Genomic DNA, 144,179 nt, shown 5'->3' on the forward strand with positions numbered 1-144,179 from the left:
TGCCACTCAAGCCAAGTATGGCTCTAATTGTCCTAAGCAGTCTTCTGTGTGTGAAGGGGATTGGGTGAGAATCAAAAAACCTGTTTTTGTTCGTAAGGGTTCTTCTCGTTTTTCTGCTCCTATGAGTGTCAGTAAGGTGAGAGATCATGTAGTTGTCCTGGATAATGGGAAGGTCTGGAATAAGTCTGCGGTTTCTGTGGTACCTAGGTCTAAGGTGAAGTTTGTAAGAGCCAAATTTGGTGTTGGTGCTCAGGGTACAATTCCACCTTCCAGCGTCAATGTGCATGGTGGTCGCATTTCAGAAAATAATCTTGCTTCTCAACAAGGCCCTTCGAGAACCAAGTTTCTTCCTGTTAGGTCTAGGTCATCCCCTGTTAAGTTGAGGGATTATATCAGATTTTGACTTTCTGTAGTTGGGAGTTAATGTGTCTATGTGTGGGTTGTTTTTGTTTTTACGAAGTGGAGGGTTTGTGTTTTTTGTGAAGGAAGGGGGGTGTGTGGGGTTCTTAGGTTACCGCGTTCGGGTTCTTTGCACGGAACCTGGAATGAAGGTTCCGTGCAGGGAATGTGGAGCGGTCAGGGTTGGCAGTTGCTGCCGGGGAATCTGAGTGTCTGGACCGTATTAAAGAAGCTCTTCCACTCTTACCTGCGCCGTCCTCTTCGTCTTCTTTTCAATTTCTCATCAATTTTTTTCCGTACTATCCAAAATACTAGTTACCATTTGGCCTCAGCGATCCCAAGGGAGCTCAAGGACCGGTGCGGCCTGCAGCGATTGCGCCGACGCCTTCCACCTGCTTACGTAGGACATTCGTGCTTATATTTACACGAGCAGCTGCTCGTCAAAGATTGTTATGCCTTCTGGCCCTCTCTAGTGTAATTAAGTGAGCGGTGGAAGAAGAATATATGGCCCTTGTCAAGGAAACACCGGCGTACAGTCAAAGCGGCTGGGTCGAACTTGACAGTTTGACCTTGACAGCGGCATACCGGCGGCAAACTGAACTTTAGAGTAAAACACAGAGGATTAATCTCTGCATTTTATGAACAAATAAGCACAATATATATATTGAAAAGTAAAAAAAGGTTTTCAAAGAGAAAATACAAACCTTATCATCCACATATTAAGCTGTACAAAGTAGAGAAGAGAACTTACTGAAAATTGTCAACACCTGCATGTGAGTCGCACTGTTTTCAAGACTTTAGTGAGTTCATTATATAATCTAAAGACATTCTATTTTAATTATTAAAGCACAGTAAATACATATAGGTATAATATGGCCAACTCTAGTGCATTTCAACAGCCAAATCTATTTATTGAGGTACCAGGCAAACCAACCTTAAAGTGGCAAAACTGGCATAGATGTTTTGAAAAGTATTTAGTGGCAATAGATAGAAATAAGTTTAATCCAGAGAGAAAAACTGCCTTGATGGATGGTTTGCTAGGTGGTGCTGTAAAATAAATATATGACCATTTGCCAGAATATGAGGTGGGACCTGGGCAATTTGTGCCATTGAATGAATACGAAGAAGCTGTAAAAAGGCTAGAAAAACATTTTACAGAGCTACCCAGCGTAATGGGGGAAAGACATGCCTTTTACATGAGAAAGCAACAGGAACTTGAAACCATAGAGGAGTACATTGCCTGCTTTCACATTTTAGCATCCTCATGTGAATTTGGGGACACGATGGATGTATATCTAAGGGATGAATTTCTTTACCACTGTTACTCAAAAAAGGTGCAGGAAAGAATACTTGCATGTATAAATCCTACTTTAAATGAGGTTTTGGACACTGCAAAAGGGATTGATATTGAGCAAGCTTCTGCCTAAAGAGAGCTCTTCAGGGCAAACGAGTATTTGTGCTGTACTAAAGAAAAAGAACGATTCAAAATATGATTGCACTAATGTTTCAGCATATACATATTCAATATCCATTTAAAGAATACATTTGGTGTGTTCCAGGTGTTTCAAAGACTCATGTTGGAAATTATGCAGGATGTCCTACACAAGGAAAAAAGTGTGTAAGTGCCAAAAGTTTGGACACTTTGGTTCTGTCTGAAGGAATGGTAAAATGTACAGTAAAGTTAAGGTTAATGCTATAGAAAGTTTTGCTTAGGAAATTTGCTACAACATAGTAATAACTATTGACTGTAAGCAAGGAAGGTTTAGAGGACCTCTTGGCATCGTAATCTTTGGAGACAAAGAGTTAAATATAATGGCTGACTCAGGTTCTCCCATTTCCATCCTTGCAGACAAACCCTTCTACAAACTATGGAATAATGTCAAACTCATTGAAACAGATGTAAATCCAAGGGCTTTTGGAGAGTTTGACATTAATATGGTTGGCTACTTTAATGACCTACTAGAATTTAAAGGTCGCAGCATAAAAACTAAAATGTATGTTGCAGAAAGAGGTAGGGACATAGTAGGATGGCAAGACCTTGAGAAACTTGGTATTGTGCTCAAACCAGTTGCACTGGAATCAATAGTTTTGGGAAATTTACAGTTGCTAAGCATAGAGAAGGGGGTTGAGAAAACAAATGTAGAAGGCATTTTGGAGAAATACTCTAAAGTTTTTTGCACAACATATTGGCTGTGTTTAATGGTTTGAGCATCATATCAAATTGAAAGACAAAGCCATTCCTGTGGTTCATAAAGTCAGACAAGTTCCATTCTCTTTAATAAGACAAAAACTCAAAGAGTTGTTGGTTAAGCTACGTGAGGATGGAATTATTGAGCTAACCGAGTCCTCTGAGTGGGTTTCAGCTGTTGTAATTGGCAAAAAAAGAATGGGGAGATTAGGCTATGAGCCGATTTAAGAACCCTTAACCAGAACACTGTGGTTAACTGTCATCCATTGCCTAGAATTCAAGAAATGCTCAATTCCATTAGCGGTTCGTTGATTTTTTTCCATCATTGATTGGAAATCTGTGTACCATCAGGTAAAATTGACAGAGGAATCAATGGATATAACCACTTTTGTGACACCCAGGCATTATGTTTTACAGAAATGATTCATTTTTCGTTAATTGTCCAGCATTTTTTATTTGGCATTGGCTTATGGGCCCATTTGTACTTTATTACAATAAAGTAACTCAACTTTTGATTTGCCTCCTTCGTGACTATTTCCTGACACAACACATGCTCATGCACAAAGGCATGGTGGCCATCTTTGTCATATTTTTACTACACTTTGACAAAATAATTGAAAGATTTTTGTGGAAGGAAACGAAAAATCATTTCAAGATGCCCGCCGTTGCATACACTCATGCTCAATGGTCAGCTTTAAATTAATTTGCTTGTACAAAAAAAAATCTAGCCCAGGGTGACTGCCACAGATGCATGAGTACATAAGGTGCTGACCAAAAAATTGTGCCAATGCTTGGTAGCTATTGGGAGTAGGGCATGCAGTTCGCTATCCTGTAACAACAGGTTGTTTAATTCAGTACAAATTAGGAGGTAAGTAAACCCTGATTCGAAATTGTTTATTCTGTTTCTGAAATACAGTGAAGTAGCCCAGACCTTGCATATCCCTGATTCTTTGAATTACCTGCAGCCGCAAATGTTTGCTCAATATAGTATACTCGCAATCATTTGTATAATATATACTTAACAAAAATCATTTGACATTCCACTTCCTGAATATCTGGTCTGCTGCTTCATGCATTGTCCCTCTTTATCCATTTTTTATTTTATACCATCATTTCTGTAGTAGATTTCTCAGTTTAGCACATCCAACCACATCTTGTAATATGAAGCGTGAGAAAAGCAAATAAATTAACAAAACACTTTTAAATGTAATTTAAAAAAGATTGTAATATACAAAATCATTCATATGAGCACATTATATGTGGCAAAGTGCATAATCAGGCTATTTGCTTACAAAATTTCATGAAATGTTGGCAAATTTCACGAAATTATGTCCAATTGAAACCGAGGTTAATTTGCAAGAAAGTAAAGGTTTCCACATAGTAGCACAGCAGCAGAATGGTGACACAAGCATGACTTTCCTGTCAGTTGTTGGTGCACACAGTGGGGTCACACCACGCTGTTGCGGAGTACTAGAACATGAAGGCATGAGTGTGCGTATGTGCACTTCTTTTATTACTCACAGCCCAGAGCACCATTAAGTGGCAAATGTCCAGAAGCTAAGCATCCAGATGTACATGTTTGTAGGCATACCGACCAATGAGGTTCCCCTTCTCAGGTAGCAGACCACATTTGTCCAAGTTTATGATATCTGCTCCATTGTAAATGCAGGGCAATTTTTATTTCTTTAGTTTTCTATGGCCATGAAGCCTCTCATACGCATCTTCGCCAGCTGTGGTCCTATATTTGGATCACATATTTGTGTTTGTAAAAGGCTGTCTATAGGGGAGGAGGTATTATATTCTTCAGAACTCACCCAAAAAAGGTTGTTCACATAATGGTATGTTTTCCTTAGGCATCATCTAAGTCCGCCTTTCAGATGAGGAAATGTCCATTGAACCTTTTATTTGGTCATTGTTCGATATAACTCTTAGCAGCAAAAACGGGGATGGACAGGACAGGCGTGAGGCTGATGAAGTGAACACAAAAAGAGATCTCCAGAAGAACGCACGCAACAAGCTCAAGACTAATAGTGGATTAAACTCCCACCTATATTTCGGTTTGATTATGAAGAATGTAAGACCTCTTACATCATTTGACAGAAGAAACAGCCCTGTGGCAGTGAACATAAAGTACTTATGAGGATGGGTGTGGAATGTGTCCTCCTGATGTCAAGTCAGGTTAAATACAGTTTATTGTCAGGAAGACATCACGCCAAAAACGTATTTAACTGATGAAGGCATAGAGAATCAAGTTGAGTTTCTAAGCACATTAGTCAAAACAGTACACTAAAGTTAGAAAACAAGCCCCCAAGCCATTGTGAAGTTGTTCAAATGGAACAGCCCATTACCTCCTGTAGCCTACGTTTTATGTTTAGAAGCAGGAAAGACCTTCTTAATAGTGTTGAGGAAGTGCAAATCGAGACAAGGCTGGAGGAGAACAGAGACAAGGTAAAGACATCCCATCAGAGGTTTTCCACTTAATCTTATGAGTGGACATTGTGTGTGAACTTTCAGCTGAACATAAGCTCACACTTTTGCCTCCGTACATGATACGTCTAATTTCTCAGTAAATCATGCTCTCAAAGAAACAGCCAAAGTATTGATAGGATAGAAGCCAACAAAACCATGTTGTCAAGGGCCAATAAAACAACACTCCTATGGCATGGTCGAATGCCCAGCATGATGGAGACCTTTCCCGGATGCTCCTGTGACTGGGATTGAAACCATGGACAGAGGGTTCCCCTGATATCTGAAAGTGGAAACGGAGAAGGTTCCAGAATGGGGAGCGTTATGAAAGGACAACAGTATTGCGGTGGTAGAAACAGCAGTGAAAGAGTGATGAGAATCCCTCCTCATCGTGGAGAGGGTTAATCTAAGGCCTAAGGATGATAATTTGGCATCAGGCAGTGAGGAACAGACTATCAAGCGAAGGATCAGATGCCCCGGTGGATTGTGGCCCTGAACCATAGAAAAGGAGCTGTTAAAATCCATGTATGTTGTGCTCCAGCACCATATGAAAATAAATAAAGACTCATATAAGACAAAGGGCTGATGGGGTAAGAATAAATAGAAAGGCAGAGAGGAGGACTGAGACTTTTTTACCCAAAGAGGTAGGCATCAAGATCCTCCAGAGAATTTCCAGGTGTCAGGTAAGAATTGACGCATCGGGCAATCACTAGAAAACCAGTTTAACAAACGCAATGAGTGAGCCACTACCCAGGAACACAAAAAAGAAAACTCTGGACAACACATTTTCTGAAATAGAAAAGCAGGACAGAACAAAGCATAAATCCAACAGGGGATGAATAAATGGTTCAGTAAAACAAACTCACTCATTAACGATAATGGGTCCTTATCCGTTGGAGCACCTTTATGTGGAAAATGTGATGAGGTGAGTCAAATATGGTTCCTGGGGGTGCTAGTGGGTGCAAAGATGATGAACCCATGACTTTCAACTTCCAAACAATGGCTGACTTTTAAGCCCTAGAGATGAATGAAGCTATTTTGATTGTTGCTATAGACTAAAGGTTTTGTATGACTGAATAGATCAGACAGGAGGAGTCGGGGTTCTTGCTACAAAAATTAATGCTTCAAACGAGCTCGAGATGCCCTAGAGAGCTGGGATTTTAAATTAGTGTAAAAGCTAATTCACGTATTCAGACAGAGATGGTTTTTAAGTCTATGCCATATTTCTACAGAGTAGAAGATGCAAACCAACAAAGCTGAGCATCGGTCAAGAATGCATCTTTCGCTGAGAGCCTATCAGCATCCAATCCTGGAAGCTGGGTTGAGCCTGAACAGAACCATCGTAAATCACAAAACTGGAAAGCTATAACTTCATGCTGAATTTTGGGCCTGGAGACAACGACAGAGGGAAACGTGCGCTTTACTTTTTGCTCTCTCTGCCAAAAGGGTTCCCTTATCTGCATACCAAACAGGCTTTGCCCATTAGCTCTCCGGGGCACCACATTCACTTTCAGTTACTTCCCATCCTAGCGGATGATTAGAAGCAGGGGTTCCAGGCTGACGTTTCACAGATAAATTAAAAACAAGGCAAATAATAACACGGTCTGTACTATAAACACAAAACATTTCTGAAAACAAGGCGAATAACAACACGGTCTATACTACAGGCACTGTTCTCGTAGCAGTACGAGAACTCTGATGTCATGTCAAAACAAGCGTGCGCGCCTCGTGCTGAAAGATACCCGCGCTCTGCTTAATGACTTGACCACACTCATGCTTGTGGCACCATCCGCCTTGCGGGAGCGAGCAACAGCCAATTAGCTTGCGCGCCGCTGCTCGCTCCTGCAACGTGGATGCCGCCACAAGCACAAGTGTGTGCTTCAAAAAGAGCAGAGCGACGGCTAAAGGTCCTCCTAGGCAGCACATGCACGCTGCGTAGGCAAGACCTAAAAACAAATAAGATATTAGTAGGACAGTAGGTTTGAGCAGAAAATATCTTTGCGTCATATTTTTTATGCAAACCAGTCTCCCACAGGCACAATTTCCGTGAAATCGCTGTGTGCAAAATTTCAATAAATTTAGTGTATTTCAATGACTTTAGCAGTAGCTCAATTCAGATCTCCAGCAATGGTTATTTTGACATGTGAGACTCAACAGAAAAGTTCAGAGTCTTCCGTTTGTTCACACATTTTCATGTTGGAAAACTGTAATGAAACCACATACTGAAAGCCAAATATTCCCTGAAACCCGAAACAGCATTGGTGAAAGACATGACAGCTAACACGGAGGGGTGTATTTACCAATATTTCACGCAGCGCAACACAGCAGCACAACTTACTGTATTGCATTGCGTGAAAGGGAGACAGCAAAAATGCACCATGTCTACTATGATATGGCACATTTCTTCTTCCTCCGAGTGCTGGTGCACTTGTGGCAGACTAGCACCATTAGGAGCCGGATTGTTTTTCTGCAGGGAGGTGCACCTTCCGGCACAAAGTCAATTCTTTATGACATTTTCCTCTTTCTGTGTGTGCTGCAGAATGCAGCACGCTTAGGAAGAGGAAGTAAAGAGGAGTAATAAAGATAATTCTCCTTTATACACTCGGTCAGAAAGGTGCAGAATTTAGGAACAATCCCAGGCATGCAGAATTTAGTAAATCTAGGACTGTGTCAAAAACTATGGGTGGGTGCATAGAAACGCACATACTCCACACATGGAACGCCTCCCATCTGCAAGCTAACTCAAAGCAGCTATATGCGTTGCTTTGGATTTATGAAACCACGCAGAGCCACACAATATAGCTTTGTGTGGCTTTGTAAATGCCATTTATTAAGGGATTATTCAAGGTGAGTCATCATACTCAGACAACTTTATTAGGTGCGCTCATCCCCTCATCTTTGTTGGGCTGTGATCCTAATAGAAAGTGATTTGCTCCAATAATCTGTTGAAGGGGCTGTAAAATAATAGGCCTAATAGTGGCAGAGAGAAAGTCTATGTCAGTGTAAGTTGAACAAGAATGGCCTCATTTAGAAAAATACAAGGAGATCAAAATCCAAAGAGAGTGGAACAAAGCAACTGTACTTACAACTCAAAACTCCACTTTCATCTTCAGGAATCAGAATTCCTCTCAATGCTGCTCATGTAACTGCTGTTAAATTGGTCACCTAGAATAAGAGGGAGGATTGCAAAGGATAATGGAGATACATCCTTGGGTAGAAGAAGATCCAGTCAAATACAGCTGCTTTAGAGAAGTAAGGCAAGCCATCTTTATTTTACACTTTTTTCCTTCCCTGCTGTTGCCAGAAGAACTTGTTTTGAGCGTGCCTGGCAACTACATCCTTCGTTACATATTGCCTGGAGCGGTATCACCAGATGCAATCCCACTCCGGGCAACTACAAGTTTTCAAGTTTTTACAGGGCCAGAGTTATCAGGTCCTCAATCTTTGGACTAAATAATTCTGGCCCCAGAGATACAGGACCTGGAGAATTCCGAAGAGCAACCGGTCCTGTGCACAGCTGCTGTGTCCAGCCCCCAGTAACCACCCGTCCTGCAGGTATGGGGAGCAGGAACAGTACCCCTCAACTGAAGTTAAAGAATCAATACCCTCCCTATGTGTCTAATCCCAGACCCCCCCAGGACTGACAGAAAAAAGCTGCAACATTTATCCCTGCTCCAAGTAGGTGGTTAATGTTTGCTGATTTGAACATGTTATTTTCAGCAGAAAGGAAAAAAGCATGCCGAATAGGACACGGTATGGCCGGGGCCTGATGTCATTCCTCATTTTCAATTCTGATGGAAAAAAATTCTTGTCTCCATTATCGCATGGTGACATAAACTCAGGTATCCCTAAATTCTGAAAGGTATCTCCCTGCTGAGGTAATGTGGTACTCAGAAGGAGGCCCTAAACTAGCTATATGAACAGTGTGGCTGGGCTTGCAACCTCGCACACAGATTAAGGGAACATAGCCAGAGATACTTTGCAGCCTTGGCTGGACCCATCCTCTCCACATAGAGGTGGTGGGATCTGACAGATCTGGGTTGACTGCACTAACACACCAAATGGGTCGTTGATATCTACACAATCCTTCTCAAGGACAATTTTGCCCCTCACCATGACTTAATATGAAGATAATGTGTGCTTGCTGAGAAGACTGGCAAGACTGGGCAAAAGCAAATAGTTGAATAAAATGACCTAATCATTTTACACTTTTGCCCCAGAGATTTTTGAAAAAAGGTCCATTGCTCAGTTCTCCAGGTTCACTTAAATGGAACCCTGACATAGTACCATAATTCCTAGAGTTCAAAGCACTAAGTGATACATTAGCACATGCCTCTGACTGTGCAAAATTGTAAACAGCAATGGCACTTGTAAATAGTATCATTCCTAATATCCCTGTTATAAAATCACAACTGCATTATTTTGAGATTTGCTGCTGCACAGAAGAACATAGTGGAAGAAGCTGGGAAGTCAAACCAACCAGTGATGCACCTTGGGTGGACAGGAGAGCAGGTTGGTCCTGGTCAACTCCTGGTTCTCAGGGCAGTTTTTTGCCAACATTTTTATAAGTCCTCTGTTTTGGTATTTGGCTATCTGGGTACATTTAACATCACAAACAAGAGTCCAGGACAGATGGAGCACCTTTAGGTGGTTCAGGACTCTCTCATGCAGGATCCAGGAGTGGCGTCACGATGTTGAGAGCCTTTAATCCCACTGTAGCTCTGAACAAGAGGCCAGCGATCTGGCCATTGGAGTCACTCAGGTAGTCCTGGGTGCAGGTGAAGATGTAGGGCTCAACAGCATGGCTGGCCTCTGAAGGTTCAAGGCAGGCTACAGGCAGAAAAGCAGTCCTTCACGGTATAGCAACAATCTGGCAGAGTGAATAGCAAATCACAGCAGCAGGCAATCCTCTGAGAGTCCTTCTGTAGGTCCAGTAGTGAACTGAAGAGTGGGTCTGAAGTTCCTATATGTATACCCTGGCGCCTTTCTTCTGGAAGGTGGGAGAAGCTTCTGAAAAGGTTCTTTGAAGTACATGGAATTTCCTAGCTTGCTTGTCCTGGCTACAAGCTTTCTGCAGTGACAATATGAGGTTGTTGTGAAAGGCAGAGCACAACTTATTCAGTTGCAAGCGTGGCTGTGCTCAGTTCCGCCCCCCATCCTGCCAGCAGATGGAGCATTAAAAAACATCTACTCTGCCTATTGTGTGAGGGTCTGGGAGTAATTCACAAAGTCTAACTGTCAGCCACACTCAGTCATGTGACCCAAGGCAGGAAGCAGGCACAAATAGCTAAGGGCAGGAAAATGGCAACTTTTTTAAAGTGGCATTTTCAAAATTGTAATGAAAAATCTGACTTTGCCATTAAAGAGGATTTATCATGTCAATTTCACAGATGCCAAACATGATATAGCTACCTGCTCCCAATTGGAAATTACAGATTATTAAATGTAATAAGGAATGTCCAATTTTATCCTATGGAAAGGGGAGGCCTCACAATAATTAAAAATTAATTTAGGAGTTTTTCACTGCCAGGTGGACATGTTCAACATTTTAATTTCAATGCGCCTTGCCCTATGGACTACCCAGATCCTACCTTAGGTGTGACTACTTTTCAATAAAGGGGAGCTTAAGGCTTGACAAGGAGGTTATATTATCATTGCCAAATTTCCAGTTTAAAAATAGATTCAGGCTGTAATAACAGGGCTGGGGCATGTTTTAAAGTGCTACTTAAGTGGGTGGCACATTAAGTGCTGCAGGCCCACTAGTAGCATTTAATTTACAGTCCATTGGTATATGGGACATCACGCTACAAGGGACTTATCAGGACATTATTTATGTCAATTAACGATGTAGCCATGTTTTAGGCGAGTGAGCACAAGCAATTTAGTACTGGTTTATAGTGGTAAAGTACACAGAGTCCCAAGGCCAACAAAAACAAATTCAGGAAAAAGTGAAGGGAAAAAGGCTAAATGTTTGGGTTGACCCTGCTTAGAGGGCCAGGTCTAACACCATCCCTTCCACAATGAGGACAATTAGTACAGATGTTAACAAAGCTCCAACGAACAATCAAGTGGTAGCAGGGAATACTTCAATCCCTGTCTTACAGATCTCAGTCAACTCTACATGTGTCTGTTCAGGAGATTTTAATGACGACCATCTTGAAGTAGTCTCAAAAACTAAAAAGTTCTAAAGAAGAGCCATATGAAGCTTTTTTAATTTCCCTGTTGATGGTTCAAAGAAAAGTGTGCAGCCACTCCTGAAAATTCAAGTTCTGAAAACCTTAATGGTCGAATCGAGGCTCCGTAGCTTCAATAAACATTTTTCCAAATACCCAACCCATGAAGAAGATATCCCTCTTGTCAAATACAAGCTCTACAATAGATTTGACCATGATTCACTTTTTGTATTTTCACATGTGTAAAAACTACAAAGTTATTTCAAGGGAGGGGGGTGCGATTTGCACTTTCACATTTTCAGACACTACCTCCCCAATGGCTTCAATTAATAGAACAATAGCATAGTGTTTTAAATTAGCAGAGAAGTCAGACTTTGTAGCAATAAACCCAATGCGTGGAGGAGCTTAATAATAGCTCTACACTCTAACTCCTGGATGGCAGCCATTCAAGTGGTCGGCCAAGCAGCACATTTCCCCTAAAATTGCTGTTGAAAACAGGCTAAGGACAGACTGCATATTAGCCCCATCTCTTTTTTCATTATATCTTTCTGATTTAGGGAATTGCATTCATAAATCAGAATTTCCGCCATCAAAATTAGAAAATTGTCTGGTCAGCTACTCAACATAGGCAGATGACCTAATGATCTGCTCTCAGACCCCAATTAGATTACAGAACCAACTCACAGCACTTAATGAATATAACCAGATCAATGTTCCATCTGCTAATATCAGTAAAACATCAAGTATTTTGCTTGGGAGGAGTGTACAAAACTTCAAATGGAAGTAAGGAAAGAGTTCTGTGGAGTCAGTAAATGCATCCATATCTTTGTGCTTCCATCTGGACAAATATTTAACTGCAGTACAACATCTAACACACTAAAAATAAAGGCAGTCACTGTAGCAAAATCCTTGGAAACATTTTCACAAGCATGTGGAGGACGTGCCATGGGACCAACTTCAACAGCTTTCAGAGCTAAACTAATCCCTCTTCTGCACTATGCCTCGATAGAGTTAAATGTAAAGATCAACAAAATAAGAACAATCTTCATCTAAAACATTCACTTTCTATTCAGTTTACGAAGTTCTGCTCCACATTCATTGATTAGACTTGAACTAGGGGCCTGATTATGATGGTGTGGAGACCGCCTCCGACAGGCTGCCGGCGGTGGTCTCCCTGCCATCTGTTTAGTTTAGTTCGTCACTGTCTCCTGATGAAATTATTACCTTCCTTCAAGATCATAACTTACCACTGAAAAAGGATCTTCAACCCATAAACGATTTAGAAGGGAAAGACAGGCTGTCGGCGGTGGTCTCCCCGCCATCTGAACAGGGATCTCCGTCCGCCATATCATAATGGCTTTTGGACAGGTGCCACGTCCCAACAGGCAGTCTGTATCTGACCGCCTGTCAAACCTCCCTGTAGTCCCAGAATGGTGGTGGTGCCTGATAGGGATGACAATATCCCTTTCTGCCAGTCGTTCTGCGGCAGTCAACTTGCCTCAAAATGGCAGGCAGAAATGGATTTGGGGGCCCATAGCGGGTCACACTAACCCCCTGGGCCAGAGACATAGGCACTGGACACCTGCCCCCCTACATATCCCTACACCATGTGGTAGGCACCGCATAGTGGCTGCCACGTAGTGCAGGGATATGTGTTGGGTGTCGGTTTTGTCTTGCAGCGGGTGTTGCAAAGTGCAGCACCCGCCGCAATATAAAACATGGGCAATGAGGTCGCCATGGTGGCGGTCGTATCGTAATGTGCCCTGTGAGACCGCCGCCTTGTAGGTGGGAGGTCCCAAATATGATACGATGGCAGACGGACTGAAGTTCTTCCATCATTGTAATGACCCCCTAAGTTTTCCAGCAATCAAAGCAGCTCTCTAGATTCAGAAAGTCAATTACTTCTGCGATTGTGCCTCTGCAAAATCAGATTCCCTGAGAGGTTTGATATCTCAAGAGTTGATACAGATTCTGAGTTTAGTTCGTCGCTGTCTCTTGATAAAAATAATTACCTTCCTCCAAGATCATAACTTACCACTCAAAAATGATCTTCTGCTAATGGCAGATTCAACCCATAAACGATTTAGAAGGGAAAGACTTCAGGAGTCTTTTCTTATAAGGGACTCATTAAAGGTATCATGAGATAAACACTCAAAGTTAATCATGGAATCTCACTTCTAGCTGAAACAGCAGTATATTGATTCTAACTTAGAGGCATTAATAAAACATGTTTTTATTAGATTTAGTCTGTTATACATTCACCTGAATCTAGTGCCCCTTACTGTAGACTTTGGGGCTTATTTATGAGGCCCAGCGTTACTTTTGTGCCACCGTTGCTTCACTTTTTGTGAGTCACAGGCGGCATAAAATATGTGCCATGTTGCACCCTAGTTACAAAGTGATGCATCTATGCAGATGTGTCACTTTGTAAAGCCCTACGCCACATCATTCCTGCATCAGGTATAATGTATGGAGGGTGGGGGTTCCCCCGCAAAAAGCCTCGTAGAAGTGGCACATTTAAATCCATGAGATTTCAGCGTACCACTTCTAGGACACCATTGCGTCAATATCTTACGCCTGCCTCATAGCAGGCGTAAGACTGCCACAGTGCTATAATCATAGCCCTCCCCCTGCATTGCTGGTGTTGTGTCACGCTTCTGACACAACTCCAGCAATTTGTCAGTTTTGCGCCGACAGGTACCTCAGTGATACGGATGTATCTGTCATTCCTTGCGACATGATGCGTCATACAGTAAATATGATGTACCATCATGTCTCAAGGAGGCCGCACTGAGAAATGACGCATCTCTGTTTTAACGCAGTGATGGGTCACTTCTCATAAATAAGTCCCTTTGTATCGATTGCAATAAATCCTAGAACACATTATGTATCTTTGTCCCATGCTGAGCGATATTCGCAGCAGGTACTTACTCCCTTCGTAGTTTAAAGGAGGCTCCTATAGCTTTTCCCGAATGCTCGGTTTCTAATTATGTGGGTCGATCTTCTAATGTTTACTATGCTGTTTTTTTTCTGCCCGTACAGAAATGTCACTCCATTGGAGTTAAAAAGGGAAATGATACATTCAATGGAGCAATATTTTAGCAAATAATATTGGGCCACAATTTTTACGTGAGACCGAGGCAAGATGGCCCTGGTGCTAGGTGATTGAAACACTGCAGAATTGTGTTGCTTATAAACTGAACACCACCCTTTAATTTTATGGGAAAAATCAGCAGCTGCTCCTGGTACCTCACAAACCTGCCTTCTTAATCTATTGGTGAGAAAGTTTAGTCTTATATTAGCAAAAGAGGGTGTACAAGAGCTAAAGTGTCCTTGAGGACTCCATGGGCCAGCACTGTAAGGTCATTAGCTTGGCCGACCCAGTGCAGCAGATGGAGAGGGATGACCAGATGTGCAGATTAGCCTCTGGGCCTATGCTGAAATTCATTGTAGTGTCCTATGGTTTGCAGTATGCCTCATCTTCAGACAGGTACGACACAACACTCTCTCCCTTATAGTGGCACTTGTACTGCTGTGTCAAAGCAAACATTTAAGACATTAATTATTAAAGTATCTCAACAACCATGTTCGTTCTTGAACGCTTTGTCGGTTTGAATACTGAAGTGTACAAAATCCTTATTACCTAAAATATTGGTGTACCACTGATTTTTTTTTACTTCTTCTTGAGTGCCCAGGCAGAAACCAAATGTAAAACCTGGAAGAGAGTCATTCAACACTAGCATGTTAAAGTGTAAAAAACCAGAAGTAGTACCACCCATACCTTCTGGATTCATATTATTCAAAGGCAATTCACAGCACTGGAAACGTTTTTCAGACTTATCTAGAGATATGTATCAGACATATAGATCTACTTACAATGATATGGACAAGGGGTTTTGGGGTGGTGCAAGTACTAACAGTCCATGAAACTAAATGAGCCAGTACTGTGAGAATAGGGTATTGTTATGACTCAGTGGTCAAAAGGAATATACCCTTCTGTTCGGTGACTCTGCCACACCACAACTCAAAGGTCCAGAGTCAATAATCAACTACATTTACCCACATGAGGGTCGCAGATGTTTAGTTTGATGCTCTCTTGAATTTTGGCCAACCACATTCGAGGTAGCAGCTTGCGCCACAACCAGTTTACAAGAGATTACAAAACACTTCTAAGTGGTATCCAACTCAACCACATGATTCCAATCACATTAGTGCTCCACGGAGTTAATTAACTATATTGCGACATAGTGTGCTCCTGACATTCAGTGTTATGTGGAATGTTACATAAAGAAGAGGATAATTGTTCCATCACATATATTACAAAATGCCAAAACACTCAATTTACACAAATACTGGCAACAATACGTAAATGTTGGAAAATGGTCCTCTCTGAAGGGTCAGCCGAAACTTTTTGCCTTCCTCTGCCTCTTTTTTCTGACCTCCTTTTCGTTGGCTTTAGGATTCTGGGTCCTTTACCACTGCTGACCAGTGCTAAAGTGCATATGCTTTCTCCTCTACACATGGTATCATTGGTATACACCTGTTTGGCATATGATGAAAGTGGTATATCATTAATGGCAGGTGGTTAGCTCCGCTCCGCTCACTGAGTTTGCAGAGTTTTAAAACTATGCACACTGTTTGGAGTGCAAAGTTTTCAAAGCTTTCCACACTTGCCGTGGAGCGGAGGCTACCGGTGCCACTTAGAACTGGGAGGAGGCTGGGAGGACTTATCTGCCAAATGGTGGCTATCCACGGCGGTGCAGCCCGGCCGCCAGTCTGTCCCACCTGCCACTGCCTGCTTCCTGCTCCTCCTACTGGCTGCACTTGAATTAGAAGCTTGCGCCTCTGCTGCTCTGGCTCTAAAGAAATTCAATGCAGGAGCTGTCCTCAGCCAGCTTAGTGAATGCAGCAGCTAACTTCAACTCAAAGGCCAGCAAGGACTGCAGTGCGCATGTTGCACACATGCGCACTGCAGTTCAGGCATTGGCAGCTAGAAAGACTGGCAGCTGGGCTGCACTGCCGTGGATAGCCGGTGCCGCACCAACCAAGTGAAGGAGGAGGCTCAGGTAGGAGGCCTTGATACGCTCTGGGATTGCACACATTGCACGGACGCACCAAGTGAGACCAAGCAAGGAAGGTCTCACTTGGTGCAAGTTCCTCTGCCAGGGCACAGAACTCCACGGTATTTCATGGAGTGTTGCAGTAACTCAGTGAAATTGTGTGGAGTTCAACTCAGCAAGCTCCACCCAGGCTTATATGTCATATACCCAGGGCCTGTACTTCAAATGATTCTAGTGGACCTGCAGCACTAATTGTGCCACCCATCTAAGTAGCCTTTCAAAGCTGTCTCAGGCCTGCCACTGCAGTGCCTGTGTGCAGTTTGCTGCCACATCGACCTGGCATTTAAAACTACTTGCCAAGCTTGAAACTCCCCTTTTATTACACATAAGTAACCCATAAGGTAGGCACTAGGTAGCCCTAAGGACACATGCTGTGTAAATTAAAGGTAGGGCATCTACTGTGATGTTTTGCATGCCTTGATAGTGACAAACATCCTTTTTTTTGTCTCTACTGTGAGGTCTAGTCCTGTGATAGATTAGCATTGGTAATTCCATAATAAACTTTTAAGCTGTAATTCCTGATCTAAGAAGAGTGGCTTTTTCACTGTTCATATGTTTGGAAAGGCAATGACAAAGCCTCCTTACTGGTGAAGTTAGATTTAGCATTACTGTTTTAGAAAGGCCACTTTAAGAAAGTCAACATTTCTCTGTGCTGATAATTCTGTATGCTTTGCAGCCTGTCTCCAATGCACCTCTGGGTTGGGTGACAGCTACACTTTGTGCATTCCCTTTAGACAGCCACATAAAGTTAAGGCTCACCTGCATGCTGATCACTCATCTGCATTCATCTGCATTCTGATGGGTCTTCTTGTGAGGGAGGAATAGAAGGGGCTGACACACTTGAATAGGTAGTGTCCTGTCCACACACAAACCACCGATTTGCCCGCCACAGATAGCCTTGCAGACAGACCATGGTTGAGGGGATCTCTGTGCACTTTAGAGAACTGCTTTGAAGTCACCCACTAAATCAAAGGCATTTTGGGTATAATTACTGGGTCTATAACCTCCTAAAATCAGACACTTCTGAATCTTGAACTGAACCTCTGTCAGAAGGACTGCTGTGCTGCTTAAAGGACTTAACTGACCTGCTTTTATAGTAGGACTGCTTTTCTGCTTGTTGCCCTGCTGCCTGCAATTACCTGACTCTGCTGAAGGAGAGTTGGACTCATGATTCCCTCCAAGTGACCTCCAAGGGCTTGCTTGCTTGCCTCCTGCTTTCTGAAGTCTCAGGGGGACAAAACACTTCCTGCAATTCTGCTGGTGCTGTTGGACTCTGCCTCTTGTGAGTCCTACCCTTGTCTGAGGTGCCCTCTCCAAGTTCTGGACATCATAGTGAATTCTGCAGCTGTTTTCCACAAAATCAATGCATCATCTTCACTGCGCCAGTCGGAACCAACACATCTCCCTTTGACGCCGATGCAGAGGATGTTTGACAACAGTGGATTTACAGTCTACACGGTCCAATGATGCAACTTGGCAATGATGCATTGCCTTCACCTTAGCAAAGGTCGACGATGACGCAATGATCCGACTGCGTGGAAAAATTGACACATTGATCCCTCAGCATCAACGCTTTGCTCCATCCAAGGTACTTTCTCAGTGGACCCTGCGCGGTCGACTTGAACATTGGATTTCCACCTGTCCCTCACGACCCCAAGTAAACATTTGACTAATAATGCCTTCTAAGCACTGTTTTAGCATTTATTCTTTAAAAATTCATATCACGGCTTCTGCGGATTGGATTTTCGTCGTTTTAGTCTTGTTTTACTCAGATAAATTATCTATATTTTTCTTGACTAGTGTGGAGTCTTTTTGCGTGTTTTCATTGTGTTATTGTGTTACTGTGTATATGTTGCACAAATACTTTTCACATTGTTATGTTAAAAATATTTATAGAGCGCTCTTACACCAGACGGTTTCATGGCGCTAGTGGGGGAGATACAACAGAAGTATGATAGTCAGGGCTTACTCATATGCCTGTGAGAATAGCAGGGATTTAAGAAGAATTCTAAATCGGGAATATGAGGTTACTAGCCTGAGCTCAGTAGGAAGGGAATTCCAGAGTTGGGGGGCCAGGAGAGAAAATCTAAGGCCGCCGTGTTTTTTCCGCTTGAAGGGAGGGACGACGAGCAAATTTGAGTGAGAGGAGCGAAGAGCACACGAGGGAGTGTAACGAAGTATCAGGGATGAGATAAAGGCTGGGCCTTGACCGGCCAGGGCTTTAAAAATAGTGCAGCCCAATTTAAATGCACAGCGATTTGCAACCGGAAGCCAATGGAGGCTCTTCATCAAGGGGCGGACATGTTGATGTCTTGGTTGGTAGAAAATGAGTTCTGGACCAGTTGTAGACGGTGAAGCTGGTAAGCCGGGATGCCAACATAGAGTGAATTGGCATAGTCAATACGGGAGATGACTAGGGCCAGAAGAACCAAGGTAAGGGCCTCGGTGGTCAGAAATCTAGAGATCTTTCGGATTCTACGAAGATGAAAAGAGCACGATGATACAACTGCCCCAATTTGGGCTTTCATGGACAGATCTTTACTTATGATGACCCCAAGGCTTTTCACGGAGTCAGCAGGTTGGGGAGGGTTACCTAAGAGAGGGGGCCAAAAATTGGCGTTCCAAGGGTTGGAGGTACCGCCAGTCAGGACAAGCTCAGTTTTGTCAGGATTGAGTTTCAATTGACTGGTGTTCATCCAGTTACTGATGAGGTACAAGGTGGACTGAAAATTTGAAACAGACGTGGTGGAGGAGTCAATTTTAAACACTAGTTGAAGGTCATTGGCGTAATTAAAAGTGGCCACCTCGCAGTTACGTAGGGAGCGACTCAGGGGGAGCATGTAAAGGTTGAAAAGAAGGGGGGAGAGAGAGGACCCCTGAGGGACTCCGCAGGTCAAACATACCCTCTTAGCTGAGAAAGTTGCCAGGCGGACTGCCTGGGACCGATTATCAAGAAAGGAGGAGATCCATTTCAGTGCGGTTCTCTGGATACCGGCGCTTCCAACACGGTCGATCAGAAGATTATGGTCGACCGTGTCGAACGCAGCCGAGAGGTCCAGGAGGATAAGGGCCTGAGAAATGTTGTGGTCGGCCCTCTTTCTGAGTTCGTCCATGACTGCAAGTATGACCAGCTCTGTAGAATGAGCTGGTCTGAAGCCAGCCTGCCGGGGATCAAGAAACAACGAGAGTTCAATAAAGGACCTGATACATTTGGCAACATGAGCTTCTAGGATCTTACTGAGGTAAGGAAGTAGGGAAATTGGACGAAAGTTGGTGAGTATTGAAGGGTCGGCGTTGGGTTTCTTGAGGATAGGGACAACCTCGGCAATTTTAAAAGAGTCTGGAACTAAGCCTAGTTTCAAAGATTTGTTGAGAAGTGCTAAAGGGGCATGGACATGTGGAGAACGGACATGTGGAGAACACTTCTTGTAGAATATGAGGGGGACAGGGGTCTGTTGGGGAGCATGATCCAACTTTTTTTACTAGAGCAAGAAATTCCTCTTTCGAGATCGGGGGCATTTGATCTAGCACCAGCGGATTCGTAAACGTGATCGGGGAGTTTGAAGGGAGAGCGGGCGGGGGGATGCAGCTTTTGATAGTGGCGATTTTCTCCATAAAATAGTCATTAAGGGAATCGCATAACAGTTGGGAGGGGAGTGGTTTAATAGTTACTCTGTCTGGTAGGGATAGTTCGTCAACTATAGCGAATATGTCTTTGGTTTTGGTTGCTGAGTTGGTCATTTTTAGGGAGAAGTACGTGGATTTGGCCTGAATGATGGATTTTTTGTAGTCGTTTAAAAGACTGATGTAGGTAGCTTTTCTTTCCACGGAGTAATCACGTCTCCAGCTGCGCTCAGCCTGTCTGAGTGCTAATTTTTTGGTTTTTAGTTCATTGGAGAACCAGCGTTGGGCGTCGTGAGGACGTTTGAGTTTAGATAATTTAATGGGAGCAATGGCATTGCTGGCTGAGTCAAGCCAGCACTTGATGGCGGAAGCCTGATTATAAGGGCAATCCACCTCAGCAGGGATGGAAGTCTTTAATAAGGAATGGAAATCGTCCTTGTTGGCCCAATTCCAGTTTCTAGCCCAGTGCTTGCCCAGGGACGGGGGTTTAGCGAGGGGAGAGCAATCCAAGGAGAAGTGGATAATATGATGGTCTGACCAAGAACATGGAGAGATGGAAAGGGATGTAATATCCAGGTTGGCAGTCCATACCTGATCCAGGATGTGACCCCTGACGTGAGTAGCAGTGTGTACATGCTGGATACAGTTTAGCCCGGAGAGGAACTCTGTAAATTCTAAAGAGCTAGTGCTTTCCTTAGTGTCCGAGGGCCAATAATTGAAGTCACCTATAATAATAGTTTTAGCGTTATTGATGACTAGTTGGGAGATCAATTCACCTGCCAGCTGAGGAAAAGAGGGCATGTGTTGGGGGGTCTGTAGAAGAGAGCACAGATAAAGGGGAAGTGAGGGGAGTCGAATTTTAAAATGAGACTATCAACAGACGGTATGCCAATAGCTGTTAAAGCAGTAAATCTGAATTTATGATGGATGATGGCAGCAACTCCTCCGGCAGGTTTCCCCAGGGATCTGTTGGTCTGGAGTATATAGTACCCGTAGGAATTGCTGCCAGGATGTCGGATAGGGAGTCGGCGGTGAGCCAAGTCTCTGAGAGAAGGAGTATGTCTGGTTTATTGGAGTCAAGTAAGTGAAAGATTTCTAATTGATGTTTGACCAACGGGCGAGTGTTTAGATAGTTAAAGAAAATGCACATTGTGTTTGAGAGCGGGGGAGAGATGGGGTCCGGTGTGGCTTCTGATTTGGCCGGTGGGCACTCTCTAAACGGTAGAATAGGGAGTGCAAGCGACCCATACCTGGTGTTGAGGATCCCTATAGCAGATAGGTAGGATTTTAAGCGGGGATCAATGGGCCAATTCGCCTGATAGTTTCGCAGTTCAGTAGCTGAGTAAGATGTAAATTGGGCATTGTGGGTCGCCCCGGCGGGCCGCGGACGGGCGCAGATGGGCTAGCGTGCCAGCGGCGCGCCCGCTGCACACGTCCGCTGCCCGTGCGTTTGACCATGCGACTATGTAGTGGTGGGGCGCGAAGCGCTGGTGCGCTAACCCTCACTGTAAATGCCTCCTTGTTGGAACTCCTGAGAAGCCCTCCGCGCAACGGCACAAGCCGCATCGGACTGGGGCGATGGAGTTTGTCTGAAGCAGGTAGGCGAAATCAAGTGCAAAGTGCAAGTTAGTAAGCAGACACGTTTAAAAACAGATTAGGCAATGATGGATTTAAAAACAATTCTGAGATAAGATTCAATTATTGCTATAAAGCACCCACGGCATTTCACGTGGATTGATTGATGTGCGAGGCTAAGCAGCACAATTAACGGCATCACCCGCTATCAGGATTCTGCCGCGTACGCTGCGTGTGCGTTTGACCATGCGACTATGTAGTGGTGGGGCGCGAAGAGCTGGTGCGCTAACCTTCACCGGAAATGCCTCCTTGTTAGAACTCCTGAGAAGCCCTCCGCGCAACAGCACAAGCCGCGTCGGACCGGGGCGATGGAGTTTGTCTGAAGCAGGTAGGCAAAATCGAGTGCAAAGTGCAAAGTGCAAGTTAGTAAGCAGACACGTTTAAAAACAGATTAGGCAATGATGGATTTAAAAACAATTCTGAGATAAGATTCAATTATTGCTATAAAGCACCCACAGCATTTCACGTGGATTGATTGATGCGCGAGGCAAAGCAGCACAACTAACGGCATCACCCGCTATCAGGATTCTGCCGCGTCCGCTGCGCGTGCGTTTGACCATGCGACTATGTAGTGGTGGGGCACGAAGAGCTGGTGCGCTAACCCTCACCGGAAATGCCTCCTTGTTGGAGCTCCTGAGAAGCCCTCCGCGCAACGGCACAAGCCGCGTCGGACCGGGGCGATGGATTTTGTCTGAAGCAGGTAGGCGAAATCGAGTGCAAAGTGCAAAGTGCAAGTTAGTAAGCAGACACGTTTAAAAACAGATTAGGCAATGATGGATTTAAAAACAATTTAGAGATAAGATTCAATTATTGCTATAAAGCACCCACAGCGTTTCACGTGGATTGATTGATGCGCGAGGCTAAGTAGCACAAATAACGGCATAATCCGCTATCAGGATTCTGCCTCTTATGTTAAGCCTGCCTGTTCTGTGTCAAGCTATAGGAAGGTGAGCACAGGTTAATTTAAAGTGTGCATCTAGCTTACCCTGACTAGAGTGCTGGTTCCTGCCTGACCTGGATGCATACCTCAGCCAACAAGGAATCCCATTTCTAACAGTAAACAAGAAATATAATTGCTTGAAATTTAAGGGATCATATGTGCTTCCTCCAGCCGCGTCTGGGAGGGCTGGATTCATTTTATCAGACAATCAATAAAAACGTATAAAGCACGGCTTATCACCCATGAGTGTATCCAGGCGCTAGTTTGCAGGGCTAAGTTGAAAAGCCCGGTCTTGATTCTCTTCCTGAAGTCTGTCAGTGAGTTCCTCCTCTTCTTACCAATGATCATCAAACAAAATAGTAGAATCACTGTATATCATTACATAGGAAACTGCAGGGACAGGAATGTCCTCAAATAGAGGTGTGTTGTAGAGGAACAGTAGAAGGGAACGCAGAACAAACTAGAACTGAAACAGAGAAAATGCTCCTGCTACTGTGCTGCAAAGTTCACATTCCCAAGGAACATTTCTGTTTTGCTTGACTAGGTAGCATCATGAAAAAGACATTTCCTAGTTCATCCTGGACATTTGAAGCAGTAATTGATGGATGGAGAAATGTTATGTTCTGAGGAGCAAAAATAAAATGGAGAAACAAGGTAGATATAGGGGAAGTGCACACCGAGACAAGGTAAGTGTATAAATAGAAAACAAGGTAGAACCAGTTCCTGAAATACAGAGGGGGAAGGAAATGAAGGGCCAGAATACCTGAAGAAAACATTTTCCTAGTATTCCCCTGGGATATGCCTTCAAGTCTTCTCTTTCAAAACTGCTGCTGGTTTATAAAGTTAACAAAGCTTCCTGGGGCGGTAGAAGCATGGTTATCTCCACTTCCTTGTTATGGGACTAAATGAGTGTAGTCTTCTGTGCAGGCAGGTCCACCAAAAGCAAACTAGTCCAGAAGAGCTTCAGCATTGCCTTTTGGCTTGCTTCTGCCAAGTGAAAATGAGAGCATTCAGCTCTACATTCTGGAAGCTTCACAACTAGGTTCAATCAATCAATCAATCAATTAATCACTTATAAAGCAGTGCAAATCACCCATGAGGGTCTCGAGGTGTGGGGGTTGCTAACTGCTACAAGGTGATATGTTCATTTGAACAACCAGGTCTTGAGTTCTCTCCTGAATTGCTGGAGTGACAAGGCAGTCCTGAGGTGCAGGGGAAGGTTGTTCCAAGTTTTGGCCTTCAGATGTGAGAAAGATTGTGCTCAAGCTATTGGCTCGATTAAGCCAGAAGGCATCTGCGATGAAGGGCGAGGCAGATCATAGGTGTCTGATTGGTTGGTGGAAGGTCAGGCGTTTGTTGATGTATGTTGTTCCTTCTTTGTGTAGGGATTTGTATGCATGGGTTAGCATCTTCAACTGACATCACTTCTGGATCAGGAGCCAGTGTAGGTTCTTGAGATGGGGTGTGATGGAGGTCCATCTGGGGAAGTCAAGGATGAGTCTTGACGTAGAATTTTGTACTGTCTAGTCTCTTCAGGAGGTGTGCAGTGATTCCTGTGCAGAGTGTTTCCCATAGTTCAGCCTTCTGATGACGAGGGCCTGTGTGACGGTCCATCTGGTGTCGACTGGTAGCCACCTGAAGATCTTGTGGAGCATGCATAGGGTCCAGAAGCAGGCAGATGAGACTGCATTTATTTGTTGCTTCATGGTAAGCTTGCTGTCCAAGATGATGCTGAGCTTGCGGGTGGGATCTGCTGGATCAGGGGGTGAGTCGAGTCCGAAGGCCACCTTGCATCATTCCATGGTGAGGACTTCTGTCTTGTCTGTGTTCAGCTTGAGGCAGTTGCCCTTCATCCAGTCAGTGATGTTCATTATACATCTGTGAAAGTGGACTCTGGTGATGGAGGGTTCTTCTGACAGCGAGAGGATGAGCTGGATATCGTCGGCCTAGGAAATTATGTTGTCTGTGCAACAGTGTTGGCCGGGGGGGTAATGTATGCATTTAAGTGGGCGGGACTGAGGAATGATCTTTGGGGGATGCCACTAATGGTCTTCTTGGGTTCCGTGTTGAACGGTGGCAAACAAATCCTCTGGGTTCTTCTGGTAAGGAATGAGGTGATCCACTTGACGGCGTCTCCCCAGACTCTGATGTGGTGGAGTCTGTTGATCAGGATGTGATGGGAGACGACGGGACTTCTTCCCATTTGCGAGTGGCTTACCACTTGCTTGAAGTAGGCGGTAAAGTACGATTGTTTTACAACCACATTCAGGTTGCAAAACAATTGTACATGCCCTTGCGATTAGCTATTAGGAAGTGTTAGAAATGGGATTTCTGTTTGGCTAGGGTATGTCCCTAAGCTAATCAGAGCCCACCACTCTAGTCAAGGTAAGGGAGTTACACTCCCAAGATAACCCTTGCTCACCCCCTTGGTAGCTTGGCATGAGCAGTCAGGCTTATCCCAGAGAAAATGTGTAAAGGGGTTGCGCTACACACACACACACACTAGTGACACGCCATACAAAATACATTTCTGTTTTGCATATAAACATAGGCCAAAGCAACATGAACCAATATTCACTTTGCCAACTAGGCAATTGTCAAAACATCACAGTTAGTGCAATAAGATAAAGACGCATATGCTGCACACATAATGAAAACACCATCGCAAATGCAAATTCTGAAATACTACTCGCTATCCTGACCCTGCAAGGTAAAAACAACACATATCATAACATCAGGGCATGAAATACAGCCTTTAGGTCAGGGAGATCACATCGAATCATAAATAGTGTACATACTAGGCAAATCCTACATTAGTACTCGTTACACTGACAGTGCAAGGCATAAACGTAACATAATTCCTTACATCAAGGCCCAAAAATGCAAAACATATGGAATTACCCAAGCATCTCCAAGAACGCATCAGTACCATACATATCACCTAACATAATAGAGCACATCTCTTGTGTGCGGCTATTAGATACTTTACAGTAATGCGGAACTAAAAACAATGCGTAGGGACAGAAGCATCTGGGATCCTACTACCAGGGATGTGGTAACTTTACTGGCGGCAAGATCTGGACATCCGTGATATGAAATCCAAAGCTCCCAGAAAGGAACAGGTTTCCCCAACAGCCCCGTTTCCCACAGGGGTAGGAGAGCACCCACAGTATACATTATAGTATGGGACTGCTCCTTTAGTCCCCACCCAGCATGCAGATCTGCAACAGGGCAGATGCCCCTGGTCAGTATCTCCTCACAAGGTGATTTACGGAGGAGCTTGGATGGTACGCCCCTCATACTGTTTAGGTGCCGGCCCCCCTGGTCACAATGGCACTGAGGGCCTCTCGTCCAGAGATGCAGCCAGTTGTCACTGGGGCTTCACAGACATTTAGGCAGCCTGGGACACACATGCTGAGCTGACAGGGGTCTCTTCTTCCTGGCCTGCCTCGCCTTGTGGGAAAGCAGGACGTGCACGTTGTACTGGTGCAGAGTGTCTCACTCCTTCCTAAGGCCTAAGGATATAAAGCAAAGTAAACATTCTTCCCACGCTCAGTGCCAGTCCATAAAGGAAAGTGTCAAGCACCCTCCATGTGCTATTGCTTGTACAAGGAACAAACTGAAGCGCCCACTAGTGCTAAGTTGAGGCAACAGGGAGGGTCCCCAGGCTTCTCAACAAACATGGGTGGGGGAAGCAGTCAACCAGCCCCTGGAGAACAACTGGGGGGCACTATAGCAGAGAACAAGCAGCAAACCAGCAAATCAGGGTGCTTTTTACATGGTGGCAGTCCTTCTTGTAGCTCAGCAGGCCACAAATCAACATAACAATCAAGTCAGTCCAATGGCGGTTCTTCATGGCAGCATAAGAGTTCCTTCTGGTGATATGCAATCTGTAGAGCCAGCAGCGTATGGTTACAAGTCAAAGTGGTGTCTCAAAATGTGGGGTCAGAGCTACTGTACTCAAAATGTGTTTGATGTGGAGGTAACTTCAAACGAATTTTTGTAGTGCACAACACCCCCAATCAATCCCAGGCCTGGCTCCAGATATCAGTAGGGGGTAAATTGGCCCTTTGTGTGAGGGTAGGGTTCAGCCTATACAAATGTAAGTACACCCCACCTCCCTCTCTCCCTGCCCAGGAAGACCATTAAGTATGCAGATAAATGCAACCCTGTTACACCCAACCCTTCCTGTGCAATGGCTGTCTGGAAAGTATGCTCAAAGTCTAGTTATAACTCTACCCTAGATATGGATTGAAGTCAGGCTGGAAAGCACAAGAGTCATAAGCACAGTAAGACACCCACTTTCTAAAAGTGGCATTTCTACCATAGCAATGAAAAATCCCCACTATTCCAAACATACCAAACATGGCAATGCTGTGCCGTTCAGATCAGAAGTTACCACTGAAAACCATATCAGGAATTTCCCAATGCAAGCCTATGAGAGGAGCAGGCCTCACAGTAGTGAGAAACCAAATAGGCTATTTTTCACTACCTGGACATGGCACAGAATGAAGGCACATGGCCTACCTTTTACCTCCACAGTTTTAGGCTTGGGAAGTAACTTTTAATGGCAAGTCAATGAGGCAGTAAAGTGCGCAGACAAACCCTGCAGTGGCAGGCCTGAGATAGGTTTGAAAGACTACTCTGACACAAGCCGTGCTGCAGGCCCACTAGTAGCAAATAATTTGCCGGCCCTGAGTATATGGGATACTACTATTCAAGGGACTTACAGGGACATTAAATATGCCAAATAGGTGTAAGCCAATGATAACATGGGTAAAGGAGAGAGCACATGCACTTTAGCACTGAATAGCAGTGGTAAAGTGCCCAGAGTCCTAAAGCCAACAAAAACAGGGCATAAAAAATACAGGAGGTTTGGGGATAACCCTGCGAAAGTGCTAGGTCCAACAGGAAGGGATGCCCTTGGCACACCCCTTCCTAATAGGGACTCGCAAACCCTATTCTGCGAGTCAGTAACAGGTTACCGACTTTGCAAAATATGGTTGATACATGCTACAACCCTTTTTAGCGGTCGCAATTGGCCCGAATTTCCATTTGCAACAGTCGTACATGTGGCCCTCGATGTGCTCATGAAGGCACTGCTAATTTGTGTAGTCGTTTTTCCATATCTGCTGTTTTTCTGCTGCATTTACACGTTTCGAACTAACTTTTGCACTTTCTTTCAGCTTGTGGTCCTTCAGATGCAATTTTTACTGTATTTAATGTCTATTCTAATGCAGCTGTGCAAAACGAATTGTGCTAATAGAAGTAGTTGAAACCAGTAATCCTCGTGTATTCATTTCCACAATAATCAGAGTAGAATCGAAAATAAATGAATCCTGTTGCCAGCTGTCATGCAGTTACCCCTAAAACACATGCAAACTAGATTTCCCACACAGATCTAAAAAGTTAGTTAGGATTGTGACTAATGGCATTCACACACTAATGTAAAAAGAACAATTGATAGACAGAATGCTAAACAATGCCAAGATTTCACCCCAGTACAGAGATCTGGGCCTAAATCCATCGTTTTTTTGCTCCCCATGCCATTCCAGTTTAAATCCAGCCATATCCAAGTCAGTCTTGATCCTGCTCCCAAAGGGAACAGTCTAGCCCAAACTGACAAACCAGGTCCTCTCTGCACCGGAAACAAGCATCCACACTAAGGCACACACTTTCCTCTGGCAAGAAGGGGGAACCTTCGACACCAACATAATTGAATACACAAGAGCACACATTCGAACCAAATATGTAGGACAAAAGAAGATTAGGAGAGAGACACTGCTAGAACTATGACCTGTCTTTGAGGAGGCCCAGACAAACAATCCTATCCTAAACCCTCAAGCAAGGCATATGTGCTTCACACACAGTATGTAGGAATGGAGGAATAGGACACGTTACAACAAAAACTTTTACAATGTATGCCTTTACAACGTGGTTTTTACATCGCAACATCCATTACAATGCATGAGTGTACAACGCATACCATCACAACGCATTTTTAGAAACTACACTTACTGCGCATTCCATTACAACGCATACCATTATAATGCATAATAATTTTAGGGCAACAGTAGTGCAAGCGTTGGATAGTGTAGGGGTAAAAATTAATATTCCCACTCCAGTGAGTGCAAGAGTAGGGTAAGTGTTGGATAGTGTAGGGGTAAACATTACTATTTGAACTCCAGTGAGTGCAACAGTAGGGTAAGTGTTGGATGGTGTAGGGGTAAAAATTACTGTTTCCCATTACTTACCTTATAATGTGCTGTAATGGTGTGTGTTGTAGTGGCATGCATTGTAATGGCATGCATTGTAGTGACATGCGTTGTAATGGTTCTAATGGCATGCGATGTACAGGATGTTGAGTTGTAATGACTGCATTGTAAAGGTAGTGTGTTGTAATGACTGCATTGCAATGTTTGTTTTCCGAATGGAGGTGCTCTCTCTGATGCCTGCCATCCTCGCATTAGGTTATATCAATCCACCGGTCGAGGGAGCTGGGCCCCCCCCACTGAAAAACAAACTACCAGACCAAGAAAAGGAAGGCCAAAAGGCCCCTAGGCCCAGGCAATTCCAGCATCACCCCAGCCCAGTACTAGAGCTCCCCGAAGCTCAAACCCCTGCCTGTCATGTTCGACCAATCAATCCTCAACAACACGGATAACATGCACTCCCACTCACCCGGGTGAACGCACTTGGGTGACTGGGAGATTCACAGCAGACTAGACTAAGGAGGGGAACCGATTCAGCCGGTCCTTAGCTAGAGGAGGGTCTTGTGAGACAGAAGATATAGTTGTGGCCGAGGATTGCATCAGATACAGGAAGGTAAATCACGTCTGGAATTTCCCCCACAAACAGCAATGCCTCATAAGAGGAGCAAGAAGGTAAGTCCAGGAAGGAAAGGAAAGAGTGAGAGAACAAGTAAAAGTTGGTACAGAAATAGGACGACGCCAGAATGGTCTCTGGGATGGGACCATCAATCCTGGTTAGAGTAGCTATGGCTGCAATGGCACAGAAGGTGGTGGCACCAACTGCAGTAACACCACAGAAAAACCAGGAAGGATTTACAATATAGTAGGAGGGTTTGAGGAAGTAGTAAGGAGACCTACCAAGGCTGGGACCAGGTTGCGATCCTCCCTCCTCCCACAGAACCAAGCAAGCCAGGGGGTTGATACAAGCCAGTCCTGCATCCGGTGGGCAAAATATATGCCCCCACACTCACATGTCCCTTCCTGTCAGTCACCCAACGGTCCAAGGTAGAACCCACTGTAACAGTGTATGTTAATAATGCACACCACAGCTTTCTAATTTACACAGGGGTGACAAAGTTGTGTCTAACTGAAGGGACTCCATGGAAATGCAGGGATTTTCAGGAAAGGGTATGAGAGTCCCCTACACCAAACCCCTAGGGATAGATAAGGTAGGCAGCCACATAATCATCATAGGGCAGCTATTATATCACCCCTCAGCCCTGACAAATCTCCTAGGTAGAGATTTAGTGGGCAAACTAAATATGACCATTTATTTCTCAGAAGATGGGACAATGACCTGCTCAACCCCTGGGATTGCTCCATTAAGACTCATGCCTTTAACACGCCCACAGCGCACAGAGAGGCCAATAAGGACAACACCCTCCAACCTGACTCCTTCACTGATACCAGACTCACAATCATTGCCAATGCATGGAAGCTGCTGGGTCGAAAGCTACAGCAGCCCTGCAAATGTGTGTTCCGTAGGTTAAGTGACCCTGATATGGATCCCCAGAAGGAAGCATTGCTTTACTTGAAAGCCATCAAGGTGCAACTCACATACAGGGTGCTGCTGGCAACCAACAAAGCAATTTCAACGTGGGTATTTATCATCTTCATTACGCGGGATTTCAGCATGCAGGTGGTAACCAATGACCAGCTACTCAGGGAGTGTCCTGGGGACTCAGAGATCATTATTACTGACCTATTTACGGTTAAGGTGGAACTGTAGAATAGGGCCCCATTGCACATGGTGGTATTAGCAACATGGCAGGAGCAAGATCTCTTTGCATTACCACCACAGCTGCGAGAAGGGGCAAACCTACCCCAAGTACCCCAGTACCAACTCTCCAAGGGAGCTGATGAGGGCATAGCAACAACAATTCAAGCACTAATTGATGAGGAGGTCCATCACATTGGGGTCTCCCTCTGTAATACATCAATTTTACTGGTCAAAAAGAGTAAGGGAAGGACCTGGCACCTGGTTCAGTACTTAATCCCCTTCAGTGACATTGTGGTCCCAGAATTCCCTGTAGCACCAAACCCCTCCAGCATAACAACAAATATACTCGCAGACACCCACTATTTTTCTGTAATAGGGGCACGCTGACACTGTATGCAAGTGTTTGCTATCATCCAAAAGAGCAAGAGCACACTGACTACGCAATGGGTTTTAGGGTACAAGGTAATGCTGTCCAGGCCTTCTCTAAAATTAGTACGTTGTCAGCTGGTGAACCTAGGCACCCAGGGGGTGGGCATCCAGGGGGTGGGCATCCAGGGGGTGGGCAATCGATGACTGCACCACATACACTCCTCAAGGAATTAGCCAGGCAGAGGAGGATTTCATCTTAGATAGTGAAGCGTTGTTTATCGACGGATCCTCCACCGTAGATCAAGGGAGGAGTGTAAGACACACGGGAGCATTGGTAATAATGGCTCACAGCCACACACCCTAAGGAACACTGCAAGTAGCAGCACAGCTTACTCTCCTCCCCCACCTCTCAGCACAGGTGGTGTAGCTGACAGCGTTAGTTTAAGCCCTTACCCAAAGCTTGGGAAAGACAGTAACCATCTACTCAGATTCAACCCGTGTCACCACCACAGTGCACTCTAGCATAGGGAGGTGGAGAAGGCGGGGGTTCTCAAATCAGACACCACCCCGTCACCCACAGGGACCTCCTGGAGTTACTGATCAACACCCTGACACTGCCTGAACACATGGCCATGGTAAAATGGACGAATCACATTGAAGGCAAAGACTTTGTATCCTGGGGGAATGCAGAGGCGGACCATATTGTGAAAATGGCAGCTTATGGTATGATCAAAGAAGCACACATTCTTCCTTTACAGCAGACACGAAAAATGGAGCTACCTCAAGATTAGCTGTACACAGAGACAGCAGGACTATACTGAGCCAGAAATAGCATTGCCTGACAAAAGAGAGAGCTGGTTAGCCTGGGGCTTCACACGAACCACACATGACCTTATATACCAACACACACCCATAGGGAAACCCGTAATGCCACAGAGCCCAGTTAACATAGCCTTACCTCAATTGCACCTCACAACACATTCAGCAAAAAACAACATGATAGCGGAACTACAGAGAGACTGGTTCATCCCTCATCTTTAAGGAAGCAGTAACCATTTATTTAAACAAATATACAGTCTGACAATTGTACTCACCTAACCCTACACTCAAGGATCTGTTATCAGCTATCCCCAGATCAACAGGGCGCTCTTTAGCACTACACATCAACTTTATCAATATGATCGATATGTGCCAACAAGGGTCCTCGCTCATCCCTACACTTTTTAATCTCTACGTAAATGAACTAGCGTCCTTGATCATGTACTTTGGATTCTCCTTTACATCCTATGCAAATGACACACAAATTGTGCTATCAGCATTCAACAAAACGGACCCAATCAGAGCTAACTTCCATGACTGTATGTCTGTAATTAGCCGCTGGATGAGTAGTAACTACTTAAAATTGAACTCAGGTAAAAGCAAGGTCATCTTGTTCAGGAATAATACCCTGTTCTGCACACCCTCCTGCTGGCCATAAGAGATGGGTACGCTCCCGTTTGCTAGTCAAAAAGGCACAAAACTTGGCAATCATAGTTGATGACAAACTGAACTATTCTAGCCAAATAAACTCAGTGATTTCATTTTCCTCTGCACCCCGACACACATTAAGAAAATATTACCTTTTATTTCCACCAGTGCAAAAAACAGTCATTAGCACATTAGTGTTATCAAACATTTACTATTGCAACGGTTTGTACCTAAGCTTACAAGAGCAATATCTAAATAGACTTCAAACTTTGAAGAATGCGGCTGCCACGCTTCTCCTGGGAATTCCCAAGTTTCAATCCATCTCCCTGGCCATTAAAGATCTTCACTGGTTGGCAGTTCGAAAGCATATAAAATTTAAGGCACTTTGCCTGGTTTTCAAGGCACTTCATTATACTGGTCATCTTTTTTTCAGGCAATCCTTTAAGTGGTATCAGCCTAACAGAAGTTTGAGATCTCAGGGAGCCAAAAATATTGCAGTACCAAGAATTAAGAAAACAAAGTGGGGAAGGTGCAGTTTCATCCTTCGAGCCACTTGTTGCTGGATCTCACTTCCACTCCATATCAAATCTGCTCCTACACTGCTGGCTTTCAAGCAAGTGAAAACATGAATTTTTGAACAATTCAATTAAATATGGGTCCTTCAGTTGTGTTTCGTCCACTAGCAGCAAGACACCTAAGGGTAATTGAGTGCTTTAAAAACTGTTAATATAACTTAGCATATCGATACTTAATTGTTGTGGTTTGTCAGTACTCCAGGTGCATGAAAGCTGGCCCTTGCATACACTGCAACACATAGGCATCAGCGATGTTCCTTATCAGGGAAGTAATACCTAGGTAGGGAGTACCATACGTCATCCGATCAGACAACGGACGGCACAGTCAGACCTGCACCCTTCCATGTATAACACACGAACTAGCCTCAGTATATCACCCCAAATCGACAGCGTTAAAGAGAGACTCAATGGCCTTTAAAAAAATGAATTAATCAAAATCTGCACCAGTTGTAATAAAAAGTGCTCCACTGTTTGCCCCTATTACATGCTTCGTCTGTTTGCTGATACCACATGCAGTAAGCGCAGGCAGACTTTACTTGTCCCAAAAAATAGTCCCCAAAAAAGTGAATTTCCTTCTCCACCTGTACCTATGTAGGATTAGGGCCAAGATACAGCCCAATAGAGTAATACCCCATAGAATATTAGTGAACGTGACCCATTACAAGACCAATCCCACAACACTATATCTCTTCACCGATCCTAGCAAGATTCAAACAGAGCTAGATAGAAATGCGCAGGAGGGACACCATAGGGGAGGATACTGTTTGGCCCAGAGGATTTCCAGAAACCACTGCACCAGTGCACAAACACGCCCACTCCCACTTCCATCTGTGGTCGTAGAGTTGCCCGTAGCATGTCTGGTGCAGTCTTCTATAATAACAAATGAAGGCCAGACATGAAGTTTTCCAGTGTAGGGCCATCCACCCTGATGATGTGAAGGGAAGTGTGTCTCGTAGGGGAGGGTTAAATACCAGCATAGATAAACCCTGTCAGGAAATATGGGACACTGAGCTAGATAGGTACATGTCGTTGAAAGGGTAGGGACAACCCCTGATTGTACGAAAACGTACACTGTTTTCCTTGTGTTTCAGAAGAATATGAACAATTCCACTCGGCTCTAATGAGAACTGTGGTGCAATACTGCACGTACCTGACATGCAGTGGAACACATCCACACTGATGGATATCTACTAGCAGTGCAGTAAATTTGGCAATACCCAGCTTGTCCCCGGATGGCAAGGCCTGTTCTCCCTGGTCACCACACACAACCTGACCCTGGTCATTCCTGGAGAAGATCTGTCAGAGTTGTACCAACATCCGCTACAAAAGAAAACAACACTGTTGCATCAAGCTCGGGAAAAAGAATGGCTGATTTTTTGGTCTGGGCTCAGTTCAAGGACATTCTGGAAGAATTCAGACTGTTTTCTGACACACAAGGTAATGCCGGAGGGTCCATACTCTTATCCACAGTGCAGGCTAAAGCAAATACCCACTAGTTGCCAATAACGAGATGGGAGTTGATGAAAATGACAAACAGTATTGAACTCAGCTTTAATGCATTTAGGGAAGAAATAAAAGCCATTAGCCTCATGGTGATGCAACATTGGTATGTGTTGAACTTGATGAATGGAATGGAGGGAGGGGTGTGTTCCAAGATCGGTTCATCCTGTTGCATGTTCATTCAAGGCAACAACATGAACAATGGGACTCTGACTCTTGCCATCCAAGAACCTCGACTGGTGCTCCAACTGGTTTTCCTGGCTCCCCCGCTGGGTGACGTGACTGTGCACATCATTGCCGCCTATTCTCATTTTTGTACTGTTTTTGTGTAGTGTCCTACAAGTGGGGGTTTCCTGTTGTAAAAACACAGTCCTCAAATTGGGTAGAATGCAAGTAAGAGTTAAAACTGAAACACCACAAAACCCCCAACAATGTGACTGTCATGAAGTATGGTGTAAATGATGTTGTTGAAATTCAACTAGAGGGGGGAATGTTAATAGCGATAACAATGCACGCAATATAACATTATGAACAAAAACAAAATCGAATCACTCATGTCAAAATCCCGTACTATGTCTCTACATCACCCCTGAGTCAGAAATACATGGCCAGCCCTGCACCCTAGGCCTGAGGCTACTAATTGGCAGATTACAGGTGGGGATGCACATAAACAGCAGGACAAATTCACCAACAGGAAAAAGCAAGATTAGTACCACAGATAGGCAGCGTCACCACAATGGTCTTGGGAGATTGGCTGGAGGGACACAAGTTCCTAAAACACCATAAAGTTAGATGCCACCTGTAGTTAGAAACACTCAGCCAATCAGGGCACAGCACACACTACACATGCAGAGATCATATGCTTGCCATGCCGGACATCTGGACCCTCATTGTGTCCAGGGAAGGTCGAGACCCACCTGCATTTGTCATCAGGTGGGAGTAGTTTATGACTTCATGACAAGACCCAAATTCCAGTCCCAAAACAGGATATATGATTTGTATCATGATGCTTCAAAAAATTTATAAAAAGACATTCAAAACAAGTGTATTTTGAGTCAGTCCTCAGACCTTTTCTGTATGCTGCCCTCTGGGCAAGTGTTTGATTAAAGCAACTGTTCCGGCTTTGTTTTTTCAAGGTATATTGATTTTTGAGCAACACAGCTCAGTGCCAGGTCAGGGATGGGCTGTTTGTTTATATTAACAATTATACACTTTATCATTATTATTAATGTATGGTATACATATTGCTAGAATCGTTTGTTACGGTGCTATTCTAAAGTTGAGTGTGCTTTTCTTAAGAAACATAATAACATTTAATACATTCATAGTTGGAGGAAAAATAAACACTGCACACCAATGAATCAAGTGGGCAATCTTCTTGGAAATTAGTTTAGGTTGAGATTTTATCCGCCTTTAGGGTCATGAGACCAGAAGTTTACCAGACACTCTTGTCAGTTTTTATTGGCTTTTATTTGCTTTGGGCACACAGATAGGCAATCTCTCACTTTTCCTTTCACAAAGTGAGGTCAAAATCATATTTTTGTAATATTTTTTTAAAATCTTCATGACTTGTTGTGTTCCTAATAGTCACTTTCCAGAGCAGCAGTGCACATTTATAAGTTGTTGTCCGATGTTGAAGAATAATTTATTTTTTCACTAGTTGTGCAGAGAAATATAGCAGAAACCACCTGAAGAAAAGGAGCTTCAGATAAAAATTAGAAAGTATGATATTACCAAACATTACAGGAGATGACATGCTTTTTTTAGGCATAGGTACAGGTAGGATTCAGTGTTGCATTGAAGACTGTGATTAAGAAAAATATAGCGCTGACACTTCTTTGACAAACACTAGTAAATGTCTCAAAGTTGTCTGTTTCCATGCTTTAGTCTTGCAAATCAAAAATAATGACCAGCATACTTTGAAGTGGCCTTGTTACTAAGGGCCTCATGTAGGTAGCGAAATACCGGTCGGTAACGGCCGAAATTCGGTAAATATGCCGTTACCGACCGGTATACAGACAAGTGAGATGTAGGAGTCCAAAAACCACTGTTCGGTAAATATGAGGCGGTAAAAACCGATTCATAGTTACCGAATACATAATTAACAAATCGGTAAATATGAAGTGGTAAATATGAAGTGGTAAAAATCAAAATGACATGTAGGAGCACTCGGTAATTAAGAAATCCAAGAAAATCGGTAAATAAGAGTCGGTAATTAACACGGATTGAAAGCAGGTGGTAACCAACAACAGTGCAGCTGAGCAATCCCAAAATGCAACAGCGTGGACACCCTGGCTGCTATTGACGTCATTGCAAGGCGCCTACGTCTACAGGCAGCAGGACTGAGGGTTTGTCGACGGAAGGAACGCATCCACAGACAGCGCATCACACTATTCCAGCTGACTGATGCAGAGATACATGAGAGGCACAGGCTACACCCCGAAACCATCATGGACTCAATCAGGGACCCGCACCCACTCCTGGACCAGCCAATAAGAAGGGCGCACGCCATACCCCCACATGTGCAGGTGCTCTGCAGCCCACATCTGCTGGCATCCGGCATTTCTCAGGTGGTGACAGCTGCGGTGGGTGGTGTATCCCAGAGTTGCCTGTCCCGTTCCTTCAGGAATTTCTACCACCATTATATTGGCAGCATTGATGGGACACACATCCCACTCTGTCCACCAGCTGACACAGAGCACATCTACAGGATCAGGAAGTCCACCCACTCCATCAATGTGCATACCGAATGGAATGATGTTGTGAATGGTCCCGTGGGTGGCAGAACCAAAAGGTGCGCGTATGCTAATTACAACGAGGTCTGCAAGTTGTCGCACAGTGAGGCGGCTTCCAGACTGAGAGCTATTGCCCAAGCAAACATGGTGAAGGCCTAAGCCGTTATAGATATTAGCTCTAGCACTCTCACTTCTAGGATTCATACATGAGACAATAGGCACATGCAAGTACACGGCGCATGCAATGTACAAGCCCCGATTTTGGCGTGCGTCCTACGAGGTATCCCAGTGCCTGTGATTACACCTTCTTTCACTGTGCTTGCAAACGGTATTCATTTAATTATGATTAATGAAGTTTGCTGCGGGATGTGAGTGGTAATCCCGTACATAACTGTCTCGCATGAAGTTGTCTGCTGCTATACTGTTCTTTTTCCACCCCCGCATGGGCGCCGGGATGTTTCCTTCTGGCCTTCGATTCCAACCTTGAAGGCAGAGTCCAACAAGTTGAGCAGAATAGAGCGCCATTGTCCCACAAAGAGGTGCCTTTGACTTCCTCTCGTGAAATATTTGTCCTTCACGTTGCTACTTTGCGCACTGAGGAACAGGCGCCTCTGAATACTGACCTCCCCCTGCATTTCGGCTCTTTGATCCAAAGTTTTATCAATGCCTCGTCCACGACCGGCCTGGCTCAATTTTTTTGAACATGTGGGGCTCGGGTCTCGTGACCTCTTTCCAAACTATTTGTGGTGTAATTCCGGCATTTGTTCATTCACTGTGCTCGAGCATCTTTGGAGGTGTTCCGCTGCTTCTGGCGCTGGTGGCAGGTGTGCTGCTTTTACTTTTCATACTACGGAATGGCTGCTCCTTCTGTGCCACACGAGCACCTGTCCCGTCTGCATCTTCTTCGTGATAGGATGCTTGACTACTATGGTACTTTGCCATTGGCGACTTTAAGCCTGGCATATGGATTATCCTTCAGGTATTCCTACTTCACCTGCGTGCAACCTGTATTTCACTGCCTGGATTGTCCCTTTGAATGGCCTCTGGATTTGTGCTTGACCAACATGGTGTCTCCGGTGCCGGATTTCGATCGACTGATGCGGCCCTTAGTGGCTCACGAGTTGTCCTGTTCTGGTGTCCGGATCATGGCGTGTGGAGCGGCGCATGGTATCCTGGGTAATTGGGACATCTCAGCGGCAGCCTACGACTTCTTGTCCATGAGCTATTTGGAGGAACATTCCGGGTGCCCTCTGATTGTGCTGGAGGCTCCGTTGGTTGGAGAACACGTATGTTCCTTTTCTTTACTCAATTGGATGGCTGAGACTTTTAGTGGCCCTGACAACGATTGCTTGTTGGAAGCCGTGGCCACATATGCTGCCTATACATTCATGGATTAACTGGATTGTCGTCCATTGCGCCTGTGCTACTGGACAGCACCCTGGCGCAACATTTATTTCTTTTATTTCTCGTGTTTCTCTTCCTGATGGTCTGCTTGAGTATTTTACTATACTTGCATTGTGTTTTTTGGAATTGTATGCTGCAATGAATTGGACTGTAGGACTTTGGCGCTGCATTGGTTACGCCCTGTTCTGCTCTGACGAAACTGAACTCTGCGCTCTCTCTTTTCTTGCCTATTACATATTGCTTCGCTGAAGGGGGCGTGTAGTGAGTTCTCCCTGAATACGTACATGCATTGTTCAGTTGGCATTACCACGTTGAATGTTATGTAGCCATATTTGTGTCTTTGCACACGACACTGCGTTTACATGTTCTTTCTTGAATAAACTGCTGACTCGAGACTTCCTTCAGACGAGTGCATTCTGTTGTTCCCATCCCAAGCTCTGCGCAGCGACCTTGGTCTGTACATGCTGTGACACACAGTCTGGAATGTTACACAATGCATGTTTTCCACTATCGGTTGTTCGACCCACGATTTAGCCATGGCACACGCGCAGCTGCACATACCTGACAGTTGGTGCTTTTCATAGCTCAGACATCATGTTAATTATTCAGACCGAAGACGAGCCTTCCTGCGAGGAGACTCCTGATGCTCCTGTGATGTGATTTCACTAAGCTGATCTTTGTGGTATGGGGTCCCCTATTCAAGCCTGAGAGACCTTCTGTAATGACATGATTGTGATATTGGCTACTTAGTTAAGGGAAGGTGGTAGTATCCTCGGTATTTTCCGATTCGCTAAATTCCACCTCGGTATTTACCGATTCGGTGGATACCACCTCGGTATTCACCGAATCGGTGGATACCACCTCGGTATTTACCGAATCGGTGAATTCCGATTCGTATTTACCGACTGTTACCGAATCGGTAACTGTTACCGAATTTTTACCTACATATAACTTACCGGTTCTAATTTACCGATTCGGTACGGCTCGGTATTTATGAACCGGTAAAATTTATTTACCTACATGAGGCCCTAAGTGAGGTACTGAGTGATCTTTCAAAAAGTCACTCGGTGATGATTGAATTGAGACAGAACTTCCCTCCAAGGTTGTGTAACTGCTAAACAGCCAAGTGGGATGTGGTTTGGATGGTGAATTGAATGGCATGAGAAATGAAGCCTAACGTGGCCAAAGTCTACATAACTTTACAGGTGTTTTTCAACACAGCACAATTTTTAGGTCTTGCCTCTAACCGCGCTTATTCTGCATTCTCTCTCGCTTGTGAGAGCCCACTGCATACCACTTGCTGGATTAATTGTCCCTCTTATTTACTGCCTTCTATCTGGCCAGCGCATGCCAGCTTCACTTCGTTTTCTTTCAGCTGGAGCATGGACCAAGTATTGATTGCTTCAGCTTGAGTGCTGTGCTGATTATGCTGTGATTGAGATACTATTTTTATTATTGTTTATTCTTTCCCTGTCATCCTTGTTCATGTTGCTTTTTTCCTCCAACTCCTGTGTTGCTTCTTTTTCTCCCACCCCTGTGTCCATACTGCTTCTTTCACCTCCCACTCCCCCGTTGTCCATGTTGCTCTTCCCCAACCAGTCCCACAATGATTGCCTGTGTTGCTTTTTCCCCTCTCACCATAAGATAAAAAAAGATCTGCAGTGCTGCTGTTTAACATCGCTAAAAGACATTGGCAAAGCCAATAGCTCATGCACAGATGCAACCTATTGGCTTTGTCAATGCTAGTTTGCTATTGGCTTGCCAATCTGAATTGTGGCTTGGGATTTAATTTTTGTTTATAGCTTAGGTTATAGCTTTGAGTAGTGTCTGTAGCATCCTACCCCAGCCCAGGTACTTGCAAATGATCACGCCACACATTGAGCTTAGTATTACAAGTCTTTATTCATCAGTGTGTACCCATGAACTGAGCATTCTATATCATGAATTCTGTTACCCACACCCAAGCACTTATGACACTGTTCTACAGAGTCCATCGGGAAACAAAAGGGTCCCGTCATTTCTAACTCACAAGACACTAAATCTCCCCCTTTTTAGAATAAAAAGCACCAATAGTACATATGTACATTACAGCTCCTCAATAAATCGTTTTGGCTCTCAAATGAATCACCTAGATCTGGTTTGGTGAAGCTGTAGAGATACCAAAGAAGGGTCCCTAACTGGTCTTGGTGATAGAGGGATGGGTACAGTCATTGGGCTCTCAGGTGGATAAGGCTCACTCCTGACATCTGGAGTTGGCAAAGGTTGAGACAGGTGCTTTTAATGCAATGAATCTCAGGTACTGGTCACAACTTTCAGCAGGTCAGTTTCAAAAGAAGCATCAGATTTGCATTTTCGTTTCTGTCTAATGATCACTTGATCTCCTCTGTTATACACTGTGTTCTGAGCACATCGGCGTCGTTCCGCATAGGTCTTCATTTTGTGCTTGTGAGACAAATCAATGGTTCAAAGTTTATCAATCTCAATAGATTTCTCATTGGTTCATTGTGGCACTTTGGTGTCCATGGCTCACCAAAATATTAAGGTGACAGGGCTTTCATCTGTGGTAGAATGCAGAGTTGACCTGTACGCACAAAGCACAGACTGATGAACTGACCTGATTTCAAGCTTTTCCAGTGCAGACTGATGAGCGGTCTTTTTGAGGGTACTCAAAGATCTCTTGACCACACCATTCGCCTGGTGCCAGAGAGGTGTGCTTTTTTGATGCTTAATATTTAAATGAGTGAGAAAGTCTTTAAACTCCTGACTATTGAAAGGCAGGCTATTGTCCAATTTTAAAATCGACGAAACACCACAAGTTACAAAAATACTCTCTAGTCTCTTAATGATTCTGTCATAAGTAGTTGACGACAGATCTTCCACCAGAAGGAAACAGGAATTTTCATAAACAATTGCTAGTAGTTGATTTCCATTGTCAATAGATCCATAGAAGTCAAGTGCAACATTCTCCCAGGCATGCTTTGGGAAATCATGCATGTTTAATGGATGTGTTTTTTTTTAGAGGGCAAACAGTTGCACAAATGACAGGCCTTTAACTCTTTTGAAACTCTTTCATCAAGACTCAGTCCCCTAAAGCTTGTTTCATAGTAACAACCCCACGGTGTCCCTCATGGCACAGTTCTATAATTTGTTGTCTCAGATTCTCTGGCATGACAGTTCTCGACCCTCATAAGATTATACCTTTAGGAGTAACTGTCAGTTCTGCTGGCACATTTTTAAATTTCCGGTATTCAAGGTCATCATGAAGAGGCCAAGTATGTGTTCACCATGACAGGTGTGTGATCATGTCTTTGAGTATTCGCAAATACCTGTCAGTACTCATGACAGCAATGATTTGTTCTACTGATATGGCAGCATATCAATGAAGCTAACATAGGCATCAGTCACTTCAGAAGTGGCACCATGACACTGCAGTGGAACACTTGAGAAGTAGTCAGCAGGGTTTTGATTGTTTCCTGGATGATGCACAATCGAATAATCATACACCTTCAATAGTAACCCCCACCTCTCAATGTGAGGGGTCATCTTGGCTTTAGGATTGCTGAAAATGGTGAGCAATGCTTGGTGGTCGGTGACAACTGTGAAATTGTTTCTATAAAGGAACACATGAAAATGTTCACAAGCCCACACTAAATCTAGACTTTCTTTTTTGGGCTGTGAGTAAGCATGTTCTGTTGTTGACAAATTTCAGCTTTCATAAGCCACCATGTGTCTTTGGGCATAAGGATGTCCAGTGTGCTGGGCAAGGATGGCAAATAACCCCACTGTGCTTGCATCTGTTGATACTGATAACATTGATACCAATGCTTATAATGATTCACTCGCTTATACGTTATGTTATGTTAACAGGTTTTATAAAGTGCAGCATATACCTAAAGGTGTCTTGGTGCTGATAACTGAGCAGAGTATAAGAACAAAATTGCATCACTATTATCCAATTTGCCGGTCATGAACTCTCCACTAACTCCGACTCAGAAATACATGGTCAGGCAGGCTCTACAATCTAGGCCTGAGTTACTGATTGATAGGTCACAGGTGGGGTGGCACATAGCCGGCAGACAAACATGCGACAGGAAACTCAGGTACATCCCCCAGATAAGTGCAGCAGCACCACAATGGTTCTGGGAGATAAGCTCACAGGGCCGGAGGGGTGCGCGCATTTCCAAAACACCATAAAGTCAGATGCCAAATGAAGTTAGGAACACACAGCCAATCAGGTCACATCACACACAGTACACACAGTGATCACGTGACCCTCATGGTGGACATCTGATCATGTTACTCACTGGTTCACATTGTGTCCACGCAAGTTGTAGGCCCACCTGCATTTGTTTTCAGGGACCTTATTTATGACTCCACAGACAAGGCCTGCATTCTTTTACCAAAAAAGTTTAGTCAGAAGTACTTTTATGATACCCAAAAACTGTATACAGACTAGCTCAGATTGATTTTACTTTAAGACAGTCCTCAGACTTGCTTCTGTAACTGTGATCCCAACCGGAGTGTTGAATTAAACCAACTGTTCCTGTTTTGAAAAACGCCTCTTGTATTTTTTCAAGGTAAATTCATATTCCAGCAACACATCAACAACAACCTCCATCTGCAATTTTGGATCAAAGTATGTCATTTCAGTTGTGTTCTCAATTGCATGCATGATTTTCTTTAAGCTTTGTTCATATTCACTTTACCATTTGAATGAGTCATTGTGTTTCATTAAGTCTCTCAATAGTGCACTTACAGTGACAAAGTCACATATAGACCTTGAACAGTAACTGGTCATACCAAGGAATGATCTCAGCATAGTTACATCTTGTGGGGTTGAAGTGGATGATAAGGCTTAAACTTTGTTTGGGTCTGGAGTCATACCGCCATCAGACATGGCCAAAGAACTTGAGTTTGGTTTGATGAAACTCACACCTTGCAGCGTTTAAAGTGAGATCTGCATCAGCAAGTATAGACTACACTTGTGTCATTTTCCTTTCGTGTAGCCCCAAAACTAGTATGTCATCACTGTAATTGAAAGCATTTTGACTGGCTGTATTATGCGACTAATGACATCCTGAAAAGGTTTGGCAGCTGATGACACTTCAAAACTTAGCCTTTTATATCAAAACAAACCAACAAAAGTTGAAAAGGTAGTAAAGTGTAGGCCTGGGCGGTAAATTCTGTTACGCTCACGGAATTTGCGGAATTTGGGTAATTTTACATTCAGCAGAGAACGCGGAATTGCCCAAAATTCTGCGTTCCGCGGCTTCGTTGAATTTTTTGCTTGTTCGCGTTCTCAAAATGCGTGTTAGTGAGATATTTCCCCCCGAGAACGCAAACAGCATTTGCGAACAGGAAAAAAGCATTGCGAACAAGCAATTCTGTGTGTTCGCGGAATTTATGTGTGCTCCTAGTGATTTTTTAATGTTTCGCGGAGCTTTGCGTAGCGCGACTACGCAAATTCCGCCCGCTCCAGTAATGTATCTGCAATTCTCTTCCGGTTCGAGTGGGTGATACCCTTCGTTCAAATCAAGGCAGGAAAAGACTTTAGCTCCATTCAGCAGAGCAATCGTGCCCGCAATGTGCAGACCATGATGTCGTTCTCTTTGAATTTGCCTTATATCATTAGCGCATATCAACGCAGATGCGCACAACTGCTACACTGTCCCTTTTCAGCTCTACCACTATGAGTGATACACATGGCTTCGGACCAGTGGGTCGCTCAGTGATGTCATGCTTCATTAAGGCATCAATTTCTTTCGTGATGATGTTGTCCTCATTTATGTGGAGTTGCACTTTCATAGTCTTAAATTTGCAATATAATAAAGACGGAAACTGATTCACTATCTCGAGATAGGCATTGACATTGTAATTCACAGAAATCAGCCGCCTGTCAGCAACAGTACTGAACGAAGTAAACCTATGCTTGATGAACTGCCTGGTAAGACATGAATTGGGACTTCAACATTCTTAGTTTTATTCTTTACAGTTGTTATAAATTGACCTCGACTTGGCAGTGGTGACGAAGCAGCCATCGCATACACTTTGGCTTTCAGCAGAGTTAAATGAGGCACTGGAGACAGTTCATTGTACTTCTCCGCCAGCATAATGTTTATCGATGTAGCATTGTCTATGATAAAAGGTATGGAAAAAACATTCACTTTCAGTATGATCTTGGGACAGTGTCCAAATGAATTTTGCACTTTCATTTGTCAACCTAGCTTTGAGCAGTGTTCTTCCTTGCATGAAGCTAACTCTACATATACACTTCCTCCAGTAGTCAACATTGACATCGCACACCCATCTTCCTGACTAGAAACTTGACAATGATGGTGAAAAACGTTTAGACAAAGAATTTTACTGCAATCAACATAATTTGGTTTTCACTTGCCTCAACTGATGTTGCTGCTTGGCCTTGTGGGCACGAATAGAACGTTGTGTCAGAAACCTTTTGGCATCCATTTAGTTTTCTCGACGTGACGCACGTGATCTTGCCTCTATTTTGTTTTTTTCAACGTGACACACTTGATCTTTCCCTCACTTTGCAGACTGTTTCAAAATGGTTCTCTTTACCGTGGCCCTTGCATACATGTCCAATGGCGGAACATCTACCCTCATGTGGAAAGGAAATTCCACAGCGGAAACAGAACTTCTTTTTCATCGGAGACATTACTTTATGGCCTTCTGACTTACTTATCACAATCAGTGCTGACTGATTCTGGGCTGTTCCAGCCTCTATGTTAATTGCCTGTCTGGTAACTCTCTCCTCCGCTCTGGCAGTCTTGAGTACTCATTCTAAGCTTAGTGTCTCTTTCAGCATTCGTTGGTTTTAGGAATCAGCAAGGTAATCATTTATGATTCTGAGACGCATAGCATCTTCATTGTTAAACTCATTGAACTTGCAGTGCTTTATGAGGAAATAAAGTCTTTCTACATATTCACCCATCGTTTCACCAGCTCTCTGCCTTTTCTAACTTAAAATGTACCTTTCATGGCCGACATTCAAAATTGAATTGAGCTTAGTGTTTAGTGCTTTTTTGATTTGACTGTATATCACATCATCACCGTGTGGTATTTTCCTTATCACCTCTTTTACTCCTTAACCTGCTATATCCTTGAAGGATTTAATTTCTTTTTGTCATTTGCATCTTTGAGCGCACCAATGAAATCATTGAAGGTTTCAATGCAGGCAGTCCATCTGTCACCAATATTTTGCTTTTTGGCGGTATCAAAGATAGGCTGTGGTTTCAAGAAGACAGCAGCATTGTAACCAGCTATGGACTTACTGACAAGAGTACGTGCTGTTCACCAGGACCTGCACCATTCATACCACCGGTTAGACTTGCCATCTTTTGGTGTGGTTTCCCCTATCTTTTGCCTATGACCTCCTGTTTTTGACTGTGCTGGATTTAGTTTTTGCTGGCTTTCGGACTTTATCCACTTTACCACTGCAGACCAGTGCTAAAGTGCAAGAACTCCCTGTCTAAAATGTAATGATAATTGGTTTCTCCACGATTGGCCTATTTGATGTACTAGTAAGTCCCTAATACAGTACACTCGGTGTGCCAGGGCCTGTAAGTCAAATGCTACTAGTTGGCCTTCAAAAAGAAGAATTGATGAACAGAATGCAGAACAATGTCTTACATTTACCCCTTTACAGAGATCTGGACCTAAATCCATCTTTTTTTTTGCTCCCCATGCCATTCCAGTTTGAACCCAGCCTGCAGCACTGATTGTGCTACCCACATGAGTAGCCCTTCAAATGTGTCTCATGCCTGCTACTGCAGAGCATGTGATGCACAGTTTTTAACTGCAATGTCAACCTGGCAAGTACACTTATCTGCCAGGCCCAAACCTTCCCTTTTATTGAATGTAAGGCACCCCTAAAATAGGCCCTAGGTAGCGCCATGGGCAGGGTGCAATGTATTCAAATGGTAGGACATGAACTGGTGAGCTTTACATGTCCTGGTAGTGAAAAACTGCTAAATTCGTTCTTCACTACAGAAAGGCCTGTCTCTCCCGTAGCTTAGCATTGGAGCTGCCTTATAACATCTTACAAGGATATCTTCCAATTGGGAGCTGATAGAAAATTGGAGTTTGGTGTCTCAGGGCCCACAATTTAAATATACATATTTTATTTTAGTTAAGTTATAGGTCTGAAAATGACACTTTTAGAAAGTTGGCATTTTCTTACTTTAACCATTCTGTCCCTGTCTCTGAATACACATCTGGCTTGGATGACAGTTGGGCTTTGTGAAATCACTCTAGACAGTCACACACAAAGGGAGCTGTGGTGTGCCTTCATATCCTGATGACCCATCACCATCCTGATGGGTCTTCCTGAGCTAAAGTGGTGGGAGGAGCTGACACTTGCACCTGAATAGGGTTGTGCCTGTCCCTTCACAAAGCAGTCTCTACCCCACTGTAGTGTGTCTGGAGTGAGGGCAAAGAACATCAGGGCCTTGTGCACAACAAAGACTTCCCTTTGAGGTTTGCCTTCTTCAATGGCTGAAGTGGGTATAAGTACTGGACCTCTGAAACCATATACTGAGAACACTTCAGGATTGAGGACATTCTGCCATTGAGAAGAGCTGTGTTCCTGACAGGAGAGAATACCATTTTGCTGCTTGCTTTGTTGTGCTGGCCTGCTGCTTGCTGCTTCTATCTTGGAAGTGAAAGGACTGGACTTTGCTTTCTACATCCTGCTTTTACATTTTTTCCAAGGGATTGAGTTAAGCTTGCCTCCTTTGGAAGTCTCAGGGCTATCAAACACTTTACATGCAGCACCTGGGCTTTCTTGCTGAGAGCTCTACTCTACTCTACAGTTCCTGGACCTTTGGAAGTGAGTATGCTGTGCTATGAAAGAAGAGACCAGCACATCGACTTCAAGTGTGACTTTGGAGATGGCACCACTCTTTGACCCCAGGCTCAGCCTGCACTGGCGCCATGGTGCCTGCTCGATGCAATGACCGCAACTTATAATGCAGGGAGGGAAAATTATACAAAGTGAAGGACAAAGGAAGTTAAAGAGGGAAACACCGTCACAAAGGGGAAACGCAGGATCCTGCAAGTGTGAGGTATAGAGGCAGGGAGTTTCTGTTAGTTGATAAAAGAGGCATCAGATGGATTCAAACCTAGGCAGTCTTGGGGGCAGATTTACAAGCTGCTTGCGCCACTTTTGCGTCACTTTTAACATGGGAAAAGTGACGCAAAAGTGGCTCTTGGGGAATGTAAATCTGCCCCTTGGTATTTAGTACGCCTGATTTAATCACACCCAACGTGGGCTCCTGTGCAGAGCTTTGAGCACTGGCTCTCATTCCTTTACAAATAAAACCCTATGGTGACATAACTGTGTACGTTTTACTGCGTATACACCTCTATTTGATCCACTTCGATCTTTGCAAGTAGATATGGCAGTGCTTGATTTGTAAAACGAAAGAGTGTCAGTGGCCGAAGCTGCTGCTCAGAAGTCCATGGCCCACGCGCTCCTACACATCTAGAATCCATTTTGCGCCTCTTTAATTCACAATCACTACAGACCCACGTTGCTGCTTTCTTCCTTACTGACTTCTTTTTTCCACCTTTGCCTTCTCCATTTTTCCAATTTGTTTGTTTTTCCTTCTCTTGCGTAAATATCTGATGTAGAGATTTACTCAAGAACTATGGGCATATCAGCAACAACCGGCGATAATTATCGCTAAGCGCACTTAGCGCTAGGATAATTATCGCCGGCTAGCGTGGATTTTTATCGCTGAGATAGCGTGCTATTAGCAACGCTTATCTCAAAAGCGATCAAAATCCTAGCGCTAACTGCCAAACGTGAGATTATCCCACGAAGTCTGGCGATAGCTTTCTGATAGGACCTCACATACTTAGCCATGATATCCACCTTACATAGGATATCATGGCTAAGTCAGTTTCAAAGCAGGTGTAAGGAAAGTAGCGATAACAGAGGTTATCGCTACTTTTCTTGTTGCCATGCTTCTTTGCGTGAGGCTTGATAATAGGAGAAATGTCGCTTAGCGACATTTCTCCCGTTATCCTGGGGCGGAACGCCCACTTTGCATCTCATTAGAGATGCAAAGATGGGCGTTAGGAATTCAGGCGCTAAGGCAAGGTTTCACGCAATAGCGTGACCTTGCTAATATAGCGATAAAATTATCCCCGCTTTTCGGCCAAAAACAGCCGCCAAAGCTGCAATAATTCTTGTAGATATGCCCCTATTATTTTTACTTTGAAGATGTCTCCTGAATTTATTCACAGGGTGAATAGCACTCAACTATTTTGAACATTGTTATTTACTACATAATTCATCAAGAGGAACTCACGTCTGCGTTGCTAGCTGATTTTATTTCTTGCTAACAAATTAAAATAAATTGCCCTCCACTTCCAGCTTTTGGCCTGATTGGCAACATTGTAATTACAATTTCCATTAAGTGTGTTATTGTAGATGCAATTACGATACAAAACAATGGTGGCGAATCCTTGTTATCATTGTCACTCCCATTTATACCTTTTATACAAAATAATCTCCCTATTCAGCTTTTAGCTACTAAAGTCCAGGTTTGTAATCCGCGAATATTATGCAGCTCTTATCACTCTCATTATGCTAAGCTGCAAGGCCATTTCATCAATAAGTTTGCTCTCCACCTGTTAGGCCGGGAGAGATACATCACCCACTGCATTTCTGATCACGAAAGGACATGTTGGAGGCTAATTCCTCCACTCCTCTTATCTTGTAAACAACTAATTACTTGCTTTGCCAGGTGGAGTTGGTACACAATGATTAAACAACATATTTTAAACTTCATCTTCTCTCATTTTCCAATAAACTGTGGCTGGCCCATCTTTTTTTCAGTTTGAGGAATGGAGTTCATGAATATTTCACAATCTCGGCCATTTTAATGTGCTTCGCATATGTGAAAATATACCAGCAAAATTAAATGTGCAAGGTCCATGGGTGTTTCTTGCTCTCTCATTTCTCATGACGATCAGGGAAAACAAAGTGTCACGAGCTCAGTATTTCTAAGCCGCTCTTTATTTAGTAAGGGGTTTCCTCCACAGGAGTCCTGCTTTAATAGTAAATGTGGAGATTGGCAGGACCGGAGTGGCAGGACCGGAGTGGCAGTAGTGGGCATCGGGCATTTGCCGGGAGACTAGAAGGGTGGGGGGCAGTGTTGGAGCAGTGGGGGACAGTTTTGTTAATAGGGGGCGGTTTTGCTGCAATGCTGCAATTTTTCTTTTTTGCAGAGTTTTATATAGCACGAACTAGACCCGAATCCAATCAGGAGCGCTTTACATAGCACCAGTTACGTTACATGAGGACACACATTCATTTTTTAATTTTTTTTTTTTGTTAGGCACGGGTAGATTAAGTGATTTGCCCAGAATCACAGGATGTTTGGCGTCATTACCGAGACTCGAACCCAGTTCCCCAGGTCGAGGTCGAGCGCCCTAGCCTTTAGGCCAACTCCTCTCCCCATATTGGCCCCCACTAACAAAAGCAGCAGTGCTGGGGACTGGTTTTGTTTCCCAGCAGTGCCTTACGCTTGCCTCCCCCCTTTCCAAACACTCCCAGGGGGTGGGGACCGGTCCAACAATATTGGCAGGGCTGGCGCTAAAAATGACTTCTATAGTACAGGGGATGCTCTCTCCAAATTTTGATTCATCTGTGTAGTTTAGGGACCAGGCACTTGGGCTTGAATTTGTGCCTCTTACATCCTTGTACATTTTTTAGCTGGGGAGCAGGTTGTGCTCCATTGCTTCCAGATTTGTGTGACCGGTTATGGAAAGGCTTTTGGTATTGCATCTGGAATGTGGAGGACTGTGCATATCTGATCCTTACTGATGTTACAATGTCAACCACCACTTGATGGATAATTTGTCAAGAGACAGTTTTATGCGGTTGGACTATTTTTACTTACACCGGTTAATATTTTCTTATAGTGGTGCGTGAGCCTAAAACTGAGTTTGTTCAATACATCTGTGTAGATCAGAACACTATATCTTAGCTTAGATAAAATGCTTCCGTAAATACACTATATTTTATGTTTTACATGATAAATGAAATGTAAGACATTGTGTATTTTACTGTAGATTAATTGCATCGAGGCTAGATTTTCCAGAATCTAGTGCAGGTATTGCGGATTGCAATTTCTATTCTGTAAATATTTTGCTGACTTTTTGGAAAATAGGTAAAGTGAATGTTGCCATGTAAACAGTGTTTTATTTTTTTATCACATGATTAATGCAATGCACTCTACTATGTAACGAAGCTGCTAAATCATACTGTCGATATCCTCTCAAGCATCCAGTCTAGGTTTTGTAGATTGCAATATTTCCTGAGAATAATGTAAGCAATTTGGTGAAAAACTACCCTTTGTTGATTTTATTTGTGTTTGTATGCACTGACATTCATACCCTCTGATGTAGGTCCTTATAAAAAATGTCAACAAAAATCCATTTTGTGTTTTTATTGTGCTTTACTGACGGACAAGATGTTTCTATTCTCCCCACAGTTACAGAATTCAGAAGCAGTGCTTCTGCCCCCTTTGCAAAGTGACTTAAGTGGACATGAAAGGTCAGCCTTGATGCCTCCCTGACCAACATATTTTTTAATCCCACTTCCAGTCCTATTTAAACTCAGCTATCAAAAACACTGTCCTGTGCCTAAATTTTAATCTATTTATTATAATTTTCTGTGTACCTTTTTAAAGCAAATTACTGTATATGTAGTGAACATCATTTTTGATATGTATATGCCTATCAATGTTGCACTAAGGTCTATTGAATGAAACTAATAAAAATAATTTAAACTAACTGTGCTCTCTAGGACACTCTTACAAATCTCTCCATCCACCAGGAGGTCTCTGGTCCTGTTGTTACTCAAGGCAGACCTAAGAAAGATGTCATCAAATGTTGGGGTGGTCAGTTTCACTGTACCTCATCCCTCGGGCAAAAGGACCTTTGGCTTCAGGTCTTTGCCAGCCGTCTACTGGTGGATGGTGAGCCTTCTTGTGCTTCTCAAGGCTTTAAGCAGTCTGCATTTTACCCTGTCTCCAAAGGTAAGTATTTCTGTTTCCCTTTCATCATGTGCTACTACTAGGCTTTTTTCAAATATTAAGTTTATATACTCAATAAAAAGTTAGTTAAAGAAACCATAAAAAAGTTATATTACAGATACATGCTAATATCATCAAATATTCGATGGTGCAAAATCCGACCAAGATCTGTTATTGCATAGAAAAAATGCATATTGCTCAGCAGCATCATAGCTGCTGATCAAACTAAAACACCACATTTACAAATTGCAGATTTAAAATATGTCAAGGTAATGTTAAAAAATAGCAAGCTATCCATCAAAAAGTGACAACTACATGCTGTTTCAGTCCATGGGGTGAGATATTGCTCGCATCGAGCTTGATGGATTAGCACGCTAAATGGAAGACCCAAGATATGTTTGAAAGTGTATCTCTCAATAATTTCCCAGTAAACTGTATCGTCATAAGACAACAACTAAGTGCTATAAAGTGCAAGTGGTGGCGTTTTAATTGTATAAGTTACTAAAAGCGGTACCGTTGACCATATTCATAGTTACACTTCATTAGAGTCCCTAAGGATACCATAGTTTGAACGATTATATGTTTTAGATGTTCATCCTGGTTTAGTTTCCTTGTGAAGATTATACTTAGGTTTTAATAAGCGGCTTCTCTTTCACCTTTATTAGTGGCTAAAGAGCAGCTAAATTGACTAGCATTCTTACCTACTACCAGGATTTTAATTTTATCAAAATTTTTATTAAGACAATTGACTACATAATAGAGATGGGAAACAGTGGTCTCTTGTCTGCAGGGAGTTAGGTCCTTATATTCAATCATGGCTACCCACATGGAGAGCTCAGCACAATATGGTATTGTCCAAGCTGAGGTGCGTCCTAACCAAAGAGGTCGGGCCGTCCAAAGCTGCAAGGGGATGGTTTAACGACCAGTACAAGAAGGCAAATGCAAACCTCTTATAAAGATAAAAAGAGGGGACACCCAAGCTATAAGGGAGCATAGGGCCAACTACTGGGCTAGCATAAGAGCAGCAAAAGCAGCATGGGAGATGATATGTGGGCTTACTTACTAGACACCGATATAACAAATGACCAGAAGAAATTCTGGTCTTTGGTTAGCAGGTCTGAAGGTAGGCCAAGAAAGCCTGCAGAATATCTACCTTACCTTTTGACCGGGTCATCTATTGCGGGAGCTTGCACTCCCCTACTACTGTACTTGAGGTCCAACCTGGGAGTGGGGGTGCCGCTGGTTTAAAAAACAGATCTCCCTCCCTGTAATTTTCTTCCTTGAGGAAACTGAACTATCGGTGGTCCCTTTCCAGTCCAGGAAAGCCCCTGTTCTTTACAAAGTCCCTGCAGATGTTTTTAAATCAGACCTCACAGTGTGGGTTCCATATATTAATGTGTGCTCTAATGCCATCTCAATGGAAGGGGCATTCATCGGCTTGAGCACCACATTTGGCTTGCTCCCCAGAGGGAAGTTATGCGAGGTGCTCCTCGGGATGAGGACCCCGCCGGATCTCCTCCATGAGGGGAATTTTGCCAAAGTAAGGTGTGGCATGAAAAGATAACTAACTAAGGCCTTTCATGTAAACTAAGGTGTGCGCCAGGATTGCGCCCTTGCCCCAACCTTCTTACTCTTATACGTTAATAACGTCATTGCCTATTTATAAAATTATGTTAATGATTCCCTTATCTGGCAGGGGTACAAATACCAGCCCTCCTCATTGCGGATGACGCGCTATTGTTGTCCAAAGGCAGCAGGAGTCTATGCAATCTGATTGACAGTTCCAAAAAGTTTTGTAGCAACTTTGGTCTTGAAATTAATACCTCCAAAACCAAATACATGACTTACACCAAAAAAGATAGGGCAAGAGTGATTCTTAAGCTGGGACCTCAAGTACTGGCAAGAGTCCAGAAGTTCGAATATTTGGGCATCAGGTTAGACGAGTCCAGATCCTGGGACCCGCAGGTCTTAAAAAGCACCCTAATACTGAAGCACCAGGCTTGAGCAATAGAATAATTTGCCAAAAAAGCAATCTGGTCCCCTATCTGTCCAGCAGGGTAAGGCCCAAGCTAGGGGACCATTGTAACACCAGGGCCATGAGCATATCAGGAAATACCTTTTTGGGGGGCTCCTGGGCCTAGGGAAGGGCACACCATTGGTTGCTTTCCGCCTCAAAACCCTAATGTACTGGATTTGAATTTGGTGCACTGGTGAATTGTGCCATCTAAAGGGGGGCTTGCAAGATGTCATTTTGTCCATCGGGGAGGAAAAAGTTAGATGGTTAGGGGCGTTCAAACATGGCTGGACTGAACTGGGTGAATCACAGTCCATTCAGAGAGGGGATGCCACCATAGTAAAAAAATTGGCAAAAGAGAAAGCTATTATTCATAGGGACCATTTATCATATAGAGGGAGCTTAACAAGTGCGTTACCCTCTATAAAACTGTATGTAAGGCTTTGGGAATTTGTTTTGCCCGGCATGTACCCAGTCCCTGTACCTCCAATTTAGGTATGGGTCTCACCCTGTAGCAGGCTTCACTGTTAAGTTGTCAACTGGTGGAAGATGAACCAGGGAACTGACTAATGTCTTAATTGTAAAAATTTACTAGAAAGAGATGAGCATATGCTGTTTTTCTGCTTCCTTCACGTGAAACTGAGGTCCAAATGGATTGTTACCTTGTGCAGATCCATTATTCTATTAGCTAGGGGAGAAGCATATTACATATGTAAAAGCAACACCTCCTCAATCGTGGTCATTGCAGTTTCCAAATTATTTTGCATAGCTTGGTTAATCAGATGGAAAGTGGTAGTCAATGTATAATGCTACGCTCCAGATGTTTCTTCAGTTGTATATGAGATTGCAAGTCTGATGAAATTTTGTATGCGACTTTTAAAGATATTTGTGTTGTCTTAAATTGTTTTAAAATTGAAAATGTTTTCAAATGTTTAATAAATGCATTTGATGATGAAACAAAATGTTTTGAACTATCAATAAACACAGATGACGACAGCAAATACAGAATAGTCTTGCAATGCCACCAGTTTTTTATGCTGCAGCCCAATCAGCATGAATCCATTACCACTAGATCATCTGTGAACAATAAGTATTGCATATGAAGTCCCCATTTTTTAGAATAAAATAAGTTAGTATATTTTAATTTAAAGGAGAGGCTTGCAAAAGTGAGAGTGAATAGGGCTGTGGTGTCATGACAAAGGTCAGACTTAAGCCATTCTTGACCAACATATGATCAGAAAAGTGGCCTGAAAGCTCTAGGTAGAAGAATTAATTGAACATTATTTGCTCTAGTGAGAAACCATTATCTCAGACCTCACCATGAGGCTTGCTGTTAATGATACATTTTGTTTATGATCATTTTGTGATAAGGAATTGTATGATAAGATTGTTTAAAACGTATTTGAATTTGCTTACTGAAATAATATTCACATTGGATATAAATATGATGCAATTGGACCTCCGGAAGAGGCAAGATGGCGGCCACTTTAGTGGCCGAGTGAACACCTGTAGCTGACCGCCTCCCATATCTCCCCGAACTTTCACTGACCTGATGCAGGTTAAGACGAGGCTATGAAACTATGGATGCAGATTAATGGTGAGCAGTCTTGAATAGTGAAAATCACATGAAGATTCCTGATGCTTTGGAGTATATTCACGTTAAGGTGCTCGGCGTTGTTTGGTCCCCGGATTCCGTTTTTGTGCCTGGTGTGCTCCCTACCACAAGGAGCTCAGTACGCTGCCTCAGGGAGCTGGCGTGGGGCGGTGGGAGTAGAGATGCCTCCTAAAGGTGCCTGAGGAGTCAAGCAGCGTGGTGGAGACTCCGCTGCAACTTCGTCGAAGCAGACAGAAAGCGCCCAAGAGAAACAACCACAGGGAGCGGTTACAGCAGACCCAGGAAGTAACTCACAAACCAGAAACAATTGATCTACGGGGCCAGGAAGGAAAGTTACACCCGCTATTTTTCTTACTGGCATGAAAGGCAAGACCTGCAACTCGGAGGGGACTGCGATGTAGGAGGCAGTTGTTGGTACATACCAAGACGAGGTGAGCGGGGGGAATAAAGAGGCCTATGACTGTAATGGGCAGGCAGCAGTAAACAAACTGAGTCAAGGAGGGCAGGGAGATGTCGACATTGTTATCCATACCCCAGAGGTCCACAACAGGTCAAGGGGGAAAAGTACTGCTGATCTTATTTTGGAAGGGACAGAACACAGTACAAATGTGACAGGATTAGACGGTGGCAATCCAGAGATGGTTGAAAGACCCTGTGATATGCAGCCTATGAGCAAACAGGTAGATCAGAGCAAATCCCATAATCTGCCTGAAATGGACCTGGGTGAACATTTTTTTTCACTCTCTGATAACTCTAACTCATCTGGTGATGAATTTGTACAGCTGTCTGATGGTCCTTCCAGCTCACCAGGTGGACACTGGAGTGAGACTAGCAGTATACATCAAGATGAGACCCCGGAGAATTGGACTAGGACGCCTGGCTTAGATACAATACGGAAAAAAAACCAACAGTAATACTTGGAGAGGAGGATGGGGCAGCGTCCGTATTAGTCAGATACAGCCTGTGTTATCAGAGGAGCTGCAACAAGATCAACATAACGCATTGGGTTGCACAGAAGAAATCTCTTTGGCTGTCATTTATGAGACAATAATGTCACATAGAGAGGAAACCCGGGCTGAGAGCCAGAAAACGGAGGGGGTGTGCCGAAAACTACAAAACTCACTTCGATGGGTAGCCAAGTCCTGCTCTGAATTTGCTGAGCGGATAATAGAAGCTTAGAACAGGATCTCCACTCTTGGAAGATCAAATGACCCTCAGAAGGTAGTTACAGAGGACTTACCAGCGCAGCTGTCAAGATACTACGTCGTCTCTTACCTTAAGGTGTTTTCTCAGACGTAGTAAGATTTCGCAGGGACGCAAGGGAGCAACTTCCCAAATATCTAATTTAATACTTGTAATTTTTGATTTACCTACTACAAGATATAAGTTAGAAATCAAGGAGGAGGGCCGGATACTGGACGTGACGTTAGATTCAGTTGTCGACCAGTCAAGTAATAAATAGACAAATTCTAGTATTCTACCAAATAACTCTTTTAACAGATTTTAACTTTGGCGTTCTCTCTAATTCTATTGCACAGTTTATATTGAAAGTGCCTACCTGCAAACAACACTTGTTTGGCCTACGTCCTAGTATTTTCTTGTATTGTGTCGAAGATGATTGGTGGGAAGACAGGCAAGTTGTGTTGATGGTGGTAGTGGAGAACTCGGGCACTTTCTTGAAAGAGGGTCTTTACCTTGATTTTCTGGAAGTTAAACGACAAACAAGAAATTAAGGTGCCAATTATGATCCGGTAAAAAAAGTCCCCGTACGACTCGTATCCGGTCTTTTTACCGTACGAATCGAACAAGTGCCGTACAAACTGGCAATCACGATTCGCATGGTAAAAAGTCCATACGAACCGCATTGGGAATCATTCCCCACACGTCCTCGGGTCGGAAAATGTGTCCGACACGTCCTCGGACCATTTACCGTACAAACGTGAAAAGTGAAGTATGACCGAGGAATCACGATCCTACCCGTGCGTCCGATCTCACAACCGTATGGTAAAAAACACCGTCCGCACCGAACTCCCATTGCAACCATGGAGACATGTGCCCGCATACGCGCCCAACACTCCCCCCAGCACCCATACGTTCGAGTCGTACTCCCCGTGAATGTACACCCCCCCTGTATGTACACCTGTGTACGTGTCGAACCCCCACCCGTGTACCCACACCCCTGTACGTTCGAGTCGTACCCCCACCCCTGTACGTGTCGTACCCCCGTGTACCTACACCCCTGTACGTTCGAGTCGTACCCCCACCCCTGTACGTGTCGTACCCCTGTGTACCCACACCCCTGTATGTTCGAGTCCTACCCCCACCCCTGTACGTGTCGTACCACCATGTATGTACACCCCTGTACATTCGAGTCGTAACCCCACCCCTGTATGTGTCGTACCCCCGTGTATGTACACCCCTGTACGTTCGAGTCGCACCCCCACCCCTGTACGTGTCGTACCCCCGTGTACCTACACCCCTGTACGTTCGAGTCGTACCCCCACCCCTGTACGTGTCGTACCCCTGTGTACCCACACCCCGGTACGTTCGAGTCCTACCCCCACCCCTGTACGTGTCGTACCCCCGTGGACCTACACCCCTGTACGTTCGAGTCGTACCCCCATCCCTGTACGTGTCGTACCACCCTGTATGTACACCCCTGTACGTTCGAGTCCTACCCCCACCCCTGTACGTGTCGTACCCCCGTGTATGTACACCCCTGTACGTTCGAGTCGCACCCCCACCCCTGTACGTGTCGTACCCCGTGTATGTACACCCCTGTACGCTCGAGTCATACCCCCTCCCCTGTACGTGTCGTACCCCTGTGTACCCACACCCCTGTACGTTCGAGTCCTACCCCCACCCCTGTACGTGTCGTACCCCCGTGGACCTACACCCCTGTACGTTCGAGTCGTACCCCCACCCCTGTACGTGTCGTACCACCCTGTATGTACACCCCTGTACGTTCGAGTCCTACACCCACCCCTGTACGTGTCATACCCCCGTGTATGTACACCCCTGTACGTTCGAGTCGTACCCCCACCCCTGTACGTGTCGTACCCCCGTGTACCTACACCCCTGTACGTTCGAGTCGTACCCCCACCGCTGTACGTGTCGTACCACCGTGTATGTACACCCCTGTACGTTCGAGTCCTACCACCACCCCTGTACGTGTCGTACCCCCGTGTATGTACACCCCTGTACGTTCGAGTCGTACCCCCACCCCTGTACGTGTCGTACCCCCGTGTATGTACACCCCTGTACGTTCGAGTCGTACCCCCACCCCTGTACGTGTCGTACCCCCGTGGACCTACACCCCTGTACGTTCGAGTCGTACCCCCACCCCTGTACGTGTCGTACCCCTGTGTACCCACAACCCTGTACGTTCGAGTCCTACCCCCACCCCTGTACGTGTCGTACCCCCGTGTACCTACACCCCTGTACTTTCGAGTCGTACCCCCACCCCTGTACGTGTCATACCCCCCTGTATGTACACCCCTGTACGTCAGAGTCGCACCCCCACCACAACCTCCTAAGTACGGAGCGCACACCATGCCCCAACATCACAACCGCATGTACGAGTCGTACCAAGCCACACACAAGGACAGCACCGTACAACCAAATGGCCCATGTACACACCGTACACACGCTAAAAACGCATGTACACAACCAGGACAAACCAAAACAACACAAGAATACACCATTCGAATGGCACAAAGCCACTAAACATGTCCAACAACCACTAAAATAACACATTCACTGACCTGCAACTGCCAAAAACAAACAGAGGCCCAATACACCACCACTCCTTATAACACACCCACCCAAACTTCAAACACAGCCACACCCACCAATGGACCAATAAAAAGGGCCCACACACACAAACCATGAGCCTTTGCAACAGACTCACTGCTGCCAGACACCACAGACAACCTACAGCACCATACTACAAGCTTCACCACACCTTACACTTGCACACCTTCACACAACCACCTTCTCAAACACACCCTCATCACATTCACACACACACCTGCACAACCACACCCACACACCCCCCACCATTCACACACACACCCCACCATCCACACCCACACCCCTCACCATGCCCACTAACAAGAATCCAAAGTTCAGTAACCAAGAGTTGGAGGTCCTTGTCGATGAAATCCTCAGAGTCGAGCCACAGCTCTTTGGAACATTGGTCAGACAGACCAGCATGGCAGCAAAAACAGCCATGTGGCAGACCATCGTCGATGCTGTGAATGCTGTTGCGGACACCAGAAGGACCAGGCAGGAATGCCAATCCAGGTGGTACGATCTGCGGAGGAGGGTCCGAGCCAAGATGCTGGAGGGACACAACCAGGCCAACGCCACTGGAGGAGGGCCGTCCCGCAGACCCGTACACTACCAGCCCTGGGAGGAGAGGGTGATGGCCATACAGCCGGTGGAGGCAGTCGAAGGATTAGGAGGACTCCGAGACCCGGGTGAGTACACAAACAACGCACCTCACATGGGGGGAACGTCATCCACAACCAAAATCACTAACAGACACGCAACCACCCCAAGCTATCGCATGACTCAACCACACTCCATGAACACGCACATGCCACTGCCGCCACCATGCCCCATGCATCCAGCTGGACAATGTCAAGTCACAGGCCACAGAAGACACCAACACATGACACGATAACCCGGATGGCGGGAGGGTGGGCCCCAAAAATCACATAGTGCAACTCAGAAGCAGACAACAATGCCCTCTGCCCATATGGCCCAGGTCACAGCCAGACAAACAGTGTGTCCCCACACAGGAAAGACTCGCCAGCAAATGGCGGACGCCTTGCATCAACACATGGGGGTGAAGGCACTGTTTTGCACATGACAGCAGCTAATGAACAGCCAACACTGTGAAAGAGTGGCAGCACACACCACCACAGCAGCAGCGCACACACAGACACTACACCCAATGGGTGCCTGGAGATCAGAAACAAACTCACTTCAACAAGCCAAGGGCCATTCAAAGATCTGCTAACAGTGTGTGCCCAGGAAGCTGGGCTGAGGTGACAGAGGCTGACACACAGAGGGAGGGAAAGGGGGACAGAGAAGGAGGGAGAGGGGGACAGAGAGGGAGGGAGACACAGGGAGACGGACAGAGGGAGGAGGCTGACACACAGAGGGAGGGAGAGGGGGACAGAGAGGGAGGGAGAGAGGGACAGAGAGGGAGGGAGACACAGGAAGACGGACAGAGGGAGGAGGCTGACACACAGAGGGAGGGAGAGGGGGACAGAGAGGGAGGGAGAGGGGGACAGAGAGGGAGGGAGAGGGGGACAGAGAGGGAGGGAGACACAGGAAGACGGACAGAGGGAGGAGGCTGACACACAGAGGGAGGGAGAGGGGGACAGAGAGGGAGGGAGAGGGGGACAGAGAGGGAGGGAGACACAGGGAGAGCAAATCAGCCTTGTGGTGTGTGGGAATGTCTGCCCGTCAGCAGGTGGACTGCGTGCATGTAGACAAGGGTGGCCAGTGCCAGCACCCCCCCTCTCCTCCATGGCAAAACACAGGGCCATGTCACAACCTGTGCACGAGCACAACGACAGCTACCTGCATCATTGAAGTGTGTGGAACAACTTCATGTGCCCACGTACAGTGCAACACGGAAGGCGCCAATGCACGGCTCGCCACACCTGCCCACTCCACTGCTGACTGCAGTCACACTTGACGCAGCAAGTAAGACTGGGCCACACATAGTTAAAGGCGCCAAAGTGGTGACCAAGGGACACACCCATGCACAAGTGCACTGTGAGTGGAATGCAAGACAGATCCTAATTCCCAGAGGCAATGTTCCAACTTTGAAACTGATGAAACATGGATGTTGCATGGACCAAAATTAACATTGTCTCTCTCACACACAGGTCAACCTCGTGGTTCACCCCCCAACACTGGGGGGGAAGAATCACAGGACCCGGCTCTGCAGGATGACGGAGCCACCGGCAGCGACGCCTCTCACCACTCTGTGGACGAACCCGACCCCGACCGACCTGGCCCCTCTGGTGTCCAACGACCTGCAGCACCTGCGTCAGGTACAACTGTGCCAACCACCACCCCCACTCCTGCCACATCCCAGGAGACACCCAGGATCCCTGCCCCACCACCACAATGCAGCCAGGCTGGCCAGGAGGGAACCCAGGAGGAGGCAGGCGACAATGCCAATGCCACCCCTCAGGGGTCCCGGAGACCCGATGTGCCCACAAGGGCAGGCCAGGTGCAAGTGGGCAGGGGTGGTGGGAGTGGAGGACGGCTGAGGCGCGAGCCTGACCAGTTGGCTGGGGAACCGGTATATTCCCATGTCCGTAACATCCTGGACACATACCGGCAGGACACCACGGGCATGGCCCAGGTTGTGTCCACCCTCAATGAGATCAAGGGGACCCTCGATGTGATAAAGACCCAGCAGGCCCAGCAACATGCGGAGCAACATGCCTGTCTACTGCAACACCAACGGAGGATGGAGGACAGACAGGCTGAGCAAGTGACGGTGTTCCAGGGGATTCACAATACACTCCACTACAATACACTAAACATGGGCAACCCTCCCTGTGCCAGACGGCGTAGAACATCACCACCCACAGGGAGGGATCAGGAGGAGGAGGAGACATCCGACGGAGCATCCCAAACATCGTCACGGCCTGCTTCTGAGGGTCCCCGCAGGAGGCCGGGTCGTCCACGGAAAGGACCGTGAGGGTCGGCGCTACATCACCATCTCCCAGGACACCTGGCCTGGCACCTGGCCCACTGGCGCAACATCATCACAGCATCAAGAGACATTCTCTGCCACATGGCCCTGCTGGTCACCATGAAGAGAAGATGCCTGCTGGTTGCATTATTACCTTACATGTGTGTTGTAAAGTCTAAACATGCCTGATTTATCTTTTGACTTCAACCATCCACACCCTGGGGCCTGAGTCTAGCACAGGACACACGGGTCACAGTGTATTAGGCAAGACAGACATGGAGCACCATACACACCCGTGATGGGCCCAACCAGCTGAGGGGGTGGCCGCACAACCATGCTGACAGACACATTGAGTACAGCAACAGTCATGCGCAGAGGTCAGGGATCATGTGGAGTGTCCTGGGGGGCACCCAGGTATGTGTAGACAGGTGGCAGAACCATGTCCTGCAAGCTTGAGTCCGGTGGATGCCTGGCCAACGTTGGATGCATGGGGATGGCACATGTCACAATACCCACACAGTCATGGACATCATGCCCAATACACAGTCTCAGCCCACACACACAGCTTGCATCTTGCTACTCGACACATCGACACATAGCCACTATCCGGGAAAACCATGCCAGACATGCTGGATGCACCGTGGCAACACACCAGCATTGACTGAGAAGAGGCACCTTGGAGGCATAGGGATACCTTTATTAGTCATGTCATCGGGATTGCAGAGGCAACTTGAAGTACACATGAACACTTCTTGTGGAGTAACATGTGGGTCCAACACTGGCACCCCCCTTCTGCAGCACAAATGCGTGTTAGCCATGGAACTGGCACACAATTGTCGGCTAACAGCTAAACACCCACAGCTGCACACGGAGAGACTGCCATACACCATTGATCCGCTGATGTCCCACACCATGTCAAGCCAATGCAAACCGTATGTGTCCGAGGGCAGTGTTACACACATTGATGCCATCATCACAATCCACTATCCCATCACTGATGACTGTCAACCAGTCAGACCATCTATTCAGGTGTACACAGCTGCATGTCGTGTCCCATGGTGATGCTACATGGCTGCAGAGGAACCAAACATCGACAGGGGCAGTGTGCATACATCGTGAACAACTGCCACACCCAATACACCCCTGATGCATCCCTTACCCTAAGGAGACTTCCAAACTTGTCCGTGCGTGTAACGCTGAGTCAGCACACCATGACATGTCCATGAGGAATAGCAGTGCCACAACAATGCAACCAGCAGACGCCATGCGCAAGTACCTGGGGATGAGAGACACACAAGAAGTCAGCCACAAAAAGCACAGCCACTTGCATGTGCATGAACTCGACACATGTATGGATGACAACATGCTAGGTTACAATTATGACTGGGGAAATACAACCATCACTGCCACCATCACTCCAGTGACACACCCACACACACCTCTGACTCACGTGCCATACATGCAGGTGGAGACACACATCACAACACATGCCACACGTGGAGCAATGTGTGCACACTCAGACACTGGTACTCACCACTAAGCAAAGAAGTCGCGTATGAGCCGAGTCCGGATGTCCTCTTGCGGCTCCACATCCTCCACATCACTAGCCCCATTGCCAAGCCCTTCGTCCTCCACGGGTGGATGGTCCTGATCATCTTGATCCAGGATGAGTGGCACAGCTTTCTCAACTGCCATGTTGTGCAGCATGCAGCAGACCATGAAGATTTTGCAGACCTTCGCAGGGGCATATGGGAGCGCGCCGCCGGTCTTGTGGAGGCACCTAAATCGGCTCTTCAGCAGGCCAAACGTCCTCTCTATCACTCGCCTTGTCCGGCCATGGGCGGTGTTGTAGCGGAGCTGGGCCGGCGTGATGGGGTTGCGGAGAGGTGTGAGCAGCCATGGCATGTTGGGATAGCCAGCGTCCCCTACATGGGAAGCACATGGACATCGTTAGAACTGGTGAAGCGGTCGTGCTGGTAGGCTATGCAAAATACAGGACAGACAGACTGTACCCACCAACAACACATGCTCGTTCGTTGCGCAGCTGCATCATCATTTCAGGCATCCTGCTACGCCTCATGATGTAGGCATCGTGTGCTGATCCTGGAAAACGAGCACAGACATGTGAAATCACCATGTTGGACAGACACACCACAAGGGCATTGATGGAGTGGTAGTGCTTCCGATTGCGGTACGCTACCTCCCGTGCGTGTGGTGGTACCAAAGCTACATGTGTACCATCTATGGACCCAATGACATGGGGCATCCCTCCCAGGGCATAGAATCCACGCTTGACCCCAGTCAACATTTCAGGGGTTGGGAACTTGATGAAGTCATCCAGGTGAATCAACATGGCCTCTAAGAAATCATGCAGCACACGGCAGAACATGCTCTGGGACATGCCACCAACATGAGCTATGGTATTTTGAAAGGTACCCGTGGCTAGAAAATGTAGGGATGCCATTACCTTCAGCTTGGGTGTCAGTGCCGTAGGATACCTGTGCAGCGGTTCAAGGTGTGGTGCCAGTCTCGCCGTCAACTCCAGAATCAACCGTCGGGGGAAGCGGTAGCACCGGATACGATCATTCTCCCGCATGGCAGCCAAGTCCGGAATTGCTCGGGGAAGAGGCGGCGCTCTGCAGGAATTTGGAAGTGACAAGGAAGAGTGAGTGCCCCACAACAACAAATATTTTGTACTGAGCACATGTTAATCTGTCTATACACATATGCTACATATGGAGTCAGGTATGTGCCACATGCCCTGGACACGTATGGCTGCCAGGTGACACTCCTACCAAGACCCAGCTACACACAGAGATTGAGAACCTCCACATGCCATGCCATGGGATTAGCTGTGTCCCAGTGCAAGAGAACAGCCAGACGCAACACAGGAGTGACATACACCCACACATCAGCAGAAGTAGGATGCCGATTGCAGAGACTGGTAGCGGAACACTAGAGACACAGGTCACATGACATTACACTAGGACAGCCCACACACCTTGCCATGAAGGTGCACATGTCATGACTCACCACACATTCATAGAGAGGATGCAGACATGTCCTTGTCACGCTAATCCGTGTCCCATGCATACATACGCACCTCACATCCGATACCACATGTGGCATGGTGTGCGGAACAGTGTCCAATGTCAATCTACACACATACACATGTTGGTTGCTGCAACAGCTGCAGCTTTTGAGGGTGCTCCAACATCAACCTAATGGGAAACCCCCACACATACATGACATAGTCACATCGTGCACCGTGGGTAGTGACAAGTCAGGTGTGGTAACCCCTGTTCCGGCCATCAGGGGACACTTGCGTGTGTTGGTGTCCGTGCCATGCCAGTGACGCTCATCACAAGTGTGCAGTACGACATGCACACATGTCAAAGGAGTGAAGGGCATGCCTGGCACACATTGCACCATCACACATTACATCTGTACACATCTCATCATACATCTGGTGCCTTCTCCACTCAGGAGTAATGTTCCACATCACAGCCTGTCACACCTGTGCCCCACACATGTAGTAATGCACAGACAATGCCTTGATGTCCATCCATGGACAAGTATGTCCGCCCTATTCCTTCCTGTGTGCTGCCTGTCACCACTGTGATGTGTGAAAACCGCCGTACTGCTGCTAAGAGGGCCTGTGTACGTTCCATTATCACTATGGGAGTGCTGCCGTATGTGTACCCATTGTGATGGTGAGCGTACAGGCATGTTTACGGTCCGTACCACTACGAGTACGCATACGCAAGAACACCCATAGTGGTAGGGCCGTACACGCGCCTGTACTCTCCCTATCAGTATGGGTGTCCTCGCGTATGCGTACTCGTAGTGGTACGGGCCGTACGCGCGCCTGTACGCTCCATATCACTACGAGTACGCATACGCAAGAACACCCATAGTGGTAGGCCCGTACACGCGTGCCTACGTTCACTATCACTCTGGGTGTCCTCGCGTATGCGTACTCGTAGTGGTACGGGCCGTACGCGCGCCTGTACGCTCCCTATCACTACGTGTACGCATACGTGAGGACACCCATAGTGATATGGAGCGTACAGGCGTGTGTACGGGCCGTACCACTACGAGTACGCATACGCAAGAACACCCATAGTGGTAGGGCCTTACACGCGCCTGTACGCTCCCTATCACTACGAGTACGCATACGCGAGGACACCCATACTGATAGGGAGCGTACAGGCGCGTGTACGGCCCTACCACTATGGGTGTTCTTGCGTATGCGTACTCGTAGTGGTACGGCCCGTACACACGCCTGTACGCTCCATATCACTATGGGTGTCCTCGCGTATGCGTACACGTAGTGATAGGGACCGTACAGGCGCGCGTACGGCCCGTACCACTACGAGTACGCATACGCGTGGACACCCAGAGTGATAGTGAACGTAGGCACGCGTGTACGGGCCGTTGCTATGCATTTGGGGTGCCCTAGGGCCCCGGAACGCACCGTACCTGTGTGTGAAGCTCCAAATTACATAGGGGACACATGAGGGATAAGTATTAAGGCCTACATGCATGCTGGTTGTCAGGGAGACCAAGTTCAAATTTTGAATTTGTTCAGGAAGCTGCATGGCAGAAGTCAGTTGGAATGAATCTACTTTGTTGCAATGTGTTTGTGGGGCTGACATCATGCAGGAGAAAAAAACAGATTGAGAACCCACAGACTGCTAGGTTTGAAGGGATTGGAGGAAACATAGGATGCAAATGTGAGTGACCAATCACTCTGTACTCCTGTGCATGAGATGGGCCAGCAAGGCAGATATAAGGCAGCCAGGTCCCATGAGGGAGCACTTGCCTGCACATCTCTGTATTCCACGACCCAGCTGCTGCTACTGATTCCCTGGAACCATGTCAAGGGCTGTGGAGAGGTCACAGCCATTCACCCTGGAGGAGAACATGGCTTTGGTGGATGTGATCCTCCCACGGTACCCCATGCTGTACGGGCGACCAGGTTATCAGGTGAGTGCAGTGTCCACTGGCACAGACTGTGTCCCTTTTTAGTGACTGTGACTTCTGCCATTGTGTCCAGGTGTGACACACATGCTATGTACTGTAGGGGGGGTGCCAGGGGGGGGGAATACCTGATGTCTCCCAGCAGTGCCCTGAGACAGGAGGGGTGTGTGCAGAGTCCTCCCAGCAGTGCCCTGAGAAAGGAGGGGTGTGTGCAGAGTCCTCCCAGCAGTGCCCTGAGACAGGAGGGGTGGGTGCCTAACACTCCCAGCAGTGCCCTGAGACAGGAGGGGTGGGGGCCTAACACTCCCAGCAGTGCCCTGAGACAGGAGGGGTGTGTGCAGAGTCCTCCCAGCAGTGCCCTGAGACAGGAGGGGTGGGGGCCTAACACTCGCAGCAGTGCCCTGAGACAGGAGGGGTGTGTGCAGAGTCCTCCCAGCAGTGCCCTGAGACAGGAGGGGTGGGGGCCTAACACTCCCAGCAGTGCCCTGAGACAGGAGGGGTGGGTGCCTAACACTCCCAGCAGTGCCCTGAGACAGGAGGGGTGGGGGCCTAACACTCCCAGCAGTGCCCTGAGACAGGAGGGGTGGGGGCCTAACACTCCCAGCAGTGCCCTGAGACAGGAGGGGTGTGTGCAGAGTCCTCCCAGCAGTGCCCTGAGACAGGAGGGGTGGGTGTGATGCACAGTGTGAGCCTGGATCATTGATTGTGTCATTGCCCTCATTCCACCTGTGTCCTTTCAATGGCACGTACTGCTTTTGCCCTTCCCCAGAGGATCATGTCCCTACGACAAAGGTGCAATGCGTTGGATGCATACTATGCCTTGTTGTAAACAGCGAATGTGTTCTAATCTGTGTCCCTGTGACATGTGCCAGGTGTATTGATGTAGTGTCACTTGTCCATCCTCACAGGTAGACGCCTCTGCCAAGGAGCAGATATGGCTGGACGCCGTCAGCGCCGTGAGGAGTGCGGATGGTCGGAAGCGGCGCCTGTCCCAGGTGAGGAAACGCTGGCAGGATATCCGGTGCTGGACGCGGAGGATCGCACGGGTATTGCTGGGGGACTCACCTGAGAGCCATAAGAACCGCGGGCGCCGCCGTCTCTCCCACATCCAGAAACGTGTGCTGGCGGTGGTCTTTCCTGACTTGGACAGGCGCCTACAGGAGATGCAGCAGCCGGAAGGGGGTAGGTACATGTGTGTGTTTGTTGTGTTTCACCAGCATTTGTAAGTGCACTGTTCCATGGACACACTTCCATGGTTTATGGTGCTGTGCAGATCCTGTTACCCACAGTGTTGCAGGGCTCTCCTGCCTCCCTTCCCCACCTTGCAATGTGTTCCCTGGTCTCTGTGTAGTCACTCCATCACAAAGTTATGTAGCCTGACACCTTCTCCAAGTGTACAATGCCTGCAGCATCATGTGTGGGGGTGGTGTATAACAGGTTTAGTGACCTTGCCTGTGCCCTGTCCAGTTCTGGACTTGTGGGTTCCATGTCAGTTGGCACTAATGCTGATTCCAGACATGGGAGTTAATCTCTCGAGTGCGAGGCCTTCCAGCAGGCATGTCCCATGTGGTGGCCTGTGACATGATGTGCATGATTGTGCGTTACGCATAGTGCAGGGATGTTAGCGTGTGTTGCAGTCATTCCCATTGAGGAGCATGGAGTTGTGTGGCCACTACTGTCCCCAGGGGCATCTTTTCCTAGGTATCATGTGTGTAATCCGAGAATGTCGACAATCTCTGTGTCTACAGCATAGGTTGTGCTCTGTGCCATTGTCCCCTGGCGCCATGTATATTGACGTGAGATGTATTACAAGTGTCCACTGTACAGCCTGACCTGATTTTCCTATTACATACTCACGGTGGCCATTGCCTTTGTGTCTTATTGCAATCATCTGATGATGCCCATTTGTACATGATAATTTGGACAGCCGCACCTTGGGTAGTATGTGTGCAATATAGAAGTTTTGCATCCCATGTGTATTTCACCCTGACTAAGAGATGTACGTGCTTCCTGTGTCTCCATAGATTTGTCTCATGTAGGGGGTGGGTGGTGCGGGCATGGCCGACATGTCAAGACCTGAAATCTCCTTGCTAGGACTGGCCAGTGTGTGATGTTTGCCTGGACATACACTCAAGGTGCAGTGTGCCAGTCATGGTGGGCATGTTATCAGTATTACCTATGCTGCATGTGCCTCTAGTACCTGCCTATGGTCCCTGCTCATCCCTATTTCCTGCCACGCTGTGTGGTGCGGATGCAGTGCTGGATTGTCCCCAGGGCCTTGCTCCTCAGTCAACATTCCATGTCATCTCATTTGCTATTGTGTCATGCTCTCCATAGTGTTCCGGTGGCATGGTGGGTCAAACAACTGTGGGGCCTACATATGTACCTTGTTTAGTAGTTGTAACTCTTCTTTTGTTTCAGGCTATGCACTGTGACCTAAGTAGATTTGACTCATGTGACATATGTATACAGGTGTATGATTAATTTCTGTCTCTTCACCCTGCCCACAGCATCGTCGGGGGACACGGAGGGAGACATGGACACAGACGGCGCGGAGGGACCAAGCACCAGTGCCAGCGGTGGCATCGTGCCTCGCACTTCGAGTGGGACAGAGGCGGAGGAGAGTGAACCCGGGGACCTGTCAACTGGCACAACAGAGTATGAGGCTGACGGGTCCGAGGATGATCTCTCCGAGTGGGCGGTGGCTGCACCACCATCTGACAGCAGCCCTACATCTCGCACCGCCCCCTCCATTGGCATCAGCCACCTCCCACTTGCTCGTGTCCCTTCCCAACGTGCCCGGTCACCACATGTCTCCTTCCTGCCAGGCACCGCACCCCCTGCCCCTGTCTCCACTGCTGCCGCCAATGCTGAGTCTGTGGACATCCAGCGGCAGTTGCAGATTGGTCAGACTGCGATCCTTAATGTCCTCCATGGCCACAGCCAGGTCCTCAACAACATGGAGGCATACTTGGAGGGCATTCATTCATCGCAGGCTGACCAACGCAACTTGCTGAGGTCCATAGACTCCACACTGACTGCAGCAGTGGGTCTCCTGCAGCGCTACGTCCCACCCCCTACCCCTGCTCCTTCCACACTTCCCACTCCCATGCCTGTCCCACATACACACAGACGTAAGCATGCACCCACCACAACAGACACAGGCACCACACCACCAGGGAAGGCCAAGCGCACACCTCCTGACACGCACACACAGGGTGAAGTAGGCACACCCACTGGGTCAGGGGGCAAACGTGTGACACGCAGCCAGAGTGGGAGTCCGCATTCCACCCAATCCACTCCCTCCAAATCCCCTCCCCTCAGCTCTCCTGGCCACATCTCCCCCAAAGACTCCTTCATGGCCGCTCTGTCCCTGAGCCCCACAGTGACACCACCCCGCAAGCGGTCAAGGAAGTCCCCGGTCAGGGTGCTTGAGTCCCCCCCCCTGTCCACACCCTCCCCCAGTGGCGCTGCGACCCATCCCTCTGACCCCCCCCCCTCCTTGGGGCCTGTGGTTCCTTCGGGTGCAGGGGAGTCCCTGGAGGACCTTGCCAAGGTGTGCAGCGCGCTCCTAGAATCCGCCTTTGGCCCTGCCCCACCCCCTGTGGTGGAGTCCTCCATCCCTGCACCCACGTCGCCTACCCTTCGCCCTCCTGTCCCTGCGGTGCCTGTTCATTCCCCCCCACTTGATGCCCTCACCCCTGTGGAAGACAACGGCTTGTAACTGTGCAGGCAAGCTAGGGGACACGCATCCCACTGTGTCCCCCATCCAGCTGTGACTCCTGGACTGCCCTATGGGCTTTGTAAATATTGAACTTCCTACATACCAGTTTTTAGATCATGCTGAATAAAGCTATTTATTTTTTGCCCTTGGAACACTCCTGCTTTGCTGGCATTGCTGTCGGTGGGGCTGCTACATGGTTGTGGGTGGTGTTCATGTGTTGGGTGTGTGGGAAATGTAGTAGTGTGCTGCTCATAGGGGGGACCATGGGATCTGTGTGCCATCCCACGGTGTTAGCTAGCTTTCTCAATTAATGTAAGCAGTTGCTGCATGTTGCAATTGTCCCAAGGTGTTTTCCTTCCTCTGTGTACCCTGACTTCTTCCCTGCAGGGTGTTCCCAATATTTAGCGCCGAGCTGTGTGTACATTGGCTGGGTGTGTGACGGACTCCTTCAACTTTGCACATGCATGCTGAGCCATTCTCCACCTGCATCATTCGTGGCATCCTTGGTAGTCATTGTACTTGTGTATGTGGACTATTGACATTACTTCATGTGTACATGTTTTCTTTTCGGCGCTATGCATGTGTATACTCCCAGCCTCGCACACATGTGGTACATGTACTGCAGGGTCTTTGTGCACCTGACTGACATTTGTGGGCATGGTATCTGTGGCTACTCCACCCTTAGCGTTCCATGGGCACTGCTGGGAGTGATAGGCCCCCACCCCTCCTGACTCTGGGCACTGCTGGGAGTGATAGGCACCCACCCCTCCTGTCTCTGGGCACTGCTGGGAGGACTCTGCACACACCCCTCCTGTCTCAGGGCACTGTTTGGAGTGTTAGGCACCCACCCCTCCTGTCTCTGGGCACTGCTAGGAGTGTTAGGCACCCACCCCTCCTGTCTCTGGGCACTGCTGGGAGTGATAGGCCCCCACCCCTCCTGTCTCAGGGCACTGCTGGGAGGACTCTGCACACACCCCTCCTGTCTCAGGGCACTGTTTGGAGTGTTAGGCACCCACCCCTCCTGTCTCTGGGCACTGCTGGGAGTGATAGGCCCCCACCCCTCCTGTCTCAGGGCACTGCTGGGAGGACTCTGCACACACCCCTCCTGTCTCAGGGCACTGTTTGGAGTGTTAGGCACCCACCCCTCCTGTCTCAGGGCACTGCTGGGAGTGATAGGCCCCCACCCCTCCTGTGTCTGGGCACTGCTGGGAGGACTCTGCACCCACCCCTCCTGTCTCAGGGCACTGCTGGGAGTGTTAGGCACCCACCCCTCCTGTCTCAGGGCACTGCTGGGAGGACTCTGCACCCACCCCTCCTGTCTTAGGGCACTGCTGGGAGTGATAGGCCCCCACCCCTCCTGTCTCAGGGCACTGCTGGGAGGACTCTGCACCCACCCCTCCTGTCTCAGGGCACTGCTGCGAGTGTTAGGCACCCACCCCTCCTGTCTCTGGGCACTGCTGGGAGTGATAGGCCCCCACCCCTCCTGTCTCAGGGCACTGCTGGGTGGACTCTGCACCCACCCCTCCTGTCTCTGGGCACTGCTGGGAGTGATAGGCCCCCACCCCTCCTGTCTCAGGGCACTGCTGGGAGGACTCTGCACACACCCCTCCTGTCTCAGGGCACTGCTGGGAGTGATAGGCCCCCACCCCTCCTGTCTCAGGGCACTGCTGGGAGGACTCTGCACACACCCCTCCTGTCTCAGGGCACTGTTTGGAGTGTTAGGCACCCACCCCTCCTGTCTCAGGGTACTGCTGGGAGTGATAGGCCCCCACCCCTCCTGTGTCTGGGCACTGCTGGGAGGACTCTGCACCCACCCCTCCTGCCTCAGGGCACTGCTGGGAGTGTTAGGCACCCACCCCTCCTGTCTCAGGGCACTGCTGGGAGGACTCTGCACCCACCCCTCCTGTCTTAGGGCACTGCTGGGAGTGATAGGCCCCCACCCCTCCTGTCTCAGGGCACTGCTGGGAGGACTCTGCACCCACCCCTCCTGTCTCAGGGCACTGCTGCGAGTGTTAGGCACCCACCCCTCCTGTCTCTGGGCACTGCTGGGAGTGATAGGCCCCCACCCCTCCTGTCTCAGGGCACTGCTGGGTGGACTCTGCACCCACCCCTCCTGTCTCTGGGCACTGCTGGGAGTGATAGGCCCCCACCCCTCCTGTCTCAGGGCACTGCTGGGAGGACTCTGCACACACCCCTCCTGTCTCAGGGCACTGCTGGGAGGACTCTGCACACACCCCTCCTATTTCACAATATGTACGCTCATGACATACACGGATGTGGGTACGCTCCATGCATTCGAGGTGGGGGTACGGGTCGTACTTACACTGTTGAGGTGGGGGTACGCTCCATGAATACGAGGTGAGGGTACGGGTCGTACTTACACTGTTGGGGTGGGGGTACGCTCCATGAATACGAGGTGAGGGTACGGGTCGTACTTACACTGTTGGGGTGGGGGTACGCTCCATGAATACGAGGTGAGGGTACGGGTCGTACTTACACTGTTGGGGTGGGGGTACGCTCCATGAATACGAGGTGAGGGTACGGGTCGTACTTACACTGTTGGGGTGGGGGTACGCTCCATGAATACGAGGTGAGGGTACGGGTCGTACTTACACTGTTGGGGTAGGGGTACGCTCCATGAATACGAGGTGAGGGTACGGGTCGTACTTACACTGTTGGGGTGGGGGTACGCTCCATGAATACGAGGTGAGGGTACGGGTCGTACTTACACTGTTGGGGTGGGGGTACGCTCCATGTATACGAGGTGAGGGTACGGGTCGTACTTACACTGTTGGGGTGGGGGTACGCTCCATGAATACGAGGTGAGGGTACGGGTCGTACTTACACTGTTGGGGTGGGGGTACGCTCCATGCATTCGAGGTGGGGGTACGGGTCGTACTTACACTGTTGGGGTGGGGGTACGCTCCATGAATACGAGGTGAGGGTACGGGTCGTACTTACACTGTTGGGGTGGGGGTACGCTCCATACGTACGCGGGTGGGGGTACGTGTCGTACGTTCAATGTTTGCATAGGGGGTACGCTCCATGCATTCGAGGTGAGGGTACGGGTCGTACTTACACTGTAGGGGTTGGTGGTGCGCTCCTTGCATACGCGGGTGGGGGTACGTGTCGTACTTACACTGTTGGCATGGGAGGTACGCTCCATGAATACGGGGTGGGGGTACGGTCCGTACATGTCCGTCGCCACGCTATGTGATGCTTGTGCGGCCCGTACCCAGGCCTTTGCCACGTGGGTACGAGCCGTCCCGCCATTGTTGGGGTGACGTAGGTGTGGGCGTGGTACGACTCGTACCCACGCTCTTAAGGCGTGGGTACGGGACGTACCTGTCTGGTTGTGTTGCCGGTTCGCGTCGTCAAGAACTTCCGTTGTGGCGGTCGCTGGCTTAGCTGGACACGCCCCCACCCCCTCGTAGTGACCAGGGCCTGGGAGTCAGGTATGTCCAGGGCATGTGTGCTGTGTGACTTTGGTGGGGGGTTTGTGGCCTGCCCTGGTCCTGCCACCCCCCCTCCCTTTTCCCCCTCCCTTTGTTGGTCGACTGCTATGAGGGCCGGGATGACACGTAGGTTCGGGTCCATGTCTGTCCGTCGCGTACAGGTACTCCTTGTTCGCGTCGTCCTGTCTGTCCGTCGCGTAGGGGTACTCCTTGTTCGCCTCGTCCTGTCTGTCCGTCGCGTACTGGTACTCCTTGTTCGCCTCGTCCTGTCTGTCCGTCGCGTACAGGTACTCCTTGTTCGCGTCGTCCTGTCTGTCCGTCGCGTACTGGTCCTCCTTGTTTGCGTCGTCCTGATTTCCCGGCAGTTTTTGGCTGCCGGATAATATTCACCGTGCGGGATGACGTCGGTGCGAATCGTAATTCCTGGTTCGTGAATGGCAGGCTGCGAGCGTCCCGACGTCAGGTTGGCGCTTTCCCGGATCGCATTTGTATTTTTTTTTTCGTCGGTCGGGGTTTTGTACGATTCGTACGGAAATGGTGTTTCCGTGCGAATCGTAATTCCATGTTTGTACATTTTGACGACCGGGTACGCGTCGGACGGAGAATTGGCTCCGTCCGACGGTTCGTACCCGGTTTTTACAGGATCGTGATCGGCGCCTAAATCTATTCCTAACTACCCTTGAACTCCTTTAAATCTGTTTTGTCTTCTACTACTTACTTGACCCTTCTCCTGTGAAAGCTTAAGGATACAATTCCATTCAGCTCTTCTAAGCCTGTTGTTATTCTTCTTCACAAAGGTGTTACGCAAATATAACTAAACATACAAAGTTTCACTTCACTTTAAAATGTTACACCAATTACTTCACTTTAAAATGTTACACCAATTACTAAACATAGATTATTCAGTTCTAAATTATTCAGGTCTAGACTTTTGTTGAAATACAATTTCATTGTTTCACTGTAGCACTGTTTTATCACTGTTTTAACGCAGAAGTTTCCAAAAATTAACTTATGTCCTCTTTAAATGAACCTTTCTTTCGTTGGGCGCCTTTAAAACTAAGGTTACTTATCTCCTTCTTTCTGTCTTTTCCTTCGAGGACCTGCCGTCGTGGGGAAGAGAACCATCCAAATCAGGAGACCAACGATGTTGAAATCAGCAGGAAGATGATCAGGTATGTTTTCTTTCAGGCGGAGGAATCCAGGCGCGATCCTACGCGCGGAACAAACGGAAGGTAAAGCGCCTTCCAGAACACTGGGTGCGGTTTAAATAGGCTAGCCTGAAGAAGGTGGGGAAATATATGATACCACCAAAACTCGTCGCTCTCTCTTTTTAGACCTATGGGAAGAATTTAAACAACGATTTGCTACAATAAAGGAATCTTGTGCTCACGAAGGCATTGGCACCATCTTGGACTTGAGCATAAGAAGAAGACTAAATGCTCATTGTACAGCTATTTATGAACACTACCATCTAGGTTCATGCACTCTGCAGTGCCTATAATACATCGTTGTCTATTTACCTCCCTAAGGATCTGTAGGTTCTCCCTTTTGTTATGTGGATAAGATGTTTTTAATGATTTTATGACATTTATTAATAAAAATCATATTATATATTTTCTTTATATTGTATTTTCGGACTCTATTTGGTGCGAGCATTTAGTTCAATTTGAGTGAATGTGAGTGATTCAATGTATGCTTTATAAAGAAACCCAAGGGGATCTTTTTCATTTGACATAGTGTCACCAAGAAACTCGCCATGCACACTTTCTTGGAACTTTTCTGTTAAGATTAGTCAAATGGCGCTAAAGATATATGAAAGTCAAAACACAATGTTTCTCTGGATACTAGGTCCCAACTATATATACCTACTGCCAATATATGTGTATATATGAAACTCATGTTTAATGTTTTTGTTAAAATGTTTTTTAAACATATGAGACAATTTGTATTTTTAAAATATTTCAATATTTGAATTTATGACATGTACATTTTGTGACTTTTTGGCAAAGCCCATAGTCTCTTTTGTATGTGTTGATAAAGCTAATAGGCCCACAGATTTTTCTAATTTGACCCTTTGACAAAGCCAGTAGGTCTGCCTTTTAATTGTTACATGACATAGTCAGCCTTGTGAGGCAGTGGAGGGTTGGGTGCAGTACATGGTGGGCAGATCCCGCACCAAACCCCCAAGTACGGCCACCCAACCGTCCATAGTCTTTGGCCAAGGGCAGGTGGTGGTGGTCATAGGGCTTGGCTTGCAGCAAGGCCCTGCATCCAACCTCTTCCCACGAATGACTACCCCTGCTGTGCACATACTTTGGCAGGAACCTTCTTTTGACCCTCTGAAAGACACATCTAAACTGCTCCAAGTGCTACTGAATTGTGTGAGCTTTTCATTGGTTAAGAAAACTTCTCTTTGCCATCATAAGAAAATCAGATAGAAAATTAGCATCCTCAGCATCAAAAATGTTTGCTAGGGAGTTTGTGTCTGTGTGTGTGTGTTTGGGTGAAGGTGGGGGTGTATATAGTGCTCAAGCAAACAAATGCACATTAGGATTTGACATGTGACATCTTGAATGATGCAACTAACCAGTAATTATTTGTTTGACTGATTACATTGAAGTGATCAATATGGATGGGAGCTTTATCAGTTAATTACTAAGTTTAAGTCATTGGAAGTTGATTCCTTTCTAAAGCACTCATTAAACGTTTGTACCTTCCATGTGAGGTTAAAAAGATAAAGAGCATGAGAAGCTATGCTTAAACATAGCTACTAATACATTTTTACTGAAATTTCACATATTAGAATTTCGCTTGTAGAAGAACAAGAAAACAATAGAAAAAAGTGAAAAGAAAATGGGAAAAAAGAAAATATAATAAAAAAAGAAAAGGCCAATTTAAAAAGTGTTGAGTAGTTAATTTTTGGATATAGTCATAGGTTGGTAAGCCTGCTTTAGGAACAGAAAGAATATTTAATTAAAAACACGCAATAAAAAAAATGTGTCTGTCAGTGGGTGACCAAATGGTGCCATATTAAGCACAAGTACAAGGGATTACAATGCATGAATTAGTATACTTCCTGGACATATTGCAGGTCAATCAATTATTTTAATTAAAATGCAAGGGATAACACAGACAGCAAGGAGAGGCTATGGACCCACAACTGTAAACTTTTGATGAAATATCTTTAGACTCAAATAGAATTTTCTTTCAAGAATTAAGGATTCTTCTGTACATGGTTTTACATTAAGAGGCACCTACAAGCTTTCTTTCTGGGAGTGATTGTTTACTATACTGTTCGTCGATAGTGACAGAAGACTCTCGAAATTACAGATATACTTATGAGATTAAAAGAGTGCATCAAGAGCTCCAAACACACAACCCAGGCAAAGGGAATTAGTCTGAAAAGTAATGTATTTACAGGATTAAAACTTAAATTAGATCTATGATAAGGTATTAAACATTTGACTTCACAAGTGGAAAAGCTTTTTTATTTTAGTTAGAAAGTTGTAAGGTATTGACACTGCAAAGCAAGCACAATGACACTAAGAATAATATTGCTATGGTTAGAAGTAATGGAGAAATCCAAAGCTTTGATCAAATATTCAAGTAGAATTTGTGAATTACTATTCTAAGATTTGACTTGAAAGTTGGTGCATATGACAATAAGGACCAGATATGGGTTAATTTAGCTCTTTCAGGTTTGGATGCTAATTTGTAGGCAAGGCGGGTTGGCAATACAACAATGCTTACAAGCTTGCAGGCTTACAAATAATTGTGGATCTAGGCCGTATCAGCAACCTAGCGCCAAGAAACCATCTGGTGAAAGTGTGCTTTAGAAATTGACATTAACATAACATAACATAACTTAAATTATCCAAGACAGCAAAATTGGCAACACTCCAGGCTCAGATTGCCTTCTAGGTGTACATTGGATAGTCCTATTCACACAAAATGTCGGATTGTTTACCATATTCTGCTAGGAAGGCCTTGATTTATGTTTATCCTCATCATCTTGGGACGAAGCTGACATACAGGCCAATATCTTTGGTGAATATAGACTGTGAGCTTATCTCTACATTAATAACTATGTAATTGCAAAGGACTTAGTGCGTTTATTGAATTCTTATTCTGCATATTCTGCATGCATGTGCTTCTTCTTATTCACTTGAACCAGGAGTTCTTATCTCTTCGAAAGAGCTGTGATATAGTTCACTGGGAGCATATAGGGATTATACTTGTCAGGGTCACTATTAGTACCAAATTGATTCATGTTTATTAATTTTTATATACATCTAAATTTCTCCTTCATATTTATCAGTTCAACCAGAAAACGTATCCGCTTTATTGTTTGGCTTAGCCAATGAACCTTTGGTCGTAGGCTTAAAGCATAGCTGATTATATATATAGGGATTTTAGCTTGGAACATATTGATAAAACAGTAAACCATGTGGATGATTCATTGATCTTGACTGACTGCCATGTCTTAATCTAGGGTTACAATTAATAGTGTTGCTTTTCTAAAACTAAGGATGAGAAATGGTACATTCAGCACCAAGCTGGGTAGTGATCTCAAGTTATCACAAAACAGGTAAAATATTTGTGAGTGGTATGTGGGTCAGCCAGATTCTGTAGAGTAGGCAAAGATTTTTTAGATCCTTTAGTGCAGTTTTCAACTTTGTGAACCAAGATTGATAATAAGATGCTAAAAAGGATTATAAACATATATAAATGTTGACATGATTCTGCTGCTACATGCGTGGAAGGAGCAGTGGATTCTAAGATTCTACGAATTAGAGAAAATTGCTTTTTTAGGTGAACGTTGGATGCCTGAAGAGTACCCCTCATTTTGCTTGTCACAAGGAGCTAGGTTGACCCTATTAGGAAGAGAATATACATCTAGCTCTCCTTCTTTTATGGATTTCTATTTGGGTGAATATTGTGGGTAAGTTTACTCAGGAGACCATCAGTGACATTTTTAAGTCTTGATGGCCTAAATACATTTTCTTAGATAAAATAAATTAAGATTAGTTGTAATTTGATTGGATTCCCGTAACCAACAAAAAACTGTACAGTTTATAAACTTGCCACAGGTTTACAAAAATATCTTATTCCTGTTATGTATGCATATGAGCGTATTTTTTTATGGAGATTCGGGATATGTATCCTGCACCATTTTTTATCATCGTCCAGAGTCTTATCAGTATCTAATATTACTTCTCTTTATATTTGTGGTAAGCAATCGACCCAAACAATGATCCAGTTTTCTGTGTGACCTTTTTAAAATCCTTAGAATGAGATATTAAGAAATGTTAATATAGGATTTAAAATGTTTGAAGTGCAGAGCTGCCTTTTCACAGTTACAAATGCTATCTAACGCTGCTGTTATGTTATGTGTTATGGAGAAATTTTTGAAGTATGGTCTCTTTTTAAAACCACGTTGATAACTTCTGTAAAGAACTGTTTTATTGCTGCATTTCTGATAAGGTAATAATTTTCATTTACTTTAAAGGTTTCTATGTCTTTATGATGATGAATAAAACTATTTTGTCTCTTACTTGTGAGTGATAATGTCTGAGAAAACAGAAGATATTTTTGTTAAAGCATGTAACTAAATGGGCAGAATAAAAATACATGTTGGACTCAGTGCATACTCTTTTCTTCTGGTATGGTAACTTAAAACAAAATGTTTATTCTCCCTAAAATGTGACTTTTCTTCCAAGATCTTCCTGCTTACATTCCAGTGAGTTTCCTTAACAACTTAGATTTCTGTATTGACTCATTTATCTCGACAAATATAATCTTACAGGCCTTCTTTACATAAGGAAATTTATATGTATAAATGTACTCCGTTTCTTGAGTAACCTCTTTTGACATTTGTTCACTATTTACGAGTTAAAAGTTACTTAAAAGTCTAGGCTTTACATGTCTCCATCTTCTAAATTCAGGGGGTGGATCCTAATTCATTAGTGTAAAGTTACTACATGTAATTTTTCACAAGTGGGTGGAGGTCTCCTCCACCGGGTCATAGATCTCCCTGCTATAAAGTACTGAGAAAAAATGTCAATGTTTTTAAACGTTAAAAACATGATAGAAATATTTGTAAGTAGAATACTAATGTACCTTAATTTCTTTTAAATGCAGGAAAAAAAAGTTACAGTATTTTGCATAAATTTGAATTTAAATATTTCATTATTTTGATTGAACTAAATTAAAATATTTTCTCTTAAGATTTTTAAAAAATCCCACCTAAACTATGCAATATATATTTATCATTTAGTGCATGTTATTCAAAATTACATATAGAATTTATTTAACCTAATGTGAATATTTATTTAATAAAATAAAGCTATATTATTTTTTAATGGATTAACATACTTTCTAATAAACTAACAATTATGTTTTATACATACAATTGTAAAGTACATTTATTTACATTTTTAAAAACTGTAAATAATTTAGTTTAACTTTCATTTCTTTTCTTCTATATCCCTGCTTCCATTATTTTTTTATTTTAGGTGTTGTAGTACAAGCAGTTTGCCTTGTATCATGCTGGATTTACTCTAGCTCTGAGCCAGAGTACATATCCTACTTTTTTGGACACTTTTGGTAGTAATGACTACAGACGTTCAGTCTGGGAAAAGCAATGGGCTTACTCTTGTCTGGGAAGGTGCATTTCCCTCCCTTCGCCCTATCTTAACCCTGCCCCTTACCCCTCCATGACCCCTTTCATTTTGTGGTTGATATCTACTATTTTCCAGTCACTCTTCCCTGTTTCTTCCATATTTGCTACTCAAACCTACATTTGTGGAGATCTCTTCAGTCAGCGTGGAGATCTCCAGAAATAAAATTTTGGAGAGGCGGAGTCTTTGACCTCCACATTTAGGTTTGTGAATAGCATTTTGCATCATGCTAGTAATATGACTGTAGTTCTGCTAAATATGCTACAAAATGTTCTCTTGATGGAAACATGCCCTTCTTCTGCCTCGGCAGTCCACGCATGCGCATGTGTGTTTGTTGATGCTAGTATTAGGGGGCGTAACACAGGCCCCCGCATCCCCCGCATCCCCTGCAGTGCGGGGGGCCCCCAAGCTCCAGGGGGCCCCCTCAACACTGCACTTCGCCCAGGGAGCTCATGATAGAGTCCGGAGGGGCCCCTCCATGTACCTTGCAGGGGGGCCCCCTCAATTATCGTTACACCACTGGCTGGTATGAGGAATTATTTTAGCATTACTGCCTGTGATGTACTGATTTTGAGTTCAGGCAATGTGTCCGTTCAAACATTTGCTGGCACATGCATCAACAATGCCATTTGCGATTCCTTATTAGCGAAAAATAAGGATTCGCTAATAAGGAATAGCAAAAGGCTATGCATGTAGAAATCGCTTACAAAATAGCGATTTCTAAACATTCCTTAATTGCGACTCGCAAATTGCGAGTCGCAATTAAGGAATACCTCCTCATTCATTCCTATGGGCCTAGAGGCCCCTAGGAATGAATGGAAAGACATTCTCAATTTGCGATTCTCAATTAGACAATCGCAAATTGCTCATGCAATTTCAAGGGTGTCAGGGTGTCAAAAGGACACCCTGTTGCACCCCTGAATCTGCATATGAGTACATCTTGCACGCACACATGCCCCAAGGGCATGTGTGTGTGTAAAATGGAACTTTGAAATATGCACTTTAGTGCATTTTTCAAAGTTTTTGCAAATTACCATGAAGTTCAACTTCATGGTAATTTTCTCCCCTATTAGCGAAATCGCTAATATTTTTACTTTCATGCATTGCATTTAAGGAATCTCAATTTGAGATTCCTTAAATGCAATTGCAATTTAAGTAATCGCAATTTAGAGATTACTTAAATTGCGATTTTTGCATTTGGGATGATGCATCCCAAATGCAAAAATACCGGTCGCAAAGGGGCAGATTCTGAGAATCTGCCCGTTTGCGACCGGTTTTTGGTTTGATGCATGTGGGCCTTGATGTTTTGTTGAGAATGGCAACAAGTGGGAGAAGTCTGCTTTTCTAAGCACAGCATAGCAGTCTTACAGAGGAGTTCATGAGAGTTTACTACAGAAAGTAAAACATTATTTTTTAATGGATTAACATACTTTCTAATAAACTAACAATTATGTTTTATACATACAATTGTAAAGTACATTTATTCACATTTTTAAAAACTGTAAATAATTTAGTTTAACTTTCATTTCTTTTCTTCTATATCCCTGCTTCCATTATTTTTTTATTTTAGGTGTTGTAGTACAAGCAGTTTGCCTTGTATCATGCTGGATTTACTCTAGCTCTGAGCCAGAGTACATATCCTACTTTTTTGGACACTTTTGGTAGTAATGACTACAGACGTTCAGTCTGGGAAAAGCAATGGGCTTACTCTTGTCTGGGAAGGTGCATTTCCCTCCCTTCGCCCTATCTTAACCCTGCCCCTTACCCCTCCATGACCCCTTTCATTTTGTGGTTGATATCTACTATTTTCCAGTCACTCTTCCCTGTTTCTTCCATATTTGCTACTCAAACCTACATTTGTGGAGATCTCTTCAGTCAGCGTGGAGATCTCCAGAAATAAAATTTTGGAGAGGCGGAGTCTTTGACCTCCACATTTAGGTTTGTGAATAGCATTTTGCATCATGCTAGTAATATGACTGTAGTTCTGCTAAATATGCTACAAAATGTTCTCTTGATGGAAACATGCCCTTCTTCTGCCTCGGCAGTCCACGCATGCGCATGTGTGTTTGTTGATGCTAGTATTAGGGGGCGTAACACAGGCCCCCGCATCCCCCGCATCCCCTGCAGTGCGGGGGGCCCCCAAGCTCCAGGGGGCCCCCTCATCACTGCACTTCGCCCGGGGAGCTCATGGTAGAGTCCGGAGGGGCCCCTCCATGTATCTTGCAGGGGGGCCCCCTCAATTATCGTTACGCCACTGGCTGGCATGAGGAATTATTTTAGCATTACTGCCTGTGATGTACTGCTTTTGAGTTCAGGCAATGTGTCCGTTCAAACATTTGATGTTTTGTTGAGAATGGCAACAAGTGGGAGAAGTCTGCTTTTCTAAGCACAGCATAGCAGTCAAACCGAGGAGTTCGTGAGAGTTTACTACAGAAAGTAAAACAGTGATGCTGAGAAGCCATTTATGCATAATTGTGAAGAGTTCTCCAGCTTGATCAATGTATTATTTGCCCAGAGTCCTTGTTTACACATATATGAGTCAGTTGTACAGTACAGTTAATGCCATATCTTTATACAGTCATATATAAATATGGACTAGCGTGCTTCAACATAAACTATATTTAGTATTGCTTGTGCTAATATTGCATTTGCACATTTATGTAACTGCTAACTTTTAGGGGACACTGCAAGATCTTGGCCAGAGGTGTATGCACAAGTAGGCGGACACTCATGGTTACTAAATGACTCCATGTCATCTGGGACACCATGTTCCAGTACTTACCTTTCCCTATAAAAAGCATTGTATTTAAAACTGTGTTAGTCCAAATGGGTTTGTTTTAATGAACCATGACTACACATCCCAGAATGCATTAGGTTTTTGAAGGCAGGCTACAGACTGAAAAACTTGATAAAATAGTGTTGTACGATAATGGTGATTGAAAGTTAAATGAAGTTGTGAAGTTGTCACTATTCCTTGTGTGTTGCAAAAACAGCCACACTGTCATTGAATTAAGGCCTTAGCAACTGGGATTTTATCAACAGGAACTCACAGTTTCAAATCACTGTATTTCTCAAAATAGACGTTAACTCATTTGGCAAATGGGAATTGAAGCAATGAGCCCTGCACTTCATACGGGCGCAGACAAAGCCAGTGAGGTGCTTGTGGAATTCTAATGCACAGGAAACAGGTCCCAGAATCAGAATATTCTTAGCTGTATGCAGCTTTCTCTAAACGCCGTTTACACGTCAACAGCGTTCTGTACCTAGAATGAAAGAGAAGTGAAACGTGTATGTAATAGTTTTAAGCCTGAAATTAAATATCGATCGAGTAATACCAGAAGGCAACCAATATCTTGTCAATTGAGGACTGTGACATGTCACAAAAGCCTGTCTACTAGTCTATATTGATTAGTTAACTGCATTTTTTTCTCTATCATCCACAACCTGCTCTTTTTTATCAGATTTCCACCAACGCGTTTCCTCTTTATAGAAGCACTGCTGTACTTTTCTTCCATTGTCTGACAAGATTGCAGCACAATTTTGATTTGCTTTGTTAAGATTCACTACAGCACAGTATGGGACTGCTTACAAATCCACTGTCTCCCTTAATTTAATCACAAATATACATTACGCATAGTTATTTCACTCAGGTGGCTGTTTTACTTCACTATACATGCCTTGGTGCAGAATATACACATTAAACGAGGCACATAAACTCTAGGTCTTTTTATCTATATATTTCATAGTAAAAAATTTGACAGGTGATAACTATGCAGTTTCTAAGATATCAGTGCAGGTTCCTAAATTAGAGGTTTTCTCCCGCCCCGCAGATATTTTCATCTTGCCACCCTTCTACCATAATGTTTACCCACATTTTCAGAGTGTGTGTGTGTGTGGTGTGTGTGTGTGTGTGTCTGTGTCATACAAGAATACTGAAAATAGACTCCTCAATGCGAAAAAAATGCCCAAAATGCCATCATCAGCATGGAGAAAACAATTTTAGGCAGAGGTTCCACCCAAAAAGATTTTTTGATCATCCAGTAGCTCAACATACGAATTCTCGATTTCATTTATGTGAGGCCTACCACTGTATCCCAAAGTTAAAAACTGAGCCGGTACGTCACTTTTTCCCATATTAAAAGTGACACACCGGTGGCACAAGGGGCTTGTAAATAAGCCCCTGAATGTTAACACCTTCGAGCTGGCGTCTGGACTGGGCAGGTTTCCAGTGCCGTCACCTGAGTAACCCCCCTAGATGGTGTGGGCATCCTACGCCGCAGACTCATGGAGAAACACTTACTCCTCTTTTAGGTCAGTTCCAAAGGGGGCATAACATACTGGTTTTTACACACACTACCTATGGAGGTAATCTAAACCGTCTTCCCCCCCTTCCCTTTAATAGCGAGAGGGCTAATATCACCCTACCCGCATTTTTTAGTCTGTGCACTATTCACATCTCACCACCACCACTGGTCCTGATGAAACGCCAAGGATCACTGTGACCACCCAAGGCGTGAAACATGTCGACCATCCTCTAAGTTATCCAGACACATAACGTCTCGACAGATAACTATTAACCTACGGGTTTTTTACTATACCAAGGATATCTCTTTATTAAATGATAACTTGTTTGGTATCCTTAGGCATTTTTAAATTCACATAGCACACACTCTTTGCACTGCTCACTTTGGTACTTCCCTTCCACACACCCGCATGCATCCATCGGCAGTTCTCTAAAAGATCTCCGCCAAAGAGACCCTTCGGGGGACCCGTAGGGCATTGCACCGCCGGCCCGACGAGGAGCAAACGCCCGATGATGAAGCATGACATCCTTCGGGGTGTGTGAGGGCAACAAGAGACAATAACGTGTCTCCCCTGTCACCCATAGTACCTAAACCCTGACCCAATCCTCTTCTTCTTCTGTCTCACCTCTATTTGCGGATGACGGTCGCTTCTTGACCTGATTCCCCTTGGAACAGTGCCTCTTTTGTGATTACAACACAAGGAAGCCTCCATATTTCTTTGTCAATCTTTTTATCTGACACGTACTAAGTAGAAGAGACTCAGATGTACTTGGTTACTTTATGTGAGTGCATGCGAGTCATACTTAGTTCCGGGGGTCATAAGTAGGCCTGGGCGAAAATTTCGTTCCGTTCGCGGAAATTGCGATAATTTGACATTTTCGCGTTCCGCGGAGAGCGCGAAAATGTCAAAAATTCCGGTTTCCGCAGCTTGGCGATAATTTGTTTCTTGCTCGCGCTGTAAAATAATACATTCTCGCGCGCGCGCGATCGCCTTACCTGAATCCCTGCGTTCGCCGACAAGTTTTCTTGATCCGGTCGCGTTCTCCATGAGATGTTGTATTGTTTTTAGCCATTTGCGCTGTCTCGCGACAGTTCGCGCCCGCAGTGACGTCATGCGTCGCGCGATCACGTCTTTCTTCTCGCGATCATGCACCGCGAGAACAACTCAAAACAAGATGGCCGCGCCCGCAAGCAACCACATGGGTAAGTTGGCGACCCGCAACCATGCAGAAAATCTCGCGAACATGCCGGAAAAAAACTTCCGCATCTTCGCGATATTTCCGCTTGTTTGCGATAATTTTAAACATTTTCGCGATAATTTGCGAAGGTTAATTCCGCAAATTCCGCCCACCCCTAGTCATAAGACTACATATGGGGAGGGCTGGATTCACTTCCTGGATAGTTTGGCAAGGTGGTAGTTGAAGCCCTCTCGGGCCTATTGGGTCGGGATCAGTGTAACTTAGCAAAGCCGGACTTGAGCAGGGATCTCATGTCCGAAGTTGGACCTTGACTTCAGGTACCTTTGAGGACTTAGTTGCATAGCTTCTCCTGGTCGTGCTGCAACATGAGCAGGTGCAGAGGCTGGAACCACGCTGAATATTAGTAATTTGGGCACAATGGCTCAACATACACTGAAACAGTACAGATAAGGCACAGCAGTTCAGGTCAGGTGATAATCTTCAGCAGCCAGGCACAGCTTTACAGATCACACTGTACCTCTGAAATCTGATACAGTGGCCCAGTTTACATCATACTTTCTCAGAATGGACCTAACAGCTCAAGTTGTTTTTCACTTCTCAGTTCAAACACAGAGACTCAGGCTACTCCACAATTTTCTTGTTTCCTGCCTGGAATCACACTTGTCAGTCTAGGGCCCTCTGAAACCAGGGCACCCATATCACTATCCACAATCCTCCTCTTCCACAGACCCAATCAACTAGGTCATGCTGCACCTTTCTTCTCCTAGATAGTAGCTCCTCCTACAGGCACTTTGGGACAGGTAATCATGTCCCTCAGCAAGGGGAGGACTTAGGTGATGTCTCCTCATTTCTGGCTGTCAGATAGATACCAGCCCTGGTTGCACAGGAGTTCTCTGAGTACTCTGGAAAGCACACCCTTCCTTGATCATAGAGAATGTGGGGACTGTAACAAGTGGGTCATACTTTAGGCAGTCAAAGAAGACAGGCAGGAGATGTGGTCCCATTGCCTGCACTTTCAGTTGTCATTAGTGTTGGTTCTACTTTCAAGTGTCCTCTTCAGGCTGCTCTCCAGACACAGAGTTTTACCCTAGTAATGCTCTTCACAGCATGGAAGTCTCCAGCCTGGAGTACCCAGAACTGAGGCAGAAAGAAGTATTAGCTTTCTGCACTTGGCTGTCAGCAGCCTCAAAAAAGAGTAGTCAGGGGAAATTCAAACGGCTGACCTCATAGAAAGGGGTTGTTTGCATATTGAACATCGGATACCTCAATTCCACTTTTCTTCCCCACCATTTTTCAAATGGGAATACTCCAGGAATACACTTCCCATGTCTGAGAAAACAATCTCATCTCCATCTTGTGTAGAAGGCCAGACTCGGGGTATTCAAAATTGATTCAACAGTCCTCCATTACTCTTGTTTACGCAGACAAATGATGAATGTACCACGCAGGCTTTACGCACAAACATGCACAACATACACTTGGGATGTTGGCAGATCGATTCAAGTCAGTGCACAGAAGTGGGGAACTTAACACAAGAGGTCCAGTAGCCCTCCACTCCAGTTAAAAAAACACAGTCTGGTCACAACTATGGACTCACAAAGTACAGTATGGTGCCAAGTCATACAACAAATGGAATCTATACAGAGAACCTTAAAAGATTAAAATGGTCAGATCTTTCCATTCATACTATAATGACAAAGTGCAGAGGCCTTCTAGGTGCAAGGAGCTCCGTTGATATTGTACCCACTGCAGCATGGGAGTCCATTTCAAGCCAATTACTCAGCAAATTCCCATCCACTCTATAAAAACCCTCAACTGGTAATCTATTACTCATTTCTGCAAAACATAAAAAACATTAAAAACCCTATGTAATACAGCTATACGACATGCCCGGAAGTGCCCGGGGGACACTCAGCTATTTATCATCTATAAGCAAGCCCAAAAGGCATTCAGTCAAGCAACATACCGAGAAAAACAAAACACCTCTGATCAGTTCTGGTTAAAATTAGCCCATGCAAGCAAAAACCCTAATACAAAGTTATTCTGGTCTATTGTGACCAGGAGGACACAAGGCCCTAGAGGGCAAAGCAGTGCTAATATAGGTGAAGACAAATAGGTATCATTTTTAACAGATCACCTCAAAGTGTCTTAAATTGAAGGGGGATGATCTTCCTAATCCATATCACCCGTCTTCTTATTCTTCTCTAACTATTCACAGCTCTCCTTGGGCACAACACGCACCAGAAGGCAAGAGCAACCAACAGACACGGCTGCCTAGATACAAGTGGCAAACATTAGTGAAATCTTGCAACAGCAAGATGAGCCTTTGTCTCAGGCATCAAAGGCACCTGAAGTACTGAGATCCAAAATACCACAAATTATAAGCTACGACCAGTCGGATGGGACCCCTGGGCCAAAAGGTTTTCCTCAGGCTGTGTACAAAGTAGACAAGCTGTGGTACGAACACCTGGAACACCTAGTCTCCTATTGCTGGTTCAGTCCGCATATAACAGAGTCCTGGCATGGAGCCATCATCCACCCATATTTAAAGGGAGTAGGAGAGCTGACCCCAAAAACTAAAGGATGATAGCCCTCCTGGACATTAAATCCAAATACTATACCAGCCTTTTGCTCAAAGAGCTGTCGTTCTGGGCTTGCAATAATCATCTCTTACCCTTCAATCAGACCGGCTCTGGCAAAATCAAAAACCATAACAAATCTGCTTGCATTATCTGTACTGATGGAGATAGCATCAACCTCAAGAATGCCACTCCATTGTTCTTTGCCGCCTTCAAGGCGGCCTTCGACCGCGTGCCCAGGGGTCTTCTATGGCTTAAACTGCAGAAATGGGGAATCCCTTCTGCTCTCTTAAAGGCCATAATTAAGCTTCACTCCAATACCTGGATCGGCATAAAATTGGGGGACGGATCTCATGTCCAAAGGAAAATACAAACATCCTGTGATGTAAAACAAGGATGCGTTCTGGCTCCCCTTCTTTTTAACCTTTTTATCTCTGATTTATCACAGCTATTTGACGATGTTAACTCCCAATCTCCAAAACTTGGGGGCACCTGCGTAAGCAATCTGCTACATGCAGATGATCTTGTTTTGCTCAGCGACACAAGGGTTGGCTTGCAGATGCTTGTCAATCAGCTGCTCCCCTGGACAATTAGCAACGAGATGGAATTAAACCTATCAAAGACAAAGACAATTACCTTTGGGAAAGGGAAGCCTCTAAGAGGTGGGTGGCAATTTAATGGCAAAAGCATCGAAAGCACAGCCTTCTACATATACCTGGGGGTTTACATGGACTCAAGGGGCACTTTCTCCAAACAGAACGAAGTGGTCGGGCCAAGGCTCTGTCAATCGAGGCAGCACTAACGAAGCTCGCAAGGCAGCTATCTGGCCCAAGTCTGACCCCTCTCTTAACTATTATGAATGCCAAAACTTCCAATTACTTATTGTATGGCCAGGAGATGATGCTGGGGAAAGACTTCCATAGGGTGAACAAGACAATAACAAGAATCTTCAAGCGAGTATGGTGTCTACCGAAATCTTCGTCCACAGCTCAGTTAAGACTTGAGTTCGGCCTTCTAGACCATTGAGGGGTTGCAGCCGGCGCTTTCATCAAGCTGTGTAACAAACTGTGCACCTCAAGAGAAGGAAGCCTGGAGGCTATGCTGTGGCAAGAAATATCATCCAGCCAAGTGGGACGAAAACATTGCTGTTATCTAGAACACTCATTGCAAATGTGCAGTGCAACTGAATTCTGGTGAACTAACCCACCCCAGCAGGCCCTTAAAACATACATCAAAAAAAGTGTCCGGTCCTGGTCTTTTCACTCCAACAGGGCACAACTGGCAAAACGCAAACAAGCCTAGATGGTTTTATTGGGGTTTAAGCCAGGCGTTTCAGTGCCACATCTATCATGTACCTACGCAGTAGCATGGAAAAAAAGATTTTTGGCACTCATGATGGGTGAATGGCCTTTCTTGCACCATTTACAGGATTGGCACAGCTCAAACGACAATACAGTGTGCAGAGAGTGTAGGTGCACCTCGGAGTCGATTGAGCATATGGCATGTGTTTTTCATGCGTTTCTTAACGATCGAAGGATGCTGTTACGCGGCGAATGGAATAAACTCAGTGTTCACTCCTGCCGCCAAGCCATCATAGCAGCCATGAATCCAGAGAACCCATAGCCTAATATCCAGTTCACCAAGTTTGTTACAAGAGACGTAAAATCTTTAACACAATGGGAGTGCTAGTAACCATATCCCTGTTTTTACTGCACTTGGTCGTTTCTTTCTCATAAATGACAGTCAGTCGCCATTCTTTTTCTGACCCAACCTGTTAGCTGCACTTTGTGATCTACTGGCTGCTCACTTCTTTGCAATGCCCTGAGTTTCACAGAGACACTAGAGACCACATCCTTTTTTATGTAGAGATCACGACCAGTCTAGTTAGAGCCTTAAAATGAGGGGACTGGACAGTTGGACTTCCCGGGACTTGTACTATGTCATTCTTTTTTACGGTGTTTTAATGGAATTGCTCCCTTTATAGTAAAGAAGTTTCTGCGCCCCTTGGCACACACCTTTTTACAGATAACGCATGTCATTTGGAAATTCATGAAACTTAAATCTGGGATCTATTGCCTTGTGAAACATTGCAATGTCAAATATTGTAACTTTTGTATCATCTATTTTTCTATTGTAAAGATTTTAATTACTCAAACAATAACATTTCTTCAGCTGATTCAATGCCATATCTACTAACATTTATGTCAAAACATGTATGCCATGGGGGGCGTGGCTTGCGCGCCGCTGCGAGATGGCTGATCGCGCTTGAGCTCCGTAAAGAGCAGGGGCCGACGGAGACATTTCTGCCGCTGAGGAATGCCCTGTTCAGCGCAGAGGATGACATCCTGCCTGGGAAACTGCCGTGTACGCCACGAGGGACTTTTCTGGTGATGGAGAGTGGCCAGAGTCCATATATTGGCATTTTGAGGTGACGCTTCATGTTTGCACGAGCGGCCGCCATTTTGTTTCTTCTGTGAGGGAGTTTGTACTATCACCTCTACACGACGACGTTACTGGACTGTCCTGTCAGGAATGGAGGCATACAGGAGCTGGTGACGTTTTTTCACTTTTCTTGAGTTTATTTTGCTTTTTTTCTGCCGCCTATTGTAGTGCTGCCCACTGCGTGATCTTTTTGTGGTTTCTGCTACTATATTTTTCGTCAGACGCACTGCCACTTCCCTATGTGAGACTTCTTTGCGCTTGGCCTGATTTTGGTTGTTTTCAGGTGTCGGTGTGTGCCTACTGGCGCCTGCAGCACGTGAGTTTTTTTTTTTTTGTGTGGTGTTTTTTTCTGACGGGGATCGCCTGTCATAATCTCTGCTCGGCTCTTTTGATGCAAGTACATTATTCCTTCCTGTTCATTTTTCCTCTCGCACATTGAGTGTTTTACAGCCCCTGACATTTCTTGCTCTCGCTCTATCTGAGGAGGTGTATTTTGTTCCTGTGGAGGTGGTTTGCCCTATGGCTGAGAATATGGCCCCTTCACCAAATGCTAAAGACGTTAAGGACTCTAAAGCATCTCTTAAGAGGTCCAAACAGGTATCCCCAACTCCTGAGTCTGCTCCTAAAGACACTAATTCGACTCTTGAGTCCATCCTGACGCGCCTTAATGAGGTCTATGAAATTGCGCAGTCTACTAAGACAAATACAGATTTACTGCAGGTGGAGGTATTAGCCATCAGGAATGATTTCAAGGCCCTTTCCCTTCGTGTCTCAGGTACAGAAGCACGGATTAGTGGTGCAGAGGATGCCATGCAAAAGCACTCTAGATCTCTCACGCAGATAGAGCGTTCCATGGCAGCATTGAGGAAAGACCTCACTGAACAAGAGGATCGTAATCATAGATCCAACCTGCGTATTTTTGGTCTTCCAGAGGAGGTTGAGAAAGATTCATCTTCCATGATTGAGTTTCTTTATCAATGGATTCCATCTACACTACAAATTTCTTTCCATAAAGATTTTGAACTGGAACGGGCACACCGTGTCCCCTCCTTTCGCCCCAAGTCTGCTACGCAACCAAGAGCGATAATTTTTAAACCGCTGCGTCATCAACATACAGAGCAGATTTTGGCTCATATGCGGAAGGTTAGAGCTGTCTCTTGGAATGGCCATCGTATCTCAATTTCTCAAGACTTTGCCAGGGACACGGTGATAAGGAGAAAGGGCTTTCTTAATCTCCGGAAGCGTTTGTCTGAAATGAATATCCCCTTCTCTTTTGCTGGTCCCTCAAAATTCCGCATTACTTTCAAAGGTCGTGTCAGAATTTTTGACGAACCTGCGGATTTGGCCTCGTTTTTGGATAATCAAATGGAGTTGCAGATGGATCTTCAAACAGGGGCTTCACATGTTCCTGGTTCTTCTGGCACCTGATGTGGCTATACATATTGCGTTGTTTTTTGTCTTTGTCAGATCTATTAAGTCTAGCTGCTTTTAGATCTGCGCGGTGGTCTTTATGTCCATTGGTTTTGACGTATTTTTGTCGTCTCTTGGTGCTTCCCTATTATCGGTATGATGTGTTGGTCTTTAGTGTTGTTAGTTTTATTGTATAAACCTTTTAATTTTTTGTGGTAGATTTTCTTGTTGGCTTGACTTCACTCCTGTTCGCGTGTCGTCTTGTTACTCCTTGCCTCCCCAGTTTGTCTCTCGACGTATTAGGTCATGGTCCTTTTCCTCTCCCGTTGTATGTCTTCGATATGTGCGTCGATTTTTGGGGTAAAGTTGGTTTATCTTATCCCTTTGTGGTCGGTCTTTTTGCTTCATGTTTGTTTCTTGTTATTCCGTATTTTACGGAGTAGGTCATTGTGTTTTCCGTTGCATTATCAACGTGTTGTTGTATGGTGTGTCTAGGTGTTTTAAGCATATATGTTTACTAGGTGTTTATTTATGGCTATATTTAGAATCAATATGTGATGTTCATATAGTTGCTAGGTATAACTACTTTATTGATTTTTTCATTGAGTGATTTGATTACATTGTGTTATTAATTGTCTTTTTCGAGTAGGTTAGTTTTTTATAGATGCTTTGTACTTGATAGATTTATGCCTCTCTTATCTACATGTTCTCTTACTTAGGCAAGCATATTTATTCTGATAGTTTGTGTGTATATGGCTTTATTTACTCATGGTCAGTTATCTATAAGATTGCATATAGATTTTACACATTTATATATAGTATTAGGTCTCTTATTTAACTGCCATAGGGATTCACTGACTGTAATATTGATAGAAGGTTATATAACGTTTTTTATTATGTTTCACTTATTTTTCTCATATTGTATCATATAGTATGCTTTAGATTGTATTTCTTCTTTTCTCTTCATTATGTTCCTTTTTCTCTTGATGGAGTCTGCTTTGGTATGGTTCTACCTATACTAATGTTATCTTTTAGTTCACTTTCCACCAGCTCTTATTGCCTGAAAGTGCTTTCTTTCTCTCTCTTTCCTGCTCTTCCGTTCTCTATGATTCATTTTAGTTGTTATTTATATATTAATTTGGTCAAACGTGTTGCCTTTATAGTCTCTCATTTCGCTTTGTTTTCTAAATAGCTAGCATTAATTCCAGTTCTTAGCTTTTAGATAGTCTTTCCTTTCAATGTATAATCAGCTATGCACTGTTCTGGGGCTTTTTATGCCATTGTTGTTATTCCTCCTGTTGGCCCTCGCTCTTTTTCCCATGTCCCCCCTTGTATGAATTTGGTCTCTTCCAGACCTGCCGGATGGGCCCTTCTCTTTCTCTTTCTGTGTAATCTCTTGCTGTCCTTTTCCTCTTCTTTCCTTTTTTCTCTTCGGATTTCCTCTTTGGTCTCACCCTGTTTTGTGTTGGCTGTTGATGTCTGCTGGTTAGCTCTCCTGGTTGTTGCGCTTTATGTGTCACATATGGAATATCTTTTTTTCCTGATATTGGTTCTATGTCTGGACTAAATATACTTTCCCTTAATGTTAAAGGGTTAAATCATCCAGTAAAAAGGTCAAAGATTTTGGACTACTGTAAGTCTCTTTCTTCGGACCTCGTCCTTTTTCAGGAGACAAAGCTCTCTGCCAAGGAGGCGTTGTTTCTGAAGAAAGAGTGGGTCTTTGATGTTGCTTGTTCGGATGCTTGTGGTAAAAGGAATGGGGTAATTACCTTAGTTTCTAAACACTCTGGGTTATCTATCGTTTCCTCTGAACAGGATACAGAGGGTCGTTGGTTATTAGCTAAGGTATCCAATGGTAATGCTGACTTATTTGTCATGAATATTTATGCCCCCAACAAGGATGACCCGTCCTTTTGGAATGCTATCACCAAAAAGCTCGAGGATACCCCTCACTCTGGCAATCTTATTGTAGGTGGTGACTTTAACTTGCCAATGGACCCTATCTTGGATAGGAATTCTGCCTTTAACTTTCGGCCCCCTAAAGCACACAAACAAATGACTAATATGTGTTCTCTTACCCATCTTCAGGATGTTTGGCGTCTTCATAATCCCACTGGTAGTGACTTCTCCTTTTTTTCTTCCCCTCATTCGTCCTTTTCACGCATTGACTATCTTTTGGTTCACTCTTTTTTGGTTCAATCTTCTTCTTCTCCGCTTATTCACCCTATTTTAGTTTCTGATCACGCCGCAGTGACATTTACTCTTACGTCCTTTGTCCCTAGGGCACGAGCTCGTTCGTGGAGACTCAACACAGAAATCTTACATGATGAGTCCTTGGTGCGAGAGTTTTCCAATGACATTGAGACTTTTTTTATTGAGAATGTTGGGTCAGTCAGTTCCCCTGTTGTTCTCTGGGACTCTTTCAAATGTACTTTCCATGGTCAGGTCATTAAATGTATGTCAAGGAGAAACGCAGCCATTAAAAAGGAACTCACGGACTTAGCAGATGAGATCAAACGTCAGGAATCCCTTTTTCGACATTCTCAGGACAAGACCTGCCTCCAATCTATTAAGAATTTAAAGTATTCGTACAATACTATAGTCACTAAGAGAGCTCATATTGGCCTGCAGGCTCAGAAATCTAGGAGACTGCTGTTAAAAAATCGTGCGGGCAAGATTCTTGCAGCCACTTTAAAGTTTCAGGAATCTTCTTGTAATACTTTCCAAATTCCTTCTATTACTGACCAGCTTGGTAAGAAAAAATTTCAAACTGCAGAAATCCTTGATGTTTTCCGCGATTTTTATAATAATTTATATACCCCGTCGGCTCAAGCTTCTTTTGAACAATGTCAGGAGTTCTTGAAGTCGGTTCCTTTGAAAGTTGTTTCGGAGGCAGATAATCAATCATTAAATTGCCCGATTACTTCTGATGAAATCATTTCCGCGATCAAAGCTACTCGGTCTGGTAAAGCTCCTGGTCCTGATGGATATCCTATTGCGTTTTATAAAACCTTTATTCCCGTGCTTGTCCCGAAACTCCAATCCGTTTTTTATGCTTTTATTAAGGATGGTTCTGTCTGGTTCCGCGGCTGATGCTACTATTGTAGTTATCCCCAAAGAAGGGAAGGATCACGCAGATCCCAAAAATTTTCATCCCATTTCCCTTCTTAACATGGAAGCCAAGATTTTTGCTAAAATTTTAGCTAAACGCTTAGAGTCTTTTATTCCCCAATTGGTTCATCCCTCACAAACAGGTTTCGTAAAGGGGCGTCTTGCACGGGATAATATTCGTACTTTTTGTCATATTCTTGGTGCCGCTAAGCGATCTAATCTTCCGGCGGCAGCCTTGGCCCTTGACGCTGAAAAGGCCTTTGATAAGGTCTCTTGGCCTTTTTTAAGAGCTGTTCTATGTGCACATAATCTTGGTGATTCCTTTATTCGTATGGTTATGTCTCTTTACTCCCGACCTAGGGCTAATATACGGGTGAATGGTGCTACGTCTTCCTTTTTTAACCTGTGTCAGGGCACTAGACAAGGGTGTCCTTTGTCCCCTCTCTTATTTTTGTTATCCATTGATCCTCTCCTCAGAATGATTGACTCGCATCCAGATATTAAGGGTTTCTCTTTTGGGTCTCATCAAATAAAAACAGCTGCATACGCAGATGATGTTCTCATTTTTTCTGACGATATTGCACTGGCCATCCCTGCTATTTCGGATACGATTGCTCTTTTTTCAAAAGTTTCAGGATACACTCTGAACAAAGATAAGACAGAGATGTTTCCTTTAAATGCTTATTGCTTCTCCTCTCATATGGGTTTGGCGGGCTTTAAATGGCAATCTAAACAGCTAAAATATCTGGGTATCCATTTCTGTTCCACCCTATATGCTACGGCTATTTATAATGAATCCCAAACTATTCTTAAGGTGAGACGTCTCTTAGAAAATTGGTCTCCGAAGCATATTTCTTGGTGGGGCCGTATGCAGACTCTTAAAATGATGATCACTCCTATTATTAATTTTGTTTCCTCTATGCTTCCAGTAAGGCTTTCTGATTCCTTCTTTCATGAACTTGATTTGCTTACTTCTAAATTTTATGGAATGATAGAAGGCCTAGGATTGCTTATAAATTTTTACGGAAATCTTATGATATGGGCGGCTGTAATTTTCCTGATTGGGGGAAGTATCAAACTGCTTTTCTGGCGTCCCAGGGTGCCCTTTGGTTTTCTTCTCCATCTATTCATGCTCCAGCATGGTTGACAATAGAACAGGAATTGGCCTCCCCACTGCCGACTGCATCCTTTTTAACCACAAACACCCTTTCTATTCCATTCTCTCGCTCTATTATTTTAGACACTATTGCTGCGGTTCGTAAGGTTGATAAGAGAGTAGCAATTCCATTACATAAAACTAGATGGTCGTCTATTTGGCGCAATTCTAAAATCAAAATTAATATTGACCCTGAGTTGATGTCTTACTGGGCTGGGAAAGGTGTTTCACTTGTTAAACATCTCTATGATTCCAATAATGATCCTTCCCCTTTCTCATCCCTTGCTCAACAATTCTCTTTATCTAATTTAGATTTTTATACTTTTCTTAAGATTAAGGTTGCACTTGCTAAAGTACACCTTCATCCTTCTTCCCCTACGATTACGCGTTTTCAGCTTTGGATTAGGACTGGTCATGTTGCGTCTCGGATTTACAAATTTTTATCGTCCTCTACACTCCCCTCCCAAACTGTCACACAGCAAAAATGGGTACATCATTTTGGTCAGAGTGTTACTGCTCATATCTCTCCTGATACCTGGCAAGATATTGGTAAATTTTCTCTTCGTAACAAAATTGCCCCTTCCCTAACGCAGTCTAAGTTTTTCTCTATTAATCTTCTTCACTGGACTCCCATTCGTCTGCATTCACTTAATCTTAAAGAAGACAATTTGTGCTGGAGCTGCGGGCTTTTACCAGGTGATTTTCAACATATGTTCCTTGATTGTTCCCTTCTCCAATCCTTTTGGGATTTAGTTCACAAACACCTCATGCTCATCTTTAACATCAAATTCCAACTGTCTTTTCCATTAATTCTTTTGGGTCCATTGGCGACCCCAGTCCCTCTGCCTTTAGATCCCATGGAGTTACAGTTGTTGGACCTCTTGTTAACTATTGCAGTCAAAGTAATTCTCATGGAGTGGAAATCCTTTTCGTCCGTCTCTTACCATACTTGGTGGGCTTGGGTTTCCTTTCTACGAAGTGCTCATACGTCAGTGGACCATGCTCATCTTTCTCCTTCTATTTCCTCTGGTGTTTGGAAAGCCTTAGATTCATACATGGAGTTGGCCTCTGAAGGGTTGGTGGCGCAATTTCCCTTTGATTTGTCTGGTTAGTGTTGTCTTGTGTTTGGGTGATTCCTCTGGAAATCCTCTCCTCTTCCGTTTCTCCTCTCTGTCTCTCTTTTTCTTCCTTTCTTCTCTTCCCTCTTTTCCCTAATTTGCCATCTGTGGGTGATACTTTTGATATATTTCTTTGCCAGATATCATTTTGGGTCTTCCCTCCTTAAGTAATTATTTATCTGATGTATGCAGATTAATGAATGACATTGATTTGTTCTCCTATTAATTAATTTTATTTTAATGTATTTATTACCTTATTGTCCAATATCAATTGTATCACTTTGGCCTGTATCTTATGTTTCATATTTGCGCTTTTAAAATAATAAAATTCTTTTGAAATGAAAAAAAAAACATGTATGCCATGAGACAGGCACAAAGTATGAGATACATTTGTTTTTTCCTAACTTTTTTGACTTTGTTGCACAGCACACACACAAAGATGGGGACTTTTTTAAGTTAGTCTAAGCATAGCATTTTTTACTGGAATGGTACTCTTCCAGTACTAAACTTATGCTATACTAACACACACACACATACACACACAAACATGCACACACACACACACCTTTGCACCAATCTGCAAGAAAGTACACCAGCACTAGGAAAGAGAACAGCAGTACTATATCTTAGTAGACACAGCACTGTCATGCTCTGTTCCTTTCATTCGACACTGCACAGAAACATTTATTGTTGCACTGCAGTGTGTGAAAAAGTAGTACATTAGCCCTTACATTGATCACTGGTGCCAGGGTAGTTCAAAATAAGTCCTAAACTCAGTAGGGGTCCTAAACTACACCTCAGCCACTGCTTCATAAAAAGAAAAATGTTCATACTTGGGTGCTCTGTTGATGATATTGTCATGTGATAAAGAATGGAACTTTATGTGTTGTAGCATCACCAAGGCTTGGTGTGATCTTGGCATACTTTTCTCTTTTTTGCAAAGCACATTGAAATAAAATACATGGGAATTTGTAAAAAAAAACCACATCTTTAGACATTAAACTATAAGAGCCATTGGGCACAACACAAATTCCAGGCTCTTTTTCTCATTGATGACTTCCAGAAAAGAGATCAATTCATTAATTAAATATAAATTATGTAAGGGGTGTCACATTCTTTTTAGCTCTACAGGGCCCCCTGTTGCCTCAAGAACAGCTGATGCATGCAGGGGGGCACATGGTGTGCCCCTCTGTATGCATGCATGCCCAGTTCCAGTACAGCATGGACTTCACAGTCCGTGCCGTGCTGGAATGTGCTGTGGCAGTCCCATGGCGCTCCCTTTCTACGGCTCACATGCAAGCCTTTAAAAGGCATCGCCACCACAGGACCGCCAGACCAGGAGAGGAGAAAAAAACCCTCATCTGGCGGGCGGCAGAGGGATTTGGTGGTCTCGCAGCGGGGCACTGGCGTGGCGGCCAGCTTTGAGACCGCCAAAGTCGTAACCAGGCCCTAAGCCCATTGCTATTCACAATCTACATTCCTATTCTTGCTGCAACCAGAAAGGACCCAAAACAGTTGTAAATGTACTCCACCTCAAGCCTTGGGCAAGTCCAGTGGCACGCAAGGCCACCACTGGTACTTTAACATCCTCCCATGCAAAATAATAGAGGCACAGACTTAAAACAGAGCCACATAGGAAAAAAAAATAAGTAATTCATCTCCTTTGGATTTAAAACAAGTTAAATATTATTTTATTATAAGTAATTTAATTTAAAAAAAAATTATATTAATTTAAAATAATGTGATAAATAAATATTTAAAAAAATAATTGTTATTTAATTTAAGATATTTACAATATATATTTAATGCAAAATTGAGTTAATAGTCATGTAGCATTTTTATATATTTTGTACATTTAAAATAAATATAATAAAATTACTTTATATTAGGATGTGTGATAAAGAAAATATGTTTGTTTACTTTTAGTTTACTAGACTTCTTTACTTTTCTTTAAACTTTACTATAGCCAGAGCTCTGCCATAGTAGCAGAGACCTCTGCCTATGTGTGAAAAGTCACTAGTATTGCTTTTACACTCAAACATTAGGCTCCACCTCATGAATTCACGGCCAAAGATTTGTAAGTCTTCAGTTTTTAGTAACTTTACACTTGGAAATGAATAATCCAAAGTAGTAAATTTACTACAAAGTGTATGAGTAAATTTACACATGTAGATTTACCTCCTTGCAAATTTACAGTTGTGAATAGGTCCGAACCTGCCAAGGTGTACAGGTACACCTTTACAGTGGTTGCCAAATGACATGAAACATGACTTGTACACAGACTTTTCATGCTCTAGTTCTTTGGCACTTTCACCCGGCAGCACTCCTCCATATATGTTCTTAGTTGTGGGCTTTACCATGGCACACCAATCAGGCACACTGGCACCACATAGCAACCTGTAACCACAGGGCATATGTTCATCAAGAACAATTATGGAGGAGGGCAGGAATGTAAAACTGTGTCACATGTTGTTGCAAAATCCCTATGGCATCAATGGCACTATTCCAAATGTCATAGCTAAAATCAAACAGAAACAACCGTGAGTTTTTATATTAATGTTATTTCTTCTTCTTACTATCCAGCAAAAAGTTCTTCTTATTTTTCAAACAAAGTTCATGCAATGTATTATATCAATGGGTGAGAGAAAAATAGTGTCATATTAAACTAAGATTTGGCACTGTTTTTTCTTTTACCCACACTTAAGGCTGCCATGCTTCAATTTCAACACAGTGCAATGGTGTGTGCATTCTTTCAAACTTACTTTTTGTGTTGGAAGGAGATCCTTCCAGCGCAAAAAATATATTTGATTAGTTTTACCCAATTTGTATGTGTGCTTTACAGTTCAGCACACATGCAAGGTTATAGAAATGTGTCGACTTTTAAAAGCTAATTCACAGTGTGCTAAATGGTCAGTCACAAGAATATTTTCAGTCACTAATGGAGGCCACTGTTATTTTGATGCCCGGGTCCATTTTCTGTCCCACTCCGACCGTTTACTTCCCTTGTATCCCAATTTCTCCTCTCTCTGTCTCTTTCTCTCGTTCACTTTTCTCATTTTCTCTCTCCCTCTTGTCTGCTCCGTGCTGTTTTCTTCCTTTTAAGCTCTCCCTCGCTTTTCAATTCAATGCAAGTTCTCTTTAGTTAAAATCCCACTCTTACGACGTTTGATTCTGATTTTGAAATATGTCACTTCCTTGGGTTCCACCTTGCCTCACAGTGTGGGCATATGCTTAATGGCCGTGGTGTTCTTTTCCAGCCACATATATTTTAATGTGACACAACTTCGCCGAACATTCTTTTTACACACGGCCATTAATGTCAAAATCCTGTAGAGATGAAGGAAACATTTTTGGACATTTTCACGGTTTCCTTCTGACCTTCCCCACAGTCATAATTTTCACACTCGCTCGTATTAAAATGTCCTATAAAAAGACAAATGTTGAATCTGTAGGGGGCTAGCAGATGTAAAGATGAAAAAGCCGTGGAAGCGGGGGATTCATAAAATCTGACAGAAAGTTTCATTAAAAAAGAAGAATGTAGAGTCACCATGGGAGATTCTTGGGTCAAAAAGGTAAAATAAGATAGAGATGACATTTGTGCAAAGCAAAGAAGTTATGAATCTATTCCACACCAAGCTTAGTTTAATCAGCATTTCAGCCTTAGTCCCAGCGTACCGCCGGGTGCTTAATCTTTTAAAACTATTTTTCAGCTTCTTTTTCTTCCTGTTCAAACTATTACTGACAGGACAGGTGTAGAGAAGGTGGAGGGAGGACAAAGTAATGTTCTGCCAGATCGTTCCACTGCGGAACATACAGCTGATTGTTCCATTCATTAAAAGTCCCAATTAAACAGTTTGGCTAATTGTAGTATGATTAATCGTTCATTTAATTGGTGCGTGCAATTGGAAAGAAACCACGTTAGATTCCAATCAAAAGGAAGATTTCTCACATTAAAATCACCTTGCAGCTCTGAAATTGATAGTCAGGAAGAGCAGAAAGTCAACAACTGAATAGACAAGGACGGTGTGATGGAAATACGCTAATTCCGTTCGTTTTTCTGCTATAAGGACAAAAGGTCAAATAAATAACCAGAGTAAAATAATATTGAGAAAAGAGAATTTTTATGAGGGGAATATTTTTGTGAACAAATATAATTATGTAGGACAAAATCAATGGTTTGTTTTCTTGAATTTGTCCACTTCATTTGTGAATTGTTTACACTGTGCTTGTATCAAGGCGCCTTCCGCAAGCAACACACGCATCTACGCATTAATTATTCATTGGCAAATAAGAGTGTTTTAAGCTGGTGCGTAACGCAAAATGGTACCCCCGCCTTCAGAATGTGAAGTGGGTCACTTCAGTATCCCATATCTTACAGATATTGGGCTGAGTGTGGGCCCCCTGAAGGTCTGCCTCTCCCACATCCTCTGGGGCCTCTAGTAAGCCCCTTATTTTTAACCTTTGTTTTAACTTTGTGCAGCAAGGAGCTGCCTAACAAAGGTGCATCTTGGGAAGTCATAGTTTAAATGTCACTTATGCAATGCTATTGGCCAGTGGCGGCCGGCACAGGTAAGAATTTGAATTTGAATTTGAATTTGAATTTGAATTTGAAGTTGAATTTAAAATTATTTATACAGCGCACGTACACCAGCGGTTTCATGGCGCTACAACTGACAGAGGACTGGGCAAGGGAGCTGGAGCTAAGTAAAAAAAAAAGATGAACTGCTAATGAATTAATTGAAGAATTTAGCAAAGAGATGTGCCTTGAGCTGTTTCCGGAAATGCGGGTACAGGGTTGAAGCTCTAAGCTCGAGAGGCAGGGAGTTCCAGAAGATCGGGGCGAGGGTCGCAAATTTCGAGCCTCCCCATTTCTTTCTCCGGAACCGTGGGACTGTAAGAAGGGATTGGGTAGATGAACGCAGTTCCCTGGATGGAACATAAGGGATAATCTCAGATGAGATGAAAGCCGGTGCCGTGCCCAGTCGTGCTTGAAAGGTGATGGAAGCAAGCTTAAACTGGACACGAGCACGAACAGGAAGCCAATGTAGGGACTTTAGGAGGGGGGTGATATGGTGGGACTTTGGAAGTTTGAACACCAGGCGCGCCGCCTGGTTTTGGATCTGCTGCAGACGCCGGAGACTATATGCAGGTATACCTGCATATAGGGCGTTGCCATAATCCAGGCGGGATACGACCATGGCCAGGGTGATCAATTTTAAAGCATCAAATGAGAAAAAACGGGACACCTTGCGTATAGTGCGCAGTGAAAGAAAGGAAGAAGAAACCACAGAGCTGACCTGGGAGTGAAGGGTGAGTTGAGAATTGAGCTTAATGCCTAGGGTTTTGACTGAGGTAGAGGGAACAGGTGGGGGACCTAGGGAAGGCGGCCAGAAGAGAGGGGACCAGGGGCTGGATGAACCACCCGTCAACACCAGCTCGGTCTTGTCTGGGTTGAGTTTCAGATGGTTGTGGTTCATCCAGTCCCGGATATGAATCATGATGGTTTGGAAATTAAGAACAGAATCGGGGGAAGAGGAAAGATTGAAGACAAGCTGGAGGTCGTCCGCATAATTAAATACGGCGACCTCCATTTGTTGCAGTGAAAAAATAAGAGGGGAAATATAAAGATTAAATAAAAAGGGGGAAAGGGAGGAGCCTTGGGGGACCCCGCACTGAACATTGCGAAAGTCCGCAGTAAAATCACCCAGGCGAACTGCCTGGGTACGGTCCCTCAGGAAGGAGGATAACCAAACCAACGCAGTGCCCCCGATTCCCGCCGCCCTGACACAGGAAAGCAAGATGGAATGATCCACCGTGTCAAAGGCGGCTGAGAGATCGAGGAGGACCAAGGCCTGGGGTTGGTTGGTATCCATTCCCTCCCTGAGGTTATCAAGGACCGAGAGAACTACGGACTCCGTAGAGTGTGCGGGGCGGAACCCGGCCTGGCGGGGGGCGAGAGCCCCGTTCTTCTCCACGAAAGAGCTCAGGGCGCAGGTGACGTGGCGCTCGAGTACTTTCGCCAGGAACGGCAGAAGGGAGATGGGGCGAAAATTAGCGGGAACTGAGGGGTCGGCGCCCGGTTTTTTCAAAATGGTGACAATGACTGCGGTTTTAAGTGGGTTAGGTACCATGCCCTGGGAAAGAGAGCTGTTAAGGAGATGAAGAGGGGGGTCTGAACAGCTGGTAAAGATATGACGAAGAATATGAGCCGGGCAGGGATCTAACGGGGAACCAGATTTAACAAGTGGAATTATGGCAGTCAGAGATTCCTTAGTCAGAGGTGGGAGGGAGGTGAGTTGTCCCTTGGGGGGGGGACACTGGGGATCCACAAAAGTAGGGGAAGGAGGGGGGATGTCAGCTTTGATGGTGACTATTTTCTGAATGAAAAAGTTATTGAGGGAATGACAGAGTTCCTGAGAAGGGGTGGGCTTAAGAGAGGTTCTGTCCGAAAACGCCAGATTGTGTACAATCGAGAAAATTTCCTTCGATTGGTTTTTGGCTGCGAGGATTTTGGAGGAGAAATAGGTGGTTTTTGCCTCCAGGATATCCTTTTTGTATAGGGTCAGGATGTTAATAAACTCCAATCGTAGAGAGGGGCAGTAGTTTCTCCTCCAGGCCCGCTCCGCTCGACGTATCGCCCATTTAGTGGCTTTGAGATCTTCGTTAAACCACTGATTGGCGCCCTTCTCTCGTTTGGTTGAGACCCGTTTCAAGGGGGCGATGGAGTCACAGCCTGAGGAGAGCCATTGTTCAATGGCCGTGACCTGGGAACGGGTGGATAAACCTTGCAGGGAAGGAAAAGAGGTGGTAAGTAGGGAGGATAAACTTTCGGGATCTACTCGTCCCCAGGCACGAACCCAGATGTTTTTGGGGAGTGAGGGCTTGACCGGGGGGTGTATGGGAAGAGCAAAAGAGATCAGGTGATGGTCAGACCATGTACAGGGCGAGATGGTAAGGGACTCTACGGGGCAATTTAGGGACCAAACCTGGTCAAGAATGTGACCTTTGATATGGGTGGGAGAATGAATGTGAGGTATGAAGTTGAGAGAATAAAGGGTATCAGATAATTCCTTTGAGGATGGGCATTCAGCTGGGTCAGAGGGCCAAAAATTAAAATCACCCAAGTGCAGAATGGAAGAGTTATTAACTGTAATAGTGGCCAGAACTTCCAAAAAGTCAGGGAGAAACAATGAAGGGGATTGAGGGGGGCGATAGATAAGTATGCAGGTGAGAGGGGGCGTGATGGAAGTAGTACGAATAGCTAAATACTCCGTGGTAGCGACGTCTGGCAGGGACAGAGTTTGAAAGGGAAGGTCGGTTGGGGCGATGACCGCCACCCCACCCCCGGCTCTACCATTTTGACGGTCTGCACGGAGGGCGTAATATGGAGCTGGTAGGGTGGCCAGTAAGGCAGGGAGGGAGTCATCACAAAACCACGTTTCCGTTAAAAAAAGAAGGTCAGGGGCATGAAGGTCCAGCAGTACCGTAAGAGCATTGGGGCGGCAGGGTGGGGCGGGATGGGGGGAAGTCAACAGACAACGGGATAGGTAAAATTAAATTCAGAATAAATAAAACCACTTACCTTTTGCTTGGCAAATCTATGATCAGTGAAATACATCATTGTGCACTTACTTACTTCTGAGAAATATGCCAGCCATTGTACTGCTCACATAGTGTTGTAAATGGCCCTTTATGCAGGTCTGTCCCCAAACTTTTTACGACTTCCTCTTATTTTTCCTGACCTGTTTTTATTGGCTTTAGGACTCTGGATACTTTACCGCTGCTGATCTGTGCTAAAGTTCATATGCTCTCTGTGTAAATTGTCATTATAATTGGTTATCCATGATTGGCATATTTGATTTACTGGTAAGCCCATAGTTCAGTGCACTGAGTGTGCCATGACATGTAAAACAAATGCTACTAGTGGGCCTGTGGCACTGATTGTGCCACCTACATGAATAGCTCAAGTGCACCCACTTTCCAGGCCCCAACATTCCCTTTTCTTACATGTAAGGCACCCCTCAGGTAGGCCAGAGGTAACCTCATGGGCAGGGTGCAGTGTATGTCAAAGGTAGGGCATATGCAAGTGTGTGCAACATGTCCTGATAGTGAAATACTGTCCATTTAGTTTTTCACTATTGAAAGGCTAACAAGGAGTTACTTTGTAACATTTTACAAGTATACATTTCAACTGGGGCAAGATGGAGAAATGGAGTTTAGGCTCCCTGAACTCAGAATTAATCACACATTTTTTTTAGGGAGATGTTTTTTAAATTGTGTGTTTGAAAATGTCACTTTTAGAAAGTAGGCATATTATTGTTTAACCATTCTGGATGCCTCTGTTGGTTTGTGTATTGACTGTCTGGTTTTGGAGTGACAGGGGATGGGGATGTGCATTCACTGTAGACAGGCACAAGGTGGGGTTGAGGTGTGTCCTGCCTTTCCTGGGTGACTTGGAGCTTATCTGAATAGACTTGGGCTGCATTTAGATTAGTAGTAGGAGTTTCCCTTGCACCTGAATAGGCCCTGTCTCCTGTGCAAAATGCTGTCTCCACCTCCTGCCAAGAAGCCGGACCAGAGAAGACAGAACTAGTTTGGACTGAGTTGAGAGAGGTTTTGCCTCAAGAGAACAAAGGAAAACGTGGTATAAATATTGGGACCCAGACCTCTGAAATTTAGAACACTTCTGGACTCAAAGCAACCTCTGCCAATGAGAAGAGCTGGAGAAGCTGAAGGAGGAGTACTACCCCATTCCTGTGTGGATGCTTTGCTGGGATGGCCTGCAGTTGCTGCTTCTGGAAAGGAGAGGTCAAAGGAATTGACTTTGCTGCGTATCCTGCTTGTGAAGTTCCACCAAGGGATTGTGTGTGCTTGCCTCCAGCTAAGAAATCTCAGGGACACTAAAGACTTCCTGCAACTCCACTGGTTCTGCTGGACTCTACCACCTGTGAGTCCTACCCTTGCCTGAAGTGCCTCCCTCGAGTAAAAGGGCCTCAGAAGTGGGTTTTGCAGCTGATCTCTGAAAGAACCAGAGTGAAGCAATGCGGAGACTCGCAAAGCCCAACTGAGTCCCGCCGCACTGCTGCGTACTCCTCGAGATCCAACGCTGGATGACGCAAAGCCTCACAGAGTCCTGCCGCACAGCTGCACACTCCTCGGAACTGACGCCGGATGATGCGAAGCCTCCCGGAGTCCCATTCCACAGCTGCGCACTTCTCGGAACTGACATCGGACAACGCAAAGCCCCAAGGTGCCTCGCCAGTGAGGCACGACGCCGGACAATGCGAAGCTTTGTAAAGCGTCACCTCACATCCAGTGTGCAACACATTGCACCTGGGCACCAAATCTACCACAACCACAGTAAGAAACCAATGCATCACCTCACCACACAGTAAAAAAACAATGCATATCCTCCTCTACAGTTAGGAACCGACGCATCACCTCACCTGCGTGGCACTGTTGAGTTTCACCCAGGTAAGGGAGCGCAAGTCCATCACCATCAGTACTTGCCACAGGCCTCGATGGACTCCGGTGGGGATACCGCTGCAGGTCTGCACCCAATCCCGTCAGTGTTCCAGGCCCTGATGGGGCAGCAGTGCCACTCTGCCGTGTTCTGCTCCCCCCAATGTAGATGCTGCAGGCCCCCAGATTGAGGCCGCTCACCCGGACAGCGACCTCCCTCCTCTCAGCCGCCTTCGTTCACACCAGCATGTAGGTCTCCGCTAGGCCAATAGGGGTTTGCCACAGGGCCTCCACCAGGTGAGGGACATTGAACTGCCATCGGCACCCATCCAGGCCTTGGGGGGTGCCGGTATGGATTGGTGGACGCTCCCTACTACTCTGCTACTCCCAGCCATGTCAGTGGGCCAGGCTCCACCGGGGCCTGCCGGGCCTCTTCGCAAGGATTGATGCTCCCTATGCAGGCGCCACTGGTATAGACATTCAGGCCGCCCTCCCGGGGAGTTTTCCGGAGCGCCCAAGCAATCTCGTCCGTAGTTAGTTAGCTCCAGTTGCAGCAGAAGCCGACAAGCGAGCCTGGGGTGTAACAGGCCTCAATGGCGCATGTAAGCCCATGGTCTGTCGGCAGAGTTCTCTGCTCCTGGTTGCAGTCGTTCACTATTTAGCTAGGCTCCGCAGTGCCCATATGCCATGGGAGTGATACTGGCATCATTTAATGTTGTCGAGATCAGACACTTAATGGGATATGTGGCGGAATGTCGTCCTGGGCCAGGAGCTCATTGCTTATGTGACCGCCATCTTAGGCTTTAGCCACGCCCCGCAGTATTTCCTCCTCAATGACCTTCTTCATCCGTGTGTTTACGTATTGAGGCTCACTTCATCGAAAAAGGCACCTTTACATTCTTATTGTCGTGTGTGAAGAATGTCTTTTTCAGTCCATCATAAAGTTTTGATCTTACTTTAATTCCTATAGCTCCCTATTCCACAGTTGTCACTACTTCTGCTGCTTCAGGTCCTTGTTTCAGAACACCTGGGACTGGCTCTGGGGTGGTGCGGTAGTTATGTGGGCCCACTTTCTGCACCCCCAGGAAATTTTGTAATTACAGAAGGGCTGAAAATGGTTGTGCAGCTCCTTCTGTTACACATATTGCACTGGAGCATGCATAGCACTGGCATGATTCTATAGGTGTGTTCCCCTCATGTCCATGATGAGGGAAATATTCTGCCTCGCTGCCCACTTCATAATATGGCCTAGGGTACAGAGGCCAATAGGCCAGCAGAGGACACACTGACTGTGTGACACAAAGAAGTGGTGCAAAGTCAGTGCAGCCCTGAAGGTGCCTTCTGAAAGGCAGACATCCTCCTACAGGCTAGTACAGTCACTCACTTCACTGGTCTATTTTGTTCTCTGCCCCACCACTTATTTAGGGTGCAGGCCTTGTGTTGCCGGCACTGATAATGATGGACAGGGTACCTCAAACAGCTGCTCTGCCTTTCACAAATGTTTAATTTGTAATAGAGCACATTGTCACTGTTTGTGCCAGGTATACCTTGTTTAGGGTGGACCATGGTCAAAACAGGGACAGTGTGCCATTACATAATGAGGCCCAGGTTGGGTAACCTTAAAGTTGTTTTTTCTTCATTTTATTTTGAGGAAAAAATTACAAGCACCTGCCTCAGATAGATGCTTTGAGAATTTGCAAACTCGTTTTTGCAACCAGGAAGACTTTGACATTACATAATTGACAGCAGATTCTTGTGCTGCCCATGATGTAATACAGATCACAAAGGCAAAAAATGTGCACTTCCTTGAAAACAAAGAGGCATTACCTCAATAACATAGGGGCAAGGCCGCAAGAAAATGAGGTAACCTTTTGTCTTTTCAAGATTGAGGTGTTACAGAGGCCTTTTAGGCGGGGCCATGACTGAGCCTTAACATGTGAGGTGGTGCCAAATCAGTGTTTCCTTAGAGGGTGCCCCTTAGGTAGGGGCACAAGGGTGCAAGGTTACCCTCAGGCGACCCTTCACTGGTGGGTGTAGTCACATACTGCATCCACCTGGTGGGGATCTCTGCCATCCCTTTGAAAGGGAGTACAGGTCCCCTATCTGCAGAGATGAAAGATGAACTGGCATCTTCAAACAGCTGATCTACTTTTAATTACTGACCTGTTCCCTGTGCAGGTGCACTGGAAGGAGTTCATTTATTGTAGAGGGGCAAACTGTCGCTGCCGTTGCTTGTCACATCCAGTAAAGTTGTGCTGTGGTGCAAACTAAGCAGTGGTGCAAACTAGGCACTGCACCCTACGCATACTACGTCCCTGGTGTTTATTTAAATGCTGATCACAAGCAGACATGATAAGGTGCCCATCAGTATCCCATGTGCTTTAAATATCTGCTGAGCAGGGGTGGGATGGGTGCTAATGTAGAACCCACTGGACAGTGAGGGCCCAACAGAGCTTGCATTTCATCCATCTTTTCTTAGATCTAGGTTCTCGTTACACCCTGCTGTAGGAATCATGCCTAGACTCCACTATGTTTACCATATCAAGGGGCTGTAGTGATCATACTGAGGCAGGTAAGTGTGGAAACACTAAGTTTAATGTCTGTTCATCTAAACAGCTTCCAGGGATAACCATCAACTGCCCCCCAGTATTCGAAGATACACATTCTGACACCATGACAATGACATCATAGAAACATAGAACTAATTACAAAGAGAGACTAGAAAGACTACTTACTACAATATCTCCGTTCACTCCACAAAATAAAGAAAAGAGTTGAGTAAAAAACAATACAACATGGTCTAGAATAGGGAACCTAAAACAGAAAGAAAACATTTAAACAGAAAGAAAAAGTCAAACACAAAATATAAACATTGCATAAAAATACCAAGTACAAAGCATTAAAAACAAGAATCAAAGGTCTAAGCTCTTCGGCACAATCATTTTCCTGCCACTCTTGCAAGGAGGAACATACTCAAGAGCCAAATTGCCAGGCTGAGAAGACTCAAGACCCAACTGCAACACAACTCTTCTGGGAACCTTGTAGATCCTAGAAAGTCCCATTGACCCGAACAGCAAAACGAGAGGTGGCATCCACTCTGACAGGAGGACCAAATTTGGAAAGACCCTTTGCCACATTATAGGGTGACTTGATTCTATCCCAATCACCCACTTTGACACCTGAAGCAAACTCATCCAGATCAGAGTCAGGAGAATTGCAACATGCATCGACACCAGAGATAGGAGCATCATTCTTAGCACGTAAGCCCCATCTCTTCATCCAACCAGGACACATATGGAAAGTGGAAATCCTCCCACGAAGAAGCTCAAAAGGAGTGGATCCCGTCACAGGATTGGGAGTGGTGCAATGCGCCCACAACATGCTTTGAACAGCCTCTTTAATCTCAATTCTGGAAGAGACAGCCCACTGAACACACTCAAACAAAATGTGGTTAGTGCGCTCAATGAAACCATCGACCTGTGGGTGATATAAGGCCACAGGGCTATGTATGATTTCAGATTGAGATAAAAAGTCAGACATTTCTTTAGAAGTAAATTGAACACCATTATCAGAAACAATCTCATTGGGGAAACCTTCCCTTGCAAAAAGTGCTTGAAAAGATTTAATGACTTCTTGAGTATTAGGATCAGTCATGAAAAGAACCTCCCACCACTTGCTGAAATAATCAGCCACAACCAAGGAAAAATTGTACTTGTTAGGCAGAACTTTAAAAGGACCCACAAAATCAACAGCTAATTTCATCCATAGGCCATCGGGCAACTCTACACTCTGGACAGGAGGTTTGACAATTTTAATGACTTTATCGCTGGTAAAACATGTTACACATCCCCCAACAACATCATTCACTTGATGATCCATAGAAGGCCACCAGTACACACTGCAAATTCTCCTTTTGGTATCCGTTTGTCCCAGATGAACCTCATGCCCATGATCAATGATATGAGATCTCAAGGCAAAAGGAGGAACAAATGTATCTCCAGGCATAATCATCTCACCCCCCTCCAAGGTAAGCTTGTCTGCAATCTTAAAGAAGTGTTGCAAGTCACCATCCAGTTTTTTTCTTTAGGCCAACCTGAAACAATATTCCTAAGAACAGATTCAGACTCCATGGCACTAAACCACTCCTGTTCCGTAAAATATCCAACAGAACAAGCATCAACCACAGCAATCAAACATTCTTAATCTGCATCCTGAACAGAAAGATCATGTTCACCTAATGGCAAAGGTGATCTAAAAAGATAATCTGCCCTTGTGTTCTTTCCACCCGAAATGTGCACCACCTCAAAATTGTACTGAAGTAACTTTGAACTTAGTCTCGCAATTCTAGGAGTGTGATCCTTGACAATATTCCCATTAAGAATGGGAATGTAAGGCTTGGTATCAGTGAGCAATTTAAAAGTCTTACCCCACAAAAAACACTTAAACCTCTCCAAGGCCCAACAGCATGCCAACAACTCCCTCTCGATGACAGAATCATTTTTCTCGCACTGACGTAAGGCACCAGATGCAAAACCAACAGTATACTCATTGCCTTTCTTGAACTGTGTGATCATACCACCCAAACCATCCAAACTAGCGTCCACAGACACCACACACAGCACATGAGGGTCAAAAGGGGAAAGAATACCACATGAACCAAGTTCTTGTTTTATGCGCAAAAACTCCTCCTGGCATAATTGGTCCCACATAAAAGTGACCTTCCTCTTCCGTAATCCTCTTATATGCACTGTTTTTGCTGCTAAATGTGAAATGAATTTAGTATAAAATTCACACACACCCCAAAATGAAGAAACTTGTTCCTTGTTGGTGGGACAAGGAGCATTCACAATGGCTTCAATGAGGCCATCTCTTGGTTCGATACCAGCACCTGAAAAATGATGCCCCAAATATTCAATTGACTCAACAACAAACACGCACTTTAGTTTGTTGCCCACAGTCCCTTTTTCTTGCAAACTACCTAAAATTTCACAAAGATTTCTGTCATGTGCCTCTCTACAATCACCAGCAACCAGAATGTCCTCTTGGATAACAACCGTGTCCTTCACACCTTCCAAAACTTTCTCCATTGCATGTTGAAAGACAGAGGCTACTGAAACCAACCCAAAAGGCATTCTTTTAAACTGGAAAGTGCCAACAGGAGAAACAAAAGCGGTAAGATGTTTGCATGAAGGATCCAACGCCACCTGGTGGTAAGCAGATGCAAGATACTTAGAAAGAATGTCATCGATACGGGGAAGGGGGTGAGAGTCAATCCAGATCTGTTTATTCAGACTGCACAAGTCAATGCACACTCTCAGTTTTCCATCCTTCTTGTGTGCAACCATCAATGGAGACAACCAAAGGGAAGACTCACTGTGTTCAATGACACCAGATCCACACATCCTTTTAAGCTCTGCAGACAAACCCTCCCTGACACTAAAGGGCACATTCCTAAGCTTGTACTTAACAGGCACCACAAGTTGCTTTACTTTAATGAGATGTTTAAATCCTTTAATGCATCCCACATTATCAGCAAATACATCCTCAAACTTGTGTGACCAAGATGAAAAACGTTCCTCTTGGACAGAGTCACCCACCACCGACACTTTTACAGATGTATCAGGCCTAAGAGTCATTCCAAACGGACCCTGGTGGTACCATCCATAAATATTGAGACCTTTTCTTGTGACATAAACCTTACCCTGAAAGGATCTATTCTTAAATATAAGAGTAGTCTAAAAAAAACACTCAATTCAATTTTCCTGCCTTCATAAGGAACGGGACTCCTGTCTGGTGGTTTAAGCAGTTTGTTAGCCCATTTACACTCAAACAATTCTTCAGTGACCATCGTCATGCATGCTCCAGAATCCACCAAAAGTTGGACACACTGACCATCCACAATGACATCTGCGACAGGATCAACACAGTCTTCTGAATCGTCTTTAACTACCACAATGAAATCAGTCAAAGAACTCACAACTTCATTCACTGAGTCACTCTTATCCTCCTCAGAATAGACAACATTAACATTCCCTCTGGCACCACACATTTGAGCAAAATGCCCATGCTTACCACACTTCCTGCAAGAGGCATTCTTTGCCGGACAAATCCGAGAATTCAGAAAATGGGAACTAAACCGACACTTAGAACACACATTCTTATTTGAAAAGAATGTATTTTCATGTCTGACAGGCTTATTGGCACTCTTAGGTGCAACATAAGACTTGTCTTTTTTCACTTGTCGCTTGCCGCCTTGATCTTTGTGCTCATTAATCACAGTAACAACATTTTTCTCTGGCTTAAGCTCTCTCGATGCCTTTTGAGATAGTTCAATACTTTTTACGATGGTGATAGTTTCTTGCAAGGACAGGTTTTTTCAGAGTCAAGAGTTTTTTTGAACTTTTTTGTCCTGTCAGGGAACTACAATCTGATCTCTAATAAAATAAAATGTGCAAATTCACATTCAGAGGCTAAAATACACAAGGCCACATCATAGGGCACAATACTCTCATCAGTGTCCTGTTCTCTTGTGAAGAAATTATGCCTAGCTACCACCAAACTGCCTTCAACGTCAAACTGTTTCTCTAACATTTTTATCGCTTGATCGAATTCATTCAATTTATCCTCTCCTTCGACCAGATCAAGAGGATGCAAATGTTTTGAACAGCCTGACCCTCAAAACCTAAATTGTGCTCTAAAATAAATCTTTTACGTTCAGCCCTAAACCTTGTCCCCCCATGGCACCAAAATATTTAACAAATGCTCTATACCACACCTTCCACTTAACTGGTGAATCACCTGGAAGCTATAAAAATGGAGGAAGAGGCTGAATGTGTTGCATGTTAGATTAAAGAATGTGGAGCAACACAAACAAATCTCTTAAGACAAGATACTGGTGGTACCTGTTGAAAAAAACAATTAACATGCGCAACAACAACCAAAGCAGACTTTACCACTGTTAGTACGTTTAGCACTGCTCCCCCAGAACAAGAAAAAATATGCAGGCTAAATAATACAAACGTATGTTTTCAGAACAAAACAAAACACTTCAATAAAAACACTCCGAGAAACACAGTTCCCACTTTTCGGTCTTGAAGAAGCGTAGAAGCAAAGCTGTTACACTGACACGCTGCAAACTGGCACAGGAATAAAAAACATGCAAAGTACTTTCCTTGCCAGAAGGTGAAGACATGAGATTGTCAGAAAGAAAAAAATGAACCCTCTTGAAAGCGTTGGTTGAAGGCCGCAATCTACCTAGCACAGGAAGGAGGAATCCCAGAATGAACTTCAACATGCAGGGCAAGGAATGAGAGATACAACGACTTCCGCGTATCCACAAAGACCTGCGTGCTTTCGCTCACTGCGAGGAACAATGTCGTCAAGGGCAACAGCACCACTAAACCAACAGCAGCGTATTTTAGGAAACGACGTCTTGAAGATGTAATGACTTGGGCGTGTCCAAGGAACTTATGTGTGCTCAGGCGCGTCAGTGGGAACCACGTCACAGACAGCCACAGCACAAGTGTATCAGAAGCGGAGACTCTCACAGTGACGCTAATGGAAGAGAGTATCAACACTCCATGCAATCGCCAACACAGATGGGACATTCCAAATGTCATCAGTGTCTGATCGGCACAGCTACTCAATGGACCCTCCCATGCCTGCAGCTAGCTCACATACGGAGGTGACTCCTAGGCACACCATAAAGCTCAAATGCCAGGATGGGTAGAGCAGCCGTGGGTGAATCATTGCAACGCATATCCACTGGAGACTCAGAACCAGCATCACTCAGAACAAACTCACAGGGGAAAAGAGTTGAGAAAAATATCACAGTTTGAATCACCACTGTTGAGAAGGAAGTTCTGTTCATAAAATGAAGGCTGGGTTACGTCGAGCAGACATGAAAATCTCCAGAGGAACCCTTACACAGTTAGATGTCCAGCAGAACAAAGGAGACAGCGAAGCACCGACCAAAAGGACCAAGTTGATGAACTTGAAACAAAACAGCTAGATGACGACAGATGAAGCAGGAACACAACCAGGGAGACCGCAGCACACATAGGTGGAGAGAGGAACAGACCAACTCGTCGCCACTTTTGTAGTGATCACACTGAGACAGGTAAGTGTGGAAACACTAAGATTGATGTCTGGTCATCAAAACAGCTTCACGGGATAACCGTCAACTGCCCCCCAGTATTCAAAGATACACAGTCACCATGACAGTGACATTATAGAAACAGAACTAATTACAATGAGAGACTAGAAAGACTACTTACTACAGGGACTTTAACTTCCACCTAGAACAGGGGATGATGCATGTACCTAGGTGCTGATAGACACCCTTGAAGCCTTTGGACTTACTCAGTTAGTTTTAAAACCAACTCACAAGGCTCTACACACTTTGGATGGGATCTTTTCCAATAACCCTTCTATTAGTATTAATAGGATCCTGCCACTTACCTGGACCGACCATATGGCTATTTTCTTTGACCTACCGGTTGGGCACAATGACCCGCCACTACCCCTACCAGCGCCAACTAAAACACTGCCCTGGCGCAACATAAGATCTGAGGAGCTAGCAGTCCTGTTGTACAACAGTGTGCCCACCCTGGTGGCAGACTCCAACTCTGCAGCTATCAGCTACGATATTTGGCTCAGATCTGCCATAGAGCAATTGCCCCTGGTAAAAATGGTCAAACAATGCAGATCTAAACCAACCGCCTCATGGTATAACCTTGCTTTGAAAACACTTAAATCAACTTGCAGATGCCTGGAACGAATATGGAGGGTGGACTACAATATGCTGGCTAAAAAGAAGTATAATCAAGCACTCACTAGCTACAAAACAGCTATCATCAGCGCCAAAAAGAACTTCTAAACCAATAAAATAGAAGGGGCTAAAAATTCCGTAAGAGAACTTTTCAAGGTGTTAATGCACTATCCAAACTCCAACAGGGCGATGCTTTCGCCCCGGATCAAGTGTTATGCGACAAAATGGCCACGTTGTTTCATTCTAAGGTCCAAACAATATACCAAAAATTAGAGAGCCTGAATTCTGGGCCTTCCTCCGCTCAGGCCCCATTCACGGAAGTAGTATCTTCTGCCTCCCGTCTCCTAACTAGTTTTTCCCCCCTGACCATCAACATGGTAAACGACCTACTAATCTCGATTAAATCTGGCTCCCCAATGGACCAGTGCCCACCAGATATTATTCATGGCGTCACAAACACAGTCAGTGCGCTGCTTGCTCCTCTCCTAAACACTGCTATCTGTACTGGTGTCTTCCCGACCTCTTGGAAGACGGCATGTCTAAGACCTATCCTAAAGAAACTCTCCAGGTAACCAACTATCACCCAATCTTGTGTCTGCCTCTAGCAGCCAAGGTCCAGGAAAACGCTGTTAACTCAGAACTCATGAAATATTTAGACAACAACAAGTTTTTAGACCCAACACAACATGGTTTCCGGTCGCGCCACTGCACAGAATCAGCACTTATTATGGCCACTGACGAAACACGTTGGCATATTGACAGGGGCAGTAGGGCTATCCTGATAATACTGGACCTATCAGCCACGTTTGACATGGTTAACCACACTGTACTTACACGACAGCTGGAGGCAGTAGGTATTGGAGACACCGCACTTGCCATTCTCACCTCTTTCCTGTCTGACAGAGAACAAATTTGCTGGAACAATTTGGAATCTGGCAATTTTTACCTTCCAGGGGGAGTGCTACAAGGGTCAGCACTCTCTCCAACATTGTTTAACATTTACGTCTCCCATCTGGCCAAATTGATCAGGGACCATGGCTTTTCTCTTGTATCGTATGCAGATGATACTCAAATCATTATCTCCATCTCATCAATGGAAGATCCAATCGCAGACAGATTCCATAGCTGTCTTGGCCACATTATGACCTGGATACACAAGTACTACTTAAAACTAAACGCCAACAAGACAAAGGTTATGGAATTTGGAAATGGACCTCCTATTTACACTACTTAGGCAGCCGATGCCGCGGACGCGAAGCTGACGGACGCAGCAGGCGTGCCGCTGGCGCTCCGAAGGCGCGCGAAAGGCAAGCCTGTCTGCGCCCATCCATGCCTTCACCGGGCCTAGGGCCAGAACCCCTGGCACTTCCTCCATCCCACTACAGCAATATTCAAAGGAGGAGCTGATCAGACTTTATAGAGCTACCACAAACTGCCTGTGCCTGACCACGACCGAAAATAGGTCAGTCAGCCCATGTGGCTTCTCTCTCTTCAACCAGAGCAGAAAATTAGGGCACTCTTCCCCCTGCGAGAATTGGTGAACAAAAAGTCACAGACTGATGTTAGAAAAAAGGATGTAAACTCTGGTCTCATCAATGTGAGATCTCTTATCAAACATAAGTACAACATTGCTGAGGAGATAACTGCCCATAAAATTGATTTGCTCTTTATCACTGAAACTTGGGCCAATGTAGCCTCAGACCCAGACGTTGTTACTGCAACTCCAATAGGCTTTCGGTCTTTTAGAATAGATAGACCAATAAAAAGAGGAGGTGGAGTAGCAATTATTCTGAGAGAGCAGTTTGTAGCTAAGTTTGTTCCAGCTTCTACTCTCTTCTTTGAAGCTCTTCACTTTTCCTTTGAAATAGACCCTAAGAAAACGTTCAAAGACATGTTGCTTTATCATCCTACCAATGCCAGGAGCACATTTGTGCAGAACCTAGATGGGCTCCTGGAACCCACACTTGCTAGTAATGAATTTACCATTCTCGGAGACTTCAATGTGTAATTAGAAGATATGGAAGATAAGGAGACTGCCACTCTACTCGAGGCGTTGGGGGCTTTGGGCCTTTCTCAGACGGTCCTTTCCCACACTCATAAGGCTGGAAACACGCTTGATGGGATTATCAGCTCCATAAATCAAAAATAATTTTTTTTGGGTGATCAGCGGAATCCTATTGTTTTTTCCGACACCCTCAGGTTAGGCTCTTTTACCTGTTCATTCAGGTTCTTTTTGATTTATGTACAAGATGGAGGGTGAACCTAACCTTTAGAAACCTCTTTTTCCCCCCTTTTTTTGTTAACCATTATCAGCTCCATGTCAGGACTCTCACTAAAAGAAGTCCTCCATTTGACCTGGACAGACCATTTTTTAATTAAGTTCAACCTAGTTGTTCCCATAGCTCAGCCAGTAAAGGCAACAAAAAAACCCTCCTCGACTTATACTGTTTGGAGCAAAGTAGATTTGGCTTCATTTCGGACTTATTTAGAGGAGACACGTCCTCAGTTCAATCTGTGTGCAGATTCAAATGCAGTTAAATATTCTGAATGGCTAATTGAGGCAATTAAAACCTCTGTGCCTACTAGGAAAACTACAGGGAACCGGGGGGTTCCTTTGGCCCCTTGGTTCTCTGACGCTTTACGCACGGAAAAACAAATGTGCCATAGAACCAAAAGGCGCTGGAGAACTAACTACGATACAGCAGAAAAAGATTTATATAAAATTGATCTAAGCAACTATAAAAACTCATTAAAAACTGCTAAAAATGACTATTTTACTCAACAAATCGAGAAAGCTAAACACACCTCCAAAGAGGTGTTCAAGGTAGTTAATAATTTAGCATCGCTACCAAAGACTGACGCAAAAAATGGGACCAAAATCTTTGCGATTCTATCGTATCAACTTTTAAATCTAAAGTTAAGAATATTTATAACGCTTTCTTAACCACGTCCGATTATGATTTTATGGAGCCGCCCCTATGTGATGAATCTCAGAGAAAATTCTTATGTTCGTTTTCTCCAATTTCTTCTGAGGTGGTAGCAAAACATATATTAGAAGCCTAATCCGAATCGCCAACTGACCCCTGTCCACCTGCTGTCCTTAAAAAGATAGCGGAGGTGGTTAGCCCTACTTACAGAGATTTTTAATATCATGTTTAACTCAGGCAATTTCCCTTCCATATGGAAAGATTGCTCCATTCTCCCCTTTTTGAAGAAACCCAACCTGGATGCGGCCAATCCATCTAATACCGACCTATTGCCCGTCTACCACTCCTGGCCAAGATAGTTGAAAAAATCATGAAAAAGCCACTATCTCAATTCATTGTGGACAAAGATCTGCTCGATCACTCTCAGTATGGATTCCGACGGGAACACAGTACTGAAACTGAGCTGATCAATGCCACTGAGGAAATCAGAACAGTGATGTATGGAGGAGGGTTAGCGGCCCTGATCCTCCTCGACCTGTCAGCCACTTTTGATACAGTGGACCATAACTTGCTGCAACAGCTGCCAGAATTGATGGGAGTCCAGGGAACCGCATTGACCTTATTGGCCTCCTTCCTGAAGGAAAGGAGATTAACAGTCACTGTGGACAGTTTTCATTCAGAGCCATATGCTTTGCCCTGTGGAGTCCCTCAGGAATCGTCTTTAAGCCCAACTCTTTTTAATACATATGTCGCAGAACTCTCCCCTTTGATTCAAAAGTTTGGTTTTAATCTGACGTCTTATGCGGACGATACCCGGATAGTTGTATCAGCATATTGACAACAAACTCCACCCACCCTACAGTTTCAGAACTGTATGAGAGAAGTCAATAGATGGATGGTATTGCATTGCCTGAAGATGAAATCTGAAAATACCAAGATTATAATCTTCGGTGATTTAAAACCTAGATGGGACAATCTTTGGTGGCCGGCAGTGATGGGCGAAACACCCAAACCTGTGCAAAAGGCCAAGAATCTAGGAGTGTGGATTGATAACAAGCTAGCACTATTACATAAGACTAATGCTATCGTCACCGCCTCCCTCATTCTGATAAAAAAACTAAAGAAACTCATGCCATACATCCCTACTTATTCCAGAAAGTTGGTAGTTACCGCACTGGTCCAGGCTAAACTGGACTATTGCAATGGTCTCTACCTTGGCATGCGTAAGCATATTCTTAAAAATCTTCAGAGATTTCAAAATACAGCTGCTCGGATGTTGAGAAACATCCCCAAATATGACCCAATCTCTAAGTAAATTTGCCGACTCCACTGGCTTCCAGAGGCTAAGCGAATTGAGTTTAAGGCTCTCTGCTTAGCATTTAAAGCTCTGAACAACACAGGACCTTTATCTGTTAAAAAGCTATTTGTCTGGTACCAACCGGCCAGACAGTTGTGGTTCTCAGACGCAAGACTGATGAAAGTACCAAGAATACGCACCACAGGTTGGGGTGGCCAAAGTCTTTCATACGGTACCGCAAAACTGTGGAACACGCTACCAGCCGAGCTCAGAGGAGCTGCCTCCCTCTCAATTTTTTGAAAAAGCTTTAAAACATTGCTTTTCCAGAACTGATTTCCTGGGGGGGATACTGCAGTCAATAGTGCGAAGACACCTCCGGGTGTTCGTGTGCTCAATAAGTCTCATTAACATTAACATATTTGGACCCAGTCATGGTAGCCGCTAACAGGCATGAGCATGTCCTGTTCCAGCCACCAAAGTCAGGAACCTTGGGATCTTGTGTGATGCCCAGCTCAATTTCTCAGGGCAAATCAACCAACCGACCTCTGCCTGCTACTTCCTCCTAAAAATACTCTGAAAAATCCTGCCCTTTTTACCTATGGACTTGAGGAAAACAGTGGCGGTAGCCCTCATTCTTTCTCGCCTAGATTACTGTACCGTTCTGTATCTTGGTGTCAATAAACGTCAGCTGTCCAAACTCCAATCCTTGCAGAATGCGGCAGCATGCACCCTTCTCAATATTCCAAAATATAACCACATCTCGGATGCCATTAGAAATCTGCATTGGCTCCCAGTGGAGCAGCGAATTGAGTTCAAGGCATTTGCCTTGCTCATAAAGCTCTGTATGGAGGGGCAATAAATGACTTCCACAAATTATTCCAATGGCATACCCCCTGCTGGATGTTAAGATCTACTAATAAAGCTCTGCTCTGCGTGCCAAGAGTTAGTAGGGTCAGATGGGGAGGCAGATACCTCTCTTTTCTGGCATCTAAGCTCTGGGACGAACTCCCATTTAGTATTAGGCTCCTATTTTCCAGGGCTCAGTTTAGAAGACAGATTAAAACCTGCCTCTTCCCTCATAAACAGTGATCGAGATCTTCCTGACTTCCATACATTCTTGCCTCCCTCAGCGCCAAGACGCCTCGACAATCGTGCGCTTTAAAAGACATTACTTACTTACTTACTAGCTGAGGACTGTAGAAAATAGGTTCTTCTTGGCACCTGAGGAAAGAGGAGGAATGTGCCTCATGAGTGGACTTAGTAAGGTCCACTATTGGTTTCCAAGTTGCTTACTACCCTATATATAAGGAAGTCCAGCAGAGCTGCCTGTCTTACAAAGCAGACAACATGACTGGAAACACCAGTACTCTACTTTAATGAGCTTTAAGTGTGCTTAAAAATACTGTTGTTTTTTACTAGGGGTATTTCCTAGAATCGACAAAGACCCTCACTCACTGAGTTCCATGATTCATCCTCGGGCTCCTCTTTCTTCATGACGGGCTTGCCATTGAGCTTTTTGAAAGGGTTGGTCACTAGAGGGTTTTTCAAATTTAAAAGTGTGTATAGGCAGTAGCAGCTGCTACCGATCAGGGGTGATGGGGCGGGTGCAAGTGCGGGGAGAGTGGGGGGTAGGACCAAATAAAAAAAAAACAACACTCACCTGGGCTGGCAGGCCGCCACCTCTTCTCTGTCCTGTTTTTCCTGTCTCGCAATCTGCAGGAAGGAGCAGGAACCACCCAGGCTCTCAGGCTCCACATACCCAATTCAATTCAAATACTTTATTCGACAATTAAGTCGTAAAAGTGACATATAACAATCATATACAAAATAGATCAACATATAATATCAATACATGATTACATTTATAAATCAGCTTTAAAAATAGCATATAAATAAAATAAAATAATCAATACACAAGGATGCAACCATAAAACGACCCAGAGAGTATAACAAGCCAATCAGGTGCCTAATTGAAAGTCACTTTAGCAGTAATCAATCTAGACCGAATTGCCCAGGCCCACTTTATATATTTTGACATTGCAATTGAAATAATGGGACTTGGGTCAGTAGACAAGATTCTCATTGCCACCTCATGCCTTCGGGTACCCATTAATCGGCAGACAGGTAGTACCCATTTCTTGCGTGGAATGGTATAAAGCGGACAAAAAAAAACAAAATGACTCATAGATTCGTTCTTGTCACAACACTTTGGGCATCTATCTTCGGACCCTGCTACCCAATTGGAAGTGAATGATCGTAGCGGGAGTGTACCTATCCTAAACTGGAAAAAGAGTTTACGATCAGACGGTACTTCAATTAGGCCCCAATATGGTTCCAGTCTGCTATAAACCTTAAATTCCAGAAATCTGCCGGTTAAAAGGGATGAACACCCCTTGATAAATAATTCTGAACCGATCATCTCCCAATATCTGATTTTCACAGACTCTTTTGAGGGGAAGACCGCATTATAAGGATCATCCCATAGGTCTCTCAACCCCATACGATAAAGTAACAATTTTACAGACCTCAGCCAATCTATTTTATGGAAGGAATCCTTTTCTATGATTTCCTTTAGGCCCAGGGCATAATGGCTAAGCTCTTTAGTTGACCATATCCTACACCAATACAACAGAGGACGCAGGTAAGCTACATCCTGTAAAGATTTCAAACCAAGATCCCAGAAGAGGGGTAGCAGGGGAGTACTTTGCGGGACGCCAACAACTTTCCGGATGAACTCGTTCTCCATGGCATTCAGTCGCTGTGGGTTTTTACCATGCACCCACAGCTCAGACCCATACAGAGACGAGCTACGAATCTTCATCGTGTAGATCTCTAAAAGTGGCTCCATTGGTTGAGACTGTGAAGTTTTAAATCGTTTCAATAAAATGCCAGTCTGTTGTTGGTATTTCAATAATGAGAGATCTATATGGCTATTCCAATGCATTTTTTTCTGTAAAGTTACTCCCAAATATGTAAATGCATCAACCTGTTCTAGGTAAGATCCGTTCATAAGAATTACACCTCTGAACGGTCTATAGATCTTATTAGGTCTAGGGCCATTAAGCACCATAAACTTGGTCTTCGTGACATTAATTTCTAGTCCACGCAATAGGCAAAACTCCTCGAAGCGCCGCAAGGTGAGCTGGAGGCCACTCGGAGTTTTCGAAATCAGCAGAGTATCATCCACAAACATGAGGACTGGGACGCGAGCTCCAGCCATAGCCGGAGCATCTGTGGGGACCCGGGAGAGGAACTCGGCCACCCCGTTAACGAAGAGCGAGAACAGGGTAGGTGCCAAGACACAGCCCTGCCGCACTCCTCTCTCCACGGGGAAGGAGTCCGTAACCTCTCCCGGCCCACCCCAACGTACCCGAGCGAAATTGTCCTCATGTAAGCGAATGACAAGTGCCAACAACTCCGGTGCCATCCCCAGTCCCTGAAGAACTTGCCACAGTTTACCACGCGGGACTAGATCAAATGCCGCCCGCAGGTCGACAAACACTGCGTACAGGACGCCTTTTTCTAATACCACTGTCCTACAATACAATATCAAGAACCTGAAAACCTGGTCAATGGTGCTGGTCTTGGGACGGAAACCAGCCTGTAGAGGACTCAAGATATTACCATCTTCCATCCAGGACTGGATTTTGCCCAAGACCAGCCGTCCCATGACTTTTTGTATAGCATCTATTAGGCTGATGGGCCTATAGTTGCTAGCCAAAGACTTGTCCCCTTTTTTGTATATCGGGACAATTTCAGCGCCTTTCCAAGATTGAGGAATGGCCATGCCCTGGGCAATAGCATTGGCCAAGTTAGTAATAGGTATAGGCGCCATCTCTGTCTGTCATGTACAAACACATCAGCAGGAATTAAATCCATGCCAGGTGCACGGCCCGGGGTCACAGTATCAAGCGCTCTATCGACCTCCTTACTACTAAAAGGTGGCTCCTTATAGAAGCCCCATTCTTGGTGGGATAGACTAGTATCCTCTGTATCCTTTGCATATTGACACTTAAAAAACTTTATCCAAGAGTCCTGTGGAACACAATTGTGTGGACTTTGATGTATTTCCCCCCTTTTCCACTTAAAAATATCCCAGAAGTTCTTCTGGTTCTTTCCACTACATGCTACCTTGAGATCTTGCAACTCACTCTCTTCCCAATCCTTTTTAGCTTTCCACTGAACCCTCTTCTAATTGCTACGAGCTAATCTTATTTTATTCAAATCCTTTTGCTTAAGCGCAGCTCCTAGCTCTTCCCGAGCTTGTTTACAGGTGGCATTAAACCAGTTCTCCTGCTTTCTTTTGTAAACCCGTTTTGCAAATGCTGGCCTGCAGAAGTAAGTTTTAAGCTTGGCAAAAAGCATACTGTGTATATTTTCTACAGCTGAATAAGGTTGACTATTGTTACAGCCAACCCTCATTAATGTCAACGCCTCATCAAGATTGCTTTTTATGCTATCCACAAGGTCGGGTGCTCTAAAACTTTTTCCCACTTAAGGTGACGTTCATCGTTTGATGACCGAATAGTCAGGCCTTTCATAACAATTGTCCCTTCCGATCCTTCCCCCATGCCCGATCTAAAATAGGCTACTAATGGGTTGTGTCGCTTTCAATTCGAGGTTTGACCATCATATCCTCGAGACCATGCCACATCCCAAGATGGACCAAGATATAATCTATAGTGCTAGACCTAATGCCATTGTCATAGGTTTTACACCGCGCCCTGTCAGAAGGGGTCCTGCCATTTGTCGCCCTCAGTTGGTTGGTCAGGCAGAACCCCTTTAAATTCAGGGCAGCCTCTGTCCATTTGCTTGCTATCATTATCTGGAGCTGCGGGATGCCCCATCTTAAGTCCTCCTCCTCCGTTAAGAACAAGTCATGATGACCCAACGGTTCAAAAGTCGTATTAAAATCACCTGCTACAAGTGGGAACGCATCGGTAGATCTTGACTCGACAAGGGAGTTTAATGTTGATACCACCTCCAACTTTTTACCACCTGGTTAACCTCTAGCATAGACATTATATATGTCTACGTGCAAGTTTGATGGAAAATTTAGCCTAATTCCTAAGATGTCATTATTCTGATTTTGGATAGGTTGGATTTTACACTTTATACATTGTTTAACCCATATAACCAAGCCTCCTATTGGCCGACCCTTTGGCCTTTTGACTGCTGGAACATGAAAATTCAGATAGCCTAGCCTAAATACAGGCTCTACCGACCATGTCTCTTGGAAGAGGCAGATATCATGGTTGTCGAAGAAATCTGACCATAGGGATGACGCTAATTTAGATCCCATACCCGCCACATTCCAGGATAAGAACTTTGTGCAACCGACCGTGTTAGGGGCCCCTTTAGGTTGTCCTATATTTACAGCAAAGGGTGTGATAGCAGATATTCTTTGTACAGGCTTAAGGCATAAGCCTTGCTCCACATTCCTAGTAGTTTTTTTTGCGACAGGCAGCGCATTTGCAGTGCTGTCGCCACTAGAGTTTGCTGTTGTAGACATCCCACCCATTTTTTTCCCTTTTTCTATCTCAGGGACTACATGTTCCATTTCAAGGCTGGGGCATCCACTACTATACTTCTGTCAATCACAATCAGTCAATCCGGACAATACATCAAATCGGTTGAAAGACCTAATGTCCCCCACTGGGTGACCCATTTGCATGACTCTCCCTCCAGGTATCCCAAACAAAGACAGGGGGGCCGGTGCATAAAAATAAGACAATGGTACAGTACTGATTGGAGATGGAAAATCAACATCCTGGGACCATCCACAGATATGATCAACACAACATCTATCCCTAAAGTTAATGATGACACAATCCCCCTTGATTGTCTTAGGTTTTCTGCCCACCCCGTTTACCCTCCTTACATACAATATTTCGGCTTGCATGTTGGCCGGCAGAGGCCGTTTAGTATTGAGCCAGAATTTACATTTGTGTTTTAGGGCCCAGTACGTTTCCCTAGTGCCAGTTGCCAAAGGTGGGACCCCAGTTAGAACTACCACATATGGGGCAGCCTCTGGGGGAAGATGTATGTCAATCAGATCCGGAAGGGCCTGTCCCAGAGGTTGTGCCTGTGCGGGCTGCTCAACATTTCTTACTGCATCAGGCAAGATTCTATTGGGACCGCCGCAGGCTGGATGATTTTTCCCACTCTGCTGGTTATCGTTCTTCCCTGTACCATATTGCTCATGGGAACCTAAAGAATTAATATTTACAGCAGCATTGACTTGGTCATTCGTAGTAGATTTAGTCTTACTACATTGGATTTGCTCATTGGTACATTCCAATTGTGAGTTCAGTCCCCTTCCACCACCCCGTTGCTGTGCCGTGGCCAATGAAAGTTCCATGCACACAAGTCTACTTTCAATGGACAAATAAAGAAAAACAAGGGGGGGAGTAGAGAGGTACCACTCAGCGAGTGGTGGAGGTGGATACTTCCTCCCAGTCAATAGTACATAAACAAAGGGATCCACCCACGAGTACAAGAGATCACTCGATTACTCAATATGTATCCCACGGTCGTGGAGAATACACATTATTTGTTTAAATACCCCTCACACACCAAAAGGGCCCTTGGTGTCATGCTTCATCATAGGGGTCTTCCTGCCCCTCTACGGGACAGGGCGTGCTACGACCTACGAATACGCGGGAGCACTGTTGTTAATGAGACAGCTATGTGTGATGCGGGGGTGTGAGAGGAAGGGTCAGGAGTGAATAAAGAGTGAGTTAAAAAATACCTGGCTCTCAGGTCTAGGAAAATTTATTCTGCCGGTCGAGCTGGTATTATTAAAAGGTGGGGTGAGGAGGGTGTAAGCCTCAATGAGCTATATCTCCCAGTGGTGTCGACATGTTTCGAAGCTTCCCCAAGCTTCTTCGTCAGGACCTTAAGGATCCCTTCCTGTCACTAAATGTGTTGTGTTTATAACAAAAATGAAAAATTAAATGATATGTAAAAGGAAGTAAATAGCCTCCACGGAATAAATGCCTTAATAGGTCTTACATAGTCCTATTAACCTAGAGGGAATAAAAGGCGAATTAATTAAGTAGGAAATAACTCAATCCATTCCGTGAGTATGGTGATCTGTAAAAAAGGTGAAGGATGCTGGTCTCTTTAACGCTATCGATAACGTTATCACGTGATCTGTGGTGAAGTCACTGTGTGATAAAAGGACATACAACATAAAACATAACACACACACACAACAGAAAGCACACACTCTATTCTAGAAAATAGTTCAATGTATATCCATGTCACAGTAAAGATCATCACAAAGGTATGGACATACTTGCTATCAGGAGATAAGTAACCTCATGAGCTCGTAAACCGAGTGGTGGGCGTGCCAAGTAGGCCACCTGCATGAAGAGAGGAGCCGGAGAGGACAAAGTTGGCCAACGATTAAAGTATTAGCGTCGTCAAACGAATTACCAATTCCCCACTGAAACGCCGTACTTACGACTCCAGGGATCAGTGTCCCGCCAGATCAACCACCCCGGTCGGCTCCGTCGATGGAACTGAATCGGAGGGTGCCATGTTTAAATAGCCGCACCAATTAGGGAAATTGCGCGAAAAAAGTGAATGCCCACTGCGCGCTGATTCTGCACGCGAGGACCCGGAAACGGAAGTAGACCGTCCGGGTCATTCCCACCGATTGACAGGGCCAGGATTGAAGGTGGAAGGACCCAAGGGGATGGACCGGGGTGCCTAAATACAATGCCTGTCTAAACAAATTGCAAAGGAACTGAAACAGAGTAAATGCTATGGTTATCTACCTGTCTAGGCTTCCTCAAGGAAAGTCGAAGAAGTTGTTTGTAGTTTACTGAGACTCGTGATCGGAATGGTCACCCAGAGAACCCAAATCGAGCCTGGAATTTATAGGAGATGGACCTTAGGGACATAGGTGTCCAAACTAAGTGCCTGCATGAATTCTATATCAATGCAACATAAAAGGTCGAAAGATTGGCAGGTTAAGTGACCAAAGGGATTGTGGGAGAGCGTAATAGTAGAGGGCAAGGGGTGTATAAACTTGCACTCAGTCTATGTGTATGGTGGGAGTGGTATAACCTCACATAGAAAAGAAAACAAAGAGTTCACAATAGTGATAGATTACTCAGCCCGATATCATTAGTGGGGATCTGACAGAGTGGCAAAAGAGCACAGTGATATGGATTAATTCCCAAAATAAACAGATGAAACCCACATTTATAACATTAGGAGGGAGGAACAATCCCACTGGAGATGGAGAGGTATCTGATAGTTACAGCTGTGAAATTATCGCCCCCAGAAACCCGGGAGCTCCAGTGAGGTTTTTTAGAGCTCCAGATAGTGAGCCATTCAATCTGCAATGGGAATTATTAAAGATGGAACTGGTTCCATGGTATATCGTCATTTAATCCATGGATGTGAGTACCCAAGCGAAAAACCCAACGCTGTTCTTTTTCCAGAAGGCCATGTTCGCTGCCCATCTGTTCAATCACTGTCCATAGTAGATCATTAACGCCATGTCCACTAGAGATATAGTGGTTGGACATTTTGGTAGTACTGCGCCCACATCTGACATTGCTCCGATGTTCGCCAATGCGTGTCTTGATGGGTCTCGTGGTCATACCCACATACTCAAGACCGCACGGGCAGGTGATTAAGTAAACAACATTTTTACTATTGCAATTGGTAAAATTCCTCTGGTCCCATTTCTCGCCATTGCGGAATTGAATATGTCTGCTTTTCTTGGTGAGTGGGCAAGTATTACAATTGCCACAGGGATGATGACCCTGTACTGGAGGTAGCAGACCCTCGATTCTTGGCTGGGACGTATTCTTGGGTCTGGTGTGGACAAGCATGTCCTTAAGGTTGCGACCCCTCTTGTGTGCAAACATGGGTTTCGTGATGTGCAAGCCACAACTGTTGAGCAGACGCCAGTGTTTATTCACTATCTTAGTGATCCTGTTGGAGTGTGTGTTAAAGGTGGTCACACAGATAGGCCTTTCATCAGTTTGAGTGACCACTTTGTCTTCCAAGAGTGCTTCTCTATTATTATTCCTTGCTCTCTTGAGGGCCTTATCAATGATCTGCTCGGGGTAGTTACGCTCGATCAGTTTCAGGCGGAGTTCGGATGCTTGTTTTTTGAACTCTTTGACCTCTGTGCAGTTTCTCCGAAGACGGAGGAATTGACCATAGGGTAGATTTATCCTTAGATGGCGGGGATGAAAACTGTCAAACAGGAGTAAACAATTCTTGGCTGTTGCCTTAAAATGAGTGGTGGTTTTCAATCTGCCCTGCTCCGGGTAGATATTGAGGTCCATAAACACCAGATTTTGAGCTGATACAGTGTGTGTGAATTTCAAGAACATGTTCTGTTGATTGAGCCACAACATGAAAGCGTCAGTAGAGTTTATATCACCTTCCCACACGACCAGAACATCGTCTATGTACCTTTTCCAGACTTTGATGTGCGGCAGGAAGGGGTTCATTGTGTGTAAGATTCTACTTGTCTCGAGATGGTGTACATAAAGACCCGCTAGACTAGGAGCGAAGGTACTCCCCATGCTGGTACCGTGTCGTTGCTCATAGATGTCATCACCATACATGAAGAAATTACGTGTAAGTGCTAATGATACGCATTCCATCACCAGATTGCGTGGTGTATGGTATTCCCACGGGGCAGAAAAGAGTACCTCCTCGATAATGAGTAATGTTTCATCATGGGGGAGGCTGGTGTACAGGCTTTCCACATCAAGTCCTATGAGTAAATTCTTAGTGGGGTCAAACTCAATGTCCTGTAGTATTTGCAGGACATTCTTAGTATCACGAAGGTAGGTGCTGGTACCTTGAACCAATGGTCGAAGGAACGCATCCGCGAACCTGGACAGTGGTTCCAAAATAGAATTTACGCCAGAGACGATAGGTCTACCGGGGGGGGAATTCAAATTCTTATGGATTTTGGGTATCGTGTAGAAGTACGGGATCCTGGGGTTGGCATTGACCAGGAACTCCGCCTCCTTCTTAGTAATCCAGTCATTTGCCAAAGCTTCCTCCACCATCGTGACGATTCTAATCCTGATTGATTCGGTAGGATCTATCTGTAGAATGCCATAGTTCCTACGATCGTCTAGTAGTTTCCTGCATTCGATGTCATAATTGACTGTAGTTTGTAACACAATTGCTCCCCCCTTGTCCGCTGGTTTGATGATAATGTCATGGTTCATGGACAATTCACGTATGGCCTCCTTTTCTTCCCTTGTGGTGTTATGAAAGGTTTGACTGTTCTCAGTTGGAATCTCCTGTATCTCACCCATCACTGCCTTCTCAAAAGCAAGGATCTCCACCGGTAGTGCAGAATTGGGGGGTACAAAAGTGGATTTATTACGGAGACCTGTGTCCTTTCTCATTATTTCCGTAGTAGGTAGATCACTGAAAAACACTCTCAACTTTAATTTACGGATGAATTCATTGATCTCTGTCAGGGTCTTGAATTTATCGAATCGATTGGTGGGCACGAAACCGAGTCCCCTCTCAAGGACCCTGCTTTGTGTAGGTGTTAGGGTTAGATCAGTGAGATTGACCACTAGGTTCACTTTCGACTCGTTGATGGTTGGGGGGGCATGTTGCTGGTCATGCTCCTGGTTGAGACCCGTGGGGTCTCGGTCTCTGGTGCAGACCAATGGACATTGTATCCCCCTCTGTTCCGTGCTCTTCGTGGCCCTTGGCGAGCCCCTAAAAAAGGCTGTGGGGTGTAATTATACTCAAATTCTTGTGGTGGAGGTATCCACTGAGGGAACGGTCCGCCCATCATAGGTGGACCATATGCAAATGGGGGGTAGGTCGGGGGTCCTTGATAACCGTTCCAGCCACCACCCCTTTGATAGAAAGGGCGTTGGTTGTAATTACCCCTCCCTCTATTGAACCGTTTGCCACTACCCCTACTAGAATTAGAGTTATCTGAGCCAGTGTCAGAGGAGTCATCATCATAATTCTGATTCTGATTCTTAGGGACATAGTCTTCTCGTGTGTAAGGATATACACGTTCGTGACTGAACCGTGCAGTATCCTTCTTGAGTTTGTTATATTTACTCTGCTTCAATGTCATCTCAAAATCAGTTATCTCCTGGTTGAGTTCCTCCAGGCGTTTTTTAAGGACACTCGGGGATATATAAGCCTTCAAACGGACTTCTAGGTTTAGAATCTCAACCTTCAGTTCCTGTGTTAGTCTGGTGGCTGTTTTTATAATTAGCACCAACCAATCTCTGGTGCAGTGCCATGAAATTAGTGACCAATCACGTTTAAAGGTTTTATCTTGTTGAAAGATAAACGGTTAGTTACGAACTATCAAACCCTGGGGGGCTGCATTGGCCCGTAGGTATTCAGTCATTAATAGTCCATGTAAGGCAGTTCTGATCTGTTCTCTCCTCAGGTTGGCCAGTTCATCCCAATCAGCATTGTTGGGCCCTGGGTCAGTGTTGCTCAGCCCCTCAAAAGGGTTAATGGCGGCCAGAATTCTTTCGACTTCGTCATCTGCGAAGGTTAATCCCATATTGTCTGCCATCTTGGTCTCTCTTGGAATATGATTGTGGTGTGGATGAAAGAGGTGTGTGTGTGTCTGTCCTGAGCTGCTATGTGTCCAGTGTCATAAAAAAGTGGTGGTCTAATGTGCAATGTGTTTAGAAAGACCGTATACGTATGCGGATCAATATGTATAAATGTAATTCTACAATGTTTTAAGATGTCACTCACCTTTGCACCATAACTATTGACGAATATAATTTTTAAGTCACCACCCTCCTTTCACAAGCGGTATGCATAATCTCCAACACACAGAATAATTTTCAATTTCCTAGACAGACTAAAAATCTCTCAGGGCCCATGTATTCCCATTATGAGCAGATAACTAAGGTTCTTGTCTCAATTTAACAGACAAAACCTGCATGTTGACAACAAACATATTGCCTGTCAGCTCCTATTCATGTTTATGCTGACTACCTATGACGCAAACTTAATATACTATACGTAACTGTCCTCGCGGATTCTCATAATATGCTCTCCGTGCTTACTAGATCTTACCCGTTCGAAGATGGCCGCCACTTCGTAGTATTAAGAGAACCTAATACGTCACGGTCTTTCTAAATAAGTAACTGGTTTGGCGTCAGAGATTTGGATATCGCCTGCACATTACTGTTAATATTTACCTTTAATATATATAACTAACCCCAACCCGATGAATACACACACATTTGATCGAACGCCGTGCGTAATTTCCCGGTATCTTTGAGCGCATATACACGCGACTCCTATTAATTTGAAACTAGCAACAGGACTGTTGCTAATTATTTTGTACCCCACAATATACGGTGGGCATTATGCTAAGTAACAGCCTTAAAGATGGCGCCCACTTTGACGATGATATAGCAATAAATACACATGACAGATGGTCACGTGACCTTCAATCACGAGTTATAAACAAGCCGCGCGAACAGTACCGGCAACTCGAATTGGAGCCAGACGCGGTTGGGGGCATTTGCAGACAACGGACACATTCTCCTCTACTCGGAGGTAAGAGAGACACCACGAATGCTGAGGACAAACATAGTTGTATCTTATCCACCGTCCCCTTTATGGGGCTTCTGCTCACTGTTGTTCAGACTAAGAGTTCCTCATTCGGAACCCTTCATTTTTCTTGTTGATCCTTAGATGGGAACCTCACACAAATACTGAGGACCGCTACGGATGAAATACGTCTTCCTAACAAGGACTGGGCCCCCCCCGTCGATTGACTGTATGACCTGGAATTATGGTCATACATAAAGTATGTTCTTTTCGGCACAATGCCCGCAATGAGCATAATTACATTGTATTACTTGTTATGTTCCACCTCGTGGTCACTAACAATTACATGTACAATTTCTTTCCTTTGTACCCCCGTTCTACAGTGATTGTTAAAATACAGTGTTCAGGTCAGTTTTTCCGCTCCGCACTGAACAAATAACACTGTTACTTAGATGTTCTCACATTGCCCTATAACTAGACACCCACCTACGCACCACCCCTTCCAGAATTGGATTCTGCATACCGCATGACTCACTAAGTTTGTCAGCACACAATAAAAGGATAATAGTCACATATGGAAGATCTCACAATATATTGCCCTCACGCTAGAGCTATATGTTTCTGGTTGGTCACTTATTGATGTAAGAAGAATGGTTCTCACCTGAACTCACGGTGCATGCTATATACCATAGCCTGTGATAGCACCTCCCACGTAGAGAAATCATAAATTCAACACCAACCCTGGGAGCACATTTGTTTGTAGTACCAACAAATGTTTGCAAACGTCTTGAGATAACAGCTGAACTAATGTAAATTTATCATATCAATTTGTACCTAGCCGTGAACAAGTCGCATGTACAATAATACTAGAGGCGACGAAACACGTGTTGGCTTGGGAACCACTGTGAAGACTACAAACTCACTATGAAAACTTGAATATTAAATTGAAGAAAGAAACGGAGATTCACTTGTTGTGTTACATGTTTTAATTAACGCATTAATATTTGTAAATGCTAATTCTGCGTGTGCTTAGGTACCTTTGTGGTTGACTTTTGTGGCTCTGATCACAATCCTTTTGGGAGGTTAGTGGTTCTCCCTTACCCTTGAGCACCGCCACTGATTCAGGACGTCACTAATATTAGGTGTACTCACTACAAGCGCCTAGTCTCTATTGAAAATACCACTGCCTAGTCTAAAACTATTTTCTAGAATAGAGTGTGTGCTTTCTGTTGTGTGTGTGTGTTATGTTTTATGTTGTATGTCCTTTTATCACACAGTGACTTCACCACAGATCACGTGATAACGTTATCGATAGCGTTAAAGAGACCAGCATCCTTCACCTTTTTTACAGATCACCATACTCACGGAATGGATTGAGTTATTTCCTACTTAATTAATTCGCCTTTTATTCCCTCTAGGTTAATAGGACTATGTAAGACCTATTAAGGCATTTATTCCGTGGAGGCTATTTACTTCCTTTTACATATCATTTAATTTTTCATTTTTGTTATAAACACAACACATTTAGTGACAGGAAGGGATCCTTAAGGTCCTGACGAAGAAGCTTGGGGAAGCTTCGAAACATGTCGACACCACTGGGAGATATAGCTCATTGAGGCTTACACCCTCCTCACCCCACCTTTTAATAATACCAGCTCGACCGGCAGAATAAATTTTCCTAGACCTGAGAGCCAGGTATTTTTTAACTCACTCTTTATTCACTCCTGACCCTTCCTCTCACACCCCCGCATCACACATAGCTGTCTCATTAACAACAGTGCTCCCGCGTATTCGTAGGTCGTAGCACGCCCTGTCCCGTAGAGGGGCAGGAAGACCCCTATGATGAAGCATGACACCAAGGGCCCTTTTGGTGTGTGAGGGGTATTTAAACAAATAATGTGTATTCTCCACGACCGTGGGATACATATTGAGTAATCGAGTGATCTCTTGTACTCGTGGGTGGATCCCTTTGTTTATGTACTTTCAATGGACCCCAGCCTGTCATAAATAGAAGCACATGCGTTTTTTAAGATAGTATCCAATTTTTTCCAAAACGCTTTGTCCCCCTGTTTCGCAAGGTCATCTCCCTCGGATAATGACAGATTTGCCCTTTCTTCGCTTGTAATAGTTTGGGGGCATGAAACGACGTCTTTTCCTGAACCACTCACGGGACCAGAATTTGCATTTTTACCCACCACGATCTGCTGGCCACCTCTACGTTTTTTTTTCCAAGTTAAGCCTGTGTGCTGTTTGGCAGGACCCCCCTTGATGTTACTAGCAGAGCGGGTCCTAATAGTTGTTAAAGGCTTAGGTTGTAAAGCAATAGTACCTACTGGCGACCGTTCTGCCATTTCACCCAAAGTATCAGATAAAGGGGAGGTAAATGATATAACATCGTTATTACACTCCTCCCTCAAAGAGGATGCCAGGCCTGTAGTTGCCTGCACGGCGGAATTGTGGCACGGTGGAGATCTAGAATTGACGATAGTTCCCAAAGAAGACCTCTTATCACATAAAATATCCAATGACAGCCTTTTTTCAGTTAGTTCTATGTCCTTTGCTAAAACCGATTGGACACGCACAAGGAAATTATCAAGTGTTCCCATTAGGGCTCCTCCAGTTGGCAACGAGGATATCCCTTCTCTGTTTCCAGGCTTATTCATTATTCAACGTGTGAATTTGGACTCAGGAGTCAGTTGTTAATCACGACTCGAGGTCCCTCCTGCAAACTGATCCACACCACACAGACCTTACCCCACAGATGTTAATGAGTAGGCCTGGCCCGGACTCTATCGGTCTCGGACGGGCTCAGACGGGCCCGCCCTTGGCCCGGGCTTCGCCCGGTGCGCGCCCGCGCGCGTCCCGCGAAGCAGGGGCCGTATGTTGTTTTGTAGCGTCTGGGCGTCTGGGCGTGGCGGGAAGAGAACACAGCTGATGGTGATTGCAGGGCTGCTGGTCCTCGCAGTCCCGTCGTTTGTACCTTCCCAGCGATAGCGTGGAAAACCAATAATCTCCTGAGGCAGGTGGAAAGTTCTGTAGCGTCAGCACCAGGACTCTTAGGTATTCACAAGTTAGAGGATTCAAGCACTCTGACTCTCCTTCACGAACGGCTCCCGCGAAGCGGGGGCCGTGAGTTGTTTTGTAGCGTCTGGGCGTCTGGGCATGGCGGGAAGAGAACACAGCTGATGGTGATTGCAGGGCTGCTGGTCCTCGCAGTCCCGTCGTTTGTACCTTCCCAGCGATAGCGTGGAAAACCAATATTCTCCTGAGGCAGGTGGAAAGTTCTGTAGCGTCAGCACCAGGACTCTTAGGTATTCACAAGTTAGAGGATTCAAGCACTCTGAATCTCCTTCACGAACGGATCCCGCGAAGCGGGGGCCGTGAGTTGTTTTGTAGCGTCTGGGCATCTGGGCGTGGCGGGAAGAGAACACAGCTGATGGTGATTGCAGGGCTGCTGGTCCTCGCAGTCCCGTCGTTTGTACCTTCCCAGCGATAGCGTGGAAAACCAATATTCTCCTGAGGCAGGTGGAAAGTTCTGTAGCGTCAGCACCAGGACTCTTAGGTATTCACAAGTTAGAGTATTCAAGCACTCTGACTCTCCTTCACGAACGGCGCCCGCAAAGCGGGGGCCGTGAGTTGTTTTGTAGCATCTGGGCGTCTGGGCGTGGCAGGAAGAGAACACAGCTGATGGTGATTCCAGGGCTGCTGGTCCTCGCAGTCCCGTCGTTTGTACCTTCCCAGCGATAGCGTGGAAAACCAATATTCTCCTGAGGCAGGTGGAAAGTTCTGTAGCGTCAGCACCAGGACTCTTAGGTATTCACAAGTTAGAGGATTCAAGCACTCTGACTCTCCTTCACGAACGGCTCCCGCGAAGCGGGGGCCGTGAGTTGTTTTGTAGCGTCTGGGCGTCTGGGCGTGGCGGGAAGAGAACACAGCTGATGGTGATTGCAGGGCTGCTGGTCCTCGCAGTCCCATCGTTTGTACCTTCCCAGCGATAGCGTGGAAAACCAATATTCTCCTGAGGCAGGTGGAAAGTTCTGTAGCGTCAGCACCAGGACTCTTAGGTATTCACAAGTTAGAGGATTCAAGCACTCTGACTCCCCTTCACGAACGGTGCCCGCGAAGCGGGGGCCGTGAGTTGTTTTGTAGCGTCTGGGCGTGGCGGGAAGAGAACACAGCTGATGGTGATTGCAGGGCTGCTGGTCCTCGCCAGTCCCGTCGTTTGTACCTTCCCAGCGATAGCGTGGAAAACCAATATTCTCCTGAGGCAGGTGGAAAGTTCTGTAGCGTCAGCACCAGGACTCTTAGGTATTCACAAGTTAGAGGATTCAAGCACTCTGACTCTCCTTCACGAACGGCACCCCAATTACAGCACTTCAATGCAGCATTGTGATTGGTCTGAGTGCCAAACCACGGCGCTCAAACAGAGACTGGTAGGCTTTGCATGCTTCTCATTAAGTTGTGTAAAGCAAGCCTGTTGGGGAAGATGCAAAGTGCTCAAGACTGTTTGGCCGGCCCGAGAGGGCTCACCAACCAGTCTAGTGCAATCAAGCGGTGCAATCCACTCCTCTCCCTGCTCTGGCCAGCCCCGCCCGAGAGCCACTCACTTGAATTGGAAAAATAAAATGATGATAATGATACGTTATTATCATTTTATTTTTCCTATTGAAGTCAGTGAGGTGACGCACCTCCGCCTTAGCGGAGGAGCCGCCACTCTGAATAGGAGTGAGTCAATCAATTCAATTTTATTCATGCTTCCTATCAGACATGAAAAACAATTAGAAATGCAGGGTTTTGAGAGCTGTGCTATGCAGTCCTAAAATTGTTCACCAAAATGTTCCTGTATGTTTCTAGGGTATAACAAACATCATGGGCATTCATCAAGGCTGTGACTCCCACTGCATGCACATTTAACCCCATATATTAATATGTCAGTCTTCCTGTCTGTCAAATGTGAAAATCAGGAAGATGTTTGGTTGTTGTACACCTGTCTGTGAGTTGTGTAAGTCCTCTAGTCATCGTGACCGTATTGGCAATACACCAGTCCCTGCATTCGGCTCTTTCACTGGAACACTACTGCCTGGGGTGGCACCAACTCGACCTGCCCAACTGGCTCATGCCAGATGACATTTAGTGAGGCCGTTTCTGGCCGGTGAAGAAGCTTGACCTTGGTGCCCAGGGATTCGTAAGGAATAACACAGTTTAAAAGGATATTATTCTGACATCCTCTCTTCCTGCTGAATGATATGCAGCAAATATTGTTACGAGATTTCCAAAACATATGAAGCTATGCAAGATGTGAAAGACTGTTTAGACTCTTTCAGCATCAACTACCTAATTACAACCTTTTTGTTGGATGGTTGTTGAATGGTTCTTTTGCTGGCTTTTGGTCAATAATTACAGCTTCTGGGACTGTCACTGTATCACGTTGACATCTATGTGTGAAATCATGGTAACTAAAGCACTTCATCAGGCTCTTATCACACATGTTTCATTCCTGGGTCAAAATCTGTGTAGACATGAGCTTAATGACTTCATGAAAAAACACATCAAAGCCTCAATTACCTAACAGATGTACTGCCCTGGTCTGCACCAAATGCAGATTTAAAAAGTACACCTGGTGCAGCCAGAGACAATGGGCTCTATTACCATGAATGTGCTGCCCCCAGTGCAGCCACAAACATTTGTTTGACCTGGATGCAGAACATTCAATGAAAGGCAGAGCATCTGCTTTCAAGGTACTCTTTGTTTCACTCTGCAGGTAGCAGCCACCTTCCACAAAAAGATGGGACAGAGATCCCCCTGCGGGCAGGTACAGTGAGCGATTGCACCCACCGGCAGCGGGATGCTAGGACCTGTTTCCCTCTACAACCAAGTCTGTAACGGCATAGGTACAGAGGCCAAGGGTTTCCTTCATTTGTATGGAGCCATGTTACCAAGCAAATGAGAGAACAACCTCTCTAGACAGATATCAATATTGCAGAAGGAGGTGCACAAGCATCTGTGATCCTTTCTGTAATGCCATAGTCTCATGTGTTGCACATGCCTGGTGTGCCCCCTATGTCCTATGCATAGAATGTCCCCAGAAAAGGATAAGATGCTCAAACTTTTTCGATCAATTAATACTCAGTAATTTTTCCTCTTTAAATGTGAAATTTAGCATCACAATCGAGAATATATGATGTTACTAAGCATAGCGTTACTCCGCAGGTATTTACTTCGAAGTTTTTACTTCGCAAATACCTTTACTACTCATGATTTTAGTGCGCATGCTTTTACTTCGCAAATATATACAAATACATTAAAAAATGCTTTTACTTTATAGTTAATTATTACGCATACAGTTACAACGCATTATTGGTACTTATCATAATCGTAATAGTAACCTATCCCCTGGCATGCACCATGAACCCTCAAACTACCCCTTGCATCCCTTGCACCCCAAAACACCAACCAACCCCGACCCCTAAAATGACCCCAGCACCCCAAAACCTGAATGCACCCTGAACCCCCAAAATACCCCAGCACCCCAAAATCTTAAACGCACCCTGAACTCTCAACCCTCAAAATACCCCATGATACCCCATGCACCCCAAAACCCTAACCCACCCTGACACTTAAAATTACCCCAGCACCCCAAAACCTAAACGCACCCCGAACCCCAAAATACCCCAGCACCCCAAAACCTTAAACGCACCCTGAACCCTAAAATTACCCCCTACACCCTAAAACCCTAACCCACCCTGACCTCTAAAATTACCCCAGCACCCCATAACCTAAATGCACCCTGAACCCCAAAAATATCCCAGCACCGCAAAACCTTAAATGCACCCTGAACCGTAAAAATACCCCCTACACCCCAGAACCCTAACCCACCCTGACCCTTAAAAATACCCTGTACCCAAAAACCTAAACGCACACTGAACCCCCAAAATACCCCAAAACCTTAAATTCACCCTGAACCCTCAAAATACCCCATGTACCCCAAAACCCTAACCCACACCGACCCCTAAAAATACCCCAGTACCCCAAAACCTAAACGCACCCTGAACCCTAAAATGACCCCCACACCTCAAAACCCTAACCAACCCCGACCCCTAAAATTACCCCAGCACACCAAAACCTAAAAGCACCCTGAACCCTAAACCCCCCCTACACTCCAAAACCCTAACCCACCCTGATCCCTAAAAATACCCCTGTACCCCCAAACTTTAATTTGCACAGTAACTCCATTATGCGTAGTAAGTGCATGCTAAGTAATGGAACATGCATGGTAAATGCATGCTAAGTAATGGCATCTGCGAACTAAAAACACATGTGCCTGGAGAAAGCTGGATTTATTTGGTTGGTGATAATATTTCTCCACGAAAAACAGCAATAAGCCCATTTCCTAAGAAAGACCTAGGGGAAGATGTCACTCAGTTGTGTTCTGATTTCAAAACCTTCAGGGAAAAACAGATCTATCACAGATCTGAAATATGGCAATCAACTTGTAACTTACAAGACTTTTTCTGTGTTGTTTCTCCAATCTGTCACTCATTTCATTAATAGGGACAATCTCCTGACATCTTTAAATCTCAGCAATACATATTTCAATAGACATAACCACCACAGCTCCCAAAAGTCTTGCAAATTTGTGACAGAAGAAACAATTTACAATTTAGAGTTCTGCCTTTTAGTTTGGAGGCATCACTAAAAGTATTCACAGGGTATTATTTAAAGTAGGTCAAAGTTACACAGAGGAGGTGTTCTACTCTTCCCTTTACTTTACGGTTAGCTAATTTGTTCTTCTTTTCTTTCTAAGGATAAAAAAGAAATGCCTAGCATATGCAGTGTTCTTCAATTCAGAAGTTCGAGTACCTCAGAAAAGTGAAAATATCTCAACTCCCAACATGCAAGATCTGAAGTCAATTAAAGAGGACCTATGTTTCAGGGCCTGGATTTATCCTGTCTGTAGATTTCAGCCCCGATAATTCCATGCCTGAAAACACTCATAATTGCATTGTTTCACCTGGAGTAATCATTCCAGTTGAAAACACACCATTCATATTGGGGGTCTACGTGTTCAGGATGCATTGGCTGCATTAACAAGGGTAGTCCCTTGAGTTCATCTTCATATGAAACATTGCATATGAGTTCTTCTATCACTTTGAAAATACAGCAGAAGTGAACTATAAGGCCTTCATTCCTGTAACATAGAAAATCAGCACTGCGGCTGAGTTGTGGGTAATGAATGATCACATCTTGTTGGGACTGCTGTTAAATGCTACTTGTTCCATAATAATTACAACACATGCCAGTTTTCATGGCTAGGGAAACTCTTTATAGTAGGTCAAAACAAGCTTAGTGGTTTTCAGAGTAATCTGTGTTCCACTTAGAAGTATTTGACAGAAATGTGGAAGTCTTCCTTAGGGTTTGCTTCTCAACTTTCAGCTAATGCTCTAGAAGTGAAAATTTGAGCTTACATAAATCACTAAGTAAGAACTCAAAGTCCTCACCTAGTGGGTTTGATACATGCTTTATATCTCTAGATGGAAAATGACCTTCTCTTCCTGATGGTGGGGTAAATTCCAGCAAGAGAAAATACATGGGCAAATCATCTAAGTCAAACTTTCTTGGTTCATTGACATTAGGAAGTCGTCCGTTAATTTGGCAGAGGAGGAGCCAACCAAGGTTAGACCTCTTTGCATGAATGAATGATACTCTCCTCCACTGTCTTTTCATTATGTATAGGGTACATTACTTGTATTTTCTCGAATCACCCTCCTTTTAAAGGTGCAGAAGAAGATTTTGCAGTACAGACTGTTAGTGAGCCGAATAGTTCCCCATTGACCCAGATGTCCATGGTTTCCCCTCCTTCAGCATAAGGTCCCCAATTTGCCTTCCTTTGGACCTTTCTCCATTATCGCAGCTTTTCTACTATCATTGCTGATAATGTTACACCAGAATGTTTGGAAAGTGAAAGGAAGAGGCTCCAAATGTTAGGAAGATACCTTAGATCTTTAGTCTTCCAGGAGACCTCCTATATTAGCCAGTTACTCATGTCACCAGAAACATCCTGATGAACGGTGTACTCTTGAAGAATGTTCTGCTCTCTCCTTTGATCCTTTTCTCATTCTAGATTCTTTAAGAGATGGTTTACTTAAGCATTTGTCACCCTCTTCTTTAGGGTGCTCATGGCAACAATAGGACCATATAGCAGAGCTCCTTTGAACTCACCTGATGTTAGTTCCTTCAGTGACAAGGTCACTTACAAGTGTCCATTTGTGTAATCCTCTTTGTGATTCTCTAGTGCCTTCAATGCAATTTCCAATAGTTTTACAGGTCTTACAGAAAGTACATTTGAACTGCTTGGTCAGGTTTAACTTTTTTACTTATCACTGAATGTTTCATGGTTAATAGCATGTACCGGTGCTAGAAGGTTAGGAGAAATAAATGCTTTAGTTTTCACTCCTCCTGCATGACAATTCTTCCAGACCAGATTGTATTCCAACACATTCTGGGAGTTGTCCCTAAAATAGCATACAGTTTTCACAGAGTACAGGATATTATTATGCCTGCTTTTTCCTGATCTAACAGTTTATTGGGAGAGCGCTTTAGGTAATCTTGATAATCAAAGTCAAAACAAGCTTTATTCGGTATATAAAAAATATTCAAAAAAGCATTCTACATAATAAAACATTTCTTCATTTTACGTTCCCCTTTTTCCCCCCCATAAGAAGATTTATTAAAAAAAGGATACATATTTCATTTTTGCTGTATAAACACCGTATTAGTCAGTAACATTTCATGGGGTACATAGAATTACAATAATCTTAAACAGGTACTTGAAATAAAACCCAGACATATGATCAACTAATCAGTCTCATAGACAAGTGATTCCAAATATGAGAGCATTTTCCTTCGCTTGATTGCTAATTGAATGAAGGAAATTACCGCATTACACATCGTAACATGATCTAATTTACATATAAAATAAAAAGCAGTTTTATAGGAGTACAACTTATTGGAAATAAAAAGTGGGTGCAGAATTGATTTCCTAAGATCCCTGTAAAAGTTACAAAACAGTATAAAGTGCAATGTGCTTTGGGCAGATTTACCACCGCAAGGGCACATTGGAAGGTTTGCACTCCAGTTGCCCATCTTAGGAAATGCTATCTGAAAATGCAATGTTCGTAGCCTTAGTCTAGTCAGATAAAATCTGTGTTGGGTATTCCTAATAAATATAAGATAGGGTTGGGTGCCCAATGAAAAGGGACCTTCACAGTATAATTTGACAATAGATTTAGTACATAGCCCTGCTTCCCTTTTTATCTTCCTAGACCCGAGGAGTCTCTTTTTAAGCTCCCCCTTACTAAAATTCTCAATAATCAATGGGTCTTTAAAAACAGAATTCACGTTACACTCAATCAGAAGATCATGGACGTATTTTAACCATGGTATCTTCTTCGAGTAATCAAGACTGAGGCAATCATATATTATTTCCTTGGTAAAATGGGTTTCTTCCTTCGTCCAAATACGATGCCACAAATTAATGGTGGATACACTAATTAAATCACTTAAAAAGGGAACATCTGTTTCTCTATGGACAATATAGGTAGCAGTGGAATTAGGGACTGATAACAGCCTACGTAAAAATGTATTTTCCATTATTTGCAATATAGAGGTATCTGCCATTCCCCAGAGGGCACCACCATAGCATACCAGATACACATTTACTCCCATAAAGTTTTAAAATCTCTCTCACAGGCTTATTACCTAGTTTTTGTGAGAATCTAAAAATAGCCTCACTTGTCCTTAAAAATTTCAACTTGCTTAGATTAATATGTGCATTCCAAGTACCTTTACAATTAAAAAGTAATCCTAAATAAGAAAAGGTTGAAGTCCTCTCAAACGGGTACACCTTTTATGAAGTGGGTACTACTTTTAGTTTTACATTTCCCGCAGGTCATGACAAGGGTTTTAGATAGATTAATTGCAAGGTCTTTATCAGTCATTATCTCAGTAAAATTATCAATCAAAAG

This window comes from Triturus cristatus, chromosome 12 (assembly GCF_964204655.1).
Source record: "Triturus cristatus chromosome 12, aTriCri1.1, whole genome shotgun sequence".
Classification (NCBI taxonomy): Eukaryota; Metazoa; Chordata; class Amphibia; order Caudata; family Salamandridae; genus Triturus; species Triturus cristatus.